Source organism: Mastigoproctus giganteus, chromosome 5 (genome assembly GCF_048544385.1).
Source record: "Mastigoproctus giganteus isolate SK-2022 chromosome 5, ASM4854438v1, whole genome shotgun sequence".
In the NCBI taxonomy this organism is placed as follows: Eukaryota; Metazoa; Arthropoda; class Arachnida; order Uropygi; family Thelyphonidae; genus Mastigoproctus; species Mastigoproctus giganteus.
Window position 1 is genome coordinate 72,977,164 of NC_143579.1, and position 131,974 is coordinate 73,109,137.

Genomic DNA, 131,974 nt, shown 5'->3' on the forward strand with positions numbered 1-131,974 from the left:
ACCTACAGTGATTAGATCCAATATTTTCAAGAAATCCCCATTCTTCCATTGTTTTAACATGTGTGGTGCAAAACTTTTGAACAAGGCCTCCTACCAAGAAACTGATAATGCAATCTTCTTCTTCAGAGCCCTCAATAACCCACAGAAGAAAACTGAATTAACAGGAAGCACCTCTTTTTGGTCAGAACTTCCCTTGCCTCTACCATAGACCTTGTGGCTCAGAAGTCGCTGACATCTACATAATCATAAGATTCTTCACATCCTGGACTTGACCACAACATAGTATCGGCTAGATAAAACCCCAGGAACGACCTGCTAACTCTCCATGCAGGGTAGGATCATGCTAACCCAACCAGGTTAATATGATCATTAGAAATCCTATCCAACCATAATATTGGATAGGATTTCTTGGTTGTAAGAACTGCAAACCCTGGGATTCCCAGGGTAAGATTATTAGCCCTAAAAGCAGTCAGAATCGGATTTTCTAATCCTTCTCCCAAAGGATAGAAAAGAATAACACAGGGTCTGCTCACTCCTTCCTTTCCCTCGGGTTCCCCCTTCCCCCTGGTATAACTAATGCTCCACTGCTAAGTAAAGGGCACACCTTCGTCTACAACCCCCTCACTCTTTTACTCCCTTTCTTCCGAACACCCTGTACTGCCCCAGCACTCTACTTTGTTCCTTTTTCTTCTAACTTGCCTCCATCCAGGATGCTTAGGTGACCCTAGTGGAAAACAGCTAGAGAATAATGGGCAGCCTGGTGACCTCCTAGCAATTCGACTCTGGAGAGAATATGCAAGGCTCATGGGATAGAATATTTCTGTGTGGGTTGTGCTTGTTAATAGGAGAAACTTTTACAAGGTTGGGATACACTTAAATAGAAGAGGTGCAAGAATATTTGCTGATGCTATCAAGGCAGTGATAGGTGGGTCAGAAAATGGTTAACTTAGGAGGATACACTGACTAACAGATTAACTAGAGGACAGGCCTAATATGAGTACAATGTATACAGGAAGGACAGCAGGACACAACAGGTGGGGGGGGGTTACGTTCTTAGTTAAGAAGCATATAAATGTAAGGCAGTATATTCAATTGAAATGGATGGCCAGTGCAATGGTCAGTCAGTTTAGTGTGACATAAACACTGGAAAAAACAAAAATGAGATTAGGAGTGTGCTATAAGCCTAATGACTGAGATGAGTATACTAATCAATACAGAAAAATAATGGGCCAGTAAATCAGAATGCCTTATAATGGAAGTTTTTGCTTTCCAGATATTGAGTGGAACTTGTGGGTTGGTCACTTAGCACAAACAAGACTTTATGGATTTATTGGATGACTGTTTTCTAAATTAGCATGCTAGAGAGCCAACAAGATGCAGAACTCTTTATCTGGTTATCAGCAGAAATTCTTCATGCATTAAGAATTTAAGCTAAAAAAACCCAACTGGGCGGTAGTGATCACAGTATACTAATGTGAATTTACTTAAAGACACAACTACTGTCAAGGGTAAAGGGAAAGGCTTTTGGTTTCATAAGGGTAGTATAGTGGTCTCAAACAGTTTTTAAATTCTGTGCAGTGGGACCAACTGACAATGTTATCAAGAGCAAATTCTAAATGGGAAGCATTCCAGGAGGTCATCATAGAAGCTACTAGGGCTTTTCATATCAAATAAGAAATACTGTTTCATGTCAAATAAGAAAGTCAAATGAACTTGTGAGACCTGTGGCAGAGAAGAAAAATGTGTGGGATGCATATAAATTATTGGGTGATACATAAGCCTATGGTATATAAAAATTAGTTTGCAATCAAGTCACAAAGGAGGTTAGGCAAGCTAAGGAAAATTACAAGAAGTCTCTGGTAAAGAATGCAAAGAACAGCAGCAAAGACTTCTATGATTATATTGACAGTAGAAGGAAGGGGTTGAATCACATTGGCCCAATGTGATTCAAGTGGCCCAATGTGACAGTAGAAGGAAGGGGTTGAATCACATTGGGCCACTTGATGTCAATGGATTAATCATTGACGATTCTGCTCAGGTTGCTGACAAATTGAAATAGGTATTTTGCATCTACATTCACACAGGAGGAATTGTTTAGGGAAGTGGATGCCATGAGTTTATCAAACTCTAATGGGTATCTAAATGATTTTGTAATAACTGAAAGAAAATGGAAAAGAAATTGCTGAAGTGCAAACATAAAAAGGCATGGGGTGGATGGAATATATCCAGTTATATTAAGGGAGGCAGCAAAGTTGGTGAGCAAACCCTTATCCATAATTATATGAGCATCCTTGGATTTTGGGGAGGTCCCTATGGACTGGAGACATGCAAATGTATGCTCAATTCACAAAGAGTGACATGGGTAATTACGGACCTGTTAGCTTAACTTCTGTTCTAGGGAAAATAATGGAGTCACTGGTTGAAGAAGTAATGCGGGCCCATATAGCCAGAAGTGCAGTTATACTTCAGTCACAGCATGGATCTGTTAAAGGGCAATCAATTGTGTGACCAATCTGATTGGATACTATGATGCAGTAACAAAGGAATTAGATGTAAAAAATAATTTTTATATCATATATCTGGATTTCAGGAAATATTTTGATACTTTTGCACATAATAGACTGATATACACACTGGAACAGTGTGGCATTAAGGGCAAGTTATTGCTATGGATAAAGGGATGGTTGAGTGGGAGAAGACAGAGACTGGTCATCAATGGGCACTGCTCTTCGTGGACTATATATATGTTGCTAGTGGAGTCGTTGAGGGTTCGGTGCTGGACCATTGTCGTTTTCAATATTTATTAATGATATTGATGCAGGCATATCAGGCTTAATGCCTAAGTTTTCAAATGATACAAAGGTTGGTAGGTGGTTACTGATAGTAAACTGGGTGAGCTACTGTAACAAGTTTTAGGAAAATTAGGTTGATGGGCTAAGAAATAGCAGTTCAAGTTTAACATTGACAAAAGCAAGGTACTGCATATGGGTAGCAATAATCACAGATTAACAAAATGTGTGATACTTTACTCAGAGTAGCAGAAAATAAAAAAGACTTGGGGTAATTATGCAGTCAGATATAAAGTTCTCTAAGCAGTGTAGACAGGCTGCCAGGCCAATTGATGGAGTTTTGTCAATGATATACTGAAACTTTGATAGCAGGAATAAGGAGGTGATTATCCCTTAGAACAAGGCCATGGTTAGGCTTCATCTTGAGTACTATATACAGGTCCAGAGGCTTTTCTTTGAGAAGGATGTATATCTGCTAGAATGGCTGCAGAGAAGAGCAACCAGATTGGTGAATGGGAAAAAAAAGGATACTCTTTTGAAGAAAAGCTTCAGTTCTGCAAACTGCAGCATCTGTAATGAGGCACCTGCAGAGAGACCTGATTGAGGAGTTTAAAGCCTTGAATGGATTGAGTAAGCCAAGTGTTAGCATTAGTAGAGGCACATGATGCACGAAAGCAAGCTTACACAGCATCAATCAAAAATAAAATCTTCCCATTTCACCCATCCATTTGCTCCAAAACTTTGTCTAGTTCTTCCTTGAATTTATTTAAGCTATCAACTTCCATGACAGATGGAAGTTTGTTCCATCAATCAACTACCCACTCGCTGGCCAAAGGTAAATTTCCACACATCTATTCTATTCTACAACTGTCTTTTTTCAATTTGAATTTATGCCCCCTCAGATTACGAACCATACGAGAACTTATAAGCCTCAATCAGATCACCTTGCAGGTGCCTAGTCTCCAGGTGCTGCAATTTGCAGAACTTAAGCCTTTCTTGGTAAGAGGACCCCTTTGTTCCCTTCACCAATCTTGTTGCCCTTCTCTGTACTCATTCCAGCAACTCTACATCTTTCCTAAAATGAGACCACCAGACCTGTATGCAGTACTCTCTGACTTTTGCCTTATACAAATGGATAATCACCTCCTTTTCTGTACTAGCAAAGTTCCTGTATATCATTAACAAGACACCATGACCTGCTGCACTGCTCAGAAAACTTCATATCGGACTGCACAATTACCTCCAGGTTGTTTTCATTCTCTACCACCCTGAGTGTAGTACCACACGGTTGGTACATTCCTCTTGTGTTACTGCTACCCATATGCAGTACTTTGGATTTGTTAAACTTCAGTTGCCACTTCTCAGCCCATCTGCCCAACGTTTCTAGATCCTGTTGCAGTAGCATACTGTCATTAACAACCCTGCCAACCTTTGTATCACCTGCAAACTTCGACATTAAGCCTGATATACCTTCTTCAATATCTTTATTCAGTATACAAAACAATGAGCCCAACAACAAATAACGTTAGTCCACGAAAAGCAGTGTCCATTGACTACCACTCTCTGTCTTCTCCCACTCAACCATCCTTCTAACCATTGCAGCAACATGCCGTTAATACCATACTGCTCAAATCTGTACAGTAGTCTTCCATGTGCAACAGTATCAAAAAGTTTCCTGAAATTCAAGTACAGTAGATTCCAGTTATTTGGGACACCGGTTAATCGGGACAGCCGTTTATTTGGGACAAATCTTAAAGAACAGAACCTAATAGAAAAAATAGCCTGGGTTTTCTTTGCTCAGTTGGGACAACATACCGTCTAATCATGGCAAGAGACCGCAACACTGGAACGATTGTCTCCAACCATACCACATGGTTCGGTCGGATTTCTGGAGGTCATGACCATAAAACAAAAACAATTAGCAGTTTCCAGTTTATTGGGCTTTTCTGTTAGTGCAATCTATTATAAACAGATAGTAAACTCAATCTTACTGAATTTGCAATAATACCGACACCTGGAATTCTATGGGCTTGTAGGTTATTATGGTGAAATGTGTTTCCCCTTCCATGAAATCTTCAATCATATAAAAATCAAATTTTCAGAATCTTCTCTTCATTCCTATTTTTTAAGCTTTATAACTTGTTAGTCCATTCTCACTTGCACATACCATGTTAGTTGCAATTTGTGCATGCAGTGTTCTTTGTTATTGCTTCTTTTTTACTGCTTTAAATTTGAACCTCCCCCCGACCAAATGTCAGTGAACAGAAATATCAACTAATTAGTATGTACATATACAATGTATTAATTAAGCTATACACGTAAGTGAAAATTTATTTTTATTTTTCTAGCCTGTGGAAAATATTCTTCCGATTTTCATGTATCATTTAATTTTTTAATTGGTAAGCTAATAAAGCGTAAATTTGTGCTTAATATATCTTTACTTTTAAGCCTGTGGATAATATTCCTCCAATTTTCACTTATTAGAATCACTGTTTAATAGAATTAAAATTCAATTCACAAATGTGATTACAATGACCGGCACTTACTACATATCATATAGTGAATGGTACTTTACTATGATGAGTCTATTGTAACGTGATTTGATCGTACAGAGAATCAATCACAAAGCAGGGGTCCACTGTATTTTTAACTATTTACGTGAAACTTCGCATAATTGAGGCAGAAACTTAATTTGGCCAAAATGCACTATCCCAATGTGTCCCAAATAACTGGAATCCACTGTATATGATATCAAAATTATTTTTCGCATCCAGTTCCTTTGTACCATCACAGGGGAGCTTGCACAGTCCATTCATTCAAGCCTGAAACACCTCAATCAGATCACCTCGCAGGTGCCTAGTCTCCAGAAGCCCCAATTTCAATAAAGTGGAGGAGAAATTGTTGAAGATAAACATAAGAAAGGCACCTGGGGTGGATAGAATCTATCCAGTTATATTAAAGGAGGCGGCAAAGGAAGTAAGCAAACCCTTAGCTATAATTATGAGAGCTTCCCTGGACTGGAGATGTGCAGATGTGACCCCAATCCACAAAGGAGGATCAAAGGGAGACACAGGTAATTACAGACCTGTTAGTTTAACTTCTGTTCCAGAGAAATTAATGGAGGCACTGGTTAAAGAAGCATTGCAGGATCATCTAGACAAGACTTCAGTTATGGCTCGGACACAGCATGAGTTTGTTAAGGGGAAGTCTTGTCTAACCAATTTGATTGGATACTAAGATGTAGTCACAAAGGAACTGGATGCAAAGAATAAAAGAACTGGATGCAAAGAATAAAGGAACTAGATGCAAAGAATAACTTTGATATCATATATTTGGATCTTAGAAAGGCCTTTGATATTGTTGTACATGGAAGACTGCTGCACAAATTTGAGAAGTGTGGCATTGGAACCAAATTGCTGCTATGGATAAAGGGATGGTTGAGCGGGAGAAGACAGAGTGGTAATCAATGGACTGCTCTTCTCTTCGTGGACTAATGTTATTAGTGGAGTCCCTCAAGGTTCAGTGTTGGGTCCATTGTTGTTTTCTGTATTTATAAATGATACTGATGATGGTATATCAGGCTTAATGTCCAAGTTTGCAGACGATATGAAGGTTGGCAGGGTTGTTAATGACAGTACACTGCTGAAACAGGATCTAGAAAAGTTGAGCAGATGGGCTGAGAGGCGGCAAATGAAGTTTAACATTGACAAATGCAAAGTACTACATATGGGAAGCAGTAACCCCACAGTAACGTATCAACTCTGTGGTACTACACTGACAAGATATAAGGTATGTTCGTGTCAGATGGCACCTGGGATTTCTCCCATCTCCGCGTGTGTTTCGCTGTATCGAGGACAGTACACTGTCAAGCCAGAGACTTGAAAGTGTGTGGGCCATGTCTGTGCAGTGTGATATGTTGTGCCCATTGTTTGTCTGGCTTATTGGCCGCCAGGCCCCTAGTGGGCCCGACGTTGCCCATTCCTTGCCACGTGGAGGCTAGCCGGGTGTATCCAGTATCACAACAAATTGCTCTGGCAGGTCCTGCCACCTAGTTTCCTGGGATTTCAGTGGCTAGGACCTAAAAAAAAAAAAAATTTACACATTTGACATTAATGCTTAATGGGATTGCTGTTAGGAAATTGCTGGTTGGGGTTGACCGCCAAAGAGATGTGTTAAAGGCCTAATAGGTTGGGAAAAATTTTGATGTTATTAAATTTGGACGTGTGAGGCTATACGCTAGATGAAAGATAATACTGTTAGTTGTCTTAGAGATTTACACGAAACTGGTAGAATTTACACATTGATTAGAATTTGGCGGCATTGTTAAGGGGTATACTCGGTCGGTTTAGTGAGAGGGGAGACAGAAGACTGGGGGGAAAACAGATAGAAGAATAGGGACGATATAGTATGTACAGAGATATCTACAGCAGCAACCTGCCCTTAATGCTGTAGTGCTCCACTTTGTACAGTAGTAGTTCTTTATGTGCAACATATGTATCAAAAGCTTTCCTGAAATCCAAGTATATGATATCAAAATTATTTTTTGCATATCGTTCCTTCATCACTTCATCATAGTATCCAATCAAATTAGTCAGAGAAGATTTCCCCTCAAGTGGTAGAGGATTTCTCATTAATGGTTAAGTGGTAGGGTACAGTAATATGTTATGAGTAGGATACCTGAAGGTTTTGGCCTCAGGCACTATATTTTTTTATTATTTACATGATACTGATGTAGTTATTTAATTTGATGTGCAAGTCTGTTGTTCATTTAGGGCTACTGAAAAGCCCTTCAAGAATTCCTGTTTTCTGACACAAGGTTGATCAACTTAAAGCTAAAATATCAATGAGAGGTAAACTTCTTGAAAAAAATGTTAATCGGTTAAATTCCAGCCAAGTTACTAAATAAAGTAGTAAATTGTTGAAAAGTTGTTGAACTATCAGTAGTACTGAAGACAGATAATGCAGGATTTGCGTGTAATCACAAGAAAATAACAAAATTCACACAATAGTGTATGACTTTGCTGTTACGTTTATTTTCTTAATCATTTCTTTATACAGTATGGTTGATTCATGAAGCTTTTCATAGGGTTAAAACTTAAATCTAATTTCTGAATATTTTTTTTTTTTCTCGCCAATGATCTGAATGTCCACCTCCATACATTTTTAAAACTCAGGTTTTTTTTCTCTTCTGTACATTTTAAGCATTTTTTAATGCCCTCAGCTTCACTGGTATTCTGTTAATTAAATTATGGTATTCCATTTTTATAGTGATTAAATTTTTTATTAAATCTTCAAATTATATCTATCTCAAATATACCGAATGATATCACTGTGTGTTTCTACATTAATCCTTTACTTATTATCTTTATTATTGCTTCCAGCTCTTGTATATTGTTTATTATATATTTATTTTCCTAATAAAAAAAATTTACTCATTATAACAACATTTCTCAGTATCCAATAACAAGGAAATTGGCAACATACTGACACATGCACACACGGATAGAAAAACAAATACACCCAGTCTTATGAAATAGTAGTTGCATATACTAAACAGCCCAATAATGTACAGATTTATAAAGAAATATTTCATTCGTAACCACAGATTAATAAATTAGTTAGCACATGCACAAAGCTATTGAGTTGTGTGTGTGTGTGTGTGTGTGTGTGTGTGTGTGTGTGTGTGTGTGTGTGTGTGTGTGTGTGTGTGTGTGTGTGTGTGGGAGAGAGAATTAAATCATTCATGAATACTTTATTCACTTTAAATAAAATGAATTCTGTAGTCTATAATTCCTTTTTACTATAAGCTCTCAAAGTCTTTGGGTCATAAAGACTACAAATTTTATTGTACATAAACTTAAAAAAGAATAATAAATTATCATAGTGACCATTGTAAGGGACATCCGGATGCATGAGGTTGTGAAGCTCCACTAAAAAATAGTAAATTGCTTCAATTGTTGCTAGATAAGTATTTGGTTTTCCTTGTTGGTGTCTCCAAAATAATGATCTATGTGAATTAAGAACCACAGACAGCAGACCTGAAAAAATGTTTAGTTGTGAATTATTTAAAATTTTCACTCTTTTTTTTTATTTTATGTACACATTTAACCCGACTATGTTAGATATATAACCACGCAAAAAAAAGTACCAATTTTTAAGTAATTTCATATTTGATTAGCCCATAGCTGCTAACTTTTGCCTTTTGAAAAAATTCTGAACTTAACCAAATCCCATAGTTTGTGTCACCTGAGTAAGGAAAAAAATCTTTTCAGTGTTTAGGCCACTGAATCTTTTTTGTAAAGCCTTAAAAACTTCAATCACATTTGAACAAGGATATTTTCTTGCCAGACTTTGCAACTTAAAAATAAAGTCATTTTCTGTAATATTTTGTCAATTTAATTCTTAGCTTCTGTAAAATTAATTCTTATACATTATTTTCTTTTTTGGTACTTGTAAGTTTAAATTCTTCAGTTTCAGTAGTATAATAATTTTTGTTATCTGCTTAATTTCCATAATATTTTGTTAATTTAATTACTGTAATTTATATATGTAATATTATTATTATTAGCTATATGGTGTAAGGAAGCCTGAGGCTTATACTGCGCCAGCCAAAAAAAAAATTTCTCAATGAGAGAGAGCAGCTCAGCTCAGGAACCTGGGTGTGCCAAGCCCATACTCACCAGATGTGAGCCCCTGGGGTTATTATAAGTTTAATTCTTAGCTTAATAATGATTGCTACAAGGTCCACTTTGAATACTTCATCACATGATATTGTGATGCAGACAAGAATGGTTTGGTTGACTTTCCTGTGAGATACAGGTTCATCACTTGTACAATCTGTGGCAATGTATTGATAGGTCAATCTACTACATAATCAAATCTCCATTGATGATTCTTTTCTCTGTCTCCAATTTAAGGAATGCACTGATTGTAAATTAAAACTTGGTGCATTGTTAGATGCAAGTCAATCACTGAAGAAATAAGCAAATGCCATACAGACAAAAAAAAACTTGAGACCTGTCGGGGATTTAAGCATCTAGTGATCTGCCAGGTGATGTACCCCTGATTTGGGTATCAGAACAGAAATGTCAAGTGCATGCTGTTCTGGTTTAAACGATTTGGCACATATGGGCAACCCCCGGCCCGCAGGCCGTATCCGGCCCTCTACTTCTTTTGATCCGGCCCTAATCTATTTCAGCAAAGTTTGTCTGATTCATTGTGGGAGAAAACATGGTGTGTTCTACTAATTCACATTAAGCTGATGTCATATAACTTGCGCAAAACACACCATGTTTTCTCCCACCAAGGTCTTTTTCTCACTTTGACTAGTGGCGTGTGTGAACGCGTTACGTGTCAGTTTGGTGCCTGCAGTGCCAGTTGCTTGACAGTTCTGAATATCGCTCATAAATTTGGGACAATATCAGGGGTTATGTCAAAAAAATGAAAAGTAGATGCAGAGAATCGTCAATTTTAAGACAACTGGACGGAGGATTATTATTTTATTCTGAATAAAGGATTTTCTGTACGTTTGCTGTGCAAGGAATCCATATCTGTCAACAAAGAATACAACTTGAAGAGACACTTTACTTCGAGACATGCGGATCACCAAAAAATTGATGGACAACTATGAAAAGATGAAATGCAGAAGTTAAAGAAGAACTTGGATACCCAACAGCAAATGTTCAACAAGCAAAGAACGCACACCACAGCATTGTCAAAACCAGCTTTGTGATAAGCGAAAAAATCAATAAGCATTTTAAGTCATTTGGTGAAGGAGAATTTATCAAAGAATGTCTGCTGGATGTTGCAAGTATAGGTCCTGAAAAGAAAAAAGACTTCGAGAATATTCATTTGTCGAGACGTATGTTGTCCAATGGATAGAAATTATGGCTGATGATATCAAAAAAAGTTTAAAAGAGAAGATTGCTAGATTGAAAGCATTTTCAATTGCTTTGGATGACAGCACTGATGCCTCAGATACAGCACAACTAGCAATATTTCTTCAGGGAGTTGATGCGGATTTCAACATCACAGAAGAATTATTGGCACTTTGGCCGTTAAAAGGGACAATTACCGGTGAAGATATATTTGAAACAGTCAACACAGTCTTCAAGAGATTTGGGTTTAAATGGAGTTCACTATCTGGCATATGCACTGATGGAGCCCTTGCAATGGTTGGTGCACGGAAGGGGTTTATTGGAATAGTTCATGAAAGAGCAATAGAACTACAGATCCATCAGGAAAATTTAACAGATTTTCACTGCATTATCCACCAACAAAATCTGTGTGCAAAATCGATTAAATTCACAAATATTATGGAAGTTGTAGTAGCCAGTATTAACTTTATTAAGTCACGTGCACTTAATCACTGACAATTTAAGGAGTATTTGGCAGACCTATTTTCAGATTATGAAGATGTGAAGTGAGGTGGTTGAGTAAAGGTAAAATGTTAAAATGATTTTATGATCTGAGACAAGACATTGCAGATTTTATGGACATAAAAAGAAACACAATTAACCAAGTAAAAGATGATGAGTGGGTGTGTGATTTAGCATTTCTTGTAGATGTCACCGGATACCTAAACGAACTGAATCTCAAATTGCAAAAACAAGGACAATTGGTTCATGAACTGCATGGACATGTCAAAGCTTTTTGTAATAAACTAAGATTGTTGGAAAGTCAGATAAGAGCTAAAAATTGTTATTATTTTCCTACTCTAGCAACTCATAAAAATATCCCTTATAATTGTTATGGAGAAGAACTAAAGGCACTAATAGAGCAATCTGATACAAGGTTTGCCGACTTCCAAAACAAAGACTCCACATTCGCTATATTTGCTCATCCGACGGATGCTGATGTAAATAATGTGCCGAAAACTTACAGATGGAACTTATTAAGCTTCAGGCGGATTTAGTTCTAAAATCACAATTTAACAACATTGCTTTGACGGATTTTTATAAATTTTATTTGGTGGAAGAAAAATATACAAATTTACACACCTTTTCAGGAAAAATCATTTGTCTTTTCGACAGCACATATATGTGTGAACAGTTTTTTTCGAGGATGAAATACAATAAATCAAAAATTCGGACAAGAATAACAGACAAAAACCTCGAAAATTCTATGCAATTATCCTTAAGTAATATTAACGTCAATATTGATAGTCTCATAGTTCAAGTACAAGGCCAATCTTCACATTAAATTGTTATGTCATTCATTATATTATAAAATTTATGTAGAGCTTTATACCAAAGCATTATGTTATAAATAAATGAAATATGAAGTAGCAACTTGTTTTAATTCATTTAAAATTAATTTATTTTATTTAATAATTTGGTCTGGCCCTTGACTTGGAGACAGAATGATAATTTGGCCTCCGAACTAGGAAAGGTTGCCCATGCCTGCAATTTGGTATTACTGGGGAACTACTGTCAGGAGAGAGGATTATAACAGTTCAAAATGCTGTGTGCCTCTATCAACTGGACAGACAGTATAAGAAGATAAATATTTGAGAAACTGTGGAATACCTTAAAATTAGTAGTTGCAAAAGCCATGAATACATATATACAATTAAGAACATATAGAACTAGGAGAGTGCCAAGATGGATGAATAAGGGGCTGGAATTTAATAGAGCAGAAAGATTACATGGATACAGAGCGGAAAAAAAAAAAAATAAATACTGAAGCCTGACACATGAGCCATGCATTGGAAGCCATCTTATCTATGTAGTCTTGATGGAGGTCACTGCAGTGCCTTTTTTACCCATCTTACAGGGATACAGAGTGAAAAAAAAATTAATAATAAAAAAAAATTGAAGCCTGACAGCTATAAATTAATCTGTAAGAGCATTGCATGTATACAGCAGATTTGCCAGTTTCTGGCTAGGGGTGCTTATTAATAAAAATGTTAAAAAAAAATGTAATGTAAGAGCATTACAGAAAGTGTTGGGCTAGCAAAGGTTGATTATGAGAAATCACTGAGATAAATTACTAAGAGAACCACAGGGGGCAAAGGAGTTTTTCACATGTGAGAATACAATGAAAAGAATGAATCATACTGGACCCTTATGTAATGGATGCAGGAAATTCCTAAATAACTCACTGATGTCGCTCATGATTGAATGAATACTTCACATCAAACTTTGCAGACAAAACTCTCCACAGAGAAGTGAAACTGTGTGACTGAAGCCGAGAAGAATGAAATTAGCAAAACTGAAATTACAAGCAACTGTTTATTGCAAAAATTTGTGGCATAAAGTCAAATAAGGTCCCTGGAGTTGATGGCACATACCAAATAATTTTGAGAGACACTTCTCATCTGTGCTGGATTGGAGAGGTACCGATGTATAACTAAAACAAAAAGCAGATTCTAAGGGTAAAAAAGCCTGGTAACGTAACTAGGTGCCTTAAAGAAGATCTGATTGAGGTCTTCTCAATCAGGATCTCCTCTAAGGTACCTAGTTACAAAATTATACTAGAATTCAAATTATAGAAGAAGAGGTACATATTGTATTGCAAGAAATTTTCTTTTAGCTAGACATGTCTTTTAGTTGTTTGTATAAGTTAACTCCACAGGCAGTTAATGCACAGCTTGGGGAAATTTAAATGTCAGCTGAACTGGTACCTATGTGAGGAATAAAAGACATATGTAGGGGTTTTTTTTTTTTTGCTAGTGCAGGAAAAGCTTGGGCCTTCTTGTACCATATGGCTAATACCATAAATCCCCAATATTCACGGATATTATTACCTTATTAAACATTTATAGTTTTGATTATTCACAAGCAATAGTTTCTCCATAAGCCTATATTACATTTTGCACATATATGTACTTGTCTTTATGTAGTTATGCCACACAAATCCCTGTACAGCATAATTACATAGAGACCCTGTTTCAAATGATGAGATGCTAATCCAACCAACAGATCAGTGTATTAATGTAATGTTTAAGCTGTGTAACACTCATTGCATATTTACAAAAAACCTTGATCAGGTAGAGGGCAACCGCTGGAACAAGCACAGCATCACTAACCATAAAACAAATATAAAGGAATCTCTAGATGAAATCAAACCACTGACCTGAAATACATGCTGGAGAAAGCTGCCATCTGATATGGTGAAAGACCTGAAAGGCATGTCATCAGTATAGACGAGTTACAGAGGATTGCGAGCACATGATATAGGAGAAGAGGGTTTCAATGATCTCAAAGAAAGCCAAGTGAAAGCAGAGAGGAAGAAAAAAGTAATGAAATTCAAAAGCCTCAGTTGTTGCTTAAGGTACTGGCAGAGATTCTGGACGTGTCTAAAATTCTGGCTGATAAAGAATTTAAAATGGTATCTCTAATGGATAATGGCTCAAAATTTTTTAGAGCACAGGATGCTCTTGTGGCCCTTACAAGGAGACCTATAGTAATTTGCAAAGAAAGATGAAATATACATCCACAACAAGTTTTTTTTTTTTTTTTTTAAGAATATCAACAACTGTACACCTTTGTCACCTGCAGATTCTTTTAAGTCACCTTCCTGGAAAGATCTTCAAGAGGACTGCTGGGAGTCATCAAGGAAAAAATAAATACATGGGCTGTGTAACTAAGAATAAGAACAGGTGCATGTATACTTGCACGTACAAAAATGCTAGGAGTATAGTAACTAAATTTGATGAATTTGAAGTGCTGGTCAAGACAACAAAGGTGAATATTGTTGGAATAGCAGAGATGTGGTGTCACACAGATATAAGGAAAGCAGTATTGGAATTTGGGGAGTACAATGTGTACAGAAAGGGATGAGGGGTTATACTGTTAGTTAAGAAACACGAAATATGAGAGAGTGCATCCAGTTGAAACAGATGGACAGTGCAATGTTGAGTCAGTATGGTGTGACATAAACACTGGGAAAGGGAAAATGAGCGTAGGAGTGTGCTATAAGCCAAATAATTCTCATTAGTACAACAAACATCTGTACAGAGAAATAGAGTGGTCCAGTAGATCACAATGTCTTAAAAAGGTGCATTTTAACTTCCCGGATAGAGACTGGAACTTGTGGGTTGGTCACTCGCACACTAGCATGGCTTTTGTGGATTTACTGGATGATTGTTTTCTACAGCAACATGTTCGAGAGGCAACCGGGGGGGAGTAATACTCTTGATCTGATTATCAGCAGTGATTATTCATGCATTAAGAATCTGCAGATAAAGGAACTACTAGGTGGCAGTGATCACAGTGTACTGATGTGGGATTTACACAAAAATGTAACTACCATCAGGGGTAAAGGGAAGGGTTTTTGCTTTCGTAGAGGTGACTACGGTGGTCTCAGACAGTTTTTAAATTCTAATATAGTGGACCAACTGATGATGTTACCAATGGCAAATTCTAAATGGGAAGCATTCAAGGAAGTTATCTTGGAATTTACTAGGTTTTTCATAGCAAGAAATACTGTTCAAGGTTTAGGCCTAAATGGATGTCAAATGAACTAATGAGACTCGTGGCAGAGAAGAAACGTTATGGGATGCATATAAATTATCAGGAGACACAGAAACCTACAGTAGACGTAAGCTAGTCTGTAATCAAGTCACAAAGCAGGTTATGCAAATGACGGCAGATTACAAGACATCTTTGGCAAAGGATGAATGAGGAACAGCAAAGACTTCTTTACTTATGTAAACTCTAGAAGGAGGGGAATGAATCTGATTGATTCACTTGATATCAATGGTTCAACTCTTGATTATCCTGTTCAGGTGGCCGACAAACTGAATGAGTATTTTTCATCAATAATTCACGAGGCATTATTAAGGGAGGAGAATGCCAGAAGTTTATCAAACTGTAACAGGGAGCTAAAGGATTTTGTAATAATGAGAGCAAAGTGGAGGAGGAATTGTTGAAGTTAAACATAAGAAAGATACCTGGGATGAATTGGATCTATCCAGTTATATTAAAAGAGGCAGCAAAGGAAGTAAGCAAACCCTGAGAGCATCCTTGGACTCGGGGGAGGTCCCCACAGACATTTCCAGTCTGTGGGGACCTCCCCCGAGTCCAATATCCCCAATTCACAGAAGGGGATCAAAGGGTGACACAAGTAATTACAGACCTGTAACTTCTGTTCCGGGGAAAATACTGGTTAAAGAAGCACCGTAGGATCATCTAGACAAGACCACAGTTATAGTCCAGACACAGCATGGATTTGTTAAGGGAAAGTCTTGTCTGACCAATTTGATTGGATACTATGATGTAGTCACAAAGGAACTGGATGCAAAAAATAATTCTGATATCATACACTTGGATTTTAGGAAAACTTTTGATACTTTTGCACATGGAAGACTACTGTACAAATTGAAAATAGTATGGCATTAAGGGCAAGTTGCTGCTATGGATAAAGGGACGGTTGAATGGGAGAAAACAGAGAGTGGTGGACAGTGGACAATGTTGTTTTCTGTATTTATCAATGATATTGATTTCCAGTATTTATCAATGATATTGATAAATACTACAAGCTTAATGTCAAAGTTTGCAGATATGAAGATTGGCAGGGTTGTTAATGACAGTAATGACAGTACACTACTGCAACAGAATCTAGAAAAGTTGAGCAGATGGGATGAGAGGTGGCAACTGAAGTTTAAAATTCACAAATGCAGAGTACTGCATATAGGTAGCAGCAGTCCCAGAGTAACATACCAACTGTGCAGTACTGCACTCAGGAAAGTGGAGAATGAAAAACGATCTGTTGGTAATTGTGCAGTCATATATGAAGTTTTCTGAGCAGTGCAGACAGGCAGCAAGAGTAAGTCATGGGATCTTGTCAATGTTATACAGGAATTTTGCTAGCATTGATAAGACAGTAATTATCCCCTTGTATAAGGCAATGGTCAGGCCACACCTTGAGTACTACATACAAGTCTGGAGGCTTCATTTTAGGAAGGATGTAGAGCTGTTGGAACGAGTACAGAGGAGGGCAACGAGATTGGTGAGTGGAACAAAGGGTTTCTCTTACCAAGAAAGGCTTAAGTTATGGAAATTGCAGTGTCCTTGTACACCTTAATCAGATCACCTGTGAGGCGATCTGATTGAGGTGTACAAGGCCTTGTACACCTCAATCAGATCGCCTCACAGGTGATCACAGGTAATGCTTTGAGCATGCTGAAAGCTGACAGGATTCTTCCTCAGATTACATACCTGAGGGGGCATATTCAAATTAAGGAAAGACAATTGTAGAATAGATGTGAGGAAATTTGCATTTAGCCAGTGGTTGGTTGATTGCCAGAAAAAACTTTTGGAGTGAATGGGTGGGTGAAATGGTAAGGGTTTTTTTTTTTTTTTTTGGCTGATGCTGTATAAGCTTGCTTTCTTGCATCATATGCCTCTACTAATGGTAATATTACCATAACCCTTTATTTTTTTATTTATTCTTTATATGAAACAGAATTTATATGTTACAATAAGCATGATTATTACATAAAAGTATATTGCAGGTTAATTCCTATTGTTGATGAACGTTTGCTTTGATTTCCATAAGAAAGGTCCATCTAATCCCCTTTCTCCATTAGACTTTGGTCTTAATATCTGCTGTTTGGACATCCACTGACTTCCAGCTACGTACTCCCCCTCCCTCCTTCAATATAACAAGTATACTGTACTTCTAATTCTCTGGGATACCTGCAGAAATTTCATCTGGTATACTAAGGAATCAGATTTCTGTGTAATTGTCATATTAGTTTTATGTCTCTTTCTACATATTGGTGCACTTAATGCTTTGCTCCAAACTTCTGGAACTTCTTCAGAAAACAAACTCTGGATAATACAATACAATAAATGTGATACTATTATTCCAAATCCACTGTTCTCACTATTTACTTTTCCTACCTTTCAGACATTAAATATTAATTAAATTTAGAGAAATTTTTTAGAAATATTTTAGGTAATCAGCAAATTCAATTGTAATTCAGAATGCTGCTTTTAGCACAGCACTGACACTGAAATTCTAAACCAAGTTTAGAATATCAATGTTTATAATATTATTTATTATATACTTTATCCTCACTACAGAGACTGTTTATGTATTTATTTGTGTATACATATTTTTGGTTGATTTTTTTTTTTTATTTGGCTTTGGGTGCTTCGCTGATCAGGAAAGTATCTGAATATTAGTTATCATAGAGTAGCAGCTACACTCATTTAACTCATGCCCTGCTGGTTGAGGAGTTATCGAAATATTTCTATTTTAAAATAGAGAAATAGTTATCAAACTATTTCTCTCTTTGCCCACTGGAGTGCCTGGGAGTGCATTTTCCCCTGAAGAGATGAGCATCGGTGGCTGAATTTATCTTTCTACTTCTTGCCAGGTATTTCCATTTATTCTTGGTATATGATGCATAACTTTCATCCTCACTCCACTGGGCAGACTATTTTATTCTCCTCTAAATTGTTTATTTTAGTTTATTTTATTTATCACTTCTAAATTCATTATTTCACCTTGCAACAGCTTTAGTAAAGATGTACCATCTCACTGGCATTCTGGAGTTTTTACTGTATAAATAAGAAAGCCACATAAAAAAAAAAAAAATTCAAACAAGAATTAAAAAAAAAAAAAAAAACACTTACATTTCAACCTTTTATCCTTATAAATACCTTTACTCTGGTTCCATGTGCTGAAATTAAAAGCAAAAAAGGAATATTTAATTATAATAAGAATTTTAAATAAACTATTCATAAAATGAATTATAATCAATTTATAAAAATGAAGCACAATAAAACTTCATTAATTCAGACTAAATGGGCCAAGGTATCAACAAAGTTATAGATTTCTGTAATGTTTCAGTGCATATATCTAGTAATACTTCTTTATAAAACTTTTTTTTTTTTTCAAAATTGAACTTGTTGAAGTCAGCAATGCAAACTTTCTGTAGGTTTTGAAGGAGTTATTTTATTATTCTCAAAACTTTTTTTCTAAAAATGTGCAGGTATTATTTATATTATAATAAAAAAATGTACTTTGTATTATAATAAAAAAAAATGAAGGAACTGGCTCCTTCAGAACCACTATAATGAGAGTTTACTTTCATTATAGTGCACCATAAGCAGGAAAGGGTTATAAATGGGGACCATCCCATTTCACACAGACTGCTCATAGGACTACAATAAAATAGTGTTAAAGTGTGAGAATTTATAACAGAGGTTTACTGTATATTTTAATGTCTATCATTCAATATCACTCTTCACGTCACCTATAACAAATACGTTATTCTTTGAAAAAAAAAAAAAATTAGTAATCCTGGAATAGCTTTGCTTGTTTTACATTTCACCCATTATTATATTTATCATTTTCCCTAACAGCAAACAGCGTTAGCCATGCAAATTTTCTCTAAAAGGAAATTTAAATGTTCCCCCTTCAACAAGTTTAACTGACAACCTTATTGTCGATTCTTCAAATTTCTTCATCTCTGACTATACCAGCTGATGATATCACCTTCTGTTCAAGCTTGCATAACTTCTTCATTTAGACACATTTCATAGACACTTCATTTGAACACCTTATTTTCAAGAATTAATTTCGTTTTATTTATTTTTTTTTTTAGGAGCATTAGCAACTAAGGCCATATTGCTCCAGGGATATGCGGTGGTCATTCCCTGACCGCATCCTCCGTATTTGGTGGTGATGGGCTCGAACTTCGGTCTGATCAAGAAGCGTGTGCTACGCACTGCTTCTCCTGCCCACCTGGCTACAGAGGCGCCCAATTAATTTCATGTATTTTCAATTCCCTAAAAACTGATTTCTAATGTTTCAATAGAGAGCAGCTTATGTCATAAGATGAAAATGACTTTCTGTATAACATCTTTCCAACTCATTGTCCATTTCATAAATGTACAATGAATTGGCACTCAAAATGCAGTTTTCACATTTGTTAGTATTCTATTTCTATCTTCCACTACCTCATTCAGGCGCCTCCGTAGCCAGGTGGGAAGGAGCAGCGTGCGTAGCACACGCTTCTTGATTAGACCGAAGTTCGAGCCCATCACCACCAAATACGGAGGATGCGGTCAGGGAATGACCACCGCATATCCCGGAGCAATATGGCCTTAGTTGCTAATGCTCCTAAAAACCAAATAACAAACAAACAAACAAACAATAGCAAACTACCTCATTCTCTTCCAATACAATAAGGTAATCATCATGTTTTTTTTTTTCCTTCTTTTAAAGACATTTGCAGCTAAGACCAATTTTCGGCACAGTTCTCCAGAACTCCAGTTTTGTGTTGCATTCTGACACCCACATTCCATTGGTTCCCCCCCCACACACATTGAAATTTGCTAATACCTACCAATTCCTATTAAGAGTAACAAACTCTTGCATTCTAAATACTCTCCTATTATACTTATCTCAACCTTTTCCAATAATGGAAAAACCTGTCAACTACCAACTATTATACTATCTTAAAACCTTCAAACTGATTAAAAATCAAATTAATTATGTCAGTGGCAATCTAGTGGTGATATTTTTGCTTATGTTATTTGTCTGTGGACAAATTCCATGGAAAAGTTTGCAGAAACTTGAGAAGTTATTTCATCAATTCTAAAAATTTTAATTGGTCCAGTGCAGCAGTTCTCCAACTTTTTGGTCTCAGGACCCCTTTATACCCTTAAAAATTATTGAGAACCCCAAAAAGCTTTTGTTTATGTGAGTTATATCTTTCAATATTTACCACATTAGAAAATAAAACTGAGAAATTTTTTAAATATTTATTTATTATTATTAATTCATTTAAAAATAACAATAATAAACTCTTTTTTTTTCTATTTGGTAGTTGTTGGCGCATCGGCTTCTGTGGCAATAATGCACCTCCCAAGGTTGCAGTACTTTGATCCAAGCCCGAGGCGGGATTCGAACCCACGACCTTTGGGTTGCTAGGCAGGCACTTTACCCACCCGGCTAGCCCGGTCGGCAATAAACTCATTACATGTTAACATAAATAACATATTTTTTTTTTTATGAAAAATAATCATTTCCAAAACAAAAAAAATTTAGTGAGAAGAGTGGCATTCTTTTACATTTTTGGAAATCTTTTTAATGTCTGGCTTAATAGAAGACAGCTGGATTCTCATATCTGCTTCTGCATTCAACCTATTGTGATGTGTTATTTTGGTTAAGGTATATGAAGAAAATCCAGCTTCACACAGATATATATTTGGAAAAGGAAGGAGTATTTTAATAGCCTTTTCAGATAATTGTGGATATTCTTCTTTGATACTACACCAAAACTAAACAAGTGGTAGTTTCTTAATGATTAGTTGCAATGTGGAATCTGAAACCATATCAATGAACTTTTCGTACTCTGTTACATTAAAATCCATTGGTCTATCTTGCACTTCAGGTGGTAGATGACTTTCATCAACCGGTGAAATACCACCACTTTGCTTATTGGAGGCTTGAAGTGGGGAAACCCATGTTTAGTCTCTAGAGCAAAGTTTCCGGCATCTTTCCCCCCCCCCTACTTCTCCTTCAACCCATGCATGGTACTAAGTACTATAGGTTTTGATACCTTTCGTGTTTGGGGTTTTCATAAAAAAAAAAAAAACTTTGAATGGATCTTTTTACCCATGCATGATTTTGTAACATCATGCATTGGTTATTTGGAAAATATTGGTTCATTGAGTTATGCAGATCTTCCAAATGTTGACACATTTCATTATACAATCTATTGCATTCTTTTACATTAGATCTCATCAGAAAAGTCTTTCAGTATTGGGAAGCTGTCAAGCTCACAGTGGTGGATACAAGTTTTCCAAAATTCTACTTTTACCTTGAAAGCTCAAATTTTATCATTGGCAACAAATACTGTCAGTTGTTTTCCTTGAAGTGACAAGCTCAGTTAGTTCATTTTCTAGAAAATATCTGCCAAATACCCAAGTTTGAATAACTACAGTTTGCTTGTCAGTCGTTCTTTCAAGTAAAAGTGTTCCATGAAAAAAAGCAGCTCGTTCAGCTTGCAACTCAAACAATCACACAAGTGCTTTTCCTCAAGACATTATACTTCCATATGCAGCAGAAGTACTTCATGCGTACTTTCCATTTCGTCACACAGAATATTAGAAAGACATGTACTCAAAGGTCGAGATTTAATAAAATTAATAATTTTTACTGCTTCATCAAGGACATTCTTAAGTGAAACTGGCATTTTTTTTTACTGCGAGTGCATGACGGTGAAGAATACAATGACTACTAGTACAGTTTGGTGCCACTGCCTTGATTCGTGCTAAGGCACCAGCAGTTTTACTCACCATTGCTTTGTTTGTTCTAGAATAAACCATGAGATTCAAAAAAGTTATTCAACACTGAATATTTCAGCAGCACTTGTCTTTGTTTCCAAGCATTCACATAAAAGAAGACCTTCTTTAATGATTAGTTGGTGCTGATACTGGACGAATACAAGCAAAACAGCGTCCAACCACGTCTGTAGAGTAGATTTGTCATTTGCAAGGCAAAAGTACAATTCAGCAGATGAGATATAAACTCAGTCTTCATGTTTGCAACTAAATCTTTAATTCGATGAGTTACAGTATCACTGGAAAGTGACACTGCTGTGATTTCTCTTACTGACTTTTCATCCAGCAGGCATTCAGCAATGTCAACTGTACAACTCTTTATTAGTCTCTCAGCTATTGTGCACACTTCTCCAGCCAATGTACTACGATAACTTACCCTGTAAGATGCTTCAGTGGCTTTTTCATTTCTAGTTTGAAAAGCTGTAACAAACAATTTTTGGCTTTTAAAGAGCTCGTCAACGTCTACATTTAACATATTCAATTCCTTTTTCTTTAAACTCTGAATGATTGGTCTTAAAATGATGCCGCAACTTAACTGGCACCATAATACTATTCGAAAATGTTCTGTTGCATACGACACAATAAGGTAAATTATTAATATCTATAAAGCCAAGGGAAAAATAGCTTTCATCATATTTTCGTTTCTTATTTACAGTTTTGCTGTTTCTTTGGAGCAAATTCCTCCTTTCCATGAGTCCGAGAACTCTCTGATATGTCAGTTTCATCTTTTTCAGCATCTTTAGATGTATACGGCGCAGCTGTGAGTTGAGAAAGCGAGTCTTCTAATCTCCCTTAAATATAAGGGTCTCAGGGACCCCCAGGGGTCAGCGAACCACACTTTGAGAACCGCTGGTCTAGTATAAAGGCCTTCTAAGCATCTGCATCTTAACAATCTCTCCTTTGATTTTTCTGACTGAATAGCTAGCTTCCTCTCTGACTGCTCACTGCATGTGATGGTATCTGGCACACCAATTTATCAGCTCATAGGGTGAATCAATCGCACAACCCAAAATGAAAGAGCTAATTTCACTCATTTTGGTAACCATATAAAATTCTTACAAATACACTTTGGTGGCAACAATGTATACACCTTTGCATGCAGAACAGTGGTCATCAGGTTACACCTGATCAAACTTATCTATACCAGCTTGTTTGTGATGAAGTCATCATGACACATTTCCTGCCTGAGAGTCTTTATAGTTGAACATTGCTTTTTTTCCAAATTATATGTAGGTGATTATTTGTGGAGTTTGTTGAAAGGCAAAGTGTATAAAAATAATCCCCACATACTGGAGGAACTGAAAGCCAGTATATAAAACAAAATTATGAATACAAACAATCAAACATTATTATTTTATCGGCAAAATTGGATGACTTTGTTACAAAACGTTCCATTAAATATGATGAAGAAAGCCCATGCATATATTCAAGAAGGTGGATATTTTCAAAATTTATTGTAATTTTTATAATTACTTATTAACATTGTTGTTAATAAGTAATTATTAACAACAATGTTAACCTTTTTGACTTATTAACCTTTTTGATTGATATCCACTGTTCTTCTGAACTGATATCCACTGTTCTTCTGAATAGTATCTGTAATTTCACCTTTCTTCTGAACATGATGTGCTTCAGCTAGTCAACATCTAGTCACAATTCAACTCCAAACTGAAGTAGCATTTTTCCTTCTTCATTTATCACCTTCTGTGATAGTATAGTGGTTTTGCCAATTGTTTGGAAAGGTCTGGTCTGGTTTAAAAATCTCATTATTAGATGGAGAAATTCTTAAAGGTCTCTTCAATTATCATTGTAGTTATCAAATCTCACATGTAGAGCACCCCCCCCCCTCGAGTTATTCTGGGTTTTTCACAGTCTGCAAAACATTTTATTTTATATTGTACTTAATACGTAGTCTTATAGTTCTAATTACGCTGGTTATTTTTATTTTAATTTATATAAACAGTTTTTGTAGATATACGTAATACTTTATAAAACTGTTAGTTTGTTCGAATATTGCAGGCATTGTTTTTTGTATATAGTGATAGGGAATTAAAATTTTTAATTGAGGTAGCTAGGTAGCTCTAACGTATAATTATAGAAACAGTAATACGCTTCACTGTTTCTATTAGATTTAATTTAATTTATTGATCTTATTAATTTAAAATATCATGCCCCAAACTAGAGCAGCAAAGCAACGGGCACAAAGTGGCAGGAGTGCTGTGACTCAGGGGAGAACTGAGGGGGGCGATTTTCCAACGCATCACAGCCTAAAAAAATGTGCAACTTGTGAAATGTTTGCCGAACTATCTGGAACGGAACATGATATTGCCATGGGGGATGTCTTTGTGTGTGCGGGATATAAGCAGTGTAAGGAAATCAGGCGACAACTCAGCGTTGTTATGGGCCTATATGAGAGTTTGAAGGACAGGGTGGATGCCCTCGAAAGATCTAAATTGAGGAGCCCATCAGGCTCTCAGATGCCCACATCAACGCCAGAGCTTGCACTTGGTCATCACGCAACACAGCGGCAACCCCCAAGGCAGATTGCGCTGGTCCCAAAGGAACTAGTAGTTGTTGGTGACTCTATTGTCAGGGAAACGGGGAACATCCTTTGTAAAAAGGATAGGTGGAACAGGACCAGGGTATGTCTGCCAGGGGCAAAGGTTGATGACGTTGTAGAGCAGATATCTTTTAGGGGCACAAAAGGTGATATAGTTGTACACGTTGGCACTAATGATATTAAGAGTAGGAGACCAGCAGAATTACTTAACAAGTACAGGTCACTGATGAAAAAAAGCCGTGAATTAGGGTTAAATTTGAAAGTGTCTGCAATTCTGCCCAGACACGATAGGAGGGAGTATATGATGAGAGCCTTGTCGATCAATTCGGCCCTGGAAAGATTGTGCAAGGCTCAAGGGATAGAATTTTTTTCATCCTGGACTGTACTTGTTAACAGGAGAGACTGCTTCTACAGGGATGGGATACACTAAAATAGAAAGGGTGCAAGAATATTTGCTGATGCTATCGAGGCAGTGTTAGGTGGGTCGGAAAACTGATTTATTTATTTATTTATTTCGTATGATGTGATCAATACACGAAGGAACCAGTTTTTTCTTGTTTCCTTCGTGTATCGTGGCCGGGATATCCAACCAACCGGTTGGTTCAGCACCATCGTGATATCCAGCCCGAGGCGGGAATCGAACCCGCGACCTTTGGGTTTCCAGGCAGGCACTTTACCTACCCGGCTAGCCCGGTCGGCGGAAAACTGATAGCTTGGGGGGATACAAGGACTAATAGTTTAACAGTAGCTGTAGGCAGAGGTGAAGGTGATTCTTGCACAGCGACCTGGAGCGAGGGGTGTTGGGGGTTTCAGGGACGGATGGCAGTCATCGTGAAACAGGTGAGTATATGGGATATGTTAGAGTAATTAAGAATAAGAATAGGTGCATGTATACTTGCATGTATATCAATGCTAGAAGTATAGTAAATAAATTTGATGAATTTGAAGTGTTGGTCAAGACATCAAAGGCGGATATTGTTGGGATATCAGAGACGTGGTGTCACACAGATATAAGGAATACCGAACTGGAATTTGGGGAGTACAATGTGTACAGAAAGGATAGACAGGATAGGAAGGGCGGAGGTGTTATGCTGTTAATAAAGAAAAACATAAAATCAAAAGAAGTGCATCCAGTTGATATAGATGAACAGTGTACTGTTGAGTCAGTTTGGTGTGACATAAGCACTGCGAAAGAAAAATAAGAGTAGGAGTGTGTTATAGGCCTAATGACTTGAATGGGTACAATGAACAATTGTATAGAGAAATAGAGTGGGGTAGTAAATCGGAATGTCTTATAATGGGGGATTTTAACTTCCCAGATATTGACTGGAACTTGTGGGTTGGGCACTCACACACTAGTCAGACTTTTGTGGATTTATTGGATGATTGTTTTCTGCAGCAGCATGTTCGAGAGGCAACCAGAGAAAGTAATACTCTTGATCTGGTTATCAGCAGTGATCATTCATGTATTAGGAATTTGCAGATAAAAGAACCACTAGGTGGCAGTGATCACAGTGTACTGACGTGGGATTTACTTAAAGATTTAATTACCATCAGGGGTAAAGGAAAGGGTTTTTGCTTCCGTAAAGGCGAGTACAGTGGTCTCCGACAGTTTTTAAATTCTGTACAGTGGAATCAACTGACGATGTTACCAACAGTAAATTCTAAGTGGGAAGCATTCAAGGAATTAATTGTGGAAGCTACTAAAAGGTTCACACCTATTAAGAAATATTGTTCAAGGTTTAGGCCTAAATGGTTGTCAAATGAACTAATGAGACTCGTAACAGAGAAGAAAAATGCATGGGATGCATATAAATTATCAAGCGACTCAGAAGCCTATGGCAGATATAAGGTAATCTGTAATCAGGTCACAAAGGAGGTTCGGCAGGCGAAGGCAGATTACGAGATATCCTTGGCAAAAGATGCTAAGAAAAACAGCAAGGATTTCTTTACTTATATAAACTCTAAAAGGAAGGGGATGAATCTGATTGGTCCACTTGACATCGATGGTTCGACTGTTGATGATCCTGCTCAGATAGCAAACAAACTGAATGAGTATTTTGCATCTACATTCACACGTGAGAAATTATTAAGGTTTGAAAATGGCAGAAGGGTATCAAATTGTAGCAAGATATTTAATGATTTTGTAATAACTGAGAGCAAAGTGGAAGAGAAATTGTTGAAGTTAAACGTAAGAAAAGCACCTGGGGTGGATGGGATCTATCCAGTTATATTAAAGGAGGTGGCAAAGCAACTAAGCAAACCCTTAGCCATAATTATGAGAGCATCCTTGGACTCAGGGGAGGTTCCCACGGACTGGAGATGTGCAAATGTATCCCCAATTCACAAAGGGGGATCGAAAGGTGACACGAATAATTACAGACCAGTTAGTTTAACTTCTGTTCCGGGTAAAATAATGGAGTCGCTGGTTAAAGATGCATTGCAGGATCATCTAGACAAGACTGCAGCAATAATTCAGACACAGCATGGGTTTGTTCGATATCCTATCAAATTTGTCTTGTCTGACAAATCTGATAGGATATTATGATGTGGTTACAAAGGAACTGGATGCGAAAAATAATTTTGATATCATATATTTGGATTTCAGGAAAGCTTTTGACACTGTTGCGCATGGAAGACTATTGTACAAATTGGAGCAGAATGGTATTAAGGGTAAGCTGCTACAATGGATAAAAGGATGGTTAAGTGCTAGAAGACAGATGGTAGTAATCAATGGGTGCTGCTCTTCTTGGACTAATGTTATTAGTGGTGTCCCACAGGGTTCGGTGTTAGGTCCACTGTTGTTTTGTATATTTATCAATGATATTGATGAAGGTATATCAGGCTTAATGTCGAAGTTTGCAGATGATACAAAGGTTGGCAGGGTTGTTAATGACAGTAATGGCAGTGTGCTACTGCAACAGGATCTAGATAATTTGAGCAGATGGGCTAAGAAGTGGCAATTGAAGTTTAACCTTGACAAATGCTAAGTACTGCATATGGGTAGAAGTAACCCCAGAGAAACGTACCAACTGTGTGGTACTACACTTAAGGTGGTAGAAAATGAAAAAGACCTGGGAGTAATTGTGCAGGCAGATATGAAGTTTTCTGAGCAATGCAGACAGGCTGCCAGGGCAGGTCATGGGGTTTTGTCAATGATATATAGGAATTTTGCTAGCAGGGAAAAGGAGGTGATTATCCCTCTGTATAAGGCAATGGTCAGGCCACGCCTTGAGTACTGCGTACAGGTCTGGAGGCCTCATTTTAGGAAGGATGTAGATTTACTTGAGCGTGTACAGAGAAGGGCAACAAGATTGGTGAGGGGAATGAAGGGATCCTCTTACCAAGAGAGGCTTAAGTTCTGCAAATTGCAGTGGCTGGAGACTAGGCACCTGCGCGGTGATCTGATTGAGGTGTATAAGGCCTTGAATGGGTTCAGCACGCTGAATTCTGATGGGATCCTTCCACTTGTTCAGATTACGAATCTAAGGGGGCATAAATTCAAATTAAGAAAAGACAGATGTAGAATAGATGTGCAGAAATTTGCCTTTAGCCAGCGGGTGGTTAATTGCTGGAACAAACTTCCATCTGTTGTTGTGGAAGTTGATAGGTTGAATAAATTTAAGGAGGAACTGGACAGGCATTTGGAGGGAATGGTGTGATTTTTTTTTTTTTTTTTGGCTGATGCTGCATAAGCTCATACATTTGCTTTCTTGTATCACATGCCACTACTACTACTACTACTACATGCAAACCTGACCCTGAGCATTTCCATCCTAACTTGTCAGCTAGCCATTTGTCAGATGGGCAGATGAACTGTCCAAAAAGCAACACAGCCTTTGATCTTCTTAATTTCAAGGTGTCTTGGGTTAAACAGGTCCTGGGTAACCCAATCAGTTCAGTTTGAAATGAAAGAAAGTTAAGGCAAAGGAATTAAATTTAAATTTCTAAAAGCAGTTAAGTAAATTAAGCATAGCCAATTTTTCATTAATTAGTATTTGTAGTGGGAAATGATGCAAGGAAAGCAGTCTTATACAGCATCAGCCATAAAAATAGAGTATAAATACTCGTATCATCTATCATCCATCCCCTATAATAATTTGTCTAATTCTCCCTTTATTCATACTATCCACACCCACGATGCCAGTTGGTAGTTTGTTCCAATAATCAATTACTCTGGCTGAAAGCAAATTTTTGCAACATTTGCATCCAAAATATTAGGTAAACCATTCACCTGAAGCCTCTTTATGAAACTCTAGATTTAGAGGAAAACTGGGTAGTTCAAAATAAAATTTTGAAAAATGCATCTTTATTCACTTTCCCAGCTATGTAAGTTCTTACCATTATTTTAGTTCGCCTCTAATTTATGAAATTATTTAAAAAGAAATGGATATATATTTCAGTTATTATTGGTTGAAACTGTACAAAATTGTCTTTAATGACTTCTATTTAATTTCAAAAATAATTAAATTTCTTATCCCCTTTTTGGCCACATACATAAGTAAAAAAGTATTTTCAGCTTACACCTCAGTAAAGCAAAATATCCTGACGAGCCTAATGCAGATTCAGTTTGCAGTCTATACTCTCTCCTACTGAATGGGTTGAGCACGCTGAATTCTGATGGGATCCTTCCACTTGTTCAGATTATGAACCTAACGGGGCATAAATTCAAATTAAGAAAAGACAGATGTAGAATAGATGTGCAGAAATTTGCCTTTAGCCAGCGGGTGGTTAATTGCTGGAACAAACTTCCATCTGTCGTTGTGGAAGTTGATAGGTTGAAATTTAAGGAGGAATTGGACAGGCATTTGGAGGGAATGGTGTGATTTTTTTTTTTTTTTTGGCTGATGCTGCATAAGCTCATACATTTGCTTTCTTGCATCACATGCCACTACTACTACTACTACTACTAAGCCAACTACAAAATAACAAGCTCAGCACCAAGTCTCATTAATTCAAACTAAGTGGTTTGGTTTTCAATTTTTTATTATGTTTCAAGAATTACATGTTACTATGTATCTAATTACATAGAAATATTAACATAACAAATTGATGACAACATCTGAATTCAGATGTTATTGTAAATGGGATAAAGCTATGTACTACAGAAAAGTTGTTTTCAATATATTCGATATGTTTTAAAAATTATTTTATTTTAAAAATTCACAAAAAAGGTTTCACAAAGTAAAAAATACTGAGAACCACTGCTCTATGGAAAAATGTTGTTTGTAACAACTAACCTTCATCAACATTACCAAAGTTTGCACATCAATTATTTCTTGTTTTTTGTTGTGCCAGATATCACTTAATCAAAATCTATCTTGCTTGTCTTTCACTTTTTTATGTCCAAAAGTAGATTTATCAATGTCAAACCTTTCATAATGCTTTACAGTGAATATCAGCATAAATCCTTTTCCCAACTAAAATCATAGCTGCCAACTTTCATTTTTGAAAAGCTGGAGATGAGGAATTTGTAGGCAGGAGGGAAAAACAGTTTTTTGGCCAAAAGACAAAAAACAGGAGGAAAACAGATTTGTTGGAAAAAGCAGGCGATTTTTTCCAACGAAAATTTAATTTCAGCGACAAAATATATATTTTATATTGAAGCACAGAAATATGATTATTTACCAGCATAGTATTCTTTAAAACATTAACTTACCTAACATTTTTCTGTCTATGGATTTGTTTGGATTGTCTGTTAGACATCAGCTGATTATGATTGCTTCAAGAAAACAGTGAAGCAGACTTTGCATATCTTCAGAAATGTTGAGTCAAAGTTTTGTTTATAATAAAGGCATTGCCATTCAGACTTGGCTGTTAAGATTTCCAAAACTGAATCAGAAAGAGGGGGCATGAATTCTGTTATTTCATTTATTTTTTTTACATGGGTGATTATTCTCTGGCATTCAGCACTGTTATAAGGAATTATTAAAATGCAAAGAATGATTTAGGTTAACTCATTATAGTTCACACTTCATTGTGAACTTGGTCAGTTCCCCAACCAAGTACCACTGTACAAAAGCTTTATACAATAAAATCTCGTTAGTACAAACTTGGTTTATACAAAATACAGTAAACCTCCGCTATTCGCGGGGGTTACGTTCCTGAGAAATGCCACGAATACCGAAAACGCAAATACTGAGTTATGGCTCCCATAGTAATAAAGGGGTTCCGTTCCAAAGTATGAAATATATAAGAAAAACTAGTCTAAAATTTTGTCTATGTATGTATTATAGGTACCTTCATAATATGACTATGTACATAGTGAAATGCAAGCATATGGCATCGAAATGAAAATAAGAAACACTTTAATATTAAATATAATATTTATTAGAAATTTCAAACAAATCTTTCAAACCAGTGCCTTTGCTAACTAAAATAACTTATCCACCAGTGCTATTACCAGTTTCGCTTAAGTGTTGATAAAGGAGTTTTGCCTTTTCACGAATAATGAGTGAACTTAACGGAATTTTATTTTGAGTTCGGTCTTCTATCCACAGATTTAAAGCTTTTCCATTTTTTTCTAATTTAACATCACGAGTTACAGAGCAAATTTTTGAAGCAATTAGCGCGTTTTCACGGACACTATGGCGGATTTTTTCTTCCGATTTCTTGATTGATCGTACCATTGAATCATTGATTTTATAATGTTTTGCCACTGAGAAGACAATTTCACCATTAGAAATTTTGTCTAATAACTCAATTTTATTCGCCAACCTTCTTTGATAATATCACATTCACATTTCCCTTGTTATTCGTAGCCATATTTTTGTATGGGTTAGAAAGAACTTGTCCAAATAAAGTCACTTTCTTCCATTCACACACTCGAAAAAGTCTGTTTTACACTGCAAAATGGTAGATTTATCAATTTTGTAAAGCATATCAATTGATAAATTGATAAATTTATTCAATTTTAAAAGCATATAAATTAAAAACAAACGACGAAACCTTCCATGGCAAGAGCATAACACATACCGAACAAGGATTAGCGAGAAACATCCACGCTCGCGATTTTGTCACCCCCTCTCCCCTCACCCACTGAGCGCTGTTTTGACAGGGAAAGAAAAGAACATTTTCCGCCATAAAAAAACATGGGCGTGGCCCATGTTTTTTTATGGTGGAAAATGTTCACGGCGCTTTAAAATTCACATTTTTTTAGGTTTCATTTTATGTTAAATCAGCGACTGCGAATACAGATACCGCGAATAGCGGGGGTTTACTGTACTCATTTATATGAAGCACATACCATTCCCCTGTGAAAGGATACACTTTTCTAAGTAAATATATTCGTTTATTACAAAATTCGGTTAATATGTATTACAAAGTTCTTTTTCACCCCGTGAGAAATAAATATTGTCATTTTGCATGTTTAAATACAAATCTTGGCAGAGTGATCCGATTACTGCCCCAAGCCACCTGGCTCCCTACTTCCTGCAAGATGGCACTGACTTGTTAGAAATTAGTTTTGTGTAAACAAAAGCAGCTTATGGTAGATACAACATCACGTGCACTCTGAAAAACATCTTTTTGAAGGATGAGTTGTTAAATTAACAAAAGAATAAAAAGTTTTTCTAAGTTGTTTACATGCAAAAAGAATAAATAAAAGAATAAAAAGAATAAAAGAATAAAAAGTTTTTCTAAGTTGTTTACATGCACTCCCTCACTCTCCACAGGAATAATGTCAGTTGCAATTGTTATCCCAGTTCAAAGAGTCTTTTGCTACCATATACAGCAATCTATTATTCTTTCTTTAAATTAGATTAATTTATTAAAAAGTTAATGGTGTGTATGTCTCCTTTTATATTAAGATTGTAATTCTTTTTACTGTGATACTAAAATATTGTATATATCAAAATATATACTGTACAATATTTTCATTTCCATTAATTGATTTTCTCTTAGTTTATCTTAGAAATAAAATAAAATCTTTAAAAAATATATTATTCCTATTACTGTATTGTTACAAGCCTGTTGTTTTTATTTTATTTTATTAAATTATTATTTATTATTATTCTTAGATATACAGTTTGTACCAAAAAAAAAAAACCCCCAGTAAAATTGACACATTTGGAGGATCTCATTACTACAAACCTTATTACAGAACGTGAAAATTTAGGTCTCTTGAACTTTGTATTAACAAGATTCCACTGTAATAGCACCTGGAGTTGACAGAACTGATCTGCAAAATATCTGCCTACTTCTTTACCTTCAATGCTACTGAGAAGTACTGGAACTTTTATTATTTTTTTTAGTCCTTTTCAAAATCAGTTCATTTCAGTTTGGTTCAAATAAACTTTTTTCTGAATAGTGTTACTGGATGACAAATTTGTTCTCCATATATCATTACATTTAAGTCAAATTTTAAATAATAATTAACTTAATACAGTCGAATCTCATTAATACAAAGTTCAAGGGACCTAAATTTTCACATTTTGTAATAATGAGGTCCCCCAAAAGTGTCAAGATTTTACCTTTTTTTTTTTTTTTTTGGTACATACTGTACATCTAAGAATAATAATAATAATAATATCAAAAATAAATGAATTTAAATTAATAAAATAAAATAATAAAAACCTTTTCTAACAATACAGTAATAGGAATAACAAATTTTTTAAAAATTTTATTTTATTTATAAGATAAACTAAGATAAAAGCAATTAATGGAAATTAAAATATTGTATATAGTATATATTTTGATATACAGTAATACCCCGACTTACGCTACCCCGACTTACGCGAACTCGGAGTTACGCGGTTCTTGATTTTTTTCGTTTGGCAACGCTGCCGCCCACTATCTTCAGGGTCGTTTTTCATATGTTATCGATATACAGTGCGACGGCAGAGAATGAGAGCGAAAGATGAACAAAATTCAACTTTGTTGCTTTTATGTTTTTTATATCAGTGAAGGGGTAACACATTTCACCATAATAACGTAAAAACCAACACAATTCCAGCTATCGGTATAATCGCAAATGCAATTAGATCGAGTTTACTACCAGTTTATAACCGATTTCACTAGCAGAAACGCAACTGGATTTTTATTGTTTTATGGTAGTAACCCCTAGAAATGTGAGGTGTTAATAGTGTATCTCTGCCTTTATGGTGTTGCTTATTCAGTTGCTACATGCGCGCAGCTTTGTTTATGCGTATCAAGCGTGCCTCCTCGTTTTGTAATTGTGCTTTATTCCCTAAAAATGAGTAAAATACTTAATTAAAAGGTGTGAAAAGGAAACGTCCTGGTGAAGAAACTGCAGATTCAGAGAGAAAAAGAAAAGCAATTATCGATAAACAGAGGCGGACTGGGTCAAAAATTCTTACCCGGGAAAATTTATAGTGGCCTCATACTATGGTTTATGGCCAAAATCACACTGGCCCACCGGGGTTTCCCCAGTAAGGCTTATGGCCAGTCCACCTCTGTCGATAGAGAAAAAATATGAAATTGTGAAACGCTTTGAGCGAAATGAAAGACCATGTGATATTGCACGTGCTACAGGCCTAAATGAAGCAACGGCGAAAAGCACATGACAATTGCAAACTTGACAGGTTGAAAATTGAAAAGGGATCAATTGTAAAGGGCTTAAAAATTTTAGAAAACTTTGACTCCAACGAAGAACGCGTTATAGCTACAAAGCAAGGAATAAAAAAAATTATTAGCTTGCTACGAAGAAATTCTGCGTGAAAAAAAGAACGCGCTATGTCGTCAGACGAATTTGTTAGATTTTATGAAGCCATCGACATCGAAATAACTTTTTTACGTAAGTCATTTGTTTTTTTTTAATACATATTTTGTATTAATATGTATAAAGAACTGCAATTTTATTAATATTTTTCTTCTAAACTAGTGTTTTTGTTAGTCCTTGGTCCCAATTAAGCAAAATTTATATGTATTTATATGCAAAGTTGTACCCCGACTTACGCGAATTCGACTTACGCGATTTTCGTCGGACCCACCTATCGCGTAACTTCGGGGTATTACTGTATACAATATTTTAGTATCACAGTAAAAAGAATTACAATCTTAATATAAAGGAGACATCATCATCATCATCATCATCATCATCAGCCATTTTCAATCCACTGCAGGATGAAGGCCTCTCCAGCAACTTTCCAGTTCCTTCTGTTTTGAGCACTGGACATCCATTTACTACCCACAAACTCATGAATTTCATCTATCCATCTCCGCCTTTGTCTTCCAGGTTTTCTTCTAGCTCCTCTTGGATACCATTCTGTTATTTTCTTAGTCCATCTGTCATCATGTCTTCGAGCTATGTGTCCTGCCCAAGACCATTTTAGTTCTTTAGTTTTGATAAGAATGTCCTTTACTTGAGTTTGTTGCCTAATCCATGTGTTTCTCTTCTTATCTAACAGTCTTATTCCCAATACGATTCGTTCCATTCTTCGCTGTGTAGTTCTCAGCTTCTCTTCCATTCTTTTGGTGAGTGCCCAAGTTTCACTTCCATAAGTCATGATGGGGAGTATACATTGGTCCATTATTTTACGTTTCAGACAAACTGGGATATTGCTCTTCAGTATGTGACTATATTTCCTGAATGCTATCCATCCAAAATTTATTCTTCTCTTGACTTCCAGCCATTTATCATTATTACAGCTAATAACTTGTCCCAGATAAGTATATGACTCCACCTTTTCAATTACTGCTCCTTCAATCATTATTTCCCTTTCTGTGGCATACTTGTTCATCATTACTTTTGTTTTAGCCATATTCATCTTTAGTCCAAAATCCTTACTAGCTGTGCATAACTGATTAAGATTTTCCTCTAATTCTTTGGGATCATGGCTTATGACCACAATGTCATCTGCAAATCGTAAATGGTTTAGGTACTCTCCATTCACATTGACTCCTTTCTGCGACCAGTCTAATCTTCTGAAAGCTTCCTCAAGGGCAGCAGTAAACAGCTTCGGAGATATTGTGTCTCCTTGTCGAACTCCTTTCTCAATTTTAAATTTCCTACTGTCTTTGTCTAGTCTAATAAAGGAGGTAGCACTCTCGTATATTTTCTTCAAAATCATAATATATGGGGTATCAATGCCTTGTCTTTCCAGTGCCCGAAACATTGCCTTATGCTGTATGGAGTCAAATGCCTTTTCATAATCCACAAATGCCAGGCATAATGGTATTTTATATTCATTTGCTTTCTCCATTAGCTGTGATATTACATGAAGGTGATCCATAGTTGAGGATCCTGTCCTAAAGCCAGCTTGCTCTTTCGGTTGATTCTCATCCAGTATTCTTTCTAATCTGTTAGTAATGACCCTTGTGAACAACTTGTAGATGTGGGATAGCAAGCTAATTGGTCTATAATTTCCAATTTCTGATTTATCTCCTTTCTTATGCAGCAAAACTATGATTGCATTATTCCACTGCTTAGGCGTCACACCTTTTCTAATGCACTTTGTGAAGAGCCTTGCCAGTTTTTGTGTTATGTCTCTTCCTCCCAATTTTAACAACTCTACAGTAACTTCATCTTCCCCCGGGGCTTTCTGATTCTTCATTTTCTTCAATGCATGCTCTACCTCATCAGGAAGAATATTGGGTATGTCGTACGTGTTGCTACTTTGCAATCCATCTTCCCCACTGCTGGCATCATTCCCCTGCTCCTTGTATAATTCTCTATAGTAGTCTTCTGCTATTTGAATTATGCCTTCTCTGCTGTTTATAAGTACACCATCGCTATTCTTCAGTTTCAGTATCATTTGTCTTTCTGTATTACTGCTCATGGCTGCTGATTTAAATCCTTTGTTTTCCCTTAATGCTTGTTCTACTTTTCTTGTGTTAAATCTTCTTATGTCCTCTCTGAGTCTCTTTCTAATGGCTTTGCATAACTCAGTATACTCGATTTTCTCCCTGTCAGTGTTTTTCTTGCTTTTCATTTGTCGTCTTCGGTTCATCATGACAAGTGTTTCTTGACTAATTTTTTCTTCTTTGGATTTCTTTTTCCCTATAGGTTTCTTGGGCTTTATCACTTTCAAAAAGTTGTAATATTCCTCGTCAATATCTTGGTCCTCAGCAGTCTGCAGAAGCTCAAACTTGTTCTTAAGTTCCAGTACATACTGCTTTTTCTCCTCCTCTGTTATTTCAAAGACCTTTGTATTATTTACTCGAGTCAGTTTTTTCCTTTCCTTTCCTACATCTATATCAAGTGTACATCTTACCATTCTGTGATCACTTCCAACATTTACCTTATTCAGGACGGTAACATCATTCACAATATATCTTCTGTTAGTGAGGATGAAGTCGATTTCATTAGTAGTTAATCCATTTGGACTCTTCCATGTCCACTTTCTGTTCACCCGTTTCTTGAAAAAAGTGTTCATTACTGACAGTCCTTGAGATTCTGCAAATTCCACAAGTCTTTCACCTCTTTCATTTCTTTCACCAATTCCAAAATTTCCTATAGTTCCCCTTTCTGTGCTGTTTTGTCTTTTTCCAACCTTAGCATTGAAGTCTCCCATAATAATAGTGTAGTGGGTTTTCTGCTCATCTAGAAGAGTCTCAATTTCAGTGTACATTTCTTCAACCTCTTCATCATCATGGCTCGATGTTGGTGCATAAATCATTATAATCTTTAGCTTGTATCTCTTAGAAATCTTGAGTATTAGTCTTGACACTCTTGGTGATGTACTTTTGAATTCCAAAATGTTGTTTTTAAAATCTTTATGGACCAGAAACCCAATTCCACCTTCACTCCTTTCACTGTTTCCATTGGTGTACAGCAGATTTCCACTTGATAAACTTATAAGTGATTCATTTCTTCTTCTTGTTTCAGCCAAACCGATGATATTCCAATTCACATTTTCTAATTCCTTTTCCAGCTCTAATATCCTGTCTTCACCGATGAGTGTTCTTACGTTATAACAGGCCAAGTTCAATTTCCGTGCATGGCAGCCTGGTCGTACCCAGAGATTCTTAGCACCCTCTGCTTCCACTCTGATCCTCTCGCTGCCGTAAGAGGGAGAGTGAAAGCTGCTGGGGACTGAGGGCCATTTGTATTGTTGTGCTCTCATTGCTGGAGGGTTTGGTCTTTTCCTCTTCACGCTGACCAGGCGTCTTGAAGAGAACCACTCTACACGTTCGTTGCCACCTAAGTGACGTAACAGGGCTTACCATCGAGAAGGTGTGCATGAGTGGATTTTAGGGAGGCAGGCCAACCGGACTTCTCCTAAATCTTCTGTAATAGAGAGATATTGGATCCATCAGTGTTTTAGGCTGAGTGTCTGATAACACACAGGATACCTGTTCCCCTCTAAGCCCCAAAGCCATTAATTTTTTAATAAATTAATCTAATTTAAAGAAAGAATCCAATGTTGTTTGCACAGTTTTAGTCCTATATGCATTTTTAACTTTTTTTTTTTTTTTTTTTTTTATGAAAACCCCAAACACAAGAGGTATTAGAACCTGTAGTACTTAGTACCGTGCTTGGGTTGGAGGTGGAGAAGATGAAAGAAGATATTTGTTGACATTAGACTTGAACTTGTCACCTTTTTTAAGAACTGGCTGGATATGAGCAAATTTCGCAGCAGAAAGAAAAACACCTGTGGAATAAGAAAGTGAAAAAAGGCAGCAAAGAACAGGAGTAAGTTCAGGAGCACAGGTTTTGAGAACAAGTGGAGAAATACCATCTGGACCTGGAGCTTTCTGAGAATCAAGATTCATCAAAATCCTTCTAACATCCTTTTGATAGAAGACTAGAGGAGGCATTGAATGGAGCATGTTGGGAATGTTGAGAGGTGTTTTACCAAAATCATTAATACACGAGTTGGAAGAAAAATGGGATGCTAGCAGGTCAGCTTTATCCTTGGCTGAAGTGACAACAGAACCATCTGATTTTGACAGAGGTGGGAGCAGAGATGGACAAAAGTTGCGGCCAATAGCTTTAGCAAGAGACCAGAATGCTCAGCTACCATTAGGGCAAGAAGAAAGTTTTCTACTCTTAGCTTGTTCAAAATAAAGTTTGGACTGATTAATAACTGCTTTACAATTTTTTTAGGAGCTTTGGTGTAGGCAGAAAATGAAACTGAAGAATTGGAAACAAGCCAATTATAATATGCAACATTCTTCTCTTGAACAGCCTTAGCACATTTATTGGAAAGCCAAAGTTTAGATAAAGGACGAGATTTTAATCTGGAGTGCGGAATAAAGGATTCCATTCCTACAAGAATAATTTCACTGACACAATCTGAGCAAACTTCGACATCAGAAGTTTTGAAACAGTAATCCCACCAAGGAAAAGAAGAAAATAAATCTTGCAGGTCATCCCATTTTGCTTTCTTTTAATGCCAAACAACACAAGATTGTGAATAGCCATGAGATAAAAGCTCCATTGGAGAAGAGACAATCACCAAGTTGTGATCTGAGGTGCCTAAAGGACCACTCACTTCAACTGTGTACTTAAAAGGGTTGTTTGTGAAAAAATGATCAAGCACGTTGGTTGTATGGTTAGGATTTTCCGGTATTCTGGTAGGTAAATGAACAATTTGTGCGAGGTCATTAGTAATTGCAAATGCCTCAGCATCTCAAACACAGCTGGATCTGTGTGACTAGAGAACAGAAGCCAGCTGGAGTTGTGAACATTAAAATTACCAAGGAAAATTACCTCACTGTTAGGAAAGTTGGACTGGAGAAAGTCACGTTGCAAAGAAAGGAAGTCAAAGAGCTCCAAGTGATTAGTGGAGTTGGGAGAACGGTTTGTTTGTTTGTTATTTGGTTTTTAGGAGCATTAGCAACTAAGACCATATTGCTCCGGGATATGCAGTGGTCATTCCCTAACCTTTCCGCATCCTCCGTATTTGGTGGTGATGGGCTCAAACCCTGGTCTAATCAAGAAGCATGTGCTACGCACTGCTGCTCCTTCCCATCTGGCTATGGAGGCACCTTGGGAGAACGGTAGAGACAAGAGATGAATTTGACACAATAAGGTAGAGAGATTTTAAGCCAGAGAAGATTGAAAAGAGGAGATTCCAAATTACCAAGTCTCTGACAGGGAATGTCGGAATGGACATATGCACATATACGACCTGTGAGGGGAAAGGAATCATACAGTGAATAATTTGGGTAACTGAGATGAGCAGTGGTTGAATTAACAGATAACTGAGATTCTGTCAGAAAAAGCACATGGGGTTTGGCAGACTAAGTGGAAATGGACATCTTTGAGATTAGAACTGAGATCATGTATATTTGTGAAATGAACTAGGAAGTGTTTGGGAGGTTTATATCTTTTCGCAGATAAGCTTGTTCTATTAGTTTGACAATTCATGGTGTATTCAAAAGTAAGAAAAGGTTGGGGGTGGGGGACATGCTGTATGAAGTAATGAAATTTTTGGATGTTATTATTATTAGCTATATGGTGCAAGGAAGCCTGAGGCTTATGATGCACCAGCCAAAAAAAAAAAAAATTCCCGAGTTACCCGTTATCCTGAGAGAGAGAGAGAGAGAGAGAGAGAGTCAAAAGGGAATCACCAAGAAAGAGAAGAATGATGATATCCAGCTCAGGACCCTGAGTGTGCCAAGCCCATACTCACCACATGTGAGCCTGTAGCCAGGTGGGCAGGAGCAGCAGCGGGTAGCAAATGCTTCTTGATTAGACGAGGGTTCGAGCCCGTGAGCCACCAAATACGGAGGATGCGGAAAGGTCAGGGAATGACCACCACATATCCCCGGAGCAATATGGCCTTAGTTGCTAATGCCCCTAAAAACCAAATAATAGCATCATCCTAGAAAGGAAAAATATGCTCCATCATTAATATTAATGATGAGAGATATTTTCAACCCTTCTAAGGCTTTAAATACCTCAAATCCCCATACAGATTCCTAACAAAAACTTTTCAGCTTGGACTGGAATCTCTTTCTCAAAGAATATCCCTTTACATCCATAACCAGTCTTCTTGTCCTCTGCACTCATTTGAAATAGAAAATTTCTCCTGAAATCAAGCTTCCAGCCTTGTAGACTATTCAAGATGTAGTGTGACTAATTTGTTCAGCAGGATAATTACCAATTTATCTTTACTGGCAAAATTCCTGACACACACACACACACACACACACACACACACACACACACACACACACACACACACACACACACACACACACACACACACACACACACACACACTCTCTCTCTCTCTCTCTCTCTCTCTCTCTCTCTCTCTCTCTCTCTCTCTCTCTCTCTCTCTCTCTCTCTCTCTCTCCTCATACATATACAACAAAGTTAAGTGTGGTTACCCTTCCCCCCTCCAGTTGATAATTTGTTTTAGATGAAGAACTATGCCCAGGCTTGCCAGGCATAAAGCTTAATTGTCATATTTCAGACCAGCTGTATAATTTATCATCCAAGACTTGTAGCAACATACCCTAGTCCTGATTTTAGCAATCCTACCCATCATAACATCAAAACATTCTGACATGCAACTTGTAAATACTATTTATCAACTTCATTAATGAAAATTTTAAAATAACAAAGGTCATAGCACGATACCCTGAAGGACCATTCTCATAATACTAGTTGACTCTTGCTATTTTCTATTTATAACAACTTGTTTGCCTTCTACCGGCTACCCAAAACTTTAACCACAGCAGTAATCTACTCCCAATGCTACAATCCCTCTCTAACTTATGGACAAACCATTCATATGGGACTGAGTCAAAGGCCTCTCTAAAATGTATGTAAATTATACCTTGCATCCAGTTCCTTTGCAACCTCATAATACCTTATCATAATGGTCAGACAAAACTTTCAGTTTAACAAAATCTTGCTAAGAATCTCACATATTATCATTACTATCAAAGTGAACAGTAACCTTAATAACAGATTCTGTAATTTTTCCTTCCACAAAAATGAGGCTTAGAGCCAATAACTGCCTAGATCACTCTTGAAACCATCTTTATGTATGGGAGGAATATTTGTATATTTCCAATCTGGAAGTTGAGCTGAGTCTAGGAATGCCTCAATTATAGTTTAGTGACCTCCTTACTTTCTTGTGCATTCTTCACTTTTAAATCTGATAATTTTTTTCCTTCAGAAATGTTTCACTTTTCATAAATTCATTTAATGTTGAATAACTGTTGGGTGAATAATCTTCTTCACTTTAAAAATACAGCAATATCTCACTTTGCATGGCTTCAACAGCACGGGTTTCACTATAACATGGTTTTTAATTAAGTTTAAGTCAAAAATTTACTGTACATATTAAACTCACTCAGTAGCCTAGTTGTGTTGCCGTAGTCTAGGTACAGTACATATATGCTAAGGTGCCAACTCTATTGTTTACCATGTACATGTGACAATAGCTCCCCCTCAGGCAGTCAGCTGCAATGTGCAACAGTGTTCAGTATTCGTTAATTCCATCCTGAAGAGATGATATGATAGCTTTTCACACTTGTCATTTCACAATTTATTTGAACCCCTTTAAATACATCGAAAATATATCTGCATCTTGGCTAGAAATCACTGCCAACAACATGCATTCTGTTTGGCAGCATGCTTTGCCCCATTTAGTAAATGATTTCACTGGTTTTGAATTGCAAGTTCAGAATTGCAAGTTTGAATTGCCGAAGACATTGTGAAGATCGGAAAAGACTTTCGATCCAAAACTTTGGATACTGCCAATGTACGTGACTGCATTGTCTCCCATGCAAGTGACTTAGATGATGCAACTCTCCTTGAAATTGACAAGCAAACTGCATATGCAGGAGAGGGAAATAATTCTGAAGTGAATAACACTGAAGTGCCACCAAAAGAATTTCAACAGAAGAAATGGAGAAAGTTTTTTCGGGGAGTTGACATGGCCTGCGAGGCGATTATGAATGGAGATCTGAATGTTGATCATAGCATTAAAAGGCCGCCTCCGTAGCCAGGTGGGTAGAGCAGCTGCAGTGTGTAACACACGCTTCTTGATTAGACCGAGGTTCAAGCCAGTGACCACCAAATACGGAGGATGCGGAAAGGTCAGGGAATGACCACCACATATCCCCGGAGCAATATGGCCTTAGTTGCTAATGCTCCTAAAAACCAAATAACAACAACAACAATAGCATCAAGATACAGAAAAATTTTACAAGATGGGATTCGATGCTACTCGTCATATATCCCCGGAGCAATATGGCCTTAGTTGCTAATGCTCCTAAAAAACCAAATAACAACAACAACAATAGCATCAAGATACAGAAAAATTTTACAAGATGGGATTCAATGCTACTCGGCATACAATGACTTGTATGCTGAGAAAAAGAAAAGACTACTTCACCAGACTTCATTATTGAAATACCTAAATAAATAACAGCTTTTTTAAAGCTTTTTTTCTCATCTCTTATGATGTTACCTTTTCATTAATAAAATTTTTGCAATTTTTTTTTAATTTCAAATCCTTTTAATTGGCTATCAAGCGCAAATTGTTTATTGATTTATTATAATTTGTTTATAGACTGTTTCTCTGGTATGCATTCAATTAAAACCCATTAATTATACCTCAATCAGCACAGTTTCACATAACACTGAACAGTTACAGTACCAATTATCAGTGCTATGCAGGGTATTGCTATATGCCCTTGTGGGAATAGCAATAATCTCAGAATAACTTCTCAGCTGGGTGGTACCACACTCGAAGGTAGTGCAGAATGAAAAAGACCAGGTGGTAATTGTACAGTCTTGGCAGGATAGAGGTAGAAAAATTTGCTTTCAGCCAGAGTGAATGACTATGGAACAAACTTCCATCTAGGGGTGTGGGTAGTTGGAATAAATTTAAGGAAGAATTAGGCACGTATGAGGAGAGACCTGATTGAAGTATTTAAGGATTTAAATGGATTGAGTACACTAAATGCTAATGAAATCCTTGCTCCTCCGGCTCAGAAAACATTAGAGGACATAAATTTAAATTGAAAAGGATGGTTGCAAGACAGACGTAAAAATTTGCTTTCAGCTAGAGAGTAACTGATTGTCAAAACAATTCCCATCTGGTGCTGTAGAAAATTTAAAGATGGATTAGACAAATTATTAGAGAGGATAGATGATATGGATAGTTATTTATTTTTTTCTTATTAATGTTGCATAAGCTTGCTTTCTTGAATATAGATGCAGAGAACCTGTTAAAATTCATGAACCATTTGTGTGGGTTTGACAATATTTATCCCACTTCTCCCCAGTAATGGGCCAATATGGTCATTATTTTCCTTTTAATATTTACATATGTAAAGAATTCTTTATAACCTTTTCTGGACCTCTTTCCCAAAACTTTTCCATAATCTGCCATAGCCTAGCTCATCCCATGGGTAACTTGATTACAAACCAGTTTATTCAATCCATATTGAACAAAATTGTTACACAAGCAGTTAAGTTCTGAAGATGTGTTACTTTCCCATAGTTGTGGAAAACAGTCATTCAGATGGTCCAAGAACTGCTACTAGGTGAGTGTCCCACCCACAAGTCCCAATCTATATCCAGTTAGTTTAAGTCCAAAAGTTATTTCACTTTGTGCATGCTTTTGCTTGACATTGTCATCATATCAAAATTTTAATTTTATCATATATTTACTTCCCAGAAGGACAACAGGCATCACTCTGAAGTCATGAATTAATTAATTCAGTGACTGAATTTTGTGAAGAAGTGCTAAGAAGAAGCAATTAGAAGTTCTAATTGATCAGGCTCTAAAGCATTCTGCAGCAGCTACAGATGTAAGTCTTAGCACAGTTAACAGAACAAAATGGCAGAAACATCTGCTTAATGTGAAAGAAAAGCAAAAATATCTACTTTCGCTAATTGAGAAAAAAAAACCCAGTCAGTGTCAGATTTTGGCATAAGGCAAATAAGCCACAGCTTGGGGTCTCCCTATCTGAGGAGGCTCAGCTATTTCCTTTCGTGAGGATAAAAATTTATAATTGCATAGTTTAGTACTTCTAGAATATCATATCATGCTTTGGCTTAGGACCTCATTGTGTTTAAATCCTACTCCACCCCTAGCAAATGTTTTTATTCTAAAGGAATAGGTGTGATGTGATGTGATGCGATTCATTGGTCAAATTTGTTGAAACAAATTTTACTAGTGAATTAGTTACTTTAAGCTTGATAGTGATACACCTTACCCATGGATTTTTAGTTTAGTCTTTTTCCTCTTAGGAGACACATTGTGTGTGTCTTCTGAGATGGGGAGGACTAAACTAAAATCCCATAATAATAATACACTGGAAGACATTTTTTTTTAAAATCTGCTTTCTTAATGCAAAAAGATGAATTTGCAAAACTTTTAGATGCTTATTCCAAATCTGTAATTGATTTTGCATATCAAATATTTTTTGCACAAATTTAAAAATAAAGAATACAGCCACTCCCCGATTAACGTAAGGGTTGCGTCCCACGGAACGCTATGTAAGTCAGAATTTCCCTAAATAAGCATTTCAGGGAAATTCCGCACTTGCAACTATGTGCACTGAATTTGATAGAAGCAAAAAAGAAATGTTCAATGAACATGTAAATAGAATTATTCAATTTTTTTTCTCATGCACAGGAAAAATTACAAAATTGTACAAAATTTCAAAATTATAAAATTACAAAAAAGAGAGAGGAAATAGGCATAACATCAGAAAGTTTTACCTTTCCAGCATCGTTGTCAGAATTAACTCTCCAGCTGATATGCACACTGCTGCGGAAGTTGAGGGCTGTGGAGATTTAGAAGGGGTTTTTTCCAACACACCACAAAATTTCTCTGCAGCGGCAGAATCGGCACTGGCGACTTCACTGCATACTTACACGTTTTGGAAATCAGCGTGATGCTTGAACCTATTAAACCACCTGCTGCTTGCCACGAACTTGGCTTGGAGTTTGCCATACTTATCATTATCTTCATAAATACTTCTTATTTGAATGGCCATTAGATTCAGGGGCACTTGCTTCTGAATCTGATTTTCCATACATATTATTAATAGCTTTTTCATCTTCAATATAGCACTGAACGCTGTTTTGTGATCACTGTTAGGGCAGACTGGCCCCGGTGTGAAATACATTGATCCTACCCTTTAACATGTTCTTTTATACGCACACTGTCCCTTAAAATAGTATTCACTGTTGAAACAGCGAGACCTAATTCTGTGCAATAGATGGCAAGCTTTATCCTGCTTCATACTTTTTAATTAATCATCTTCATTTCTAAATCAATTTTCTTTCGTTTCCTAGCACTGCCAGCACTTGCACTTCCTGTTGGTCCCTTTCCCCTCACCATTGTAATAAGTAAATAGGAATGAAGAGAAGATTCTGATATTTTTTTTATGTTTTTTATATGATTGAAGATTTCAGTGAAGGCGGAACAATTTCACCATAATAACGTAAAAACCCACACAATTCCAGTTATTGGGATTATCGCAAATGCAATAAGATCGAGTTTACTACCCGTTTTTCCATCCAGCTTTTATACGTACACTGTCCCTTAAAATAGTATTCACTGTTGAAACAGCGAGACCTAATTCTGTGCAATAGATGACAAGCTTTATCCTGCTTCATACTTCTTAATTAATCATCTTCATTTCTAAATCAATTTTGTTTCGTTTCCTAGCACTGCCAGCACTTACACTTCCTGTTGGTCCCTTTCCCCTCACCATTGTAATAAGTAAATAGGAATGAAGAGAAGATTCTGATATTTTTTTTATGTTTTTTTATATGATTGAAGATTTCAGTGAAAGGGGGAACAATTTCACCATAATAACGTAAAAACCCACACAATTCCAGTTATCGGGATTATCGCAAATGCAATAAGATCGAGTTTACTACCCGTTTATAATAGATTGCGCCCAACAAGAAATGTGTTTTAAAAAAATATCACAAAAGCGTCCAAAACTGATTAGAAAAATATCACAAAGGCGTTCAAAATTGATTCTTATAATGGGAACATATGATAACAATGAAAGTGTAGAGCAATTTTCATTATAAAAATTACCTTTTAGAGAGATAAATAGCTTAGCCATATAGCAAAAATTACAACTTCTGAGGTCTTGGAATGAATTACCACAAAACACAATATGTTATTGGGTTCACATTACGATATTTTCACGATACCTACAGTTATTCCTGCGGGATGCAAAATACGTTTCCACAATTTTTTTTTTTTAAGTTTTCAGTGGCCAGCAAAAACTTACGTAAAGTCGAATTTCCATAAGTCAAGTATTACATAAGTCGGGGAGTGGCTGTATATTATAGCAAAATATACACTTTAGACACTTTCAGCTGAATGTTACAAAACAGCAAAACTTCACCTGATAGGTTTCAGTAAAAAACATTAAGAACAAATGGCCATGTGTACTAGTACCTAGTGATCTTACTAAATCAATTCTATATGTGGTAGTGAGTTTTTTTTTTTAACATACACATGGATACACAATCTGCCATTATTACCTCATTTCCATTTACCCCGGTATCTTTGTGAAACCTTTCACTCGGCTTTTCCTTCACTGCAGGGTAGTTCTATGGAACATAATCAAAGTGCCTACAGAAAATGAACCTTCATACTCATGTTTGCAGCCTACTTTCTTGAAGCATGAGAAGATTGCCTGCTTTTTGAAATATGAAAACGTTGCCAACAACAGTAAGCATGTTGTTGACAACCTTCTCTTAGTTTTTTCATTTATAAATGCCTAAAAAGTTTTTCACAACATTTTTGAATTATCACCTCGCAGCAGCTCTCAAAAGCATAAGTTCTCATCTTCCAAATGCACCAGTATTCAGAATTCTTTATCTCAGAAAATTTTGAAAAAACAATATACCAAAAACAGCCTTCCTCTTCATTTGTGGCCTGAACAAACTGCTTTATTAGTCTCAGTTTTATATAGAGAATTTCCAACTATCATCCAATAAGTATGGTTAACACCTTCAAATCACTTATCCACTTGTGATCAGAATGTTTCCTTTTGGTCTACAGAAAAAGTGACTGGAATTAAGGGCAACAAGTTCCTAATGTGTAGCAGAACTCCTTTTAAGTTTGCCATCAAGCTGTCAATGAAGAATGCATATATAACACCTGGCACAGTGAGTAAATCATTTTATGTCAGAACAGAACACATGCAATCCCTCTGTAAGTAGAAAAGAATGAATTCCTCTTCTTCATCTCCATGCCTAGCAAATGAACTGCCAGATGCTAACTGATTCTTTTCACTCAACCTAGAGCCTAAGAGCTGTGCTGAATTCTTCTGGAAAATCAAGTCCCATACTAGATCATTCAGTTCAGCTTGTATAAACTACTGTACCTTCTTTGTCGTGGCTTTCACCAGTACCTTCAAATACACTATGTTTACTTGAAGAACAGAATCTGTGCAGAAGCATATCAAAGTACTGAAGTTTAGCTGGAATTGGTTCATTTTCACTGTGAGGGGAAGAACAAAATAGCTAATGGCAGATTTATATAATGTATTTGCAGCTTTGTTTTTTGTTCTTGGCACTGTAGCCTGTAATATGTACAGAACTGTGACACAAGCCAGAAACTACTGAATTCACACATGATTACTGTAACTTTTGAACCGCTGTTCTAATTTAGCAATTTACAGGACTAATTAAATAACAATATAAGCTTACCTATCAATGAATACCACTCTGTTAATACTCAATTTGTTATATATGTATGGTTTTCCACAAATTGTGCACACTGATGAAGGTGGATGTTTGTTGTTGATTAACTGATGGTCATCAGTGGTACTAGATTTAACTAACATGGTGTCTGCAATTTTCTTATCTTTAGAACAATAAAAACACAAATTTTTGTCCTGGGCAGAATTTATCAGAACTTCCTCTATTTTCTTGCTCTCCCACCAAGTCTGCAGAAGTTGTGCATTTTTGCTAGGGTACAAAAGCAGAACCTGAAAATGCAAGTTCATATTAAAAGAGCACAAATGAAGGATAATTAAATAAAAACTAAAAGATTAATACATTTAATATCTTAAATGTGTACTCAAAATTTTTTGAAAAAGTAACTGCAGATGACATTGCTGTCACATAAGATAGATTGTTGGGTTGTCGCCAATGCAACTTGGTTATTAGGAGGAAAATCACCTAAGAGTTAAGAGCATCAACCACTTGGAGGGATTTTTAAATTCTTTTCAGTCTGATCAACTGATGTTGTCAAATACATTTATCAAATGGGGAGCGTTCAGGGAACAGAAATGTAGAAGCTACTACTTGGCTTTTCATACCAATTAACAGATACTGTTCAAAATTTAGACCTAAATGGATATCAAATAAATTGATAAAACTAGTAGCAGAGAAGAAAAATGTATGCAATAATCATAACTTATCAGGGAACACGGCCTATAAGTACAGTAGACTCTTGATTATCCAGGTTGCAAATTAACCAGAATATTTATAGCATGTTTGGATATCTAAATCAGTGTAAGTTGGATAATAAAAAGAAATATGTGTAATCCATTATAGGTGTGGTTTGTTTACATTCTGAGTGTTCCTGTAGGCAAGAGCCTTGAATTAACTAGAAACCACATCCTTTTTACCTACTTAATAGCATCTAGTTATATTTTAATAATCCTTCAGTTTCACTACTGTACAGTTAATTTTAACATTCTTCTCCAAGTTTTTTGATTGAGTCCATGTGCAGCCATCAAGTTAAAAAGGAAATGATTGTTCTTTCTATTGAAAAAAAAACTTTAGCTCGTCAATTAACATAAAAAAACTGCATGCGTACCCATACTTACAAAACATGTTTTATGTCAAAACATCTTTGACAAAAATCAGAACCATTTTAAAATTGAGCAGCTAAAACCATAGTTATGAACAATGTAACGTTTTATGCTCATGTCCACTACTTACTCTACCGAATCAACATTAGTGACATTAGCGTCATACTTCGGCCCGAAATATTTAGTATGAATGATGTAACATTATGCTCATGCCCACTACTTATTCTACCGAAAGTAGTGGGCATGAGCAACGTTTGGAAGAGGTTACCGAATTCCAAGCCAATGCTAGGAGTTTAGTAAATAAATTTGATGAATTTGAGGTATTGCTCAAAACATCAAAGGCAGATATTGTGGGGATTTCAGAGACGTGGTGTCACACAGATATAAGAAATGCAGAACTGGAATTTGGGGAGTACAATGTCTACAGAAAGGATAGACAGGATAGGAAGGGAGGAGGGGTTATGCTATTAGTTAAAAAACACATAAAATCCAAGGAAGTGAAGCCAGTCGACATCGCTGGACAGTGCAGTGTCGAGTCAGTTTGGTGTGACATAAGCATTGGGAGATCAAAATTGAGAGTAGGAGTGTGCTATAGGCCTAATGACTCTGATGAGTATAATAAGAAACTGTTCGGAGAAATAGAGTGGGCCAGTAAATCAGAGAGTCTTATAATGGGGGATTTTAATTTCCCAGATATTGACTGGAATTTGGGGGCTGGTCACTCACACAGTAGCAAGGCTTTTGTGGATTTATTGGATGATTGTTTTCTACATCAGCATGTTCGGGAGGCAACTAGAGGGAGTAATACTCTTGATTTGATTATCAGTAGTGATTCTTCATGCATTAAGAATCTGCAGATAAATGAACCACTTGGTGGCAGTGATCACAGTGTGCTGAAGTGGGAGTTACTCAAAGAGGTAACTACCATTAGGGGTAAAGGGAAGGGGTATTGCTTTCGTAAAGGCGACTACAATGGACTGAGACAGTATTTAAATTCTATACAGTGGGATCAACTGATGATATTGCCAACAGCAAATTCAAAATGGGAAGCATTCAAAGAACTTATCGTGGAAGCTACTAGGCTTTACATACCAACTAAGAAATATTGTTCAAGGTTTAGGCCTAAATGGTTGTCAGATGAACTAATGAGGCATATGGCAGAGAAGAAAAATGCATGGGATACATACAAATTAACACGTGACACGGACGCCTATGATAGATACAAGTTGATATGCAACCAAGTTACAAAGGAGGTTAGGCAGGCGAAGGCAGATTACGAGAAATCCTTGGCAAGGGATGCAAAGAAAAACAGCAAAGAGTTCTTTACTTATGTAAACTCCAGAAGGAAGGGGATGAATCAGATTGGTCCACTTGAGATCGATGGGTCAACTGTTGATGACCCTGCTCGGGTAGCTAACAAACTAAATGAATATTTTGCATCGACATTCACACATGAGGAGATATTCAGCGAGGGGAATGCCAGAGGTGTATTCAACTCTAGCAGTAAGCTAGAGAATCTTGTAATAACTGAGAGCAAAGTGGAGGAGAAATTGTTGAAGATAAACACAAGAAAGGCACCTGGGGTGGATGGGATCTATCCAGTTATATTAAAGGAGGCAGCAAAGGAGGTAAGCAAACCCTTAGCCATAATTATGAGAGCTTCCTTGGACTCAGGGGAGGTACCCATTGACTGGAGATGTGCAAATGTGACCCCAATTCACAAAGGGGGATCAAAGGCTGACACAAGTAATTATAGACCTGTGAGTTTAACTTCTGTTCCCGGAAAATTAATGGAGGCACTGGTGAAAGAAGCACTGCAGGATCATCTAGACAAGACTTCAGTTATAGCTAGGACACAGCATGGTTTTGTTAAGGGGAAGTCTTGCCTGACCAATTTGATTGGATACTATGATGCAGTCACAAAAGAACTGGATGCAGGGAATAACTTTGATATTATATACTTGGATCTTAGAAAGGCTTTTGATACTGTTGCACATGGAAGACTGCTGCACAAATTGGAGCAGTGTGGCATTGGAGGCAAGTTGCTGCTATGGATAAAGGGGTGGTTGAGGGGGAGAAGACAGAGAGTGGTAATCAATGGACACTGCTCATCGTGGACTAATGTTATTAGTGGAGTCCCTCAGGGTTCAGTATTGGGGCCTTTATTGTTTTCTGTATTTATAAATGATATTGATGATGGTATGTCAGGCTTAATGTCCAAGTTTGCAGACGATACGAAGGTTGGCAGGGTTGTCAAGGACACTACTGACACTATGCTGCTGCAACAGGATTTGGAAAGGTTGAGCAGATGGGCTTCGAGGTGGCAAATGAAGTTTAACATTGACAAATGTAAAGTACTACATATGGGAAACAGCAACCCCAGAGCAACGTATCAACTCTGTGGTACTACACTGACAGTGGTAGAGAATGAAAGGGACCTGGGGGTGGTGGTGCAGGCAGATATGAAGTTCTCTGAGCAGTGCAGACGAGCTGCAAGAGTAGCTCATGGTGTATTGTCAATGATATATAGGAATTTTTCTAGCAGGGATAAGGAGGTGATTATTCCCTTGTATAAGGCAATGGTCAGGCCACACCTAGAGTACTGTATACAGGCCTGGAGGCCTCATTTCAGGAAGGATGTAGAGCTGCTGGAACGAGTACAGAGAAGGGCAACTAGATTGGTGAATGGGACAAAGGGGTTCTCTTACGAAGAAAGGCTTAAGTTTTGCAAATTACAGTGTCTGGAAACTAGGCACCAGCGGGGTGATCTGATAGAGGTGTACAAAGCCTTGAATGGTTTGAGCATGCTCAATGCTGATGGGATTCTTCCTCTAGCTCAGAAAAATCACCTGAGAGGGCATAAATTCAAATTGAGGAAAGACAGATGTAGGATAGATGTGCGGAAGTTTGCCTTTAGCCAGCGGGTGGTTGGTGGGTGGAACAGACTTCCATCCCTTGTCGTGGAAGTTGATAGCCTAAATAAGTTTAAGGCTCAGCTGGACAGGTATTTCGAACGAACAGAGGGGTGAAGTGGAAGTGGTTATTTTTATTTATTTATGTTACTTTTTTTTTTTTTTTTTTTTTTTGGCTGATGCTGCATAAGCTTGCTTTCTTGCATCAAATGCCTCTACTAATGCTAATGCTAATGCTAATAGCCTAATTACCCATCTGATTGTAGCCATTTGTTGAATAGCATGACATCACAATCATACTTTCTGCAGTTAATACTGTAGGAAGTATGATTGCACAATACGTTGTATTGTAGCAATCTGCATTTTCATTACATTTCATTTTTAGGTGCCGCTATAGATGTTTTCACATCAGTAATTTTCTGATTAGTGAAAGGGACTGAATGCCACACTGCTATAACTGAGTGTTTAACAATGCTGATATCAAATGCAGAGAATGTCGAGAGTATCGAACAAGCAAACCTGAGAAAATAAAGATGAAGGTATCAATGAGTGCATGAGAACAACAAAGGCTATCGAGATTGCATAAAAGACAAACAGAAAATCAAGAGTTGGATTTAACAGTGCCTTCAACTAGCAGTGCAGCTGCTCCATCTAACAATGATGTACCCAAAGTGACTAATCTCATCTGCTCTGCATTTCTCCAACTGCGGAGCAGATGAGTTTAAATGATCAAGCTCCTTTTCCTTTTTTTTTGATTTTTTTTTTTTGATTTGGTAGTTGTTGGCGCATCGGCTTCTGTGGCCATATTGCACCTCCCAAGGTTTTTGCAGTACTTTGATCCAAGCCCGAGGCGGGAATCGAACCCGCGACCTTTGGGTTGCCGGGCAGGTACTTTACCCACTCGGCTAGCCCGGTCGGCCTCCTTTTCCTTAAGCCAACTACTATTTACATAAGGATGTGCATAGAGAGTTTGAAAGGTTTACAATGGATACTTACAATGGTTGTCTATATTTCTCCTAATAGTGACATACAGGATATAATTGACTTCATTCATTTATTTCGTTTTGTTGTTGCCATATTTGTACCAGCATACCCATGACCATGAGCAGCACATGGTCATGGGTATGCTACTAAAAGTTTCATACCTATTAAGAAATATTGTTCAAGGTTTAGGCCTAAATGGTTGTCAAATGAACTAATGAGACTCGTAACAGAGAAGAAAAATGCATGGGATGCATATAAATTATCAAGCGACTCAGAAGCCTATGGCAGATATAAGGTAATCTGTAATCAGGTGACAAAGGAGGTGTGGCAGGCGAAGGCAGATTACGAGATATCCTTGGCAAAAGATGCTAAGAAAAACAGCAAAGATTTCTTTACTTATATAAACTCTAAAAGAAAGGGGATGAATCTGATTGGTCCACTTGACATCGATGGTTCGACTGTTGATGATCCTGCTCAGATAGCAAACAAACTGAATGAGTATTTTGCATCTACATTCACACATGAGGAATAATTAAGGTTTGAAAATGGCTGGCAGAAGGTTATCAAATTGTAGCAAGATACTTAATGATTTTGTAATAACTGAGAGCAAAGTGGAAGAGAAATTGTTGAAGTTAAACGTAAGAAAAGCACCTGGGGGGGATGGGATCTATCCAGTTATATTAAAGGAGGCGGCAAAGCAACTAAACAAACCCTTAGCCATAATTATTAGAGCATCCCTGGACTCAGGGGAGGTTCCCATGGACTGGAGATGTGCAAATGTATCCCCAATTCACAAAGGGGGATCGAAGGGTGACACGAGTAATTACAGACCAGTTAGTTTAACTTCTGTTCCGGGTAAAATAATGGAGTCGCTGGTTAAAGATGCATTGCAGGATCATCTAGACAAGACTTCAGCAATAATTCAGACACAGCATGGGTTTGTTAAGGGAAAGTCTTGTCTGACAAATTTGATAGGATATTATGATGTGGTTACAAAGGAACTGGATGCAAAAAATTATTTTGATATCATATATTTGGATTTCAGGAAAGCTTTTGACACTGTTGCTCATGGAAGACTATTGTACAAATTGGAGCAGAATGGTATTAAGGGTAAGTTGCTACAATGGATAAAAGGATGGTTAAGTGGGAGAAGACAGAGAGTGGTAATCAATGGGTGCTGCTCTTCTTGGACTAATGTTATTAGTGGTGTCCCACAGGGTTCGGTGTTAGGTCCACTGTTGTTTTGTATATTTATCAATGATATTGATGAAGGTATATCAGGCTTAATGTCGAAGTTTGCAGATGATATAAAGGTTGGCAGGGTTGTTAATGACAGTAATGGCAGTGTGCTACTGCAACAGGATCTAGATAATTTGGGCAGATGGGCTAAGAAGTGGCAACTGAAGTTTAACCTTGACAAATGCAAAGTACTGCATATGGGTAGAAGTAACCCCAGAGAAACGTACCAACTGTGTGGTACTACACTTAAGGTGGTAGAAAATGAAAAAGACCTGGGAGTAATTGTGCAGGCAGATATGAAGTTTTCTGAGCAATGCAGACAGGCTGCCAGGGCAGGTCATGGGGTTTTGTCAATGATATATAGGAATTTTGCTAGCAGGGAAAAGGAGGTGATTATCCTTCTGTATAAGGCAATGGTCAGGCCACGGCTTGAGTACTGTGTACAGGTCTGGAGGCCTCATTTTAGGAAGAACGTAGATTTACTTGAGCGTGTACAGAGAAGGGCAACAAGATTGGTGAGGGGAATGAAGGGATCCTCTTATCAAGAGAGGCTTAAGTTCTGCAAATTGCAGTGGCTGGATTTGGGGTTTTTTTTTTTTTTAGGAGCATTAGCAACTAAGGCCATATTGCTCCATGACATGCGGTGGTCATTCCCTGACCTTTCCGCATCCTCTGTATTTGGTGGTGACGGGCTCGAACCCCGAGTCTAATCAAGAAGCATGTGCTACGCACTGGTGCTCCTTCCCACCTGGCTACGGAGGCGCCGCAGTGGTTGGAGACTAGGCACCTGCGCGGTGATCTGATTGAGGTGTATAAGGCCTTGAATGAGTTCAGCACGCTGAATTCTGATGGGATCCTTCCACTTGTTCGGATTACGAACCTAAGGGGGCATAAATTCAAATTAAGAAAAGACAGATGTAGAATAGATGTGCGGAAATTTACCTTTAGCCAGCGGGTGGTTAATTGCTGGAACAAACTTCCATCTGTCGTTGTGGAAGTTGATAGGTTGAATAAATTTAAGGAGGAACTGGACAGGCATTTTGAGAGAATGGTGTGATTTTTTTTTTTTTTTTTTTTTTGTTGGCTGATGCTGCATAAGCTCATACATTTGCTTTCTTGCATCACATGCCACTACTGCTACTACTACTACTACATCATACTGGCATATCACATACCCATGATCACGAGCGGCGATTTCAACGTTAACTTCGGATTGGAAGAAACTAAACAGTTAATTACTTTTCTGTAAGAAATGTTCAATCTAACTCTCAACACTATCCCTCAATTTCAACTACAAGATCAGGTACCTTAATCGACACTGTTTTCCAGAGACATTTAGCTATCATAAATCCATTGTATCTTGTCTTCCAGCTGAAATTATGGAAATTTGAGAATGATCAATAAAATATTTACAATACAAAAGCGCTTTTATTTCGTCAATATATATACAAATCAAAATACCTAAAAGAAACACAAAGATTAGTAACTTTTACGGAAATGACGTCATTTCCACATTGCATTTTTGTGACAAATTGGTTTTATTTCAGTCTGAAATTTAGTAGGTGCTGCCAAAGATGTTTTCATATCAAAAAAGGTACTAAAGTGTCAACTTTAATGAGCCTCTAATCAACTCTATGTGGAACAAGATTCTGTTCTCAATGTCAAGGACATTTCCTTTTTTTTCTTTTTTAAAAAAAAAATTCCTTTTCAAAAAATTGTCTGTGTTACATTTTATGTTGAATCTTCTCATGCTGTAGTATACTTTTATAAATACATATCAAGTGCTTATGTAAATAAATTTACATGTTTGTCAAAATTATGAGTTTTTTTTTTTACTTTGCAAATAATTGGAAGTGTACTGTATAAACTAGTTTGCAATCAAGTTACTAAAAGATTAGTTATTAGGGAAGTACATAAGGGGATTAGGACACTAAAGCAGACTACAAGAAGTCTTTGGTAAAAGAAAAGTAGCCAAGCATTCTTTGCTTATGTTAAAACTAGAAGAAAGGATGAACCACATTGGTCCATTAGATATGAATGGTATAACTATTAATGATCCTGTTGAGGTTGCTGATAAACTGAATAAATATTTTGCATCTACAGTCCCACATGAAGTTCTTATGAACAGGGATAACAAAAGTACAGGTAACCCTCTTATAGCACAGTTATTAGGTTCCTGTAAAATGTTGTGTTGTGCAAATAACATGGTTTTATGCAAAACCATGTTATTTGGGACTAAGAAAAAGTACAAAAAGTGGATTACGTTCCAAAAGTTAACAAAAATACACTATTTTGTTAACAAAATGTTAACAAAATTAACAAAAATACACCATTCTAGATTTCGTGTATCTTCTGCTCTCTTTAAAAAATCAGTAATCTGGGTTTGTTTGCTTTTGCTTGATAAATCTTTGTGAATTTCGTCATATGTAACTAAGCATTTTTGAAGCTCCCTTTTGAATTTTGGGCTCCTTTCATTCAAGAATCTGCATTCAAAAAATAGGATCCTAATTGCTCAGCTAACTTTATGCCTTCCCATATGCTTTTCAGTGTAAAATTTGGAAGTTTAGAATTTTCATCTGCGATATCATCATCTGAATTGATTCAATGCCCCAATGCCATTGGGGCATTGAATTTATCTCAATGCACCAATGGTAGAGAAAGAAGCTGCTACGCCAGCTTCTTTTTCTACCAGTAATCATATTTATTTATTTTTTTAGGAGCATCGGCTGGGCTTCAGTAGTCATATCATCAAAACCTTCCCCTTCTACCAACATAGCAAGTTATACTATCGCACCGATTCCGTTTTCTGCCCGTTCGAGTTCGATCATATTTCCTGAATGAACTGACTCTAGCCATACATTTTTCCACACGCATTTAACATTGACAGTTTTACTTCTTTCAGCAATAAAGCTATGATTGTGATACAGTCCACAATTGAGAAATATTTCCAAGCCTCCATTACTTCAATAGATTTGGAATCAATTTTTTCTGAAATCCATTGTAACGATTTTCTGATGGAATGAGTTTTAAAGGTGGATATAATGCCTTGTCCTAATTTTTTTTTTTTTTTTTTTTTTGTTGGCACATCGGCTTCTGTGGCCATAATGCACCTCCCAAGGTTTTTTTTTTTGCACTACTCTGATCCAAATCCAAGGTGGGATTCGAACCCTTGTCCTAATAGCTGAATGAAAGAAATTGCATTAACCAAGTACAACTGTGGTGGTAGGAACATAACTTCAACGTTTGGATGACTTAAATCTTTTGGATGGCCTTGTGTGCTATCGAACAGTAATAAAACTTTGAAATCTAGATTTTTCCACAAGTTCAATAGCACAGAACGTAACACGGGAATTTCCCAACAAAATAAAATACAGGGATTTCTCAATTTTTTTTTTTTTTTTTTTTTGACTAGCGAGTCAACAGTGGGGATTCAAAAAGTGGAAACGTTGAAAAATTACATCCAACAGAATAGCAGGGTTTCCCCCACACACAAAAGCTCAAAAATACACTGTTATGCGAGTTTACCGAAATTCTCTAACTGCATTAGAGTAGCACGTTGTGCGAGAATTTCTGCAATTTATCAACTGTGTTAGAGAAAAACTGTGTTGTAGAAGTACCATGTTATATGGGGGTTGCCCGCATATCTAATTCTAAAGGGAGGTAAATGATTTTATGACACCTGAAAGTTGGAAGAGAACATGTTAAAGTTGAAATTAAAAATGCACCTGACACTGATGGAATCTCTCCAATTATACTACGAGAAGCAGCAAAAGAAATAGGCACATCTTTAGCTATAATAATGAAAGCATCCCTGAATTCAGAGGATATCCCTACAGACTGGAGGATGTACATATCTCTCCTGTTCATTAAGAGAATTCAGAAGACAACGTAATAATTACTGACCAATAAGTGTGACTTCTGTGTTAGGGAAAATAATGGAGTCAATGGTTAGGAAAGTAGATCAAGATTATCTTGAATGGAGCTATAAAACAATTACAGATGGATATGTTAAAGGGAGATCATGCCTGCCCAATCTGATTAGCTTGTGTGAGGTCATTAATTGACCATACAAGGAAATAGGATGAACACACTTCAAGGAAGAATCAGAGATACCAGATTTATACTTTTCATTCCATTAATAATTTCCAACCATCAAAGTCTTTCTGCTTTACACATTTAGTAGATAATATGTCACTGTTACTACATATTTGCAACAAATAAAATCATTCATTTTATGAGACATACCGTATTTTCTGGTGTGTAAGACACATCAGTGTATAAGACACACCCCAAATTTTTAATAATAAAATGTGGAAATAAATAAATCACAATTTCTTTTTTCATATAACTATATTTCAACATTTAAGAATTATAACTATAAGAATTTTAATAATGTAAAATTCTTTATAAATTTCTTAATCAAATTCTTGAATCCAAGAGCCATTATCAATTAAAATCCAGTTAGAAAAACATCACGAAGGTGTTCAAAACTTATTCTTATAACCAAACAGCAATAAACGGTGGTGTGTTTGTCCGGTTATTTTTGAAACAACTTCCTAATTTGGAACCCCTCCCCTTCATCAGTTATCTTACGTTCAGACAGAATCTTTTTCCGGTTCGCACAACGTAAAGTGTTTTAATCACAAAGCATTGCTTTTGCTGATTTAATATTTCTTGTCTATATAAAGTGTGTGTTTAATTAGCGCCTAAAATGAAGCTACAACAAAAATTAAAAATCGTTAAAGAGTTAGAAAATGGCAAAAAGGTTATGACATTGGCCAAGAAATACAGCATAAATGAATCTAGCATTTGACAAATTAGGGAAAATGCTGATAAAATTAAAAGTTCAATTATCTGTTCCACATCACTGACTGCAAAAAAGCACTACAAAAGTGAGAACTCTGTTAACAGAGAAAACTGAAAAATTGCTTTCTTTCTGGATAGAAGATCTTAATCAAAAGAGAATGCCTCTTAGTTCAGATATTATTTGCACCAAAGCCCTGTAAATTTTTAATTGCTTACAAGAAGAAGCCGGTCCATCCAATGCAGACATTTTCCAGGCCAGTAAGGGTTGGATTGAAAATTTAAAAAAATGTCAAATTCTTCACAATCTAAAATTAATGGGCAAAGCAGCCAGTGCAGATACGGAAGCTGCTTCTTTGTATCCAAAAACTTTAAAGGATGTTATTGTGATTGAAGGCTATCTAGCAAGTCAAGTGTTTAATGCTCATGAGACTGGCTTATTTTGGAGGCATATGCCAAGCCGAACATTCATTTCAAAAGAAGAGAAAACTGTCCCAGGTTTCAAAGCTGCAAAAGATAGGTTAACACTTTTGTTATGTGGCAATGCAGAAGGTGACTTTCAGTATAAACCGCTTCTAATTTATACGTCACAAAATCCTTGTGCTTTTAAAGGAATATCAAAAAGCTCCTTACCAGTTCATTGGAATTCGAGCAAAAAAGCCTGGATGATAGCTAAAATCTTTGAGAATTGGTTTTTAAATTGCTTTTGCATCGAAACGAAGAAGAACATAGCATTCAAAATCTTGCTTATTCTTGATAATATGCCCAGTCATCCTGCACATTTGTCTGATCTACACCCAAATATGAAAGTTACCTTTCTTCCAGCAAATACAAGTTCGTTAACTCAGCCGATGGACCAAGGTGTTATAGCTTCCTTTAAACTTTATAACCTAAGAAGATATTTTTTTACAATTGGTAGAAGCTACTGATGGAACAGGCAGTCTTACAATTCGAGATTATTGGCGGAATTATAACATTCTTGATGCTGTAAAAAATATTGAATTTGCATGGGATGAAGTTAAGAACTCAACAATGAATGCAGTGTGGAAAAAACTGTGGTCACAAAACTGCACTAAAGAAGCCACAGTCGAAATGCTGGAGGTAGTTGAAATTGTGAAAACTGGCAAAATGGTTAGTGGAGAGGGATTTGAAGAACTGGAACCAGCAGATATCACAGAAGTCCTTGAATGTCATAGAGAACAATTATCAGTAGATGATATTTTTTTTAAATGTGAAGAAGAAGATAACAAAAATGATAAAAACAAAGATGCACACAAAAATTTGACCGCAAAGAGACTAGCTGAGTTATTAAGACTTGCAAATCAGCTTAGCCAAGAAGCTCTGGATATGGATCCTAATTTGGAGAGGAGTTTAAATTTTTGCAGAACTTTATCATTAGCTTTAGTTCCTTACAAAGAAATTTATAGAGAAAAACAGTGCTACTAAGCAAACAACTTTAACTAATTTTTTTCAAAAAGTTACGGATACTGTTGCAAGTTTATCACAGCAAACAGCAACAAAGAAGCAATGAATTCAGATTAAAAATCTAGAGGTAATTTTCAATTAAATTTTTTTTGCACATTTTTTTTGTACAGGTATAGAACTCTCATTATGTCATACTAGGTTTCGCACAGTCCAAATCCCAGAACATAACCCCCATGCAAATTGGGGAATGACTGTATTTTTAAAAAGTAATAATTTTTTCTTCATATTCAAGGGGCATTTCTTGAGCCAACTTTGTTCGAGTCCTCGCGGAAAGCCATTTCTCTTCATAAAAACGGTAGCACCAAGATGGTCCACCTTTGAAGTCTAAGATACAGTGGGTTAAGGTAAATTTCTGGGCTCCTATTTTATTATCTTAGTAGATATTGCTATTCCATTTTTCACAATGGTTTAAAACCCAATCCAAAATAACTGCTTCTACTGCTGGCCACTGTGCCTCTTTGCCTCGTAGACATCTTTTCGCCTTGTTTATTGAAGTTAAAATATCTTTTTGTTGACACCAAATTCTAATAATTTTTCTGTTGGTGGGGGACCAGAAATAAAAGCTGCTCTATTGCCATGTATCTCCACATAAGCACTACAAGCAACTTATAGCCCATGGTATAAGAAATCCTCTTGTTCTTATTTAACTCGGCCATTATCTGTGAATAAAAAAATAAGGTTTCCACTTTCTTCAAAATAAAGTCACAATGCAAAATACCTAAATATAACAACTGCTATCTATGGTATTGACATTGTTAACAGAACGAAAATCAAAACACGAAAATAGCATTGTAACTATTTCACACTACAGCAACATCTACACAAGATACGTAACCCGCTTACGCTACATTTAAGGGTCCATGTCACTCACCTTATACTTGTTAATAGCGTTAATGAAAACTCCAAAATTAAAATACGGCTTTCGGTACTCTGTGTATAAGATGCATCTTGATTTTAGGACTAATTATGGGGTAAAAAAAAAAGTGCATCTTATACATCGGAAAATATGGTAATAGATCACATATTAGTTCACAATAAAAAAAAAGATGGTCCAGTGCGGGTTGGCAGACTGACCGCATTTAGCAGTCGGGACTTGAACCTCGGTCTACTCAAGGAGCGTGTGCTACTGCACTTCTGCCCATGACCACTCAGCTATGGAAGCCTTAGTTCGCAATATAGTACTTAATGGCACAATAGTACGTAACTAAATTTTAAAGTAATGCAATTGGCGAAATCATATTGCACCATTATACCTCATGTTAAAAGATATTAGAAAACTGCAATACCTATACTGGAGGATGGCAAACCCTTGACCTTTAATTTTTGGGCAAACATGCTACCCACTAGACCAATTTCTTCCCATTTTACATATTTACTAGAATGTGTATTGTTACTACATATTTGTAACAAATAAAATCATTCATTTTGAAAAAATTAGTATATCACATACTAATTCCCTGTATGGTACTTAATAGTACAGCAGTATGCATTTAATTTTTAAGGTGATTTGATTGGTGAAATCATATTGCACCATTTAATCCTCATATTAAAAGATATTGGGAAATTTCCATACTCATACTGGAGGCAGGATTGAAGCCAATCACCTTTATTTCTCAGGAAGGCATACTACCCACTAGACCAGGGGTTCTTAACCTGGTGCTCGCGAGCACTCTTTTACTCTTTAAAAAATATATTTTGCTCGCAACCTATCCTAAAATGGGTGCTCGCGAGCACCTTCACTTAAGCTAAAATATTTATATATAAAAGTTTGTATTTAAAAAAGGTGCTTTCTATTTCTCAACTTTCTAGAGGTTCTACAAAAATCCATGCCAATCTTCGCTAGAAATTCCTTTTTTTAACCCGATGCCTCAAATTCTATGAAATAGCATAGGATCGTATAATAATGTCACAGAATTCATTAGTATATAGTAGTTCAGTAGTGGATACAGAACTCGATTTCAACAGAAAACATGCAAATGACTGCCAGATAGATTTACCTTCATCCTATCAAGAACCTCTGTAAATGCACATACTAATTAGGTCTACATAATACACTAATAATAATAGAAAATGTAATTTTCTGTAAGACATACTCTCTAACCTTCTTGGAAAAAAAATGAAAACGGCTTTTTAAGTTGAAAATTGCCATATATTAGCAAATATGGCAATTTTCGCCATATATGCTTTCGCCATATATTTTCGCCAAAAAAGTGGAACCCTACTGTATTATCTAAAAAAAATATTCAAATGTGATTTTTCAACAATATTTTTAGATTACACATTTAGTTGGCAAGAAGCATATTTATTTTATCGTGCAATCAAAAGCTCTCCCTGAATTCACATTGGTAAAATTAAAATATTATCTCTGGTCATATGACTTCATCAAATTACGCTATTGGCTCACCTGAGCTTGCCAAGTGTGGAATACATAGTAATAATAAATATGTCCATAGTCTAAAAACTTAGGCTACGGACATATCTTTTAAAAAATCATTAAACATCTGGCATATGTTGTCTGGATTTATGAATCAAGCCAAGGATGCTGGATTTGAGGTTTTGTATATATAATGTACAAGGCTGATGCAATTTTATTCACCAATTTATATATTTCATTTATTTTCTTTTTTCATGAAACCCCAAACGTGAAAGGTATTCGAAGGCTAAGAAGACAGATGATATTAACACTTGAATTTCTACATATTGTAATTTTCAGGAAATATGTGTGAAGGAAGGTGTTCCAAAGAACAGAAGTAGAAGGGATCAATGAGAAAGAGGAAAAGTTGGTTCTGTGAGTTTAGAGTTGGACAGCAAATAGATTTTTGCCAGTTGTCGCATATGTTCACATCAGTTTGAAAGATAGCAGGGGAATAGGAGATGCCACTTCAGAAATACAGTGCCCTTAGAAGTATCTACATAAAAGGCATGCAGAAGAAACTGATAATCTATGAGACAGGAAGCAGAAAAATTTTATAAGAAATTGGTCTTAACTAACTTGACTTCCCTCTTTTGAATAGAGTCTAGGAGCTTCAAAGGTTTTTGGGGCACCACCCCATATGTGGAAACAATTTTCCATAGTTGGGAGAGGGGTTGAGCTTTGTACAGTCAGACGCTGTTGTTTGTTTGTTTGTTATTTGGTTTTTAGGAGCATTAGCAACTATGCTCCGGGGATATGCAGTGGTCATTCCCTGACCTTCCCACATCCTCCGTATTCGGTGGTCATGTGCTCGAACCCCGGTCTGATCAAGAAGCGTGTGCTACGCACTGCTGCTCCTGCCCACCTGGCTACGGAGGCGCCCAGAAGCTGGTAAGGAGAAAAGTAATGATGAAAGTAAAAAAGCAAACTCAGTTTTTAGATGCAGAGAAAGCAATATTTTCTGATGTGTTTATGCCAACACAGTGCCTCCTGTCAGAGTAATCCTCAATAGAGATGTGTGATCATCTAGAAATCTGAGTGTCATTGAAGATGAGCATAAGAGCAGTAGACACTTTTTTGCAAGAAATAAGAGCTGACTGAGTTTGAAAAGCATTGAGATTAACTAAGTTTTCTTTGCACCACTGAAGAATTATCTGGAGATCAGCATTTAAGGAATTGGTGGTTGATATTCAAAATGTTTTAGCTGTTTGTGCAGTCTAAGGTTTCTCACACTGGAGGTAGAATGTTGTTTGCTCATCACCAAAACTACAAATAGGATTTCCGGTCAGTGGAAGCAGATCATTAATATACAAGAGGAAAAGAGTTGAAGAAACAACTGAACCTTAGGGAACACAAGCATTAGCAGAGAAGACAGAGCCATCTACCATTACCCATATAGAGCAGTCAGAGAGAAAACTAGATACCCAATTGCAACATTTGACAATCCTTAAGGTGGGAGCTTGTTTGGAAGACCCTTATGCTTTACATTATCAAAGGCCTTGCAAATGTCAAGAGCAACTGCTTTAGTTTTACCCGACTTGTCCATCAAATTTATTCACAGATGAGTAACATAAACCAAAATAACTGTTAATATACTCTGATGAAATCTATATTGCAATCACTGACAATAGGACAATAAGTAGAAAGGAGATTTGTCAATTTTTTTAGAACTGGCTGGACGTGAACAAATTTTTACACATGAGGGAAAAACAGCAATGGAATACAGAAGTGTAAAGAGACAACACAAAATAGGATCAAAGCTCAGAAGTGCACAATTTGAGAAAAATTGAAGAAATGCCGTCAGGACCTTAAGTTTTCATAGCATCAAGGGTATTCAGAATTCTTTTTTCTTTTTTTTTTTTTTTGGTAGTTGTTGGTGCATCAGCTTCTGTGGCCATAATGCACCTCCCAAGATTTTTGCAGTACTTTGATCCAAGCCAAAGGCGGGATTTGAACCCACGACCTTTGGGTTGCTAGGCAGGCACTTGAACCACCAGGCTAGCCCGGTCGGCCAGAATTCTTCTACTAGGCTTAAAGTAAGAAGACCATAGGAGGCATGAGTGGAGTGTGCTTTGATATGGTAAGAGGTGATTTACCCAGATCATAAATACAAAAGTTGGAAGAAAAGTAGGATACTAATAGGTCAGCTTTATCTTTAGCTGAGAATGCAATAGAATCATCACATTGTAACAGAGGTAAAAGTACATATGGACAGAAGTTGTGATCAACAGCTTTTGGAAGCGATCAGAAAGGCTTGATTAACATTTAATAAAGTTTTCTACTCTTAGCCTGTTCAAAAATCAAATTTGGATTCATTAATAATTGTTTTACAATCACTTCAAGCTTCAGTGTGTAGGCAGATGTGTAAAGTGGAAGATCTGGATACAAAGCCAGGGTCCTGAGCTGGATATCACCATTCTTCTCTATCTTGGTGATTCCTTTCTACTTTTGACTCTCTCTCACTTAGGGTAACTCAGAATTTTTTTTTTTTTTTTTTTTTTAGCTGGTGCAGCATAAGCCTCAGGCTTCCTTGCACTATATGGCTAGTAATAATAATAATAAGTCAATTGCCATGTGCTACATTCTTCTCTTGAGCAACCATAGCACATTTATTGGAAAAACCAAGGGTTATATAAAGAACAAGATTTAAGGGTAGAATGTGGAACAAAGGATTTGATCATCCCTACAAGAATAATTTCACTGACATGATCTGAGGAAACATTGGGATAGGAAGATTTAAGATTTAAAACAGTAATTCAATCAAGGGAAAAAGGAATAGCATCATGCAGCCATCCCCTTTCACATTTTTGTAATGCTAAATAACATGCTGAGATGGCTGTGTATGCATGTGTGTGTGTGTGTGTGTGTGTGTGTGTGTGTGTGTGTGTGTGTGTGTGTGTGTGTGTGTGTGTGTGAGAGAGAGAGAGAGAGAGAGAGAGAGAGAGAAAGAGAAAGAGAGAGAGAGAGAAAGAGAGAGAGAGAGAGAGACTGCACTGGAGAAAAGACCATCACCAAGTTGTGAATATTTGGAGGGATTGTTGGTAAAGAAAAGATCAAGAATACTGGGATTTTCTGGTAGGTAGAACCAGTTGTGTAAAGTCATTAGTAATTGCAAAAGTCTCAGACCAACTGAAAAAAACTGAAGCTAGGTGGAGTTGTGAATATTAAAGTTACTGTTATGAAAAAGATTAGAAAAAGTTGAGTTTTGAAAAAATGCTGAGTTTCCAATCTCTTTCCTAACATTAAGGAAGATAACAGATTTTAAGACAGAGGAAATTGCACATTAGGAAAGCTCTGATAAGGAATATCAGAACAAACATATGCATAAGCACCATATAAGTGAAAGGAATCAGAGAGCAAATAAATAGGACAACTGATAATTAAGATTCTGTCAGAAAAAGTATGAGGCTTGGCAGATTGTAGGTGAAATGGAGAACACTGAGATTGGAAGTAACGTCATCTATATTTATGAAATGAAGCAGATGGTTTATGAGAAGGGTAGAAATTTTCACAGATAAGTCTTTGCTATTAGTTGACTATTCACGATGCATTGAATAATTAGGATAAAAGTAGAGAAAGGACTGTGTCATATGGATTAATGAAATTTTTTGGATATGGCATAGAATATATCCCACTCTTTGGCATAATGTGCCTTCAGCAGTGTCTCCTAAATACATTCTATTCAGACACCCTCTGGTCACTAATTGACAGAGTATATGGAAAAAGATTATACCAGCTGATCTGGATGCCTCCTAGAGGGTTACCAATAAGTTCGCTCTAATGAACTATCCAGCAGGCAGCCTGAGAAAACTTTTAAAACTGTACTCACACAGTGTAAGGTATACTGGATCTCACCATGATTTTAAAAGACATTACTCATACTGAATGACAGAAGGAATAGGGGATTGATTGGGCTTTGCTCTGGAAACTAAATATGGGTTTTGTTACTTCAAGCCTCCAATAAACAAAGTGTCGCACTGCACTGAGTAATGAGAGTTACCAGCTATCTAGTACTGCCTGGTGACACAGAGGGTCAGCCATTCTTCTGTTTTTTTTTATATTTTTTTTTATTTTGTTAGTTGTTGGCGCATCGGCTTCTGTGGCCATAATGCACCTCCCAAAGGTTTTTGCATTTACTCTGATCCAAGCCCGAGGCTGGATTCGAACCCGCGACCTTTGGGTTGCCAGGCAGGCACTTTTCCTACTAGCCCGGTCGGCCCATTCTTCTGTGTGATGCGGACATCCCACCTCAATCCCTGCTTACATTGGTTCATTTTCAGGTGTGAACCAAGATGTAAGCAGGGTAGCATAAGCATTATTGCAGTAAAAGAGGTTTACATAAATTGTGTAATGATCTTTCAAACTCAGAAGAAAGAAATTTTTAAATTGAAATTAAACAAATTTTGAAGAACTTCAGCAAACTTAGGATGGTACAGATGAGCAGAAAGAATGGGAGAAGGGAGATTAGCTAAACAGATAACTTTTACCTTATCTTTGTCATAACACGGAATATCAGGATAAGTGTAAATCTTCACATCATCTGGTGCAAGTATAGCAGCATGAGCAGAAGTACTTTTTCCATCTACTTCTCGTGGATGTTTAATAATATCAACCAAAATTGGCAGCTAAAATAAAAACAAGAATTTTTACAAAAAAATTACACCAATCACTACATCATATAAAAAATAAAAAGACTTGTTTATTTTCATACTCCAAGATAGGGATTTTGTGGCATCATATTTAGGTTTCTGTGTTAAATAACATACATTAGTAAACAATTTGAATTTGCTGTCTATTAGAGGGACTGTAATAATAAGACAATTCTAATGCAGATAAATAAGCTACAAAACCTCTCCATTATATCTGTTAAAATAAACTGAAAACTAACTGAAAATTAATCCCAAATTCTTAATATAACCACCTCATGAGAGAGAGAGAGAGATCCCTACTGTAAGACAGCAAACTAGAAAATGTTTAAGTAAGCCAACCAAGGAAAAGAGGAATAGCAATCACATATATAAAATCCCAATCACCTAATAGATGACTGGGATTTTGACCATAGGCAACACATTAACATGTGTCGCTTATGGTCAAAAGAGAATAATTTTAGTACAAGTACAAGTAGGCCTTTTTTATGGCTCGAGTTAAGGGATGCTTTCTTGACACTAACATGACTTCTCCATATATGTAACAGAAGTCATCCAGACTATTCACACAATTACGGAGCATATTACTCTTACACAACACAAATATTGCCCAAAAAGTAGGAATCTCACAGAGAACAACCGTTAACTGAGAACAAATCACCCAGTACCTAGCCATATTCAAGGATTACTACAACAGAGTTGAAGATGCAGTCGACAAACCTTATCACGCAATTCAGAGCGAGGCAACAGTTGCTGATCAGGTGATAAGGGAGTGGCGGTACTAAAGGTGCAATGTTGGCATGCATTTTGCCAAGAGCCGCAGTTGATAATGTAGAGTAACTTGCTAATATGAGACCCCAACTATAATTCGAAAACAAGAGGCAATTGGCAAATTTTAATTTGATTTTTGTGTTTAGCAGCATAAAATTAGTAAGACTGGGTATTTTCGTTTTCGTAACATTTTACGTGTTGACCAGTGTTATCCAAATCTTTTTTAGAAAATTCATTTCAATCTCTCAAGAAACATATCCAGCACTATAAATAAAAAGCAATTTAAAAACAATTTTGCTGATAGAGCCTTGAGTACTCTTGAAGGAACATGAGTAGAAGATTAAAGTTTCTGTAACCAATGACATGCAAACATCATGTGATAAAACAAATGCAGCAGACTACCAGCTCAAACTGCTTGATGTAAGGCAGAACTGCTACAATGATGCTAAACATGTAACTCACTGAATTTTTGTACACAGTTTGACAATTTCTTGCATAACTAAGTTCTAAACAATAGTTATGGTGAATGAAATAATGGAACTTTCAAAGATGATTTGCCAATACTTTCAACAAAGCCAATACTTTCAATGTCATACTTTCAAGTGGGTTTTTCTGCACTGAACAACATATAAACTTATTGTTAATATGTTAATACACTAAAACAAACAATGATGGCTTAATTCAAAAATACTCAAGATCTAAGTAGGCCAAGGCTGTTATTTTTGAAAAAAAAAAAAAAAAAAAAACAATTACTATGTTGTCATTATGAGAGTTTCTGGCACAAAGGCTATTTAAGTTATATTGCAAACTATCAATATCGTCAAGGCTAGATATAGCAACTATTGATGAAACAGAAAGAAGCAGTTATGTAACTGAATTTGTTTTAAAAAAGAAAAAAAAATTCTTACAGATATTCATCATTTTCTATGGTAATGATAAGGGTTCTTTTAGATCAGAACAGAGAACTGAAGAAAAAGAAGAGCTAAATGTTGTACAAAGCACTTTCAATTAATATTATTCTTTACTCTGAGCACGCGTGCGCGCAGACTGCAGAGACACACACACTGCAGAGGATTACCTCCCATAAGGAGAAAAAATTCATTAAGCCAGGTCTGACTTATTTGGGTTGTGGCTTTGGATTCTATTTGGATGAAAGCTGATCGCTCATAACTATGGTTCATGTTTAAATTGCAGTAGCTTATTATGCAATTGAGTTTGCCATATTAATATCCATTGATCTTTACATATTCTTTGTATAGCAAACTTATAGTCAAGAAATGAGACTCTTACAAATGTGATAAGGCTATGCTAGATGGGTTTGGCAGCACGATCTGTACCAGGGTAGCCAACCTGCAGCATATGAGCCACAAGTGACCCATACAGCTCTTCTCAGTGACCTGAATATGTGTGCATGCACACATTTATTAATGTGTGGACTCTGTGGCATACACATTACAGTCAAACTTGGTTATAATGAGCACAGAAATAACAAGATCACAGCTGTAATGAGCAAAAAGCCATAATTATTTTAATTTATGTGTATTCCCATACAATCGCTCACTGTTATGACAAGTGTACTACACAGATATGCCACACAAATTATGGTAACTAAGCAAACATTCTTAATTACTTGGGTAGTTGAAGAAACCCAATTCTTGGAATAGACAAAAATGTAAGGGGCAACTTAGCTTTTATGACCACCTGCATCGAATTAGCGGCCAATTTATGACCTTGTCCTTTCAGGGACAGGGCTATACAGTAGTGCATTGGCATTCCGTTTGTCGCATTACCCTATTTACAGATTGTCTTGTATTTAATGAACCATAAATTTATTTCGGGACTTCTAAGAATTTTGAAAACGGGACTTCTAAAGAGTTTTGTATGCAGATCACTTTACTATCATTTTAAAGTACAATCAGTTAGAAATGAACTCTTCCTTCAGAAACATGTCTACTAACAAAAGAAAGTGTCTCACAATTTGCGAAAAAGTCAAAATTATTCGTGTGTTAGAACATAGTGCAAAAAATGTTGAAGTGTGTAAAAAGTTTTCTTTGTCCTCTTCAACAGTATTGACATGTGGAAGAATAAACATGTTTACATATCAGCACTGGAAAAGAACATAACCGAAAAAAAAAAAAAAAAAAAAATTTAGAAAGCATGAGGTTACAAACATCGATGAAGCATTGCTTAAATGGTTCACTACACAAAGAAGTGCTGGATTTTCAACAGACAGTCCGATCTTGACTGCTCAAGCAGAAAAATTTGCTAAACAATTTGGACGAAATGATTTTGTATATAACAGAGGTTGGCTGGATAGATTTAAAAATCGACATAACATCATTTATGCGAAAATTAGTGGAGAATCTTAATCTGCAGACCAATAATGGCAAATGAATGGATTGACTGTGTTTGGGCAAAAATCAGGAAAGATTTCAATGACAAAGACACCTACAACGCCAACTAAACAGGACTTTTTTTATAATTTGACACCTGACAATACATTTAAATTCAAAGGAGAATGAATGGTGAAAAAAAAATTGGACTTGCTTGACAGTGCTTGATGCGCAAATATGACAGGAACTGATAAAAAAAAACCTGTTTGTTATCAGAAAATTGTTAAAACCTCGGTGTTTCTAAAATGTAAGGAAACTTCCTATGGATTACACTGTGAACAAGAAAGCTTGGATGACTTTGGTTATTTTTCAGCAATACATAAATGATTGGAATAAAGAGCAATTCAAAAAGAAGAAAAATATTTTATTGTTAGTTGATAACTGGCCTGCACATCCCCAGATTCAAAATTTGTCCAACATTAAGCTAGTGTTTCTGCCTCCCAGTGTGACATCAATTTTATAACCAATGAACATAGGTGTAATCAAGAATTTGAAAGATTTTCTAAAAGATTTCTAGTTTTACATCTAATCAGTCAAAGAAGACAGAAGCTTAATGAGTCTATATCGATACTGGATGCTATAAATTTATTGAATGATGTGTGGAACAGTGTTACTTCGACAACCATATCGAATTGCTTCAAGAAATCAAAATCAAATTCAAATGAAATTTCAATTGTTGATGAAGATGATGGAAATGAAGAAAACAACTTACCATTATCTGAATGGTTGCTACATAACAACATTGTAGGTTTTAATACAGATAACATCGAGGAATTTGTATGAGTCGATGACAACTTATTATCTAGTGGTCTTCCTACAGAGAGTGACACTGTAGATATCATGCTCAATAAAGACGATGATTGTAATGATGATATGATGACAAGTGAAAGTGAACCAAAATCAGAGCCGACAATCTCCCAATTTCAAGGTGCAATGGACACAGTCATTTTTTGAAGCAACTGAGGCAAATAATGAGACTTAACACATTGAGTGTTTTAAGGGGAAACTTAAGAAATATCAAAGTGAAATCTTTAAAACAAACATCAATTTTAAGGTTCATAAATAAAAAGACTAATTTAAATTGTGTTTATTATTAATTAATATTGTTTTTAATTACAGAGAAATAAATTGTTTAGTATTAAGTGTATGGTTTTAAAATTACAGACAAATAAATTGTGTGTTTAATATTAAGCGTATTGTAGTTTATACAAGCATTTAATAGAAATGATATGTAGGTATATATTTATATTATTTTTTTTCTCTCTAATATTTCTTTTGTTTTTTTTAATCTATCTTTTTATCAAGTTATTGAGAATTAAAAAAATAGGAGGTAGATTTAACTCATCACTGATATAGTGAGTAATGGTTATAACGAGGAAATTTTGTCAGCCCCTTGATGCTCATTAAAGCCAAGTTCAACTGTATATATACATGTGAGGAGTATATATATATACACAACGTTCATATATGAACTTCTTAAATGTGTCCATTTATGTATGAGTATAAACATTTCTAGTTGAACATTTCTAGACTAGAAATATTCAAGAAGGTGCTGCCATGGTATCAGTGTTTCCAAATAATCATTGGCAGTTTACAATAGATAGCATTAGGTTTATACCCTTGAAAATCTTTAGAAAAGCTCATGCTATTAGTTAATTTGTCCAATTTGGGCTTACAAAAGATGAAATTAAATAAATTCTCTAGATTTCTGATCTACAAGTTGATAAAATTGAATCAAATAATACACTAACAAATATAAAGGATATTACTGCATCAAGTCAAATACTGAATACATTTTATATAGCAAACATCTAATTACTGTATAAAAGGCAAAGTACATGAGAGTGGACAATTAGAATATCTGTATAAGCCTGTATGTTATTTTTAAATTTAATTTCATTTAATAATTTTTTTATTATTTCATTTTTTATTATTTTTATTATAGCAACTATTGATGAAGTAGGCGGTAGCAGTTATGTAACTGAATTTGTTTTAGAAAAGCAAAAAAACTCTTACAGATATGCATCATTTCCTATGGTAATGATAAGGGTTCTTTTAGATTAGAAGAGAGAACTGGGTTGTAACTGAATTGTAACTGAATTTTTTTATTATTTTTATTATAGCGGCTATTGATGAAGTAGGCGGAAGCAGTTATGTAACTGAATTTGTTTTAGAAAAGCAAAAAACTCTTACAGATATACATCATTTCCTATGGTAATGATAAGGGTTCTTTTAGATTAGAAAAGAGAACTGAAGAAAAAGAAGAGCTAAATGTTGTACAAAGTACATATTAAGTTTATCTAGCATGAAATTAATTTATATAGCTAGCAAAAATATTGTGCACCACACAGAATACAATGTTGTTGTTGGGTTTTAGGAGCATCAGCAACTAAAGCCATGTTGCTCCGTGTATATTGTCTGTAAATTGTGTGTTCTGAGGTAAATTTTCGGTTTGCTGGACGAAAACCCCATGCTATCCTTACCTGACCAACTAACTCAGCCACATTTTGAAAAAAACCCATATAAATTCCTCCTGTCGTTGACAGGATTCGAACTCAGGTCTTTTCCACCCAGTGTGGGGAGAACAGAGATCCTATCAACTGTGCTACCCACGAAGTCATGGACTACAAATATAAATGTGAGTCAGCTGTAGTCTGACATCCATTTTTTTTTTTTTTCTTGCTCTTCCAAATTATGCAATATCTGTCTTGGATGGCATGCCACATCTCCAACATGTGGCATGCCATCCAAGACATGTGGCACATTAAATAAAAAGGAAAGAGATTGGCTACTCCTGATCTACACATTCACTCCTTAATATTCAGCAAAGTTAACTACTTGCTAGTACTTATAGCAACATGTCAGAATAGATCTGAGGGTTTTACTGTTAAATATTTAGATTAATATTCTTCAACACAACCCTCTTCTGCAACTACACATTTGTTCCATCATGCCTGCCACTAATCAAAACATTTTTGGAAGCCTTCTTTCATAAATGCTTTTAGGCAATCCACTGTGCTCGAATGGTTTTCTTGAATCCACTCAAATCACTTTCATGTGCTGTTTTAATTTTGGGAATAGCCAGAGAAATGCTAGTTAATCTATCTTCAAATAATTGAAACTCTACTGTATCACAAGGTAATGAGGTAGTCCATGAAGAATCTGGATTTATCAGTCATTGAAGACTTTATCAAGGTGTGCCTTACAGCATTCTGTTAGCACCTGTAATTTGGTAGCAGTAGATTATATTTCAGATCATTTAAGTATTCGCTATATGGGTTGAGTAGCCAGGCTCTTGAATTTTTTCTATATAATTGAGTAGTGACATCTCTCTTCTAGTACTAAGCAAAGGTTAGTGGGTCTCAAGTATAGAGATGTTGTACTGGAGGCATGCTAATGCGCTCTACCTAAAAGTCACCACAGTCAAGGCAAGACCTCATTACAACTATATATAAGTAAAGCAGAATATAACAATCTGCACAATCTGACTATAACAATCTAGCATTGTGTTTTTTTTTTTAACAAGTAATCCACAGATGTTTAATATGATTTAGGAAGTGTAGTGCCTTCAACACTTGCAAGTACTACACTTAAGTTATTTTTTTTTAAGATTATTTTTGGTAACAATTTATTCTTATTACAAATAAAGTGTTTTATTTGAAAATAAACTAAGAACAGGGCCTTGTGGAATTCTCTGAACATTTCTGATCTAATATGTAATTTAATTATTCAATTTTTAAAACAACAGCAGTGAAGAATCTTCCCAGACAGATTTCAAAATATATAATTCTGTACTATTTATCTTAGTTCATTCTCATCAAAAAACTTCACTCTCATCAAAAGAATGCTCACAGAGAAGTATCTTTCTTCATAATCTAATGACAACAGATTCCTTCTATCTTCTGAAGCTTCTATTCATCTAAGAGTTGTGCTATAGACTCATTAGTTTTTAAAATTTGGGACAATCATTAAAGAAGGGAAAAAATCTGCATTTCAATAAAATAAAATACTTTTTACACACACACACACTATAATGTAATAAGCTAGGAGCATTAGTTACATAGATCATACCTTAAGTTGTGGAATACTGTTTTTTATTCCATGCATTGGAATATAACAGGTATAACAATAGTAGCGACGAGATTTCTTACAGCGAGGGCATGCACTTCTTTCTATAACTTCATTCAAAAAATCTGATGGATCAATTTTAAAATAAGACATGGGATCACAAACATCACTGAAAAGGCAACTAGATTCGATGTGATGACGCCTTGCAGATGAACCAGCTAATGAACATAAGTCTGCCATGCTGCTAAATGAGAGAGTAAAATTTGATATTACTGTAAAATTTGATAATAAAATTTTAAATAACTAATAGAAAAATTAAACAGTGCAGTTTTTTCTCTCTTTTTTTTTTATAACTCTTCTTTTTGTTGTACAAGAGTTTGTATTTATGCTAAGAATATTCTTGGCATTGGAAATAAGAATAATCTCGTTATATCTTCAAATCTATTGGTAAGAAGTGGCAAATAAAAAGATTAGTATGTATACATGTATTCACAGTTTTTCTATTTAAATGCAGTGTTTCAACAAGCAGAGTTAAAATAAAGCTTTATATTTAAAATTCACTGCTTTGTAATGCATTGAGGATTTCAGGTCTAACATTTAGCAATTATGTTTTTAAACTTTTAAAAACATATGAAGTGAAAGAACATATTTAACTTTTATAGAACTATAAAAATTAAATATGTTTAACTTTCATACTCGTATAAAATATAGCTTTATATATATATATATATATATATATATATATATATATATATATATATATATATATAATAAATGTAGTTTTATAGAACTATAAAAGTTATATATTGATTATAATGGATTACCAGGTTTCCAGCCTCGCTTACCAGGCTGGAAACCTGGTAAGCGAGTTCCCTAGGACAACATTTGCTTTTTATAGACTGGTGGGCACATAAATTGCATCCCTGTAAATTTTCTCCAAAACAAGTATTACAATTGAAATAAATGCCCCTATAGCCTCAAATTTGTTATACACTGATGTAAAATGATAACGCATTTTATTGATAAGAAAATAAATTAAAAACCTATTTAAACATATTTATTTACAAATAATCACAGAAATACACTGCAGATTATAAAAGCTTTTTCACTGTAATCAATGTTTGAAATTAACATTATGTAATAAAATGTAAAAAAACTATACCAGCAGCAAAAAAATACTGTTGTGATACCATTAGGTCTTCAATAAGAAATATTAGTATTTTGCTGGCTCGATATAAACTTTAATTACAGCCTTGCCCTTGTCTAGCATGAAGTGTATCAGATTCTTCATATAATCGCTGCTTGGTTCATGGTTTCTTGCAAGTCGTCTTGCTTAACTTTTTAGCAGCAAATTTCTGTACCATAACACTCCAGAAGTTTTCAATTGGGTTCAAATCGGAACTATTTTCCTCACCATGATAATCGGATATTGTAGTCTTGCATGAACTTCTTCACCTAAAAAAAAAAAAAAAAAAATTGATAAAATAGTCTGTGTTTGAATAAGGTTAAAATTAGCACACTATAAATTGTATTAAATAATTATGTAACATTGCACTAAACTTTCAAGCAGTGTGGCAAGGCAAAGAGGCATGTGAAAAACAATTTTTCATTCCTTCTGATGATATTCATTCCTTCTGACAATTTTTCATTCCTCTGATGATAAGCAGAAGAGTTCCTTTTAAAACATGTGTAGTAATCACCATTAACAGTAATAATTACAAAATGTGTTCGCTCCTCTGCACATTATACATCCCCAAACCATTTGGCCTAATGGAAACTTTACTGTTAATGGAATAGTAAAGCTGGGGTGATAAGTATCATTAGATCTATGCCAAATGTAGCATTCACCATTCAATCCATGGATGATAAATGAGGTTAAATTTGGATTCATCAGAGAATATTATAGTTTCCCTTTACTGAACTGACCAATTAGCACACTTTTTAGTCCAAGTTAATCATTTTTTTTTTCTTGTGGATTTTGTCAATAATAGCTTCTTATGAGGTCAATATTCTTTTAGACCAATCACCACAATCTTCGGCAGACAGTCTATCACTTAAATTTACCTCAATACGATCCTTCCACACAGATTTCAGGTCTGTGTAACTTGCATGACAATCAAAGAAGCATAGATGCTTCAAAATTCTGTCCAGTCTCTCCAGTGACATCTCCAGCATCACGTTTCTTTTTAAGTAATACTGACATAGCAGACTGGTTATAGCCAACTTTTGCAGCTATACGTCAAATAGAAAAAGCAATAATTACACTTTTCTTCCTTGGAGTTAAATGAGTGTGCACTATACCTGCTGCTGAATAGAAAGTGAAGATATAGCAGCAGGTGGAGGCTTTTATAAACAAGCTGATGCAATATCACACTAGTTTTACAGGATGATGTCTTGAGATTACATACCATATTTCTTCGATTCTAAGATGCCATCAATTGTAAGACGCACCTTAATTTCAGAAAAAAAAGCTTTGATTCTAAGAAAAAAAATAAAATAAAATAAAACACTAAAAATAAATCTTACAAATATTTTCGTTATAATAGAATTCAATTTACTAACAACAATAGTACTGGTATTTATCAGTAGGTATGTTATTCATCACTTCCTTCTGAATCTTCTGAGCCGTCAATATCTGCATCTGAATCAATATCAGAGTCTACTTCACATTCAGAGTCAGATTCTTCTGAGCCGTCATTATCTTCATTATTCCATAATATATCATCTTCTGAGCCATTGAGAGCATTGGTGATGCAACATTTTTTAAATGAGTGCTTTACTATTGTTTCTGGGATCAGCTTCCAGGCTGTTGATACCCATTCTGCCAATTTTAATGCCAGCGCTTTCTTAATTTTTCCGGAAGGTGTCAGCACAAGGTTGTCAGTCAACAGCCAGGATTCATATTCCTTTCTCAAGTAATCCTTAAATGGTTTGTTGGCTGAAGCGTTGAGTGGCTGCAGTTGGCTAGTCATGCCACCAGGAATCACAACCAAGTCACCACGTTTTTGCACAATTTTATTTTTGACACGTTCGGACAAATGTCCACGAAATGCATCAAGTACTAACATGTTAGGTGGGTTACAAAGACTTCCAGGATGTCTATTCCACACAACATTTAGCCAATCTTCCATAAGCTCTGCCGACATCCATCCATTTTTTTGTGCACGCACAATAACATCTTTGGGGAAAATTTCATTCTTCGGTATGGTTTTTCTATTTAAAATTAAATATGGTGACAACTTTCGACCATCAGCGGTGATGCATAGCATCACAATGATATGCTGTTTTTCATAGCCCATGCTTAGAATCTTGATTTCTTTAGCACCTTTAGCGTTGACTGTGTAATTTCAAGGCATATCGAAGAAGACTGGGGTTTCATCAGCATTTCCAATTTGACTAAAATCATAGTTTCTTTTTTTTCTTAATTTCATCACCTGTCACTGAAAGTTAATCAGCTTCTGTTGAAAGTCTGCAGGAATTTTTTGACAAATAGATGTTCGGTGCCTTAACGATAATCCACTGCAACATATGAGTCTGTCACACCAGCCGCGACTGCCTTTAAAAATTATTTTCTCTATTCCGAGGGACTTGGCAATTTCTCCGGCTTTCAATTGCATGGCTTGTCGAGTGATGGGTAATCCTTTTGCGCGTGTCTCCGTTAAAAAATGTATCACAGCTTCATCAACTTGTGGAAATCTTCCTTTCTTAGGTCCTGTAAAGGACTTGGTTGTTGCTTTGCACGAAAATATGGAATTGTGATCATTTCTCCAACGACGAACATTTACTTCACTATTGTCAAAATGTCGACCCATAGCTCTATTTCCAGGTTCTTTTGCATTCACAGTAACTTTTCATTTCAATGCGGCTTTGTAGTGCAATCTTTTTGACATTTTAATGTGCAATAAAGGATCAAAATTAACGAAATACAGTAACTCCACTTCTTACATACTTTCAAAGATACAAACAAAACTTCCTAGTTTTTGCTGAGTGAGCTCCACTATAATGAAATAACGGTGGCTTCACATTTCGAAAGCACATGAAATCACCCACGCCACTTTATTCTCCGATGTAAATGGAGACTGCGATAACTTGGAGGCAGGGTTTCCATGTAAAAACAAAACGTGTGGTGCTGTGTAAAGCATGGGAAAATTCAAAAAAAAAAAACTGCAATTGTAAGACGCCGTCAATTCTAAGACACACCCTGTTTTTAGAGATGTTTATAGGGGGAAAAAAGTGTGTCTTAGAATGGAAGAAATACATAATTTTACCTATAGAGGAAGCTATTAAGGCAATAGCAAACCTTTAAGAGGATGATGAAATTTATGTAGCTACCACTGTATTATTGGTGCCTCCGTAGCCAGGTGGGCAGCTGGCCCACCAGTATCTGATTTCTAGATTCTCTAGAAAAACATTAACAACATTACTGAAATACTATGTGATTCCAAACTAACAGCTGAGAAAAATTTCCCTACATAAGTCTTGTAGAGTCCCTCGTCTAAAGTTAATCTAATAATGCCTTTATCATATAATCCTTCCTATCAAGTCTTGATCAGAACTGCAGACACAAGGCTATTTTGTCCTATCTCATGACATTTTTACAGCATGACCTTAGAGTTATATTTTTGTATTTCTTTAATTCCTGTTTTTTTTTATTTAAAGTTAAATATGATTTCAACCAGAAAAGGTATTCAGAACATGTCTTAAGCTATCATGATTGGTGAGAGAATTGCTACTGATGATTCATTTGTTAATGTCTTTTTGCTTGTACTGACTTTTGCATATATGCAGAACTTTTCTCTAACTACTTAGAGATTCAATTCTGTTTTTTTTTTTTTTTTTTTCTTTAAAGCATTTCCTAATGCTTTAAAGTTATTAGCTCCCATACAGATTTTACACCCTCTTTTACCATTAAGAATTGGTAGCAGGTTTTTCCATTTCCAATTTTTGCACCCAACAGAATCTGGTTCTATTTCATTTGTCTTTATTACAGAATATATTCCTGGTTTCTCTTACAATTAAATCAAACCAGTAAAACTACCTCCTGTGGAACCAAAACATTTTACACTGGATGATCCAGTCTTGGACCAGACTTCAGAGAATGTCATCCTGCATAGAATTAGGCATTTTAGTATTTGATTCTATACTAGAAAACTATCTTCTAACAGTACACCAAGTTTGAATATTAGGTTGTTACACCCAGAGTTACACATACCACTCATTCAAATCAATGTGATGCCAAAAAATATAAGAAAAATGGTTGAAAATCATTTAAGTTGCAAACTTTATTTACTTTACATGGATGTTCCACAGTAAAACAAAAAATGTATTTTATTTATTTAAAAGCTTGCCAATTAAAATTTGTCAACTTAAACTTCAAGCTAAAGCAATGTTTAGTACTAATGAGAATGCCTTCTCCTGATTGATAGACAACTTATGGTGTGCATACTTCAAAATCTCCATGGCATATGAATAAAAGTGCTGTCAAATGCACGGGCATCCAATACAATGAAAACATGCCTTTAGTCAAGGAGTAGACAACTGATGAAATATGTTACCACTTAGCCTTGTAAAGGCAGAGAGCTTATGTGGATTTAAATAGGGATTAGATAAATATATGGAAGAGGTTGATGAAATCTCATTTTTATTTTCCTTTAAATTTTCTTTTTTATTTTACTTTTATCTCATTTTTATTTTATTAGTATTATTAGTTATTTTTAGGTTCATTAGTATATGCATACACACCTATCATCTTCACCATGTCTGTCTACACATAACTTGACTTCCAGTGGATAGGTTTTTGTGAAATTTTATATTTTTTGTTGAAAGATTTGTTGAGCTAGCCAAATTTCATTCAAAGCGGAAAGACAAAAATCTGGCAATTATTATTATTTTCTTTCACATAATTTGTATGGAAAAAAGATATTCATACATTAAATGAATTTTAATTTGATTAATTTTAAATAGATTAAAGGAATTTTAATTTGATTAATTTTAAGAAATTCATAGATTAAATGTATTTGTAATGCAGTACTGTTAAGCTTTACACAGTCAGTGCACACTTTGTATGTATTGTTATGTATGCCTCATGAACATGATGTCACTTGTGAAGAGATATATATATATATATATATATATATATATATATATATAGATATATATATATATATATATATATATATATATATATATATAGACAAATGTATATTTTTAGTGTATTGGGTAGGGTTACTGACCTATCAAGTGTAATTAATTACCATGGAAAAAATTGAAAAAGCTAGCAAGGTAAAAGCAGATAACCTGAAATTAAATTAGATTAACATAAAAATAATAATAATAACAACAATGGTACCTAAAGCATTGAGTCCTAGCTTTAACTACTACTTCAAGGGGTCAGCAGCCAAAACCGTAGAAGCCACCGGAATAGGCAAGGTCTCTGTTTCATGTTATGATGTATACGTACGAAACGTATATATCATAGTCGACCCGACAGAGACCAAAAGGAAGGAATAAAATACAAACATAAATAAAAATAAATATATAAATATAAAAGAGTTAAAAAGCTAAAATAATGCAAATTAAATCTGGTTAAAGGAAAATGAATGAAAGTTTGAATTCAAAAAGAAGGCAATAAAACACAGTATGAAATTTAAACAAAGTAACTTTAAATAATGGAATAAAGTCAGGTTAATGCCAATTTATTGTGTGCTTAGACCAGAATCGGTGAAATTAGCTGCACCTGGTGATTACAGAGCAATTTTACACAATTACAGTTTAATGATTTAATACTTTTTCTTGCTTACTTAGTCATTCAGTAATGTGATTATATCCTATTATTTTTATCAATATTATTTATATATATATATAGATAGATAGATAGATAGATAGATAGAGAGACTAAAAAACAGAGTATAAGGAGGAGAGTAATAAATATTATACAGTTATAATTTAGCTAATGGCTAAGTTTCAAAAACATAAAACTATAGAGTTTTATTAAGTGTTCTCGAAAGTTATAATCTTAGTAATTAATGGATAAGAATATAACTATATTACTTTTCAACTTTGGTTAATCACAGAAAAATAAAAAAAATTAAATTAATTTTAAGAAAAAAATACATACCTGAAATGTAATGCACTGCATAGTTTACCTAACTTGGAATGGAAGTATGTCATCAAATGTTTAGGCATTACTAAATAAGTTCAATTGAGATCACATTTTCAGCATGTTTCATAGGAAATTAAGATCAATGATAGTCCCCTCCCCCTCCAGCCAAAGAAATCTATTTGCAAAAATGAAAGTAAGTTTTGCATATTATTTTAGAATGAAAACTCAGAGGCCAATTTTCTGTTGGTTCTGGGGAAAATTTCAGGTCTGGTTCCGATTTCACAGTTCTCGTCACCCCCCCCCCAACTACAAAAATTGGCACAAATGAAAGTGCATTAATTAGGCAATAAAAATGTGAATTGTTACCAAATTTTCAACATATATTCTGCTGGCACCTAGGATGGTTCTAATTTCAATTCTGATTTCAAAGCATTCGCCCCTGAGTTTCCCCCTATAGAAATATTACTATAAATTTTGAACAGGTGCTCTTATCCATTTCAAAATTTTAATGCTTACTTAGAATATTTTAGGAATCTTTGTAACAAAGTTTGATGTCAATGGGTTGACTTATTTTGTTATAAATAATTAATTATTTCTATTTGCTAATGTGCCTGAAATGTAACACACTGCATACATTAACTAACTTATTTTTTTTATTAAGTCCACCACGACATTGTGAATTTTCTGTTTTGACTTTCAACAGAGTTCTCTTTACTTTTTGCAATTTTCCATCTAAAGTCATATTAGCAACAGAAATATCATTTAACTTTTTGACAAGGTTCTATATTTAATGGCTGTTAATAAATCTAAGAGCTATTAAAATTTTTGTCAGTTATTTTTCCCACAAATTATCATTTTTAATTTGCTCAACACCAATTGATATTCACTGATCTTGAATACTCTGAAATCCTATCCTGATATGAAAGGATTATATTTTTACTACTTATCAGCATAAACCAATATTGCAAAAAGGTTAAAAAGCATTTAGATTTGCCGAATTTTTTGATAAAATTAAATTACCTGTAATGCTGATTCTGCTGGTGCTCCAGCTAAAATTACATAACAGCAGACAGAGGTGAATCAGACACCAAAATGAATAAAACAGTGCATTCTGTTTTATAAACTTGTAATTCTCATTCTTCTCTTATATTTTCCTACATATAATATAAAAAAGAAAGTTATTTTACCAAAAAATTTTTGGTAAAGAAAACCACATAAAATATAAATACACAAATTATTTTTTTACCTCTCAGAATCTGCCTTATAAACCTAACATCACAATAATAATAAATGTGTTTATATCAGGGAAAATGTTTAATCACAGAGGTATATAGAGAGTGGAAATAATGGAATATAATAGAAAATAACAAAAACACTTGATATGACAGTAGTTGTTTTTGTAAAGGCTGTATGACGTATTTATGAGCATGCAGTGATATATATATATATATATATATATATATATATATATATATATATATATATATATTTGTTTGTGTGTTTGTTTCTTGCTGGTAGTATTGTGAAGGAAAGAGGATAAAAGCTGATGCTTATTTAGAGGTGGTATAAAAAGGTATATGAAGAAAATGACTGACCTGTCTGAATTCCAAAGAGGTCAAATTGTCAACATTTTATTTTCATATATTAATTATATTTTAATGTTTAAGTTTGCAGATGATACAAAGGTTAGTAGGATGGTTAATGACAGTAATCAGGGTATGCCTGCAATACGATCTAAAAAAATTAACCAGATGGGCTGAGAAGTGATAATTGAAGTTTAAAATTGACAAATGCAAGCTACTACATATGAGTAGCAGTATTCCCAGAATAATATACTAATGTATGATACCACACTCACGGAAGTGGAGAATCAAAAATAATGCAGTCAGACATGAAGTTCTCTGAGCAATGGCTGGGACAGCTCATTGGGTTTTGTCAATGATATAAAGGAATTTTGTCAGCAGTAATAAGAAGGTGATTGTACTGGCATATAAAGGCAATGATTAGGCCACATCTCAAGTACTGCAATGGTTAAGCTACATCTCAAGTACTGCAATGGTTAGGCTACATCTCAAGTAAAGGTGCAGAAACGAGCAACAAAATTAGTGAAGAGAACAAAACAGTACTCTTACCAAAAAAAGACCAGTTCCTACAAATTGCAGTGTCTGGAACTATGCACCTAAGGAGATCTGACTGATGTTTTTAAGGCTTTGAATGGACTACAAGAGCTAAATGTGTTGATGCCATGCACTCTTACTTTTGTTCAGACACACACATAAGGGGGCATAAATTTAAATTGAGGAAGGATAGTTGGAAGAGATGTGCAGAAATTTGCTTTCAGCCAACAGGTAGTTAATTGTTGGAACAAATTTCCATTTGGTGTGGAAGATTTCCTGTGATGACCAATAAACTCAAAAATTAAAATTTTAATAAAATACAGTATTTACAGGAATGAAACAATAAACAGAATAAAAGTAAATAAATTAAAGTAACCTCATGTTTCCTAACACGCAAGGCTAAACTTCCATCTGATGCTGTGAAAGTCGATAGTTTGAATAAATTTAAGCAAAAACTAGACAATTATTAGTGGAGATGGGCAAGTAACATGTGAATTGTTTTTGTTTTTTGGCTGATGCTATATAAGCTTGTTTCCTTGCATCATTTGCCACTACTAATAAGCACTTTTTTCCCTCTATAAGCACTACAAAAATAAAATATATTCATTATTTAATAAAGTAAAGATCAAATATTTCATTATAAAGATTATAATAAAAAGCAAAAATTTTTCCACAAAAGTTTTGTCTAGTTTTTATAATGTGAATTTGAAAAGCCATTACATGGCAAATATACCAAGTGAGGGAAAAATTACACAACCAAATTTAATATATATATACAAAGGGTACTAGGAAAGTTTTGCAATACAGCTTTGTTTATTTAATTTTTTCAAAGTAATTTCCTCTACATTCAATACACCTCTCCATCCTCCGAAACCAATCTTTAAACCAGTTCTGCCAAGTTTCACTAGGGAGTAAAGCACACTCGTTGTCCCAAGCCCGTAGAAGGTCCTCATCACTGGAAAACCGCCTCCCTTTTCACATGCGGGAACAGTGCAAAGTCGCAGGGAGCAAGGTCTGGACTGTAGGGAGGGTGCTCGAGAAGTTTCAGTCCTGTCGTGGTCAAATATTTGGTGCAGGCTTTGGCGCGGTAAGCTGGAGCATTATCGTGATGGAGGTACCAGGTGTCCATTCTTGACTTTGGCCGCAGGTTCTTCATAGATCCAATGACTTTAGGCAGGCATTGTTCAGTATACCACTTAGCTGTGACTGTCTTCTGCGTGTCCAAAACGACACGTTCCACAATTCCACTCGGTTTGAAAAATACAGCTATCATTTTCTTCTTTACAGATCGGGATTTTCTGACAATTACGGGTGTGTCGTCATCATCAAAGACCCAAACTTTGTTTTGAGCCTTGGTCGGCAGATCGTAATAGTACAGCCAAGTCTCGTCACCTGTCACGATGTTGTTCACATACCGAGATTGTCCCTTATCAAACTTTTTTAACATCTCCCGGCACCAAGTCACACGTCGTGTCATCTGCTCTTCAGTCAGTTGATGCGGCAACCAGAGAGAACAAAGTTTCTTCACGTGCAAATGATCTTGCAGAATCGAACGAATTGCTGGTGCATTTAGGCCCAAAGTATCCTCTATCTGTTGGTAGGTCACTCGCCTGTTTTCGTCAAGCATTTTCCTCATAGCAGTAACGTTTTTCTCCGTAACTGACGTTCGTGGCCTTCCCGGCCTCTCAGAATCCTCCAGAGTGAAATTTCCCCTTTGGAATTCTCTATACCACCTGAATATCGTTGTACGATGTGGACAATCATCATCTAGTGCAAGAGTCATTTCTTCTAAGCACTGGTCTATGGTTAAACCACGCACGAAATTATACCGCAAAACTGTCCTTATCTCATTTCGTGACCACGATGCCATCACAAGCACTTTACACTCTCACTACTAATGAATAACTGAGCCCATCGACTTGGCGCGGCGGCTACTATGCACATATGAACATGTCTCAACATGCAGCAACAAGAAGCTTCCTGTGATTCATTGTTGCGTCATATTGCAAAACTTTCCTAGTACCCTTTGTATATATATATATATATATATATATATAAAAGAATATTTTGGAAAATAGTACTTTTTCACGTGCACACTTTTTGCTTTCCGCAAGGTAGGGCTAACTGATATTGCGTCATACTACAGAAAAGTGATTGACAGGTCTGTCTCAAAGACACTTTTACGAACTCTTAATTTTTCAGTCTCGAAATTTTTCTATATATAAAAGAATATTTACAGTTTATATATATAAAAGAATATTTATAATTTATATATATAAAAGAATATTTATATATATAATTAAAGAATATTTATAAAGAATGTTTTTAGTTTAGTGCTTTTAATTTTTAGAATTCTACATGTCTCAAGGCAACGATTCAATTTTTTCAAAAGTTTCTTCAGCTATTAGCAATGTTGTTAATAGTGGCAGTAAGAGAAAAGCAAATGGCTTCACAATTAAGAAAGGAAAGATATGAAAAAAAGAAAGACTAAGTGTAGTGGAAATAAGGAAGAAATGTTTGGTTTGGTTTGGTTTGGTTTGTGAACGTCACAGGTGACAGAGCTGGATCGAAAGAATATATTCCACAGGATTCATATGTATTCTAACTTCATTTTTCAATGAACACAAATTTCCTGTGAAAAGTCAAGGTCAAACATTATCTAAGGTTGGTGTTGACTTAACATCACCATGTTTTTGAGGCAGCTAAAAATCTCTTTGTATTTACGGAAAGTGGGGGGTTCCCCCCACTGAAAAATAAATAAAATATAAAAAATGTATAATTCAGGTTTGTGTGACACAAGGCAGAAGGGAGCGAAGCGACCTTCTGATTTGTTTAGCTAAATGAAATCACAAAATATATTGTATGTAAAATTATTATGTAAAATTACATGCATTCATAACAGTATATTATGTCCATATATCATGTATTGTATTTCATATTAAAAAAATATACTCAAAAGGATTACCATATTTATATTGCACAAATTTGCATATTTTGCCCCCCTACAAAGGCCAAAAGCACTGCTTTGAAATGTGCCATTCAATATTCTGTTGCAGCCCTGACATGTAGGAGATGTTTGTATAGATGCTGTTTCAAAATGTCCCACAGAAAGGAGTCAGTTGCATTGGTTGTATGGACTATTATGTCATCTTGTTGGCACCAACAGTCTTATTTGTTCTCTTCAAAGAATGAAATAAGCTTTGCATGATAAGTTCTTGGTAATGAACTGCAATTCCAGTTTTCTTGAAGAAAAGAGGCCCAAAAGCCTGTGCCAAGCAGCACACCATGTACAATCATCAATTTCTGTTCTGCCCAAGATTTCTGCAAATGTGACATGATAAACCATTATGAACATTAGCCACCCTTTATATGGAGGCATATAAAGGGTGGCTATAATTAAACCATGACATTTTGAAGGTCTGTAGATGAAAAACAGCAAATTACACAGAAATGAGATTAATGGATAAGTCAAGCAATACAGAAAGGAATGATGGAAAAAGAAAAACTTAGTAAAAGGAAAATGGCACTGTATAAAAGAATTATGCAAATTATACTCTGATCATAACACCCAAAGACAAGCTATAAGAATGGCAAAACAGAACAGACAGAGAAATTCACTCTAATACTCATATACTTTTTAAGCTTTAGTACCACATGCAAGAGCAATATTACTAAAAGCTAAATATATAATGTCAAAGTTCTTGCATCCAACTGCTTTATAACCTTAACACAGCAATTTACCAGGAAAGATCTCGTCTTCATGACACTATGCTGAGATCCATTTCAGATGACATTCTTCTCAAAATGGTTCTGTATCATGTCTTTGACCATAGATTTCATAATCTTACAAACCATAGAAGTCAAAATGGCTCGTCTATAACTGCCCATTACTTCTTTAGCTCCTCCCTTATGGATTGAGAGATGCTGGCTTATTTGTTGGGTGAATTGCTGCCTTTTCAATATAATTAGATGTATAACATCTAATTATATTGCACTCCCTCAGCCTTGACAACTTTTCAGATACATCTTCTCTAATATCATGGCACTGCAGTTCAACTCATTTCAAAATTCCCATATGGTATTAGTGTGGTTTCAATAGTCAAGATAGTTGCAAAATACCTGTTCAACTTGGTAGCCATTTCAGCTGGATTGTCAATTATGCCACCTCTTTCATCTTGTAAGGGACCTGCTGAATTTACTTTCCTTTTTTGCATTCACATGTAACTCCTTTTCTAATTCTGAGCTCTTTTCACCAGTAAATTTTCATACTCAGCTTTTGAAAGTTTTACTCCATCAGTGGTTTTATTACAGATTTACTTATAGTTATCTTATAATTATCCCATGCCTTCTGCTCAATCAAATATTTCAGCTATCTTGTCATTCATTTTGAAATCTTTTTTTTTTTTTTCAGTAATTCTCAACTGGAACAAATATGTTTGTGGCCTACAGGATAACACAGTTGGGGAAGGACATATGCACATCAGGTTTCTGGGAGCACTGGCAAGAGGAGTCTGTCAGCAGCATGGTCTGATGATGGGTATCAGTAAGATGCCTGAAACATCACCTTAATGCATAGTAATTTAGACGAATAGCTTAATAAACTATATTATTAATTTTAAGTGGTATATGAGTGGTATTAAATATAGTAATAATCCTATGGGGTAAATTCTTCAAACACCCAGTAATGCATTAATATCAGACAGCACAGAGTAATAGTTACAGTTAAGCATAGAGTAATTGTTCAAGGCAGCACATATTAATAGTTCCAGAGCTCAATAGACCTCAGTTCAATATAGCTCCTCTCCTCACTGAAATTAAAGCCTGACCTTTTCCTCTGACCATCAAAATTTCTGATGGTCAAAATTTCCTCTGACCATCAAAACAGAATCTTCATATCAGTCCCTTTCCCACAAGGTAATCATCCAATTCTGCTTTTAACTTAGCTAGATTCACTGCCTCCACCAAGTTGGAAGGAAACTTATTCCACTGTTTGACGACTCACTGCCTATAGGTGAACTTCATAAAATTCATACATGTGCTTATACAAAATCAGAATTACATGATTGTCTGTAACTGTCCCATTCTAATTTCTTTTGCTTAATCAACCTCTTAATCTCACCTATCATCCATTATGGAATTTGAGCACTGGTATGAATACATTTGGCTTCAAGGATAAATCCTTCAAACATTTCCCATGGTGCGTTTGTATCCAGCATCATACACAAGTCACTCCACTTTAATCGAGCCCAAGATATATGCCATTCCAATACAGTCCCTCTCTTGAAATTTAATCTCTTTTCCTAGATAAATTTCTTTAGATTCCATGTGATAAGTCAATACCCTATCAGTTCACCCACTGTTAAGTTTTTGACAGTTACGCTCCTTAGTAGGAGCGTGCTCGCTTGCTTGCTCGCTCTCTCTCTCTCTCTCTCTCTCTCTCTCTCTCTCTCTCTCTCTCTCTCTCTCACACACACACACACACACACACACACACACACACACACACATACACAGGCATTCCAGTTTATAAAATATAGGTTGAAGTCACCCACAATGAGAAAGTTGTATTTGCTGGCCCATTCAAATTACCTAAGAGATTTCTTTAATACTCCTCTAAGTTGTTTGGTCTATAACAAACCCCTACTATTATCTTTATATACTGCAAGTCACATCACACCACACCAACTTAATGTCTGCATCACCTTGATCTAGCTCAGGGAAGATTCTCATTATCTTTGTGCAGTTATTGATCAGAAGCATCACCCCCCCCTCCTTGTTGTTGTTGTTATTTGGTTTTTAGGAGCATTAGCAACTATGGCCATATTGCTCCAGGATATGCGGTGGTCATTCCCTGACCTTTCCGCATCCTCCGTATTTGGTGGTGACGGGCTCGAACCCCGGTCTAATCAAGAAGCGTGTGCTACGCACTGCTGCTCCTTCCCACCTGGCTACGGAGGCGCCCCCCCCTCCTTAACACACAGTATTCACTGAAATGAAATTCACCTCATATCTGTGAGTGGCACCACATCTCAATAGCCCAACCACATGAGCATTAGCTGCCCTAATCATGACAAATTCATTTAATTTCTTTACAATAATCCTGGCATTACTGGATAGACAAATTTAAGTTTATTTTTTTGCTTTTGACAACTCTGATACACCCCTTATAAACACTTAAGTGTTTTTCCTTATGGTTTTATACTGCTGATGAATTTTGCTTTGATACAATTTCCCTTTCAGTTTTAAGGTTATTAATGGTTGTACACAGGTGCTCTCAGGGAGAGTGCAAATGAAATTTTGTCTTATGCCACTGACTTGAGCTAATCACCACAGCTGACTTACCTACCCCCCCCCCAATCTAGCAGTTCCCTGAACTATTAATGCATCCTCAATGGAATTAGCAAAAACTCCCATACACTGTTTAAGGGAATACCATCTTTACAAAATAAATTCCAACTAAGGCCTGCTGTGCTAAGAAAAACTTCCACATAAACCTTGCAGTCCCTCAAGCCTATAGTCAATTTTATGACATGACCACTTCCCACTATCAGTTCCTAAACAGTACTTGGATCCTTGATAAGAATTACATCAAGAATATTTGATACACTTGCTCTTAACTACCCATTCAAGCTTCCTAGAGATTTTTATCATATCTACAGAACTGCTTGCCTTGTAACCACTTGTCTCCCCTTTACCACTAATCATCTCACACAAGGACTCAACATCTGCCTGGACTTGATCAAGCTCTTGGAATCATCTCGTCACTTTCAAGCAGCTTTCAACAGGCAAAATAACACTACCCCTTCATTCCTTCCTATTGCTCTTGAACACATTGTACTCACTGTAGCAAAATTCATCATCCCCTATCTCAAGATGGCACCATGTTTTAGTTATTGCTACATCAGCATCACTTTATCTGACCAGAAATCCAAGTTATTTCATTTTACATATAACACTCTTGACATTACTATACACATGGTTAAGTTTTGCATTATTTTTACTACCTAACATATCACTTATGGTTATTTGCTGAAGTCATATTCTGTGGCATGTAACTACTGGCAATTGTTGTGTCTCACTTTCTGTATATACAGAATTGCAAGGTGTCACACATGTACTCTGAAGGAGGGTGCAAGTGAAATGTTGGTTAAAATCCTTAATATGATCTTATCAGTAACTTCCCTGCTCCCCCCACCACAAACTAGCAGTTTTCTGGGTGCGAGTGAAATGTTGATTAAAATCCTTAATCTGATGTTATCAGTAACTTCCCTGCTTCCCCCACAAACTAGTAGTTTTCTGGAACTCTTAAGACCTCCTCTATAGAATCAGCTATAGAGGAGGTCTTAAGGATTCCTTGCATCCCACAAGATTTGCATGATGTCTGAAATTATCTACAAGGCTTTCATGATAAGATTCTTCTATCACATCTGGACAGAATTGCAGACAATAACATTTTAACCTATCTCACAGCAAGCATTTTTCCAGCATGACCATATATTTCTTGACTAAGTCATCAGGTTTTATTTTTTTTTTAAATGTAGGACAGGGCACCAGCATCATGTTTTGCTGGCCCAGTGGTACAGATACTTTGTGATAAGTTCCCAAAGGTGCCGTAATATCCTTCTGTTCCTATTGGGGAGCAAGGTGGTCCATTGCCCACCTTTCCTTATTAATAAGTCATTATTTCAAATTGTATAATACCTGTATGCATACTCAATGAATCTTGCATAAAAATAAAAAAATAACAAAAAAACAAACTGTACTACAACTTTTTGTTTGCCATTTTCATAACTGAAGTAGAAGTTTTGGTTGAAAGTAGCTTGTGTAATACATGCTACCAAAAAAAAATAATAAATAAAAAATAAATTTTTCTAAATCATGTAATTAACATCTTTCAAAAACAGCATTATCTATTTTAGATCACAAGCAAATAAAAAGTTATGGCCATCAATGAAATATATAAACACATTCACTTGTGATTTGTTACATTCCTACTGAACGCTAAATTACAAGGAGGGGCATTCCATTCAGGAGGCCACATATTAAAAAAGCATTACCAGATCAGACTACAGAAAAACTTAAGTATGTTATTATTATTAGCCATTAGTGCAAGGAAGCCTGAGGCTTTTGCTGCACCAGCCAAAAAAAAAAAAAAAAAAAAAAAACATTCCTGAGTTACCGAGAGAGAGAGAGAGAGAGAGAGAACAAGAAGGGAATCGCCAAAAAAAGGGAAGAATGATGATATCCAGCTCAGGACCCTGGGTATGCCCAGCCCATACTCACCAGATATGCACCCCTAGGTGTAATTTAATAACAGAGCAAAACTATTGTGTCAGCATTTACTTTTGATAATTGGTGTAGTATACAATTCCACCCACAAATTTATTGGAATGTCTGACAAAAAAAAAAACATTTATGTATATATATATATACAGTCAGACCGCTCTTTAACAAACTTCCATATAATGAAATTTTCTATGTAGCGAACTTTTTTGAATTTCCATTGGTCATTACATTGAAAATATTTTTCTGTATAATGAAGAAATTTTCCATATGACAAACTGATTTCGAGAGACCTGGGTAGGTACGTATCATTTGCACCTCTGGCCTTTAGGCAACAAAACTGATAGAAAGCACAAATTAAGATCTAAAAAGATTAAGCATTAATCCCTTTAGCTTTTAATTCCACAAATTAACAGTTAAAACATTTTACAATTTAATGGTGCCTGTAAAACCCTGTAGGAGGAAACTGGCCAACCATGGCGCAGGATAGAAAAAGATGGAAGTTTGGGAGAGACATTTAAGCAGTGGGTCAGCAATGGCTAAAAAGAGGTAAAACTTAAATACTACTATGCCGAGAATTCCCGCTGGTCAGCTATCCACAGCCATTGGCAAAGATTGAGGCATATTCCTGATGCGGGCATTAGCTCTGGTCAGCCTATTTTTCTACCGTAAGCATCCTATTAGAGAATTAGGAGAGAATGATTTTCCTTTATCTCGGAAATTCATCTGTTGTTTCAAAGAAATGAGCCATCCACACTTTCATAAATGTCACCTGTCTCTGTTAACATGACAGCTAGAAGTAGTCCCTAAATCATTTTTCTTTTAGCTACTGTGCAAGTAACCTTACAGTGTCTAAGAGGAAATCCTTGAGTGTAGTGTGAAAAGGTGGAAGTGCTTACTAGTGTAGATTGTGTGGCATTAAAAAAAAAAAGAAATCGCTTTAAAATTTGATGTCCCTGCCAGTAATGTGTCAACCATTCTGAAAAACCCTGTTTTGATTCCTAAACTGTTTGAGGAAACAGAACCCAGTTGGAAGCGTCAAAATTATGCCTTTGGGAAGATGTACAAAGGGTACTAGGAAAGTTTTGCAATATGACGCAACAATGAATCACAGGAAGCTGCTTGTTGCTGCATGTTGAGACATGTTCATACGTGCATAGTAGCCACCGCGCCAAGTCAATGGGCTCAGTTATTCATTAGTAGTGAGAGTGTAAAGTGCTTGCGATGATATCGTGGTCACGAAATGAGATAAGGACAGTTTTGCGGTATAATTTCGTGCATGGTTTAACCATAGACCAGTGCTTAGAAGAAATGACTCTTGCACTAGATGATGATTGTCCACATCGTACAACGATATTCAGGTGGTATAGAGAATTCCAAAGGGGAAATTTCACTCTGGAGGATTCGGAGAGGCCGGGAAGGCCACGAACGTCAGTTACGGAGGAAAACGTTACTGCTGTAAGGAAAATGCTTGACGAAAACAGGCAAGTGACCTACCAACAGATAGAGGATACTTTGGGCCTAAATGCACCAGCAATTCGTTCGATTCTGCAAGATCATTTGCACGTGAAGAAACTTTGTTCTCTCTGGGTGCCGCATCAACTGACTGAAGAGCAGATGACACGACGTGTGACTTGGTGCCGGGAGATGTTAAAAAAGTTTGATAAGGGACAATCTCGGTATGTGAACAACATCGTGACAGGTGACGAGACTTGGCTGTACTATTACGATCTGCCGACCAAGGCTCAAAACAAAGTTTGGGTCTTTGATGATAACGACACACCCGTAATTGTCAGAAAATCCCGATCTGTAAAGAAGAAAATGATAGTTGTATTTTTCAAATCGAGTGGAATTGTGGAACGTGTCGTTTTGGACACGCAGAAGACAGTCACAGCTAAGTGGTATACTGAACAATGCCTGCCTAAAGTCATTGGATCTATGAAGAACCTGCGGCCAAAGTCAAGAATGGACACCTGGTACCTCCATCACGATAATGCTCCAGCTTACCGCGCCAAAGCCTGCACCGAATATTTGACCACGACAGGACTGAAACTTCTCGAGCACCCTCCCTACAGTCCAGACCTTGCTCCCTGCGACTTTGCACTGTTCCCGCATGTGAAAATGAAGCTAAAAGGGAGGCGGTTTTCCAGTGATGAGGACCTTCTACGGGCTTGGGACAACGAGTGTGCTTTACTCCCTAGTGAAACTTGGCAGAACTGGTTTAAAGATTGGTTTCGGAGGATGGAGAGGTGTATTGAATGTAGAGGAAATTACTTTGAAAAAATTAAATAAACAAAGCTGTATTGCAAAACTTTCCTAGTACCCTTTGTAGATGAAGCAGTTTTTAAATAGATGAAGTTGATTCGAGACCAAAACATGTCGATATGGGCTATTAATACAAGAAAAAAAGCTATGGAGTAAGCATCTTTTCTTGGGCACAAAACATTCCAAGCCAGTTCTAGTTGGCTGGACAAATTTAAAGAGTGCCAGAAAAAGTAATTTCTGATGAAAGTGGAGTAAATAACCCCAATGTTTCAAAGGAGTAAAGTCATTAGAGTTGGACTACAACTACAACAAAAAACCCTGAATGATAAGCAAAATTTTTGAGCAGTGGATCTTAAATTTTGATAAAAAGATTATTATTATTAGCCATATGGTGCAAGGAAGCCTGAGGCTTATGCTGCACCAGCCAAAAAAAAAAAAAAAAATTTCTGAATTACCCTGAGAGAGAGAGAGAGAAGGGAATCACCAAGAAAAAGAAGAATGATGATATTCAGCTCAGGACCCTGGGTGTGCCAAGCCCATACTCACCAGAATGTGAGATGACAGAAGAAAACATAAAAATCGCGTTAATTGTCAACAACTGCCCTGTTCACGGTCACACGGTAATTTCAAAACTTACGAGTGTGAAGCTTTTCTTCCTTCTGAATAATTCGTCTTAACTGCAGCCAATGGACTAAGGCATTATCAAGAATTTGAAAATGCACTACCGAAGGCGCATACTGAAAACAATTATACTGAGAATAGAAACCAACCAACCAACCTATAGATTCTGTTATAGATTTGCAGATGTGCATATCAGAGTTGGTGAAAGTGTGGAGTCAAGATGAGATGGAAACGATCAAGAATTATTTTGCAAAAGTAGGTTTTGCTAAAATGCCAATTAAAACAGCGATGAAAGGAATAAGCTGCTACAATACATTGAGCAGGCTTCCTTGCACCATACGGCTAATAATAATAATAATCTTGGAAAGAGTTCCAAGCGAGGTTTGATCAGTGGAGAAACTGTTCTTGATGAATTTTTAGGAGTTGATAATGACGTCATAGTAACTGAACATGTATTTATGACTCCAACATTTTGGAGAGTATTCAAAGAACTAGTGACAATATCGAGGATGAGTTGGATGAAAATGAGGGCAATATTAAACCTTCCAAACAAGAAACATAGGCAGCTTTTGAAACTTTGCATCGAGGTCTTCAGTGGGAAGATAATGTAACAGAAAATATATCTGAGTATTTAAACAAATGCAAACATTTAAAGTTTAAACAAATGCAAACAGTTTTGTGAACAGTGCACAGTACAATCCAGTGTACAACAAAAAATAACCAAATATTTTACAACATAATTCTTAAAGGTTTACTAATAAATTGTGGGCATCATGTAAGTGGTAATTTCTTAATATGTATGTATGTATTAATAAACTTTGTTTTAAAATGTTAGAAAACTTATTCATTCCCACTTCTTTCCCATCGTTTACTATATTTCAGAATTTACAGTATTTTTCATTGTTGAAAAGGTCATATTTCTTTATAACGAATTTTTTCAGGGGAACGATTGATTTCGTTATATAGAGGTCCGATTATGTGTGTGTATATATATATGTGTGTGTGCGTATATATATGTGCGTGTATATATATATATGTGCGTGTGTGTATATATATATATGTGTGTATATATATATGTGTGTGTGTGTGCATATATATATATATATATATATACACACACACTGACATCTATAACATGCCATAATACAGACAGGATCACAGGCGCATACCGGGAGTGGCTTAAACCCAACCAAGAACATTTTCATTTATATTATATAATTGTAGTCACTTGTTAAAATATACATAGAAAGATATGATCCCATTCAACTCAAACATTCAGAGGGTTAAAAAAAACAAAACTACTGTCATCATCGAATGACATAAGATGACCATACTGAATTGTGCTTTTACACTCATGTTGATGATATACCTGATGAGACGAGTTTTCTAAAAGATGAATAACTCCACCAATTTTCAATAATGCCATTCCTACAGCTCTCAATGACATGTGTGACCATACATTTTCTAAGGACTTGTCAAGTTCGAATTAAAAAGAACCCTTTCACTAAATAAAATTTTAACCGTAAGGGCAAAGCACGCGGACTGCAGACAGCATGCGCCCTCCCCCAATGTTCCGACAATTAATTTTCAATTAAAGAGAATGCAAATATTTTCCAGAAATTCCTATATACACAGTTATTGAAATTGAATAACGTGTAGGACAACTTTATCGTGGGAATCCGATTACTGCTATCTGGTTTTAGGAAGGTAAAATAAGTAACAAATATAATATCAATCTACAGAAAACAACCACTGTAGCATCCTCGCGAGAAGTACTGTGGTTACGATCAGTGAACTACCATACGGTGAAAATAGCCTTCCACCCCTCCCCCCTTTGGAAGGTGAAAGTAGCCTGGAAAATGGTAACGTGCAATACATGATTTTTTTTTTTTTTTTTTTTTTTTTCATGGGTCTTTTAAACATTGTAGCCAAGTTGCGCATCTCAGCCGAATTTGCTCGTTCTGAGTGGATGATTATTTGCAGAGACAGTTGTATCAACTTTGAGGATTCCTGGTCATTTCTTGACGGTATCAAAAACAGACCATATCACCAATCATTTACCTAAGGATTTTCATGTACAGACCAACTGCTTATATAGTATCCCATTATTATTCCTCGCTGCAAGTTTTTGAACCGCGTCGATCGAGGCATTTAGCATTCACAATAATACTAGTCTTCCCAAAAGCTTATGAGCAGCTCTCGTGGGTAGCACAGTCGGTAGGATTAGGATTAGGATTATTATTATTATTATTATTATTAGCCATATGGTGCAAGGAAGCCTGAGGCTTATGCTACACAAGCCAAAAAAAAAAAAAAAAAAAAAAAATTCCCTATTACCCTGAGGGACAGAGATAGAGAGAAGTAGAAAGGAATCACCAAGAAAGAGAAGAATTAGCATTAGCATTAGTAGAGGCATACGATGCAAGAAAGCAAGCTTATTCAGCATCAGCCAAAAAAAAAAAAAAAAAAAAAAAAAACCCACTCCCATTTCACCCCTCCGTTCGTTCGAAATACCTGTCCAGTTGAGCTTTAAATTTGTTTAGGCTATCAACTTCAACAACAAGTGATGGAAGTCGGTTCCACCAACCAACCACCCGCTGGCCAAAGGCAAATTTCCGCACATCTATCCGACATCCGTCCTTCCTCAATTTGAATTTATGCCCTCTGAGGTGATTATTCTGAGAAAGATGAAGAATCCCATTCGCATTGAGCATGCTCAAACCATTCAAGGCCTTATACACCTCTATCAGATCACCTCGCCGGTGCCTAGTCTCCAGACTCTGTAATTTGCAAAACTTAAGCCTTTCTTCGTAAGAGCAACCCTTTGTTCCATTTACTAATCTTGTTGCCCTTCTCTGTACCCGTTCCAGCAGCTCTACATCCTTCTTGAAATGAGGCCTCCAGACCTGTATACAGTACTCAAGATGTGGCCTAACCATTGCCTTATACAAGGGAATAATCACCTCCTTATCCCTGCTAGAAAAATTCCTGTATATCATTGACAAGACACCATGAGCTACTCTTGCAGCTCGTCTGCACTGCTCAGAGAACTTCATATCTCCCTGCACAATTACCCCCAGGTCCTTTTCATTCTCCACCACTGTCAGTGCAGTACCGCAGAGTTGATACGTTGCTCTGGGGTTACTGTTTCCCATATGTAGTACTTTACATTTGTCAATGTTAAACTTCATTTGCCACCTCTCAGCCCATCTGTTCAACCTTTCCAGATCCTGTTGCAGCAGCATAGCGTCAGTAGTGTCCTTAACGACCCTGCCAACCTTTGTATCATCTGCAAACTTGGACATTAAACTTGATATCCCATCATCAATATCATTCATAAACACCGAAAACAACAACGGACCCAACACTGAACCTTGAGGAACTCCACTAATAACATTAGTCCACGTTGAGCAGTGTCCATTGATTACCACTCTCTGTCTTCTGCCACTCAACCATCCCCTTATCCATAGTAGCAATTTGCCTCCAATGCCACACTGCTCCAATTTGTGCAGCAGTCTTCCATGTGCAACAGTATCAAAAGCCTTTCTAAGATCCAAATATATAATATCAAAGTTATTCCCTGCATCCAGTTCTTTTGTGACTACATCATAGTATCCAATCAAATTGGTCAGGCAAGACCTGCCCTTAACAAAACCATGCTGCGTCTGAGCTATAACTGAATTCTTGTCTAGATGATCCTGCAGTGCTTCTTTAACCAGTGCCTCCATTAATTTACCTGGAACAGAAGTTAAACTAACAGGTCTATAATTACTTGTGTCAGCCTTTGATCCTCCTTTGTGAATTGGGGTTACATTTGCACATCTCCAGTCTATGGGTACCTCCCCTGAGTCCAAAGAAGCTCTCATAATTATGGCTAGGGGTTTGCATACTTCCTTTGCTGCCTCCTTTAATATAACTGGATAGATCCCATCCACCCCAGGTGCCTTTTTTATGTTTATCCTCAACAATCTCTCCTCCACTTTCCTCTCAGTTATTACAAAATCATCCAGCTCACTGCCAATGTTTACTTTACCTACATCATTCTCCTTCCTGAATAACTCCTCATGCGTGAATGTAGATGCAAAATACTCGTTTAGATTGTTAGCCACCTGAGCAGGATCCTCAACTGTTGAACCATCAATATCCAGTGGACCAATCTGATTCATCCCTTTCCTTCTCGAGTTCAAGTATGTAAAGAACTCTTTTCTGTTTTTCTTTGCATCCTTTGCCAAGGATTTTTCGTAGTCTGCCTTTGCCTGCCTAATCTCCTTTGTGACTTGGTTACAGACCAACTTATATCTATCATAGGCTTCCATGTCACCCATTAATTTATATGTATCCCATGCATTTTTCTTCTCTGCCACATGTCTCATTAGTTCATCTGACAACCATTTAGGCCTAAACCTTGAACAATATTTCTTAGTTGGTATGTAAAGCCTGGTAGCCTCCAAGATTAGTTCCTTGAATGCTTCCCATTTAGAGTTTGCTGTTGGTAACATCATCAGTTGGTCCCACTGTACAGAATTTAAATACTGTCTCAGACCATCATAGTCGCCTTTACGAAAACAAAAACCCTTCCCTTTACCTCTGATGGTAGTTACCTCCTTGAGTAAATCCCACTTCAACACACTGTGATCACTGCCACCTAGTGGTTCATTTATCTGCAGGTTCTTAATGCACGAAGAGTCACTACTGATAATCAGATCAAGAGTATTGCTCCCTCTTGTTGCCTCACGAACATGCTGATGTAGAAAACAATCATCCAATAAATCCACAAAAGCCTTGCTAGTGTGCGAGTGACCAACCCACAAATTCCAGTCAATATCTGGGAAATTAAAATCCCCCATTATAAGACTCTCTGATTTACTGGCCCACTCTATTTCCCTGTACAATATCTTATTATACTCATCAGAGTCATTAGGCCTATAGCACACTCCTACTCTCAATTTTGATTTCCCTATGCTTATGTCACACCAAACTGATTCGGCACTGCCCTGTCCATCGATGTCAACTGGCTTCACTTCCTTGGACTTTATGTGTTTCTTAATTAATAGCATAACCCCTCCTCCCCTCCTGTCCTGTCTATCCTTTCTATACACATTGTATTCCCCAAATTCCAGTTCCGCATTACTTATATCTGTGTGACACCACGTCTCTGATATCCCAACAATATCTGCCTTTGATGTTTTGAGCAATACCTCAAATTCATCAAATTTATTTACCAAACTCCTAGCATTGGTGTACACGCAGGTATACATGCACCTGTTTCTATTCTTTGCTACCCTAACGCAACCCATGTGTTTACTTGTACCGCAATGACTACCAGCAGTCTCTGAAATATCCTGCATCTTGTTTTTCAGACTTCTGCTCATATCAATAGAAGCAGTGCAAGAATCACTTCCACCTCTGCCAGTGGCTACTGTTAATCTATTAGTCCTTGTATCCCCCCAACTAGCAGTTTTCCGACCCACCTAACACTGCCTCGACAGCATCAGCAAAAATTCTTGCACCCTTTCTATTTAAGTGTATCCCATCCCTGTAGAAGCAATCTCTCCTGTTAACAAGTACAGTCCAGGCTGAAAAAAATTCTACCCCTTGAGCCTTGCACAATCCCTCCAGGGCCGAATTGATCGACAAGGCTCTCATCATATACTCCCTCCTATCGTGAATGATGATATCCAGCTCATGACACTGGGTGTGCCAAGCCCATACTCACCAGGAGCCTCTGGGGGTTACCGTCATCCACATACCAAGTGCAAAAGACCTCAGTTCGTGTCCGAAAGATAACGTGAGGTATTTTTATAGACCTTTTTTCATAACGTGGCTGAGTTAGTTGGTCTCATGCGAGTGTAGCATGTTTTTTTCTCCCGGAAACTCGGGTTTTTCATCCAGCAAACAGAAAGGCGCCCTCAGAACAAACACAATTCACAGACAGTATACACCGAGAAATGTGACCTTAATTGCTGATGCTCAAAAACCCAATTACAACAACAAGTTACTAGTATATTGATTGATAGTTGCATCTGCTCACAAAAGTTGATCGGGAGCTCACATCTAACCCCGGGAGCTCACATCTGGTGAGTATGGGCTTGGCACACCCAGGGTTCTGAGCTGCATATCATCATTCTTCCCTCTCTTGGTGATTCCTTTTTACTACTAACTCTCTCTCTCTCTCAGGGTAAGTCAGAATTTTTTTTTTTTTTTTGCTGATGCATCATAAGCCTCAGGCTTCCTTGCACCATATGGCTAGTAATAATAATAATAAAGGTCGTGACCAAATGTCATTCAACGAAGAGGTCCTCAAATAGAAAAGGTAGAGCAGTGTATCTTTTAAGGCAGATAGCTCAAAAATATCAGTTTACATAAACAAACAAAACAATATATATAAATAAACATGCCATGCATACTGAAATATTTCTTTAATAAAACAGATCGCGCATTTTTTTAAAAGTCGTTATCTCCCCCAACAACTGTATTTTTATTTCCAATAACTGATAACATTAGACTGTTACATCACAAAATCCACTCCCATGCCATCCCGAATAAGGCATGCTATTGATTAATTAAAATGATATTGGTTAAAACTCAAAGGATGCTAAAAAAAAACAGCAAGAACTTCTTTAGTTATATAATCTCTAGAAGTAAGGGGATGAATCAGATTGTTCCATTTGATATCGATGGTTCGAATATTGATGATCCTGTTCAGATAGCTGACTATTTGTTGAAGTTAAACATAAGAAAGGCACGTGGGGGGTGGATGGGATCAATCCAGTTATATTAAATGAGGCAGCAAAGGTAATAAGCAAACCCTTAGCCTTAATTATGAGAGAATCTTCAGATTCAGGGGCAGTCCCCACGGACAGGAGATGTGCAAATGTATCGCCCATTCATAAAGGGGATATGAGTGTGACTTGAGTAATTACAGATCAGTTAGTTTAATTTCTGTCCAGTGGAAAATAATGGAGTCAGTGGTTAAAGATGTATTGTAGGATCATCTAGACAAGACTGCAGCAATAATTTAGACACAGCATGGGTTTGTTAAGGGAAAGTCTTGTCTGACAAATTTTATAGGATATTATGATGTGGTTACAAAGGAACTGATTGCAAAAAAATAATTTTGATATCATATATTTGGATTTCAGGAAAGCTTTTGATACTGTTGCGCATGCAAGACTATTGTACAAATTGGAGCAGAATGGCATTACGGGTAAGTTGCTACAATGGATAAAAGGATGGTTAAGTGGGAGAAGACAGAGGATGGTAATCAATGGGTGCTACTCTTCGTGCACTAATGTTATTAGTGGAGTCCCACAGGGTTCAGTGTTGGGTCCGCTGTTGTTTTGTATATTTATCAATGATACTGATGAAGGTATATCAGGCTTAATGTCGAAGTTTGCAGATGATACAAAGGTTGGCTGGGTTGTTAATGACAGTAATGGCAGTGTGCTACTGCAACAGGATCTTATTCTTATTATTCGTATTACTACTAACAATATAGTGCATGGAAGCCTGAGGCATATACTGCACCAGCTAAAATAAATTTCAGAGTTACCCTGAGTGAGAGAGAGAGAGAGAGAGTCGCCAAGAAAGATAAGAATGATGATATCCAGATGATCTACAGGTTGAGTAGATGGGCTGAGAAGTAGCAACTGAAGTTTAACGTTGACAAATGCATAGTACTGCATATGGGTAGAAGTAACCCCAGAGGAACGTACCAACTGTGTGGTTCTACACTAAGGGTGGTACAAAATGAAAAAGACCTGGTAGTGATTGTGCAGTCAGATATAAAGTTTTCTGAGCAATGCAGACAAGCTGAAAGAGCAGGTATGAGGTATTATAAATAATATACATGACTTTTGCTAACAGGGAAAAGGAGGTGATTATCCCTTTGTATAAGGCGATGGTCAGGCTACGCCTTGAGTACTGCGTAGAGGTTTGGATTCCTCATTTTATAAAGGATGTAGTGTTGCTTGAGTGTGTACAGAGATCGGCAACAAGATTGATGAGGGGAACGAAGGGGTCCTCTTACCAAGAAAGGCTCAAATTCTTCAAATTGTCGCATCTAGAGACTAGGCACCTGCAAGGTGATCTGTTTGAGGTGTATAAGGCCTTGAATGGGTTAAGCATGCAGAATTCTGATGGGATTCTTCAGATTGCTCAGATTACGAACCTGAAGGGGCATAAATTCAAATTTAGAAAGTCAGTTGTAGAAGAGATGTGCGGAAATTTGCCTTTAGCCAGCGGGTGGTTAATTGCTGGAACAAACTTCCATCTGTCACTGTGGAAGTAGACAGCGTAAATAAATTCAAGAAGGAACTGGACAAACGTTTTGAGGGAATGACTGTGTGTATATAATTCATATATTTTTGCGGATTCTCAATGCTTAAGTTATTTCTCAAGATGTATATAAGTAACTTATTCTAGGATTTAAAAAAACCTTTATGCACAATATCCTGATATCAGTTAGATGCTAAGCAAGAGGTTTTTTTTTATGAGGGTAGACTTCTGTTTAGGGCACTTCAATGCATTGGTTTCCCAGTGGGGAAAAAAAACTACCCTGAAGCCCTTCTCAAAGAAATTAAGGTAAAGTATACGTAATCATATTACCTTTACAATATAATTCACAGACTGTAGAATCAATAAATTCCATTTGAAAAGTCCAAAGATTTAGAAAGGATATAGTGATGCTTGAGCGTGTACAGAGAACGGCAACAAGATTGGTGAGGGGTATAAAAGGGTCCTCTCCCCAAGAAAGGCTTAAGTTCCGCAAATTGCAGCGTCTGGAGACTAGGCACCTGCGAGGTGATCTGATTGAACTGTATAAGGCCTTGAATGGATGGAGCAGGCTCAATGCTGATGAGATTCTTCCGCTTGCTCAGATTACGAAACTGAGTAGGCATAAATTCAAATTGAGGAAACCGCAGACAGTTGTAGAACAGATGTGCAGAAATTTGCCTTTAGCCAGCGGATTAATTGCTGGAACAAACTTCCATCTGCTGTTGTGGAAGTTGATAGGTTGAATAAATTCAAGGAGGAACTGGACAAGCGTTTAGAGGGAATGGATTATGAAATTGAATTTTTTTCTTTTTTTTTTGCTGATGCTACATAATACGCTTGCTTTCTTGCATCCCATGCCTCATCTCATTTTGTAATATTTTCTGATCAGTGCAGCTCCTGGGGTTTTGTTAATGATATATAGGAATTTTGCTAGTAAAGAAAAGGAGGTGATTATCCCTTTGTATAAGGTAATGGTCAGGCGACGCCTTGAGTACTGCATACAGGCCTGCAGAATTCATTTTAGGAGATGTTAAGCTACTAGAACGAGTACAGAAAAGGGCAACCAGGTTAGTGAGGGGAACGAAAGGATGGTCTTACTAATAAAGGCTTAAATTCTGCAAATATCAAAGTCTGGAGACTAGGCACGTGCGAGGTGATCTGATTGAGGTGTATAAAGTCTTGATTTGGTTGAGCAGACTCAATTCTGATGGGATTCTTCCTCTTTCTGAGATTACGCACCTGAGGAGGCATAAATTCAAACTGAGGAATGATAGTTATAGAATACATGTGCGGAAATTTGCCTTCAGCCAGCGGTTGTTGATTGTTAGAACAAACTTCCACCTTTGTGGACGTTGATAGCTTAAATAAATTTAAGGAGGAACTGGGTAAACATTTAGAGGGAATAGATGTGTGAAATTTTTTTTTTTTGGCTTGTTTTCTTACATCATATGCCTCTATTGATGCTAGGTTTTCCTATGCAAATCATAGAGCTGGCTGAAACTAAAAAAAAAAAAAATATTGAGACGAGGAACTTCTATGACCGTTTTTCATAAAGTAACAGATTTCGTTTACCTTGGACGACGGATGCATATTTTTTTTTTCTTTTAAACTAAAGCTTGAAATGGACAACATCGCATTGGAAAGCCGTTCCAGTTCATCATACACATAAGTAACGTCGTGCATACATCTTTACAGTCTATTTTTATTTCCTACAATTTATACAGTCCAATTTATGATCCTAATGATTGTTTAATTCGTAATACTTTTCGCCGTCACAGAGAGCAAAATACTTTGGCCGTTTCAAATTCCGATTTCGCATCCTGTTCGCTCTTCTAATGATATCTTATACATTAAGTAATCACTTAATAATGCCCACCACCAACTTAATACCTTGTTGGGCCACCGTTCGCATGGATAACAGCCGCTAATTGCCCAGGCATTGACTGCACTAGATGTCTGAAGACGTTAGTAGGGATCTACAGCCATGCATGCACATGCAAAAATTTCCACAATGTCGGATTAGATTACTGTTGCGTCTCCATACGCCTCACTTCCCGTTCCAAAACATCCCACAGGTATCCATTTGGATTGAGGTCAAGCCAATTTGAAGGAAAATTTCTTAAATTTGTTCTTCGAACCTCTCGTGCACAACTAGGAGCCGATGATACGGCGCATTAGCAACTAAGGCCATATTACTCCCGGGATATGCTGTGGTCATTCCCTGACCTTCCCGCATCCTCCGTATTTGGTGATCACGGGCTCGAATCCCGATCTAATCAAGGTGTGCTGCTCCTGCCCACGGAGGCGCCATTACGGCGCCTCCGTAGAATATTCCGTTTCTTTACGGGGAAAAATGCAACATCGCAGGGTGCATATGGGTTCCTAAGAGCTGCCGATACACGTGACCAGTCCAGTTTATTGTGACGACCCAGAAGACTTAGAACATATTTTATGCCACTGCCATCAATATCTAGATCTTCGACAGAACTTCTTCCCTCCACTAGTATCCTTGTCCCCTGAAATAAGACGGACTTCCTGAGCACCAGAGAAAAATTCAGTCCCTGCAAGAATTTGCTCGTCATGCTATTGATCGCAGGAGACGCCTTCTCACTCAACTACGGAATACCTGTTGGTACTACCTTTGGCCAGTGCGGGATCAGATATATATTTTTTTTCTCCTCTCCCTCCCCCCCCATTTTATTTTTTTTATATTTTATTTATTATTATTATTTTTTTAACTTTTTATTTGTATTTATTTGCTTATTTTTGCTGGTACCCTGGGTTTGGGCTGTCCAAGGTACAGGATTTTATTATCTAGTTTTTATTATTTACTTACATGTTTTATTTATATATATATATATTTTTTTTGCTCTAATATTAGGGCAGTAAGGGCTGGTAATCCAGAAGGCGGCCGCGATACATGCCTAGTTATGGCCTTCCTCCTCTTGGGAGTAGACGGACACTGGGCTGGGACCACTATCACCAGTAGTGCCGAAACACACAAAATCCCACAGCCACTGGAATTTTGTGCATTTCAGCACTACAGGTGATAGTGGATTGGTGATGTATAAATTGCATTTAGGGTCAAACGGCACCAGGGATTCCCTCCATCTCCACGTAGTTTAGATTGTGCGGTGATACAGTTTGCTGTAAAGGCCAGAGATTTAAAAGTGTATGGATCTTGAAATACGTGGTGTGTACCGTTGTTCTTCTGGCCATTTAGCCACCAGACCCTGCTGTGGCCCGAAGTCCCAATTTCGCTCCGTGAAGGCAGATCAGGTAACCAGTACTTTGCTTTTTCTCTGGCAGTTCCTACTACCTAATTTGACTGGACTGGTGACATGTATAGTATCTTATGTAGGACAGCATCTAAACGTCAGTTCATCTCTGCCTTTGTACACTATGATGATTAGAGAAAGCACTGTAAAAGGCCAGAACATGTGTGTAATATAATTTACAGTGCTTTCTCTAATTATAGTGTACAAAGGCAGAGATGAACTGACGTTCAGGTGCCGTCCTACATAAGATACTATACATGTCACCAGTCCAGTCAAATTGGGTGGTAGGAACTGCCAGAGAAAAAGCAAAATACTGGGTACCTGATCTGCCTCCAAGGGCCAAAATTGGGACGTCGGGCCACAGCAGGGTCTGGTGCCTAAATGGCCAGAAGAACAACGGTACAGACCACGTATTTCAAGATCCATACTTTTAAATCTCTGGCCTTTACAGCAAACTGTATCACCACACAATCTAAACTACGTGGAGATGGAGGGAATCCCTGGTGCCGTTTGACCCTAAATGCAATTTATACATCACCAATCCACTATCACCTGTAGTGCTGAAATGCACAAAATTCCAGTGGGTGCAGGATTTTGTGCGTTTTGGCACTACTGGTCCCAGACTAGCACATTAAGACTGACACACGAGCGCCAACACTTTTTCGGGCCCGAAAAAGTGTTGGCGCTCGTGTGAATCTGCAGAGGTTCTGCACCCCAACAGATGAACAAAGTGGAGATGGGCAAATGCCACACACACATATCACCAGGGATCGTCTGTACTGAGCTTGTTTCCTTGCGAATGTGCTCCAACTTACATTATTTGTAGTGTTTTTCGGATGTAATTTAAAATACCTGATAATCAACCAACTCAGCTGAAGAAGTGCTACAAGTTGAGTAAGTTATTTTGTTTTTCTTGTGGGATTAACTTAGTTGTGTCCGTTCTTCCACTCTGCGTTGTCGGCTACGGTCTGGCCATGCAGTCACCATAACGATAATTTAGGGGAACGGCTGTCTTTTCTGTTAATTCGCTACGGCCAGAGCTAAGTTCAATTTGACTGCAGAGGGAATTCTCCGTGTGCAATTTTCGTTGTACTTCGCGAAGTGCTGTTCTCGAGTAATGGAATTCTAGAACGAAGACTCTGATGGCCGCCATATTGGATCGGTTAGTGTTGATAGTGTAAAGTACGTTGGCGTCAAACGGCACCAGGGGTTTCCCCCATCTCCACGTTGCTTTCATTGTAGGTGACCTAGTTCACTGGATAGAGATTTAAAATTGTATGGATATTGTAAATGTGTAATGTCATGTACCGTTGTTCCTCTGGCCATTTAGCCGCCTGACCCCTACTGAGGCCCAACATTGCCCGTACTTTGCCCCATGGAGGGAGACCAGGTACACCAGTATTTACTGAACACACCCAGTAAGAGTGAACAAAAGTATTTACTGCAGTGCCATGTAGTCGAAAATAAACCGAGTGCAGTCTGAAGACAGGAACAAATCGTGCAACCCGTAGTTGTGTTACTGAAGGCCGCCGATGGGGGGTAATCCTTCAGACAAGGAACTTATAAACGGGGAATCACTGCTTTCTCCCCACACTAAAAGGACTACAGCATAGAAAAAACAAAACAGGTGTTTTCCAAATCTCTCCTCTCAAGGAAGAAATAATGGAACAGCAGGAGAATAACACCGTCCAAGAAGTAGAAGTCTGACCAGCTTAATGACAATCATGGTGAGGGCCCTCTTGGGACCCTGCGCTCTTAACAAGCCACAATTCCAGAATATGAAGACTAAATTTAACAACTGGAAGATGCTGTTGCTAAGGGCGTGGGCCTCCAGGGTTCCACCTCCAAGAAGCAATCTAAAAGAAAAAAGAATGCCATGAAATTCCAGAATACACGTTTCCTACAGTAAAACTGTGGGCAGACCTAGATATTGGAACAGACCACTATCTCAACTTAACTATAAGAGAAACCCCAGGACTTGACTTAATACCTCTTTGCTGCTGAGTTGAATGTTTTGTCCTGTGAAAAGAGTAGTGACAAAGGAAGCCTCTTGTAAGTTTACTGGCGGCTTGGAAGCTAATGGAAAAGCTCATGTACCAACTTCTTTTAGATAATGAACAACTGAAAGCTAAGAATGAGGTGCATGCTGCTGTTATTAGTAAAGTGCCTAGCACATGCACAGCTTTAGAAGAGCTGCAAGTTGTGGTCACAAAGTGTGGAGCATCAGCAAGCCATACCATGCCTACAATTTCATAGGCTCCTGCATTAAAATAGCCACAGCCTCCAACCAGTAAAGGACCCAAAAATGTTGCTAGGCAGATGAAGGTATCACTCTAAAGAACAGTGAGGAAGTTAGAATGGAAGTTCTGAAATCTCTTCGCCCACAACTTAACATCAGAGTAAAGAAAATTTGGAAAATTAGAGATCGCAGCATCATCATCGAGACAGCTTCCAAGGAAGATGTAAACCAAATCCAACAATATGAAAGTCTGGAGGGCATGGGACTGAGGGCCGAGATCCCCAAGTTACGGAGACCAAGCATTCTCATTTACGACATTAATTCCTCTTGCCAGTGCGGCGCTAGCCTCCGAGATAATCACTAGAAATCTCGGCAGCTTCCTGGAGCCTGAGGAAGCAGAACCCCAAGTCAGAGTACAGTACTCCACAAGGACAAATGCAAAAAATAGCCTTAACTGGATCGTAGAGTCTCCCCAACTGTTAAGAATCCTATATAACCAAACAAGAATATTCTCAGGGTGGTCCTCGTGCTGCTTCAGTGATTTGGTGCCCGTCACCTTAAAACTGCCTTGGATATGGGCACACATCCTCCTGATGCATCAGGCCACAACCAGTATGCAGGCACTATGGTGAGGAGTTACATGTTCAGAGATTGCCCAGCTAAGAATCTCTCAGCAAAATGTGCTAAGTGTAAATATATCAACTGAGCTCACTGAACTGTCAGGGATGGTGCATGTCATATCTACCAGCATGCAATAGAGAAACTCAAATCCAACACCTATTATGGGACACAGCTTTAATAGTAATCAATTCAGGCTTCGTTTTGCACAGATCAACGGCAAAAAATCAATAACCATAGCTAACCAATTGTACCAAATACTTGAAGGAAAATCGATGTTCTGCTCCTCCAAGAGCCATACTGTTCATGAGGCAGAATAGCTAAATACCCCCCCACCTACAGAAAAGTTAAGACCTCTGAGGGTCACTGCTTTGCAGGTATTATGGTCAGGAACCAGACATCGTCGTCCCCCGAATAATTCTCACCTCATCACATCTGGCTGCAGCAACCCTGGAAGGCGAATTTCGTAGAATCAGTTGTCTCCTCATATTTCCAATAAAGTCATGACACTGCACCTCACAGGGCAGAGCTGGATCTTCTGGATGGCTGCTGAATCATCATAGCAGTAGATGCAAACGGCAGGTGCACCGTGGTCCAATCCCTCTGCTGACACCAGAGGTGTGTGTGCTTGTGGAAAAGTTTGGCCTCACAAGACCTGTCATTGCGAGATAAACCAGGGCACTTTCCCACTTTTAGCTCAACAAATGGCCAGTCCAAAATAGACTTCACCATGGTGACACCCTCCCTGGTTCGTTCATGAATATCTAACAATCAGTGATCACAGTTTAATCACCTATGAGGTATTAAGTATTCACCAATTTTCTGACTAAAGCCTCAGATGCAGCTATAAAACTGAGGAAACGCCAGCCACCAAGCATGCCTTGGTGGACACAAGAATTGTCTACTTTGAGATCTGATCTAAGAGCTGCAAGTAAAGAATATCAGAGGATGTATAGAGCAAGCCAGCAGCAGCAGGCAGTCTCTATTGAAAACTACAAAACAATCAGGCGAAGATTGCAATACCATATACCATCAGAACACCTGGATGCACCTTGTCCAAACTGAAGGGAGAGAGAAATCTATGGAGCATAGTGCACAAGATCATCTGACAGATGCTCGGCACTCCTATAATAAATTCCATAAAACAGGGCGCCCTAGAAACTACCTCCTGGTTGGACACCATGGGATATACTTGATCAAATCATCATACAGGATAACCAGACAATTCTCACCAACAATGCCTCATAATTTCAGTAAACCTTCCATAGACAGGAAGAATGATCACAACAGGTCTAAAATGCCATCCAAAAAATCAAGTGCGGCAAGGCTCCTGAACTTGACAGGATTGAAGGTGAAACAATTCAACGGCTTTGGTTGCTTGCTCCCAACTTACTTCAAGATCTGTTTAGTACCTCCCTCTGCAAAGGTACCTTTCCCTACCTGCTGGAAGCATGCAAACCTTTGCTTAATACCAAAATATTCCTCCTCTCCCACTGGAGCCTCAAATTCCTACCGACTGATGCCCTCCTACCCATCCTGGGCAAGTTCCTAGAGTGCTTCCATGTGGATTTTAATCAAGATGCTCCACTATTGATACAATCCAGAGCATTTTCAATGCAAAAGTGATTGGATTCTAAATACATGACAGCCATCTTTTTACCTCAAAGGGGCCTTTGACTGTCTGGTGGCCTAGTCTCATGAGACTAATTAGGACCACTGAATGTTCTATTGAGCTCTACAAATGCTTCAATAGCTATTTTACAAATAGGAAAATCACAATCAAGACCCCATTCCATCAAAACAAGGAATACCACTATAGGCTATCCTCAGGGCTCCATTTTCGGCCCAGCTATGTGGAACATGATGCTGGATGAGTGGTTAAGCTACACCCTCAAGCATACCTCCATGTTTTCCTATGCCAATGACCTAGTTATTCTGGCAGAAAATGAAAAATGACCCACTTGTTCCTGGATTGGGAACCAAGCAAATCAAGTCACTGAAGCCCTTGCCACTTGGGCTTCAACCCATGTTGATGAATAGCACAACTAAAAGCAAAACACTCTTGATAAAAGGCACTCTTAACGTGCGAAGACATCCAACGATTAGACTGCATGGCCATCCTCTACAATATGAAAGTTCAATCAAGTTCCTGGGCTTAACCCTGGACAATAAGTGGATTCTCTTTCACCACAATGACAACTAGATTTTTCAGTGATTCCTAAATCATGCAACTTTGCATTAATTGAACCACAACCAGCAAATAAGAACACAGCTTGTAAGTTTGGTCCAACCATTGTAACTTTATCGATGCAGCACATCTTATATCTGGGGAAAAATTTTGTGTAATCCATCCTTTATCACAAACACTCCAATGCTCCTGCCAGACATTTATCAGAGCATCCCAGATTCTTACCATTTTCTTCTTGGAATCTGCCAAGATGTACACCTCTATATTCAGAAAAGAAATGGGAATGCCATGGTGGACAGAGTAAGCTAATGCACAATACACAAATCAATAGGCAATTTGCCAATCCCACCACAAAGCTGGTGTCGACACAGTCCTGCATTCCTTTTTCACTCTGTGGCTGAGTTAGTTGGTCTCAGGTGCAGTCTAGATAGCAAGGTTTCGCCCCCCCAAGAAAAGTGGGGGGGAGGGTTTGCCCAGAAAAGCAGGCAAATCGACCAGAGGACATACACAATTGGCAGACACAATACACATGGGTAGTTACATTAACACTCCAGGTGACCCTAATATAATAATTTAAGTCCTGCATGCCATGGCACATCCTAAACAGCATTATTTTGAATTGAACTGAGCTTGCTAGCAAATACTCTTCAACTTATGCACTCACACCAAATTGGTGCACCATACGTTACCCGGGATAAATACACATTCATATAGTAAGCTTGGTGCCTTACCTTTTATTCCCCAGCCAACCCTAGTGATTTCAGAAATTATCCCAATAAATTTCCTTACCTTCTCAGGTAGATTGTAATTCGTGAGTTCAAAGTTAATGATCCATGAAGCATAAGGCCCAGATATTTTAATTACCTTGCTGATTGTAGGCTCTACCTATTCAGTCTCACAACTGGGGGGTCTTCTAATTGAAAAATGACCTTCGAAGGCCATTTTCCTTGTTTTCGTTCCTGATATATCATTTATGTAACCTACACCAGTTTCACAAGGAGATGCACCAACCAATGGAGTCTAATACAAGATGCACCATCCAGTGGAAGCTGTAGTACAAGATGCGCCACCTATAGATAATACAAGAAAGGATTAAGTAAGGTGGATGTGTTAATGGTAAATGAAGTGCAGCACATAAGGATTCAAATGTAGATCACTGTGTGACAGTTGACATCACAATATAATATAGATAATTAGCATTAGTTAAGGCATATGATGCCAGAAATCAAGCTTATACAGCATCAGTCAAATAAAACACTTCCCATCTCACACATCCATTCACTCCAAACGTTTTTGTCATTCTTCCTTGAATTTATTTAAGCTATCAACTTCGTGAGATGGAAGTTTCTTCCAGCAATTAACTACCTGCTGGCTAAAGGCAAATTTCTGCACATCTATTAGTAGTAGTAGTGGCATGTGATACAAGAAAGCAAATGTATGAGCTTATGCAGCATCAGCCAAAAAAAAAAAAAAAAAAATCACACCATTCCCTCCAAATGCCTGTCCAGTTCCTCCTTAAATTTATTCAACCTATCAACTTCCACAACGACAGATGGAAGTTTGTTCCAGCAATTAACCACCCGCTGGCTAAAGGCAAATTTCCACACATCTAATCTACATCTGTCTTTTCTTAATTTGAATTTATGCCTCCTTAGGTTCGTAATCTGAACAAGTGGAAGGAGCCCATCAGAATTCAGCGTGTTCAACCCATTCAAGGCCTTATACACCTCAATCAGATCACCGCACAGGTGCCTAGTCTCCAGCCACTGCAATTTGCAGAACTTAAGCCTCTCTTGATAAGAGGATCCCTTCATTCCCCTCACCAATCTTGTTGCCCTTCTCTGTACACGCTCAAGTAATTCTACATCCTTCCTAAAATGAGGCCTCCAGACCTGTACGCAGTACTCAAGGCGTGGCCTGACCATTGCCTTATACAGAGGGATAATCACCTCCTTTTCCCTGCTAGCAAAATTCCTAAATATCATTGACAAAACCCCATGACCTGCCCTGGCAGCCTGTCTGCATTGCTCAGAAAACTTCATATCTGCCTGCACAATTACTCCCAGGTCTTTTTCATTTTCTACCACCTTAAGTGTAGTACCACACAGTTGGTACGTTTCTCTGGGGTTACTTCTACCCATATGCAGTACTTTGCATTTGTCAAGGTTAAACTTCAGTTGCCACTTCTTAGCCCATCTGCCCAAATTATCTAGATCCTGTTGCAGTAGCACACTGCCATTACTGTCATTAACAACCCTGCCAACCTTTGTATCATCTGCAAACTTCGACACTAAGCCTGATATACCTTCTTCAATATCATTGATAAATATACAAAACAACAGTGGACCCAACACCGAACCCTGTGGGACTCCACTAATAACATTAGTCCAAGAAGAGCAGCACCCATTGATTACCACCCTCTGTCTTCTCCCACTTAACCATCCTTTTATCCATTGTAGCAACTTACCCTTAATACCATTCTGCTCCAATTTGTACAATAGTCTTCCATGTGCAACAGTGTCAAAAGCTTTACTGAAATCCAAATATATGATATCAAAATTATTTTTTGCATCCAGTTCCTTTGTAACCACATCATAATATCCTATCAAATTTGTCAGACAAGACTTTCCCTTAACAAACCCATGCTGTGTCTGAATTATTGCTGCAGTCTTGTCTAGATGATCCTGCAATGCATCTTTAACCATCGACTCCATTATTTTACCCGGAACAGAAGTTAAACTAACTGGTCTGTAATTACTCGTGTCACCCTTCGATCCCCCTTTATGAGGCGGGAAGCGAGTGCATTGAACCATTGAGGCTAATTATGCGAGCATCACTAGACTCTGGGGAGATTCCCTTAGATTGGAAAAGTGCAAATGTATCTCCCATACATAAGGGTGGCTGTAAAAGTGAAGTTGGAAATTATCGACCTGTCAGTCTGACTTCAGTAGTAGGGAAAATCATGGCGGCAATGATCAAGGGTGGAATTCAGGATCATTTGGATCGAATTGAAATTCTCAAGGATTCTCAGCATGGTTTTGTAAAGGGAAAATCATGTTTAAAAAATCTGGTTCGCTATTTCGAAAGGGTCACTCACGAGCTGGATTTAGGGAATAATTTCGACATTGTTTATTTAGATTTCAGCAAAGCTTTTGACTCAGTCCCACATGAGCGGTTGCTTTATAAGCTGGAACAGGTTGGAATCACTGGGAAAATCCTTAGATGGATAGAAGGATGGCTTCAGGGCAGGAGGCAGAGGGTTGTGATAAATAGCTATTCCTCAGATTGGACTGATGTAAGAAGTGGGGTTCCCCAAGGATCAGCATTAGGACCACTGTTTTTAATTTTCATAAACGACATTGATGAAGGGATAGAGGGCGTGATGTCTAAATTTGCAGATGATGTTAAAATTGGTAGAGTAGTTAATGATCACTGTCAAGCTGAGCTTCTTCAGAGAGACCTAGATAGACTTCAAGAATGGTCAGAAAAATGGCAGCTGTGCTTTAATCCAACAAAGTGTAAGGTATTACACCTGGGAAACAGTAATCCCAAAAAAACTTATTCACTTGGTGGAGTTCAACTAAACCCAGTACTGGAGGAAAGGGACTTGGGTGTTACGATACGGTCAGACATGAAATTCTCTGAGCAATGTAAACAGGTTGCAAGGAGGGCCCATGGTGTCCTACCGATGATCTATCGAACTTTTGCAAGTAGAGATAGGGACGTGGTAATCCCATTATATAAGGCTTATGTTAGACCACACTTGGAATACTGTGTTCAAGTATGGAGACTGCACCTAAAGAAAGACATCGAGCTTCTTGAAAGGGTGCAAAGAAGGGTAACGCGCCTGGTGAGATCGGCAAAAGGGCGTCCTTATGAAGAAAGACTTTGAATATGTGGGTTGCAGAGTTTGGAAACTAGACACCTTAGAGGAGATTTGATTGAGGTGTTTAAGGCTCTGAGAGGCATCAGTAAAATGAATGAGGACAAAATTTTCAAGATTATAAATGATGCTAGAACTAGGGGACATAAATTCAAGTTACGGGAGGAAATGTTTAGATTGGACTGCAGGAAGTTTTATTTTAGCCAGCGAGTTATAAATTACTGGAATAAGTTGCCTTCATGGGTGGTAGAGGCCGACAGTTTGGGGAAATTCAAAGGTCATCTGGATAGTACTTTCGGGTAAGGGAAGCGCATAGGATGATAGGTTTAATTTCCTTTTTATTTATTTTTTATTTTATTTATTTATCTATCTATTTATTTATTTTTTGTTTTTATCATTGTTTTGTTCGGATTTTTTTTTTTTTTTTTTTTGGCTGGTGCAGCATAAGCCATAGGCTTTCTTGCACCATGCGGCCGTTACTAATATTATGGAAGTGAAGTTGAAAATGAATTGGAGATACATTTGCACATCTCCAGTCCGTGGGGACCTCCCCTGAGTCCAAGGATGCTCTCATAATTATGGCTAAGGGTTTGCTTAGTTGCTTTGCCGCCTCCTTTAATATAACTGGATAGATCCCATCCACCCCAGGTGCTTTTCTTACGTTTAACTTCAACAGTTTCTCTTCCACTTTGCTCTCAGTTATTACAAAATCATTAAGTACCCTGCTACAATTTGATAACCTTCTGCCATTTTCAAACCTTAATAATTCCTCATGTGTGAATGTAGATGCAAAATACTCATTCAGTTTGTTTGCTATCTGAGCAGGATCATCAACAGTCGAACCATCGATGTCAAGTGGACCAATCAGATTCATCCCCTTCCTTTTAGAGTTTATATAAGTAAAGAAATCCTTGCTGTTTTTCTTAGCATCTTTTGCCAAGGATTTCTCGTAATCTGCCTTCGCCTGCCTAACCTCCTTTGTAACTTGGTTACAGATAAACTTGTAGCTATCATAGGCTTCTGTGTCACGTGTTAATTTGTTTGCATCCCATGCATTTTTCTTCTCTATTACAAGTCTCATTAGTTCATTTGACAACCATTTAGGCCTAAACCTTGAACAATATTTCTTAATAGGTATGAAACTTTTAGTAGCATCCACGATTAATTCCTTGAATGCTTCCCACTTAGAATTTACTGTTGGTAACATCATCAGTTGATTCCACTGTACAGAATTTAAAAACTGTCGGAGACCACTGTACTCGTCTTTACGGAAGCAAAATCCCTTTCCTTTACCCCTGATGGTAATTACATCTTTAAGTAAATCCCACGTCAGTACACTGTGATCACTGCCACCTAGTGGTTCTTTTATCTGCAAATTCCTAATACATGAATGATCACTGCTGATAACCAGATCAAGAGTATTACTTTCTCTGGTTGCCTCTCGAACATGCTGCTGCAGAAAACAATCATCCAATAAATCCACAAAAGTCTGACTAGTGTATGAGTGACCAACCCACAAGTTCCAGTCAATATCTGGGAAGTTGAAATCCCCCATTATAAGACATTCCGATTTACTAGCCCACTCTATTTCTCTGTACAATTGTTCATTGTACTCATTTGACTCATTAGGCCTATAACACACTCCTATTCTTATTTTTGCTTTCGCAGTGCTTATGTCACACCAAACTGACTCAACAGTTTTGTGTGACATTCTATAACTGTCTTTCTTCAATTTGAATTTATACCTCCTCAGGTTCATAATCTGAGCAATCCAATCAGCATTGAGCCTGCTCAAACCATTCAAGTCCTTATACAACTGTCAGATCACCACACTGGTGCCTAGTCTCCATATGCTGCAATTTGCAGAACTTAAGCCTTTCTTGGTTAAAAACATTCCTTTGTTCCCCTCGCCAATCTTGTTGCATTTCTCTGTACTTGTTCTAACTGTACATCCAAAAATGAGGCCTCCAGATCTGTATGCAGTACTCAGGTGTGGCCTGACCATTGCCTGATATAAAGGGATAATCACCTTGTCCCTGCTAGCAAAATTCCTGTATATCATTGACAAGACTCCACGACCTGCTCTGGCAACCTGTTTGCACTACTCAGAAAATTTCATATCTGCCTGCACAATTACTCCAAGGTCTTGTTCATTCTCCACTACTCTGAGCATAGCATCACACATTTGGTATGTTTCTCTGGGGTTACTGCTATCCCTATGCAGTACTTTGCATTTGTCAATGTTAAACTTCAGTTGTCACTTTTCAGCCCATCAGAATGTAAGAACAATGTCCCTAATGGTGATGTGCTGCACTCAGGTGTATAGGGTACCACTGCAGATGACTCAAGATACCTCTCCTCATTACTGATCATCGTCGATGGTTTATGCTGTGGTATCAACACCATGCTGGTTGGACACTGGAAACAAGCATGCTGGTCGGGTGATGCTAAATAGCGGTGCAACAAGATAATGGACACTGTGTGGCGTGAGCAACATGAATCCATGGACCCATTGTGCATGGTGCCCACTATCCAGGCAAGTAGCAGTGGTTGCTTAATGAGGCATGCTTTGCTGGCAAGAACTAGGACCACTGATATGTATGGACCAGTGTTTCACTAGTGAGATCTACTAGTAGCTTTTAGGCCATGTGCACCACTATTATGTTGCACTTTTTCATCAGGCCCATGCTATGCATGGGGTTCAAGTAACAAATTGAAGTATCACCCATCTTGACTGGCCTTCAAATTCACCTGACCTCAATCCAATTGAACACCTGGGATGTTATGGAAAGTGAAGCATATGAACACACAACCGTCATCTATTCCGACATTGTGGAAAGCCTTACAGGCAGCATGGCTGCAGATCCCTATGGACATCTTCAGACATCTGGTGGAGTCCACTGCAGGTAGCAGTTGAAACCCAATTCTTTATTTCTCAGGGAAGTACATTTCCCACTAGATCGATCCAACAGTAGGGGTTAACATTTTGGCATAATGCTGGGGCTATCGTTCTGTGGAGATTATAGGGATCAGAGATATTGTATATTATGTAATAAAAATAATGAATTACCCCTGAATACCTAGTTTAAGTGCATAATTGTCAAAACTCCTGAGAATTTCAAACATCTGGCATGTGCTCGGTCCTTGGGATGCTGGCTTTTTTATGAGGTTCTACAAGATCTTTCCAACTTCAAATGTGGAATAATTGTGGGGACAAGATGTGCAATTGCCAGAATCCCAACAACAGCCAAAATAGTTAAGTGCAATCTTTCTGGGGTGTCACATGTCTGCTGTGAGGGGCTCAACATAAGTTGAACAACCAGCCAAAGATCATGTGGTTGAGCCCATGGTGAACGTCGTGTCATCTCATAACAGCAGCAATGTAGCACAGTGGCCCTACTAACAACTCAGTACAATGTCAGTAGCAAGACCAATATTCACATGGGCTGTGCTGGATATTAAGTCGTATAGGCTAGGCAGTCAATGGCCATCATGGGTACCCATGCCCACTGTAATACACAAGAAACTGTACCTTTCAGGGGATGTCAGCACCAACATTTGACCACCTGGGATGTTGTGGAAAGTGTGGAAATCTGTCCCCTGGTTTAATAACTTCCATTTCCCACCCTAGTGTGGAAATCTGTCCCCTGGTTTAATAACTTCCATTTTCCACCCTATCATGCTGACAGGTATATCCAGATTTGGAGAAAGCAACATGAGGCCATGACACCTGGACCAACTTTTGGCGTTCAGCAGGCTGGAGACGGTGATGGGGTTTGGAAACTGTTTTCGTGACACACCTCAGATCATTGTTAATTGATTCCATCGGGGTTTGTCACTTTGTGGCTGAGTCAGTCTCAGGCATGGATAGCAAGGTTTATTAATCAGAAACTCACGTTTTCGTCCAGCAAAACAGGAAAATTTAGGAGCATAATAACATGGGCAGACAAGATATCTCTTGAGTTACCCTAAACTGAGCTTTTTGTCACTACTGACCAAGTACACTCCATCAAACCTCTGGAAACTATCAAAAAGATAATGTGTCAGGCAACAAGGCCCAGTAGGTTGGGTTTGGGGAACACGACAATTAATTCTCTCCTCTCATGGCTGCACAACTCACCTGATCTCAACTCAATCAAGCATGGAAAAGGCATTTGATTCTATGGCCAATGGTCCATGTATGGGCATTACTGTACACATTATGAAAAGCATGGATAGCATTATCACAGGATACCCTGCAACACCTTATGGAGTCCATCCCAAGACAGGTAAGTGCTGTATTATGGGCAAAAGATGGTCCACACGGTATTAGGTAAGTGTTACTAATGCAAAACCAACCTAAGAGTATATATTAATACAGAAGTACATGCATACTGTATATCCTGGCATAATGTAGCTCATTTATGGTCTTTAAAAGTCATGCTTAATCATATGCTGTCCTACCATTAATATCCAGATTAACACCTGCATATTTACAAATAATCTAAAAACCTTTAGCCATAATGATGAGCATCCTTGGATTCAGTGAGTTCCCTATGGACTGGAGATGTATATATGTTTCTTCATTTCCCAAAGGTGGGGGGGAGAGTCAAAGGTAATTGCGCAGTCAGATATAATTTTGTCTGAGAGTCAAAGGGAGACAAGGGTAATCACAGGCCTATTAGCAACTTCTGTTGGAGGAAAAATAATAGAGTCGCTGTTTAAAGAGGTAATGCAGGGTCAACTAGACATGCAGTTATACTGATCTTGTCTGACTAATCAAATTGCATACTATGACACAGTAACAAAGGAACTGGATGCAAGAAATAATTTTAACATTGTATACATGGATTCCAGAAAGCTTTTGATACTGCTACATATAAGACTGCTTCACAAAGAAGAGGGGTATGACATTAAAGGAAAGTTACTGATACAGATAAAGGGATGATTAAGTGAGAGAAGATAGAGTAGTTAATCAATGAACACTGCTGTTCATGGGCTTATCAGTGAACTTATATCACTGGTGGAGTTCAACAGGGTTCTTTGCTGGGCCCATTATTGTTTTCTGCATTTATTAATGATACCGATGAAGGAATATCAGGTTTGAGGTACAAGTCTGCAGGTGACACAAAGGTTGGCAGGGTAGTTAATGACAGTAATCAGCATGCTACTGCAACAAGATCTAGCCATGTTAGGAAAACAAACCAAGTGACAATCAAAGTTTAAAAATGACAAATGTAAAGTATTTCATATGGGTATCAGTAATACCAGATAAACATACCAACTGTGTAGAATGACAGTCACGGTAACAGAGAATGAAAAATACCTGCAGCTAATTGTGCACTCAGATATAAATTTCTCCGACAGTGCAGACAGGCTGCCAAGGGATTTTGTCAATGGTATAGAGAAATTTTTCTAGCAGGTATAATGACACGATTATCCCATTGAATAAAGCAATCGTGAGGCCACATTTTGTGTATTGTATACAGGTCTGGAAGCCTCATTTTAGGAAGGATGTAGATGTTGGAATGGGTGCAGAGAAGAGCAACGAGGTTAGTTGCTCTTCTCTGCACCCATTCCAACAAAAGGGTGCCTCTTACCAGGAAAGGCTTCAGTTCTGCAAATTGCAAAGCCTGGAGGCTAGGCACCTGTGAGATCTGATTAAGGTTTGAATGCATTCAGTAAGCTCAATGCTGATGGAATCATTATTCTTTCTCCAACTACACAAAAGGGTTGCAGAATCAACATGCATAAATTTGCCTTGAGCCAGCACATAGTTGTCTGTTGGAACAAACTTCTACCTGGCATAGTTGAACTGGACAGCTTGAATAAATTCAAGGAGAAACCAGACAAGCTATTAAAAGGGATGGGCAGGTAATATGGATTTTTTTTTTTTTTTTTTGGCTGACACTGTATAAGCTTGCTTTCTTGCATTGTTGCCACTACTAATACTAATGGCATTAAGTGTGGCATTCAGGGCAAGTTACTTCTATAGATAAGGGATGACTGATTGGGAGAAGACAGAGTGGTTATCAATAGGCACTGCTCTTCTTGGACAAATGTTATGAGCAGAGCCCCAGGGTTCAGGGCTGGGCCCATTGTTGTTTTCTATATTTATTAATAATAATGATGAAGGTATATCAGGTTTAATGTCTAAATCTACAAATGATATGAAGGTTGGCAGGGTGGGTAATCATACTAATCAGGGTATGCTAATGCAACAAGGTCTAGACAAATTAAATAGATGGATTGAGAAGTGGCAATTGAAGTTTAATATTTGAAAAATGCAAGGTACTTCATTTGGGGAGTGGCAATCCAGATAAATGTACCAAGTGTGTGGCACTGCACTCCAAATAGTAGAGAATGAAAAAGACCTGTAATAATTGTGCAGTCAGAAATGAAGTTCTGAGCAATGCAGACAGGCTGCCAGGGCAGCTCACAAGGTCTCTTGCCAATGATATACAGAAAAACGTTGCTAGCAGGGATAAGGAGGTGATTATCCCATTATATAAGGCAATGGTCAGGCTACATCTTGAGTACTGCATAGTTCTGGAAACCTAATTTGAGGAAAGACGGATCTGCTGGAATGGGTGCAGAGAAAAGCAATGATATTCATGAGAGGAACAAAAGGGTAATTACACCAGGAAAGGTTTCAGTTTTGCAAACCACAGCACTTGGAGACTATGCACATGGTTGAAATGTTTAAGTCTTTATCAATAGGCACTGCTCTTCTTGGACAAATGCTATGAGCAGAGGGACTCACTATACATGAGGGGCATAAATTCAAACTGAGGAAAGATGGTTGCAAGGGTAGATGTGCAGAAATTTGTCTTCAGCCAGTGGGTGTTCATTTGCCAAACAGACCACCACCTGGTGTTGTAGAAGTGGATAGTTTGAATAAATTCAAGAACTAGACAAAAACTGTCAGTAGGGATGTACAGGTGATATGGGGAGTGTTGGCTTTTTTATTTTGGCTGAAGGTATAGTAGCTTGTTTTCGTGCATCATTTCCATTACTAATAACAACAATTCAGGTTTTTCAGGTATTTGCCATGTCATGCAGCCCACGTTAATTAACTGAACCTTCAGCAAGAAAATTCAAAAATAGTATTCAGAACAACAACAAATACTAACCAAAATAAAAAGATACCAAGAAGCATTAAAGATAATCTGTCATCATGACCTCTCATAAACTTTAAGGATCACGTGAATACCTAATCATATCACAGTGAATTATTTTTTGGTGGATTACAAGAGTATAATCACCCTTTGTTACAGTTTTTATATTTTGTCTAACTCTTATAAACAAAATTTAAGCAATGCTATACAATTATGAAGGATATGCAAACATTTTACAATAGTGTACATACAAAACTGCATTTAGTCATTGTTACTGGTGCTATGTGCAGATAAACTTATGCAACTCACGAATTTAGATACAATTTGATTGAAAACTTAGCAGATTGTAGCATAATGTTGAAGTAATTAATAACAAAAGTATTCTGAGACAATTTTGAAAGTTGTATAATCCAATTAAAAATTCTGGTCTAGATTTTTATCAGATGGATACCTTGAAACTGGTTGACATTTTTGTATCAGGAATGGCACCTTTTAGACAACAAAAATATTTGCTGTTTAAACTAACTACATCTTCATTCATAAGAATGTTAACTACTATAAGATAATCACTGCAATTAGTTTCAGTAATAATTTAATAGTGAACTAAACATTAGTTATATAAATAGGCCATTTTAATTTCTTTATAAATTTATTTAAACAGTAATTTGTGAAGATATTTATTTGGACATTATATAACAAACATTTATCTTAACAAGGCATGATTTTATTTATAATTTATTTATATAAGCACATTAATGATATATCATGTTCATCTGATGTATTACTAGAAATATTCATTAACCTGCATACTGGGCAAATAAAAACAAGTTAAAATGAAGCATACAAAAAGTCTATCCATATATCAAAATAAACTGGAATAAAACTTATGTTAAAATCAGGCATAAAATTTTCTGACTCCTGGTTTTTTTTTTTTTTTTTTTTGCCTCAGCAATTTCTTAAGAAAATTAGCTATTTCTAATACCTTTTCTTTATATTTTACTTATAATTAATTTATACCAAAGTGCAGGGAAAATTAAATTACTTTGAAGGATTAACCTGTTTAAAAAAATTTTATAATTTATGAAAGAGTAAATCAATATACTTATGCCATTTAAAGAAGCTAACAAAACCTTTATATATTTTATGGATATCTTTGTGGTTATTTTGGAATACTCTTTATCCTAATATTTCCAATTTATAAAGAAATATTTCTACCTTGGGGAAGGTAATTAATATTATCAAATCCCCAGGAAAAGCATGATAAATTGTATATATGACTTTTATTTTTCAAAATTAACATACAAAAGTCCATTGCCTACCAGTATTTGAAGTTCATTTTAATCACAAGCTGTATCACATTCCAAATAGAATTATAGTTCCCTTGGAGCTGTGCTCATCTTTGGTTTGCTTATCATTCTGTTCTCTAAATAATGGATGCAAGTCTTGTGATTGAAATATTACTTCCTTAAATATTTATATGAATTAAATCATTTATCAGAAATAGTTTACTTTTTTGTTAAGAGAATGTTAATGCTGATTTTCATATGGTAAGACCGTTAATTCAACTGACTGTGTTTTGAACTACAACTATCACAATGTTTATGACAAAAATTCAATATTCATTTGTATTAAAAATTAGTTTCTAATTATTTTCTTTCATAGACAGTTTCTTTTTAAAATGGAGTTGCATTACTTTTTTTATGTGAGACCTTAACTTGAAAGCAACTGTTTGTATTTTCATCATTTTATTTATTTGCTTTTTTTTTTGCAAAGATATTTTAAAACTGACAATGCCTCTAATATAAAGAGATGACTGTGGAAAATATCATATCAAGACTGATCTTGAGCAAAAAGCTATTCAAATAATAGCAATTTAATCTTTAGGTAGATTATTGGACAAATGATTTTTAATTTTATTATAATAACATTTATACATTAAAGTCAGTCATGGCCAGAAAGTGGCCATGAAAGAAACGAAATAAAACCAAAAGTTCAATTGCAGGAGCAATCCATAATCCTGTGCTCAGATATGAGTACATCTTACATTCTTGTTTTTGATGCTTTAAAATTTCAAAAAAACATAAATAAATAAAAAAACCACCAAAACAGGTGTTACTGCTGTATCATTTGACAAGTAGATGTAATGTAACTTAATGTAAATATTGTTTAAATGAGTATGGCTGAACATTGCTAAGTTATCACATTTCAGTGCTATGTAAAGCTCAATTTTTTTTAAAGGAATAAAGGTTTTGGCAAAACAGTCTCGCAATGCTAATAAAAATAAGCAAGAATGTCTTTACTGCATTATTTCTCAAATTGTTCTGAAGATCACTAATGTTTATCTTTATTACCATCTGTGTACAAACACAGTGCAACAAGTTCCATCCTCCCATTATGCATCACTAACACAGAACATGAGCACCTTCTCAATATTTCAATGCAATATCCTCTCACTCTGGCGCAACTACTTTTTTCTTTTTTGTATTTAGTTATTAGATATTTTTTTTATTTTTATTAATTGCTGTTTGTTTTACCTTGCTATTTTGTTTAACATACTGTTATTGTAAAAGTTTAAAATTTGGTAAATCCTAGGATTTATTTGCAAACTTCATTAAAATCCCAAAATCATTTGGTTTCTTTCAGACTTTTACTGCTACATTATAGTAAATCTCAGGATTTACGACTTTGCATTCATAAAAACTTGAAATAGAAACATATTTCACTTTATTTCAGAACTTTTTTTTACCGCTTTGATAAGGTAAATCTTAGTATTTAGCAGTTTGCATTGGTAAAACTCATTTGATAATTATATTTGCAACTTCTTTGCCCTGAAAAAAATCATCCACTTGGAATATGGTTCTATTAGACAACTATAATAGATATCACCCACAAGTACAGAGTGTAGGATGCTACATGATATGGATTACCATGGCCATGCAGCTGTCAACAAACTACTAATCATCTCAAGTGGAGGAGAAATTGTTGAAGTTAAACATTAGAAAGGCACATGGGGTGGATGGGATCTATTCAGTTATATTAAAGGAGACAGCAAAGGAAGAAAGCAAACCCTTAGCCATGATTATGAGAACTTAAGATGTGCAAATGTAGCCCCTAATTCACAAAGAGGCCTCTGTAGCCGAGTGGGCAGGAGCGGGAGTGCAGTAGCACACGCTCTTTGAGTAGACCGGGGTTCAAGCCCCTGACTGCTGAATACGGTCGATCTGCCAACCCGCACTGGACCAGCGTGGCAGATTATGGTCTATTTCCCTCAGCATGAATTGTTGAGGAGGCTTCCACCCTGCAGTGGGTTGATAATGGCTGCACTTTACTTTTTTTTTTACAAAGGGTGACAGGAGTAATGGAGTCAGGATCATCTAGACAAGACCACAGTAATAATTCAAACATGGCATGGATTTGTTAATGGGAAGTCTTGTCTGAACAATTTGATGGAATACTATTATGTGGTGACAAAGGAACTAGATGCAAAAAATAATTTTGATATCATGTACTTGGATTTCAGGAAAGCTTTTGATACTGTTGCACATGGAAGACTATAGTACAAATTGGAGCAGTATGGCATTAAGGGCAAGTTCCTACAATGGATAAAAGGATGGTTGAGTTGAAGAAGACAGAGAGAATGGTAATCAATGGACACTGCTCTTCATGGACTAATGTTATTGGTGGAGTCTCCCAGGGTTCGATGTCAGGCCGATTGTTGTTTTGTATATTTATTAATGATATTGATGAAGGTGTATCAGGCTTAATGTCACAGTTTGCAGATAATACAGAGGTTGGCAGGGTTGTTACTGACAGTATGCTACTGCAACAAGATCTAGAAAAGTTGGGCAGATGGGCTGAGAAGTGGCAACTGAAATTTAACATTAACAAATGCTAAGTACTGCATATGGATAGCAGTAACCCGAGAAAAATGTACTCACTGTGTGGAACTACACTCAGGGTAGTGGAAAATGGAAAAGACTTGGGGATAATTTTCTGCATTGTTCAGAAAAATTCAGACATGAAGTTTTCTCAGCAGTGCAGACAGGCTGCCAGAGCAGGTCATGGGGTCTTGTCAATGATATACAGGAATTTTTCTAGCAGGGACAAGGAGGTGATTATCCCTTTATACAAGGCAATGGTCAGGCCACACCTTGAGTACTGCATACAGGTCTAGAGGCCTCATTTTAAGAAGGATGTAGAGTTGCTAGAACGAGTACAGAGAAGAGCAACAAGATCGGTGAAGGGAACATAGGGGTGCTCTTACCAAGAAAGGCTTCAGTTCTAAAAATTGTAGCATCTGGAGAATAGGCACCTGCGAGGTGATCTGATTGAGGTGTATAAGGCCTTGAATGGTTTGAGCAGGCTCAATGCTGATGGGATTCTTCCACTTGCTCAGATTACAAACTGATGGGGTATAAACTCAAATTGAGAAAAGACAGTTGTAGAATAGATGTGTGGAAGTTTGCCTTTAGCCAGCAGGTAGTTGACTGCTGAAACAGACTTCCATGTCATTGTGGAAGTTGATGGCTTAAAGAAATTCAAGGAAGAACTGGACAAATGGATGGACGAATGGATGGGTGAAATGGGATTTTTTTTTTTTTTTTTTTTTTTTTTTTGGCTGATGCTGTATAAGCTTGCTTTCTTGCATCATGCACCTCTACAAATGATAATGCTAATAGGATCTTAAGAGTGGACTGGACTGCCATAGAATGGGAATAGAGTGTCACATACCCAAATGCTTACATGACTCCATTTTATCATTCCATGTTGGAAGTCTATTAACTCCTTTGATTGCAGAATTTTCCATTTACAGTCATACCACTGTCTCTCCTCGAAGGCCCAAGAGCATATTTACAGTTGCATCTGATATGTGATGCTTGGATCTGATGTCACCAACTGTTAACAGAGTGGTGCCTGGATATTAATGGTAGAGCAATATATACTGAATTATAATCAGATACATGGTATCATGGCAGTCCAGTCTTAGGAAGGTCTAACATAGCAACATGATTATTTCTTTTTTGCTAAATGTTAATAGTATTAGAGGAAGTCAGACTTTTCATGCATTTGCTGCATCAGCAAGAAAAGGAAAACTTATTTATTCACGCCTCTCATATGATCTCTCCCATAGCTAAAAGGGATACCACTCTAGATACTACTAAAATTTCAGAAGAGTATCAACCTTAACCACGTGGGGAAGGGAAGTTTATTCTAGTGGATAACATGTTGACTACATGTAAACTCTAAGGCTCAGTTCGTGCCAGGGGCATAACACTAACAAAAGTTAGTGTAATGCTCCTAGCACATCCTTCTCATGCACTATATATCTCCATCAGATCATCCCCAAGATTCCCAGTTTCCAAATTCTGGAATACACATCTTTGAGGTTTACTCATATGGATGTAGTAGGTCAAGAGATGAACAACTTGGATGAGTTATTTATCTCACTCTCTCATGACCTTTTCAAGCAGTTGTGTTCCCAGATCCAAACATGATACAGTCAAACTTGGTTATAACGAGCACGGATATAACAAGATCATGGCTGTAATGAGCAAAAAGCCACAATGATTTAAATTTGCATGTATTCCCATACAACCACTCACTGTTATAACAAGCGTACTACACGGATATACAGAACAAACTGCTCGAGTAGTCGAAAAAACCCAATTCTTGGAATAGATGAAATTGTAAAGGGCGACTTAGCTTTATGACCACCTACATCTGATTACAGGCCAGTTTATGACCTTGTCCTTCCAGGGACGGGGGCTATACAATAGTGCATTGGACTTCCGCTTGTGGCATTATCCTATTTACAGATTGTCTTGTATTCACTAAACTATAAATTTATTTCAGGACTTTTAAGAACTTTTTATGCATTTCGGGACTTCTAAGAACTTTGTATGTAGATCACTTTATCATTTTAAAGTAAAAATCAGTTAGAAATGAACCCTTCCTTTGGAAACATGTCAACCAGCAAAAGAAATTCTCTCGATGAAAGAAAAAGTCGAAATTATTCATGAGTTAGAACATGGTGCAAAAATTGTTGAAGTGTGTAAAAAGTTTTCTTTGTCCTCTTCAAGTGTATCGACATTGTGGAAGAATACAGAGTCCAGTCACAATATTATGACCATACCCCAATGTAGACATCACACATGGCAAGCGAATCATACAGCGCATGTGCAAAGTTCACACATCGCAAGCATATAAGGCTTGGTGTTAGTCTTCCATGAACACAGTAAGAGCCTCTGTCGTGGGCAAAGCACGTGACTTATCAGACCTGGAAAAAGGCCTCATCGATTATCAGGCCAGGGGTGCAAGCATTTCCAAAACAGCAGACTTTGTGAAATGCTCACTTGCTGCAGTGTTGAAAGTGTATCAAGACTGGATGAATGGGACAGGTTGACGACTTGACGTGTCAACTGTGGAGCCCCGTGTGCACACTGATCCCAGAGGTGAACGTCGGCTGAAATGGTTGTTCAGGACCGATTAGTGCACTACTGTTGCTCAACTTGCCATCCAAATGAACCATGGGGCCACCAGAAAGGTCTCCAACACAACAGTGCAGCGAACCCTGTTGCGCATTGGGCTCTGGAGCAGAAGCTTGGTAACAGCACTTATGCTGATGGCCGTTCATCGCAAACAACGTCGTTAGTTTGCATAGCAATACCGACACTGGCCGAGTGGCAATGGGTGGCCTTCTCTGATGAGTCACGGTTTCTGCTCCATCGAGTGGATGGACAGTGGCGTATTAAGCGTGAAACCTACAAGAACAGACACCCCGGACATGATTGTTGGCAGAAGGCAGGCTGGTGGGGGCAGCGTTATGGTCTAGGGAATGTTTTCCTGGCATGGTTTGGGTCCGTTGATACCTCTGGAGGGCATGCTGAATGCAAATGGTTACCTATCGATCGTCACAGATCAGATACACCCGCACATGTTGACCGTTTTCCCTGGAGGCAATGGTATCTATCAGCAAGACAATGCGTCGTGCCATGTTGCCAGAATTGTCCACGAGTGGTTTGAGGAGCACAACAAAGACTTCAAGCTACTCCCTTGGCCACTGAATTCTGAGGAGCTTAACCTGATTGAAAATCTATGGGACCACCTGGATCGACACATAAGACGGATGGATCCTCCACCAAGGAACCTACAGGAATGCTGGGGGTGCACCGCAGTCTGCATGGTCACAGATACTCGTAGCAACCTTCTGCTGGCTTATTGAATCCTTCCCATGGCAGCTGGCTGCAAAAGGCACATATTCTGAATACTAGGTATGTGGTCATAGTAATGTGACTGGACCCTGTAAAAATGTTTACATATCAGGACTGGAAAAGAACGTTATCAAAAAAAAAAAAATTTTTTTTTAGTAACTGCGAGGTTGCAAATGTTATTGAAGCATTGCTTCAATGGTTCACCACACAAAGAAATGCTGGATTTTCAATAGGCGGTCCGATCTTGAAGGCCCAAGTGGAAAAATTTGCTAACCAATTTGGACACGACGATTTTGTATGTAACAACGGTTGGCTGGATAGATTTAAAAAGACATAACATCGTTTATGCAAAAATTAGTGGAGAATCTCGATCTGCAGATCCAATAATGGGAAATGAATGGACTAACCATGTTTAGGCAGAAATCAGGAAAGATTTCAATGACAAAGACATCTACAGCACTGAAAACAGAACTTTTTTATAATTTGACACCTGACAATACATTTAAATTCAAAGGGGGAAAAAAATCAAAGGCTTGCTTGATGGTGCTCGTATGCGCAAATATGACAGGAACTGATAAAAAAAAACTGTTTGTTATCAGAAAATTGTTAAAATCTTGGTGTTTCAAAAACATAAGGAAACTTCCTGTGGATAACACTGCGAACAAGAAAGCTTTAGCATTAGCATTAGTAGAGGCATATAATGCAAGAAAGCAAGCTTATTCAGCATCAGCCAAAAAAAAACAAAAAAACACACCACTCCCATTTCACCCCTCCGTTCGTTCGAAATACCTGTCCAGTTGAGCCTTAAATTTGTTTAGGCTATCAACTTCAACAACAAATGATGGAAGTCGGTTCCACCAACCAACCACCCGCTGGCCAAAGGCAAATTTCCGCACATCTATCCGACATCCGTCCTTCCTCAATTTGAATTTATGCCCTCTGAGGTGATTATTCTGAGCAAGAGGAAGAATCCCATTGGCATTGAGCATGCTCAAACCATTCAAAGCCTTATACACCTCTATCAGATCACCTTGCCGGTGCCTAGTCTCCAGACTCTGTAATTTGCAAAACTTAAGCCTTTCTTCGTAAGAGCACCCCTTTGTTCCATTCACTAATCTTGTTGCCCTTCTCTGTACCTGTTCCAGCAGCTCTACATCCTTCTTGAAATGAGGATTCCAGACCTGTATACAGTACTCAAGATGTGGCCTAACCATTGCCTTATACAAGGGAATAATCACCTCCTTATCCCTCCTAGAAAAATTCCTGTATATCATTGACAAGATACCATGAGCTACTCTTGCAGCTCGTCTGCACTGCTCAGAGAACTTCATATCTGCCTGCACAATTACCCCCAGGTCCTTTTCATTCTCCACCACTGTCAGTGTAGTACCACAGAGTTGATACGTTGCTCTGGGGTTACTGTTTCCCATATGTAGTATTTTACATTTGTAAATGTCAAACTTCATTTGCCACCTCTCAGCCCATCTGTTCAACCTTTCCAGATCCTGTTGCAGCAGCATAGCATCAGTAGTGTCCTTAACAACCCTGCCTACCTTTGTATCATCTGCAAACTTGGACATTAAACTTGATATACCATCATCAATATCATACATAAACACCGAAAACAACAACGGACCCAACACTGAACCCTGAGGAACTCCACTAATAACATTAGTCCACGTTGAGCAGTGTCCATTGATTATCACTCTCTGTCTTCTGCCACTCAACCATCCCCTTATCCATAGCA

At 37.0% G+C, this 131,974-nt stretch overlaps 1 protein-coding gene across 2 annotated transcripts; it reads right to left on the reverse strand.

The window, feature by feature from the left end:
* Window positions 1–8,526: 8,526 nt before the first annotated feature.
* Window positions 8,527–97,033, reverse strand: LOC150085486 (tRNA-uridine aminocarboxypropyltransferase 1). Of its 2 annotated transcripts, none has more exons than XM_090373293.1 (7): window positions 96,806–97,033; window positions 83,171–83,304; window positions 75,052–75,289; window positions 67,658–67,795; window positions 48,223–48,503; window positions 18,377–18,423; window positions 8,527–8,827 (listed from the first exon to the last, which is right to left on the reverse strand). In XM_090373293.1, the coding sequence occupies exons 3-7, from the start codon at window positions 75,286–75,288 to the stop codon at window positions 8,574–8,576; spliced, it is 957 nt and encodes a 318-aa protein (XP_090229419.1). In that variant the 5' UTR covers window position 75,289; window positions 83,171–83,304; window positions 96,806–97,033; the 3' UTR covers window positions 8,527–8,573. The 2 variants fall into 2 exon arrangements, with proteins under 2 accessions (XP_090229419.1, XP_090229418.1); XM_090373292.1 differs by having other exon boundaries at window positions 75,052–75,292.
* Between the last annotated feature and the right edge of the window lie 34,941 nt (window positions 97,034–131,974).

Bases quoted from the DNA above. Each gene is read 5' to 3' on its own strand.
- LOC150085486 (XM_090373293.1), bottom strand. From the start codon at position 75,288: ATGGCAGACTTATGTTCATTAGCTGGTTCATCTGCAAGGCGTCATCAC. The intron at 67,796-75,051 runs GTATGATCTATG...TTTTTATTTTAG, and splicing joins ACAGTATTCCACAACTTAAG to CTGCCAATTTTGGTTGATAT. The intron at 48,504-67,657 runs GTAAAAGTTATC...TTGCATTTTCAG, and splicing joins CGTGTTATGACAAAGATAAG to GTTCTGCTTTTGTACCCTAG.